The 116293-nt window shown below is 51.7% G+C and overlaps 9 protein-coding genes across 22 annotated transcripts; 3 read left to right on the top strand and 6 right to left on the bottom strand.

Moving 5' to 3' along the window:
- Window positions 1–2842: 2842 nt before the first annotated feature.
- Window positions 2843–12017, top strand: PAIP2 (poly(A) binding protein interacting protein 2). The gene is made up of 4 exons (XM_075442266.1): window positions 2843–2977; window positions 6913–7070; window positions 9482–9661; window positions 10918–12017. The coding sequence occupies exons 2-4, from the start codon at window positions 6933–6935 to the stop codon at window positions 10981–10983; spliced, it is 384 nt and encodes a 127-aa protein (XP_075298381.1). The 5' UTR covers window positions 2843–2977; window positions 6913–6932; the 3' UTR covers window positions 10984–12017.
- Window positions 12018–13668: 1651 nt separating this feature from the next.
- Window positions 13669–18041, bottom strand: SLC23A1 (solute carrier family 23 member 1). 7 transcript variants are annotated; one of them, XM_075442262.1, is made up of 16 exons: window positions 17952–18041; window positions 17442–17513; window positions 17167–17268; window positions 16907–17044; window positions 16738–16826; window positions 16589–16656; window positions 16334–16515; window positions 16121–16258; window positions 15842–15998; window positions 15535–15682; window positions 15316–15421; window positions 15110–15239; window positions 14780–14923; window positions 14531–14626; window positions 14163–14404; window positions 13672–14000 (listed from the first exon to the last, which is right to left on the bottom strand). In XM_075442262.1, exons 1-16 carry the CDS (start codon window positions 17985–17987, stop codon window positions 13929–13931), a joined length of 1920 nt encoding a protein of 639 aa, XP_075298377.1. In that variant the 5' UTR covers window positions 17988–18041; the 3' UTR covers window positions 13672–13928. The 7 variants fall into 7 exon arrangements, with proteins under 7 accessions (XP_075298376.1, XP_075298371.1, XP_075298377.1 ...); XM_075442258.1 differs by having other exon boundaries at window positions 13673–14000; window positions 16589–16651; window positions 16907–17064; XM_075442259.1 differs by having other exon boundaries at window positions 13675–14000; window positions 16121–16241; window positions 16907–17064.
- A 126-nt stretch (window positions 18042–18167) lies between these two features.
- On the bottom strand, window positions 18168–28083 carry MZB1 (marginal zone B and B1 cell specific protein). 2 transcript variants are annotated; one of them, XM_075442264.1, is made up of 4 exons: window positions 27701–28083; window positions 18934–19040; window positions 18721–18825; window positions 18168–18620 (listed from the first exon to the last, which is right to left on the bottom strand). In XM_075442264.1, exons 1-4 carry the CDS (start codon window positions 28019–28021, stop codon window positions 18443–18445), a joined length of 711 nt encoding a protein of 236 aa, XP_075298379.1. In that variant the 5' UTR covers window positions 28022–28083; the 3' UTR covers window positions 18168–18442. The 2 variants fall into 2 exon arrangements, with proteins under 2 accessions (XP_075298379.1, XP_075298380.1); XM_075442265.1 differs by lacking the exon at window positions 27701–28083 and adding an exon at window positions 19347–19540.
- PROB1 (proline rich basic protein 1) lies at window positions 20634–28192 on the bottom strand. The gene is made up of 2 exons (XM_075442255.1): window positions 28095–28192; window positions 20634–26070 (listed from the first exon to the last, which is right to left on the bottom strand). The coding sequence occupies exon 2, from the start codon at window positions 25082–25084 to the stop codon at window positions 21011–21013; it is 4074 nt and encodes a 1357-aa protein (XP_075298370.1). The 5' UTR covers window positions 25085–26070; window positions 28095–28192; the 3' UTR covers window positions 20634–21010.
- Window positions 28193–29491: 1299 nt separating this feature from the next.
- DNAJC18 (DnaJ heat shock protein family (Hsp40) member C18) lies at window positions 29492–44517 on the bottom strand. Of its 2 annotated transcripts, XM_075441975.1 has the most exons (8): window positions 44395–44517; window positions 44097–44242; window positions 42733–42918; window positions 38568–38680; window positions 36936–37045; window positions 34723–34895; window positions 33763–33837; window positions 30463–30545 (listed from the first exon to the last, which is right to left on the bottom strand). In XM_075441975.1, the coding sequence occupies exons 1-7, from the start codon at window positions 44430–44432 to the stop codon at window positions 33812–33814; spliced, it is 792 nt and encodes a 263-aa protein (XP_075298090.1). In that variant the 5' UTR covers window positions 44433–44517; the 3' UTR covers window positions 30463–30545; window positions 33763–33811. The 2 variants fall into 2 exon arrangements, with proteins under 2 accessions (XP_075298089.1, XP_075298090.1); XM_075441974.1 differs by lacking the exon at window positions 33763–33837 and having other exon boundaries at window positions 29492–30545; window positions 44395–44515.
- Window positions 44518–47150: 2633 nt separating this feature from the next.
- Window positions 47151–67761, bottom strand: ECSCR (endothelial cell surface expressed chemotaxis and apoptosis regulator). 2 transcript variants are annotated; one of them, XM_075442210.1, is made up of 11 exons: window positions 67658–67761; window positions 57613–57654; window positions 56992–57042; window positions 54940–55053; window positions 54380–54427; window positions 52435–52482; window positions 51747–51845; window positions 50395–50493; window positions 49770–49806; window positions 48314–48413; window positions 47151–47756 (listed from the first exon to the last, which is right to left on the bottom strand). In XM_075442210.1, the coding sequence occupies exons 1-11, from the start codon at window positions 67713–67715 to the stop codon at window positions 47748–47750; spliced, it is 705 nt and encodes a 234-aa protein (XP_075298325.1). In that variant the 5' UTR covers window positions 67716–67761; the 3' UTR covers window positions 47151–47747. The 2 variants fall into 2 exon arrangements, with proteins under 2 accessions (XP_075298325.1, XP_075298324.1); XM_075442209.1 differs by lacking the exon at window positions 47151–47756 and having other exon boundaries at window positions 48287–48413.
- Window positions 67762–69184: 1423 nt separating this feature from the next.
- On the top strand, window positions 69185–71117 carry SMIM33 (small integral membrane protein 33). Its single transcript, XM_075441902.1, has 2 exons — window positions 69185–69245; window positions 70620–71117. Exon 2 carries the CDS (start codon window positions 70636–70638, stop codon window positions 71056–71058), a length of 423 nt encoding a protein of 140 aa, XP_075298017.1. The 5' UTR covers window positions 69185–69245; window positions 70620–70635; the 3' UTR covers window positions 71059–71117.
- Window positions 71118–78775: 7658 nt separating this feature from the next.
- Window positions 78776–84248, top strand: PCDH12 (protocadherin 12). Its single transcript, XM_075442107.1, has 5 exons — window positions 78776–81872; window positions 82385–82479; window positions 83694–83845; window positions 84053–84086; window positions 84194–84248. Exons 1-5 carry the CDS (start codon window positions 78957–78959, stop codon window positions 84246–84248), a joined length of 3252 nt encoding a protein of 1083 aa, XP_075298222.1. The 5' UTR covers window positions 78776–78956.
- On the bottom strand, window positions 83477–109373 carry DELE1 (DAP3 binding cell death enhancer 1). Of its 5 annotated transcripts, none has more exons than XR_012766101.1 (13): window positions 109267–109373; window positions 109015–109126; window positions 108676–108796; window positions 108141–108284; window positions 101511–101566; window positions 99802–99895; window positions 98941–99083; window positions 98031–98189; window positions 97026–97118; window positions 93371–93527; window positions 92856–93120; window positions 88036–89432; window positions 83477–85571 (listed from the first exon to the last, which is right to left on the bottom strand). XR_012766101.1 is itself a non-coding variant. In XM_075442239.1 (12 exons), exons 1-11 carry the CDS (start codon window positions 109371–109373, stop codon window positions 92864–92866), a joined length of 1443 nt encoding a protein of 480 aa, XP_075298354.1. In that variant the 3' UTR covers window positions 83477–89432; window positions 92856–92863. The 5 variants fall into 5 exon arrangements, 2 of the variants coding, with proteins under 2 accessions (XP_075298354.1, XP_075298355.1); XR_012766102.1 differs by having other exon boundaries at window positions 83477–84604; XR_012766103.1 differs by having other exon boundaries at window positions 83477–88200; window positions 89123–89432.
- Window positions 109374–116293: the final 6920 nt, after the last annotated feature.

The raw sequence follows: 116293 nt of genomic DNA, 5'->3' as shown, positions 1-116293 counted from the left end.
CTTGATGAAGTTAATTTATTTAAGCAAATACCTCTAGCAGACACAAGATGGTGTGTTCTGTGGAAGTGAGGTCTTCATAACTTGTCTTTCCAGTTGTAACTCTCTGCTGTTCCATCCTCACAAAAAGGGGAGATGTGCAATCCCTTTTGTGCAAGAATTAAGTATAACTTCAAACATCTCCTGCTGTGATGGTAGCAGTTTCTCTGGGGACTCTGGTGAAATGCTAATAAGCAGCTAATGGCGTAGATATTATTTAAATAGCATATCCAAATTATAAAATCTTATCCTGCAGTGACTCATTCTTGCACTTACACAAAGATAAGTTACTGCTTTGTACATGGCATCCATTAGCATGCAAAATTGTGTTTGTGTTTATATGAAATCGATTAAATGCAACGCAGTGATACAATCTTAAATCTACTCTACAGCTTTCCTAGGCCCCTGACAGAAAGTGCAACCATCAGCAGCTGCAGTCAGTTCTGACTAAGTCACAAGGATGTACTTAGGCCCCCACTTGCTTACGATGACATTTGTCATTCATCTGTCTCCAAGAGGATGCTTGGTTCATCAGCCAAGCAGAGGGCTTGACTTCAAAGCAGTCATGCAGTGTTTGCAGTCATCCCCCTTCTCCCTAAAGGTGGTAGATAAAAACTTGTCTTGAAGGTCTACACCTCCCCCAAGCATTTTAACAGTTTCCTTGCAACATGCTATTAAGATTAATGTATTAAAATGCTACAGCTCTATGTTTTATTTTTGAAGTAGCCTTTCCTTAGCTATTATCTGTATCTTAAATAGATGTGCAGTTCAGTGATCTTGCACCTAGCCTGGGTAACTGACGGGGATTAAACTGTAGGAGGATGTTACATCTTGTTTACTGCCGAAACATGAAGAATTCCCAGGCGTGAAGTAACTGTGGCATAGTCCAACTTTGGAGTCAAAAAACCCCTTGCTCCCATCAGTTTCACTTCTGGTATCGGTGGGTGTTAGGTGCCTAATCCATGTCTTTCCAAAACCCTGGTAAGCTGTCTGTCAGTCTGAAGACCCGCACACGTGCAACACAATGCTTTTATACATTGGAAAGTAAGTCAAAGCTAATCCGCTTCTGCAAAATGTCTTCTGTTTGCATGCAAAGGACAGGGAGAGAATACATGCCCTGCACTAGTTTCTGATGAAAAGAAGGCATGAGAATAACTCGATCTTGAGGACAGATGCCAGGAACACGCTCTGGTGGCAGACTGATACGTGGGCTTGCCACAGGCTGCTTACTGTTTGGAAATAACTATCTGCAATCTAAAGGAGTGAGGGAGAACCACGCAGAGCAGGAGACTGGAGTGTGCGATGTTAGACAGGCTCTGCAATGAATTTCAACTCAGAAGAGCTGGGGTTTTTTAAGGCTGATCCTTGCAGGGGTATTCAAGGTTGTACTTGAGTAGGAGGTAAGCGTTTAGCGAGTATATAACAGGCTACAGAGAAAGCTCTTGGGTCCTGGAAACAAGTTAGTAACGGTGACCAATAAAATCAGTATAAACAGCTTGATTGAAGGGACAGTCAGCCCCTAGAAAACCTGAGAAAACCCTGGCTTTTCTGTAGAGTTGGTTATCCCTTACTAAAATATAGGAGGGAGGAAGCAAATAAAGGGCTGAGCGGAGAAATTGTTAATGAAATTGTTATCCTCAGATCGCCCCTTTCCTGCTTACAAGGCAGCCTACGCGAGTGCTTTGATGGCACAGGAGACTTTCCAGCCTAACGGGTGATGTCACAAGAAGAGCCATGATGAGCAGTTGGTCTGTGCGTCGCGAGCGCACTGCTTGAGCCTGAAGAAACCCGCTCGTATTTGCCATCTCATTAGCCACTAATGAATTTCGGAGTTATCCAAGGTTACCTATTTCTGTGCGGCTTAGTCCTTAGTCACACACGCTTTGGGGCTTTGCAGTTGCTGTACGTCTCCCAGCGTGCCGTGGGGGCCGCTTTCCTGCTTTTGGGGGCCGGTGGCGAGTGGAGGTGGCTTTGTGACGCTGCGTGGTGACTCCGTATCGAGTCAGACTGCGTTCATCAGGGCGCTGGAGGGAACAAAGGGTGTTCAGCTCTGGCAGTGTCTAGTTTCTTTGCTTTTTAAGAAGCTGTGAAGCTCAGAGGACTGGGAAAGCTTGTACGTGGGTGTCTGAGGACGGGTAAGCAGCGCAAGCAGCGCAGCGTGGCTCATCTCTGCGGGAACCCCTACCAGCTGGTAGTGTCCGAGGGGGGCATTTCCACCTTCCCGGTAGGAAAAAGGGGAGGGGGAGAATCAAAGGAGAGAGTAAAAAAATTGCTTTTTCACCCAATTCTGTAAATATGGTTGAAGCGTGGGCAATTAATGTAGGTCCCAGAAAAGAGCATGATCTCCTTGTTCCCAGTATAGAGCCTTCAAAATGCCTGAGCCTACTGTGGAGACATTTATTTTGTAAACTAGAAAGCATGAAATGTCTCTTCCCTCAGGGACGCTCGGGGCTCAGCGGTTAGCCCCGGAGGCACGGCAGGACCGGTCTTCCCGTGTGGAGACGCTCCCCGCGCCCTCGCCCTCCCCGCGCTGGAAGCCGAGGGCGTCGGGGGCCGCCTCCCCTCAGCAGCCCGCAGCCCGCCCGGCCGGCGCCACAAGATGGAGGCTTGCCCTGCCCGGCGGGACTACGCTGCCCGGCGCGCCCCGCGCCGCCGCGCGAAATGGCCGCCGGGCGGGGCCACGGCTCCCGGCGTGCCCCGCGCCGTCTCCCCGCAGCGCCGTCCGCCGCGCGGCTTCCGGGAGGAGGGGGCGGTGCCCGTGAGGTCACGCAGGTAGCGGAAGTGACTTCACGTCCGGCGGGCTGCGGCGCTGGGAGGGGAGCGGGGCGGCGGGCGCGGAGCGGGGCCGGTAGCGAGCGGCGGACGAGGCGGCGGCGGACGAGGCGGCGGCGGAGCAGCTCGGAGCCGGCGTGCGCATCGCGGCCCTTCCCTCTGCGCGCAGGTGAGGCGGCGCGGGCGGGGGCGCGCGGCCCCGGGCCGCCGCGGGGGGGGAGCCCCGGGGGGAGCCGCCCCCTGCCCTGAGGCGGCGCCGGGCGGCTGCTCCCCCCCCCCCCCAGCGGCGGGGCCGGGCGGCGGGGCCGAGCCTGGCGCCGTCCGCATTGTCTGCAGCTGCATCCGGGTCTTGCGCGGGGGGGGCGCGGGGCCTGTCGGGACGGAGCCCCGTCGCGCAAACAAAGCGGGCGGGAGCGCGGCGCGGCGTCGGCCGCGTCCCGCTGAGGCCAGGCCCCGGGCTGGGCGGCGGGGGCGGCCCCTCGCGGCCGGCCCCTCACGGCCGGCTCGCAGTGTCAGGCCCGGGGCCGTAGCCGGACGCTCCCAAGTAAGCTGCGGTGCGGCGCTGGCGCGGAGCAGCCTGGGCGTCCCTCGGGAGCTGGGTGAAGGAGTCTGTGTTACGCGGAGCGTGGTCCGCTGGCTGCGCGAAGGAGGTACCGGGGATCTCGCCCGGCGCTCCCGGCCCACGGCGGCGATCGCCCCTTAACAAACAAATAACGCCATCTTCTGCGAGCGCGGAGCACGCCCGGCTGTGCTGCGGCCGCTTGGCTTGAGCTGCAGCCGCTGCTGAAACCCCGACCTGCTGCCTGCTGTGCTCTGATGCTTCTGGCTGCTCGGAGCCAACGTCTGGATTTTTTCCTCTTTTTTTTTTTTTTTTTTTTTTTTTTTTTTTTTGGTGTTTCTTATTTGGTCAAGGGTGAGGACCTGGGTTTTGCTGTGTGGAATTAGGCCCGCTGACCTTACCTTCCAACGTAGGCGGTAGATAATCTTCTTTCGTGATTGGAGTTTAAATGCAAAATCTTCAATCATGAAGCTTTGAGCTTGAACGGTGGTTGGCCTAGGGCTCTTTGTTGCTAGACGTGCAGCAGAATTCAGAGAAACAGGTAAATTAACGGACCTTGATGATGCTTGGGAGTGACGAGATCCACGCTTTGTACAGAAAACACTCTGAGTGAACTAAAAGTCCTGTTGTTACAGAATTTTTAATTTCTGACTTTAAGATAAAAATTGTGTTTTTCAGTGTCTTTCCTTATGCACTTACACAGTTTTTTCTGCATCACCCCCACCCTCTGCCAGAATCCTGGAGTAATTTGAGGCTGGATCTCCAATAAGATCACTGTGGCAGAATTCTCCTTATTTTCTGTTCCTTAGCACTGCTAATGTTATATTTCCTGTTGCTGGTGTGAGGTGCTGTGAGATCCTCTGCTTTCCAGCTACTCCCAGATGGAAAGTGTGTTATTTTTATTCACGATGCTAGTGTATCCTGTCGCTGTGGCTTGTGTTCTGCAGCAGCTGCCTTAGACTGTGTCTTTATGCAAGACTGGAGTGGCATTTGGCTCTCCTCCTCAGAATTGCCTGTAGCTCATGACTAAAAGGCCTGTATCTAATACCGGTGAAACAAGACAAATCCTGTCCTCGCAAATGAGCACAGAAGGCTTTGTGTCTTGAAATGGAAAGCTCCCTGTACAGTGCTCTTATTAAAAGTTGCAGAAAATCAAATTACAAGGAGTGCTGTGAGTAAGGGACTGGCCTGGAGCTTCCTAACTGTTCCTGCAGGGATAAGTGTTTGTTGACACGTTTTCCTGTGGGAAAACATTAGCAGACTTAGGGCTTCATCAGATAAACTTCAGATATCCAGGTTGAGCCTTGGATCTTTCTTGAAGATAATCATCCGCATCGTCCTTGAGCAATGATGGAAAAAAATTGCTTCGGTCCAAGCGTGAAACACTGCACTTCCCTCCCTCCTAAAGCAAATAGCTTGTGTTCTGCGGGAACACCTAAGAAATTGGAAAACTAGCCCATGATTCAACAAATTAACCTTTCAAACATTTACAGAAACAAGCAGGGGTGTTTGGTTTAGTTACTATTTTCACCTTTGTGGACTTATCTGGGTGCAGTCGTCTGTGTACAGCAGTTGCCCGGAATTTGTCCCGAGTACCTTACACAGCTGATGCAGAGATACTCACCTGTAGTGTAAATTGTTGGTGTGCAGAAAGCCCAGTGGAATATTAATATCAAGACTCATTCCACAAAAAAAAAAAGGACAAAATGCTTGCCAGTAAGAAAAAGAAGAAGAAAAATAAAGAAATTAGGCTTTTTAGACTGTGAGGTCGCTTATTTCTTTAAATCCATGCTGTTTGTTAGCTGGTGAACAGCTGAAGTTGCTTAAAGCAATTTCAAGCCTGAATTGGGGTGTTAAATGCAATGTCTTTTCCTGTTTTATGTTAAATTCTGTCAGTAATCCTTTGCAAGTTTGTTTTGAAAGAAGATCAGAAAGAACCTGTGTTCTCTTGCTAGAATACCCGGGTTCTGGTCTCATTTGTTCTACTTCCTAGGGAGCTACCGTGACTTCCGTACTTGGGTTTGCCTTTGATTTAAAAACCTTGAGTAGAGCAAACCTGGCAAGTTCCCTTTTCTTTATGTTTTTCTTTATTAATCATCTGGATGTGACAAGCCTTTGACCTGGTACTATCAAGAATGCATTTTGAACCAAAACTTGCATTAATTCCATAGAGAATAGGACCAGCTGAAATATAAAGAGAAAATATGAGCTGCTGTGTGATAAGCCCTTGTACTCTACTGACAATGGAGGCTATATTTTGATACCCTCTTCTCCCAATAAGTCACTTTTTGATATGCAGATGATGAGCTAAAATGTTGATTTGAGAATAAAGTAAAACTATTTTCACTCACTGCTGCATCGTTTTATTGCAAATTTTTAGCACTAAAAAACATTCAAGTTTGATTTTTTTTTTTTTTTTTTTTGAGCTCATTGCCTCACGTGCTTTGAATACTGTTAAAAAAAAATCAACACTGCCAGTATTGGTATCTAAAAATACTCAGCTTTTGCAGTATTGATATCTGTACTGAAGCACAGTATAGGAAAAACAGCAGCAGTCTCCTTTACATCACAAAGAAGATTATCAGTTAGAACCAGGGCTGTGGCAGGCTTGGGTCTCTGAACTCAAGAGTTACAAGCTTCACACAGGCTCACGAGCTTGACAGGAAGGCTGCAGTACCGTCCTTACAACAAGGATTCAGACCAAATGTAGGTTTTTGTCCTGCTTTTCGTCGTGGTTAGGTGGAACTAAACACGCTCGCCAGCTGTACCTTCATTTCTTGAGTTCAGGACGCTGCGATGCTGTGTATCGTGGACACGCAGAAATGTTGAGTGCTCTCCAGGCGTGACTCAATCCATATTAATGAAGTAGGGTGAGGCGCAAGCACGTACTGTCTTCCAGTGCCTCGTGGTGTTGTCTTTACCTCAGACTGCTCAGTTGCTGGGCTTTTGCTAATGAGGTAGCTGCAAGAACTGCAAGAACTCCAAATGGGCTCTGGGAAGAATCGGTGCGTAATGGTTTCTGCCTCATTGCAAGATCTACCAGCTGTGAAATGGCCGTGAAAGTTGGTTCCTGCGATCATGTAGAACATCCCGTAACTGAATTTGGGTAGGCTAAAGTCACATCGATACCCTGGGTATCCTTGGAAATTCCCCTGAAGTGTTGTGCACCGCTTCTGAAACAGTACGGACACCGGGCAGTTCATTGCCAGGGAACTGAAAAAGCGTTTTGGAGAACAAGTATTTTTTCTTTCTTGAGCGTTGCCTTAAATATTTTCCTACTGAGAACTTTCAGTTTTTTTCTGTCACTTTTCCTTGGTCTCGGTGCTTGGCATTTGCTGATTTGGTGAGGTTTAATTTGGGAAATTAATTTGTCACTCGAGTCCGCATGCAATGGAAACAGTGTTTGATACTCGTTGCGATTAGCAGAGCTCCTCTGCTGCAGTCACGGTAAGGCTACCTGGAGCCTTCCCTTGGGCCAGGCTTGCACAGAAGCAGGGCGAGGAGCGAATCTGCACATCTTTAATTACTGCATTTCTTAATTGCAGACTTTGAATCAGACGCAGCCATGAAAGATCCAAGTCGCAGCAGTACTAGCCCAAGCATCATCAGTGAAGATGTGATTATAAATGGTCACTCCCATGAAGATGACAATCCCTTTGCGGAGTACATGTGGATGGAAAACGAAGAGGAATTTAACAGGCAGGCAAGTCACTTCCCTGATAAATGTCTTGTCATGTGCCTTACCATTTTCTAGCGAGAGAGAGGGGTGCTGTGGCTTAGCAACCGGGCTACAAGATTGGGAATCCTTTGGAGACGAGGTTTTTAGATAGACTTGCTAGAATAATCTTGGGGAACAGGCAGATCTCAGATTCTCTGGCAATAAATACTTGTTTTCTGTAATTTTGGTGGAAAATATCGGCAGTGTGGCATGTTCTAACGCATCCATTAATTCCCTGCTTCTGCAGAAGGGAGAAGAAAAAAAAAAAAGAGTTGTCAGACTTGCTGTGGCCCTTTGGAAGGGACGGATCTTGCTAGGCTGCTGAGCTGCGGAGGTTGCACATGTGCAGACATGCTGGCTGTTGTGGTTCGGAGTGGGACATGTCCCGGTGCCTCGTCAGCAGGGCTGGTGTTCTGAGGGAGTTGGTGGATGTAGCTGTTGGGCGGCAGTCCTGTTTGCTTAATACTTAAGTGCCTTACAGCTGGCTTTTGCAATCAGGTTGAAAGGAAGCCTGAACTTCATCTTTCACCTTGCATCTGAACACAGTTTTCTCTCCTGTGGAGGCTGGGAACCGCCTACCTCTTTCCGCCGCCCCTTTCTTCATCAAAACTTGATCTTTGTACTCAAGTAGCCACTTTCTCTGCCCCCCAGCACGGTATGGCTGGGCGGAAGTGTGAGCTTCTGAAACAGGGTACGTCTGCTGTGCTCGCTTCAGGGTGCCGGCGGAGCACAAAGCTGATCTGGAATTCAGGTTGCTCTCAAAATCTGAATTCTCTTGTGCCTATGCCGGGGTGGTCTCAGGGTTGTTTCCTGTTAGGGGGTTTTTCCTCCTGGGGGCTGTACTGTAGTTAGCATACAGGATGTGTAGCTCTTGGGGAAGGAGCCGAGAGTTGTGCTGTGAATAAAGTATTTTTCATGTACAGGCTCCATTTTCGGAGAAGATGAAAGGTGGGAGCATGGGGAGAGAATGGTCTTACTCAGGCAGGCAAACACCGCGTGGCAGGCTGGTCACCACAGAGAGGCACACCTCTCCGTGGGAGCCTGACCCAGTTAAACTGGGGCTGGGGAATACAAACAGGCAATACTAATTTGAAGACGTTTGGGGAATTATTAGTTATTTAGTACTTCTGGAGCTGCCACTGGAGGCACCTGCAGGTGTACAAAGATGTAACAAAAAACCTGGAGTCGGGCAACCCCTTCTGTAATACTAGCTGGTGGCAGCGTGCCCACGGCTGCCTTTTACCCGCACGCAGGACGGAGACAGTGCCTCGCGAGAAGGACTGGTCGAGACCGCCGGCCTTGCTGGCGCGCTTTACTGGGGAGGTTGCTAAGTTGGTGTTTTGTGCGGGAGCCGAATTGTCTGGAGAGTGGCTTAGAGTATACAGTGCCGAGTCTCCCTTCCCCAAAAGCTGTGCATCTTAAGCACCAGTGGAGCTGGTGAGTGTGTTTGCCCCCAAGCACAGGGGACCTAGATTTTACGGGAATCCTGAACTCTGACGTAAACTTCTTGACTGATTTGTTTTTGTGGTATGGAACTGAATTTCCACTTTGGGACTGAGTGTGTTTGATTTCAGAGTGAAGGATAGATAGGAAAACTTGATCAAGCTTCCATTGAGTGAACTTTTAAATCTGTGCTGAATCATTTTTCCGCTCCCTTGTGTCTGGCAAGTCATTCACACCAGCTTCTATTTCACTGCTTTCCACTTTTAAGTACTGCGATGCAGGACATGGAAAATTTGTCAGGATGAACTCCCTCCAAAGCTTATTTACTGAACAACCAAGCAAAACTTTCGTTTAATCTTTGCAACGCGTGGAAGTTCTGCGATTCTGTGATTTGTCCTGGTTATAGTACAGCAGGTCAGCATTCTTAACAACTGCTAAGATCTTGTGGAGTTCCTTAGGAGAGCTCCGCTGGGTGAACGCGTGATCTGTAGCTGAGGAGGTGTTGCTTGTTCCAGGTGACAGGCAGTGGTTTTTTCCCAGGAGTCTTTCTGGACACTTTCCTAGGGGGTGTGCCTGGCTGCGTGTGGTCCCTGGTTCCCTTCCTCATGCTTGCAGTGAATTCAGTCCACACTAGTTGGTACAACTGAAACTTTCACTTGGAGCCAACATTTTCCTTCTCCTTGAACTCGTAACCAGTTGCAAACGAAACAGGTGGGGGTGGAGGGGGTGGTCTCTTGCTATTCCCTTTTAGCTGCAGCCCCAGTTCCTTGGACAAAGCCCTTCTCTACATTAAAAAATCAAAGCTGATTGCGTTCCTGCAGCACAAGCGTGGTGTTCTGCTAGAAGTCCTGTTGCATCGCTGGAAAGGCAGCCAGCTATGTGCACAAACCTTGGAATGAAGACACAAGCTCTCAGTAAGTTTGTTGATGAAGCAGTTTCTTCTCGTTGTATAGATTGAAGAGGAGTTGTGGGAAGAAGAATTCATTGAGCGCTGTTTCCAGGAGATGCTGGAAGAAGAGGAGGAGCACGAATGGTTTATTCCAGCCCGTGATCTCCCACAAACAATGGATCAAATCCAGGACCAGTTCAATGACCTTGTTATCAGTGACAGCTCATCACTGGAGGATCTGGTGGTAAATTTGTTTTCTAATCCTGTTTCTAAAGCTTGACATCTCTTTGTCCAAGGCTGATTTTTGTTGCTGATAATCGCAAGAGAAAATCTTTTGCATGTAGGGCAGTGACTCTTAAACCATGCCTCGCTGCGGCGGAGGGGGGAAATGCAGAATGGTTGGGTAAGGGGTGTTTCCTCAAGTGGTGTGACCTGTTCACTGGTTCTCTTCATCGCCACGTGGTGCCTTTCCTAGCCCATGGCATGAATTCAGGTGGCTTTGGGTGTGCGTAGTGTGTTAGGAAAGAGAGGCAGCGAGCGAAGCACGCTGACCCTGTGAAGTGCCACTCGGTGACAGGACTGCAGAAGTTTAGTTCGGCATCTGTGCACACTTATGTGCAGGTCAGGTACAAGCCACGTGCTGAGGTCTGGTTTGGATTGCGCAAAGCCTAGCAGATCTCTTTGTAGAAATTCTAAGGAATGGGAAAGCAGCTGAACAATGATTGTTTCCCTGTTTCTCACTGCATGACTTCTGTCCAGAGCTTAACTAAAAGGAAAGGGCAGCGTGTAGGTATTCTTCCCTAACAAACTACAAAGTTACTGATACAGAGTACAAAAAACTACATCGTCATGTCGCATAACTGCCGTGAAATCCAGATGCAAACCCTGCTTTTCCAAGCTTAAGCAGCTGCAGGCAGCAGTTTCGGACTCAATGAAGAACACAAAAGCCTCATCCTCCATTTCTTTTTGATAAAAGAGCTCATTTTGGAGACGCTGGCTGACCACCTGTAATGGCAGGACATTGTGGAGCAGCAGCTTGCCAAGTGTGAGGACAGGGTGGTCACAGACACAGGAAAAATCAACACAGTGCTCATATGCATTAAATTCTCAGAAGCGGCTGAGGTTCCTGGAACAACTCTCTTGCTTAAATAAGCAAGATCTAAAAACCTCATGGCACGTTTGAACAGCTCAACTTCAGAAAAAGCCGTTTCAGCGTTAATCGAAGTTGCTGTATTTGATACTTGCGTGTAGTTTTATTCTTTCTTATTCCCCGAGCCCTTGTCTGACTGAAGCATCCAGGTGGTGCTGAGGAAGGACGGGTAACTCAGGTAGTAGCACAGCGAGTGGGCTTTTCTAGTGATGGTACCCCATACAACGTATCTGACTGTTGCTCTGAACCCAGAAACTGTTCCTGATGCTGTCAGCCTAGAACTGTGTTCAGCTTGAGAGTGGAAGATGAAAATAATGATTCACCTGGACTTCTGTTTTTCCCTTCCTCAGGTCAAGAGTAATCTGAATCCAAACGCAAAGGAGTTTGTTCCTGGGGTGAAGTACTTAAATATTTGAGTAGACTGGGCCCTCTCTTGGTGGATGTAGCACAATTTCCACACTGTGAAGCCAGTATTAGAAGATTTAATTGTAAAAGCTCTCTCTTCTTGTCACTGTGTTACACTTATGCATTGCCAAAGTTTTGTTAGTCTTGCATGCTCAATAAAAGTGCTGAGACTGTTACTAAGTAAATCTGTCAAAAGTTTAATGGAACCATAATTGGGCCCTGGCTCTCTGCGAAGGAGGCAGTGAGGTAAGAAGCACCAGTCAAGTTGAGACAAAGTACCACGCTTACAAAACCTTCTGCAGACTCTGTCTTTTTAAACAGGACTTGGAATTTGCTATGGATGGTCTGTTTTTAACTCAAGATGTGTTAACTGGTGCTAGTTTGCACCTGATAATGCCTTAACTTAAAAATGAATGCAAGGAGATCTGATTGTTATGCAAATTAGCTAACTTTCCTTTGAAATACCAGTATTGTTACTAATGCTAATTTTTCCCCTTAAAAAACTGGCAGAGCTCCGCTCCTTTTAAGCAGCGTGAGCTTTAACAGCAATCTTACAGACCTGTACAGAGTCGTGGATCTCAGCTACTGCACTAACACCCAGGCGATCGGAAGGAAGGAATTCCCTGTACTTTGCAGTGTGTTATCATGTTGGAAACGTTTCACTTCCTAATTATGTTAAAGGAGATGTGAGGTTTCATCACAATTTCTTCCAAGAACCCGGACACGTACATAGCACTGCCTATGTAACTTTTAGCGTACGACTTTATTATAGCTGGATTTAACCAAGAAAAGCCGAGCATTAGTGATTTGAGTGGTGCTTTTCCCTTGCTTTGTTTAATCATCACTACACGATAGTCTACAGCACAACAACTTTTTTTTTTTTTTCTTTTAATAAAGCTAGAACAGTTTTGGCTTCTTAAACTTCATATTCGGGTAGGTTAAGCTGCCATACGTGTTCAGTGTGAATAGTGTTTAAGTTGAAAATATTGTAAAAAAATTATATTTTTTCAAAAATATTTAAAAAAATAAATAATAGTAGAACTGATGTGGTGGCTGTCTGGTGGATGTGCATCTCGCATGGAAGCTCCCTTGGCGGGGTGCAGAGGAAAGGGATGACGTTACGGGCACGGTGCCTGTGAGGCTGCTGGCAACGCCGCGATAGCCCCCCATCCGCGCCTGAGGTCGGACTCTGCCTGCTCTTGTGATTCTTCCCGCCGGCTTCACGTGTCTGCCTGGGCGCATTTTCCTCCGTTCCCACCGCTGCTGATCCCGGTGGCAGCTGCTGGCACTGCCCGAAGCCGGGGCCCGTGGCAGGGCGGATGCGGAGCCGGAGCACGGGCAGGGCCTCGGCTCGCAGCCTGGAACCTGCTTCATAACTGCTCAGCCTCGCTGTGCATACCTTCATTGTTTATTTTTTTTTTAAGCTCCAATTAAAAGAAACGGAAACCCTTCAGAAATTACGTGGTACTGCAGAAGGGGGAGAGCCAGACGAAGGCTTCCCGCAGGTGTTTGCCTGCAGCGTAGCCGTGTCGTTGTGTCTGTCTGGCTTCGGGTGGAGGAACCCCTCTGGGAGGAATTGGCTCAGGCCAACTCAGTTTGCTGTTGCTCTGCAAAATGCTGGTTGCGATTACCCCGGCTCCTCACCGGAGAGCTGCTGGCCTTCCCTCGAGGAGCAGAGCCCTTCTGGCGTTCACGCTGGCTTGGAGACAGCTTAGACCCGAGCACCCACCGACGGAAGGTCGGGCGGTAGCGTGCTACCGTGCCCCGGCTTGTCTGCAAGTGGGCATCCCACCAGAGAAGTGCTGCTGGGCGAGCGTGCTCCGGGGTTGCAGAATCACAGAATGGCTGGGGTTGGCAGGGACCTCTGTGAGTCACCCAGTCCAACCCTCCTGCCGAAGCAGGGTCACCCAGAGCAGGCTGCACAGCACCGCGTCCAGGCGGCTCTGGAATATCTCCAGAGAAGGAGACTCCACAGCCTCCCTGGGCAGCCTGGGCCAGGGCTCCGTCACCCTCAGAGGGAAGAAGTTCTTCCTCGGGTTCAGCTGGAGCTTCCTCTGCTTCAGTTTGTGCCCGTGTCCAGGGTTGCAGCCTGGCCGCCATCCGTGCGGAGTGGTTGCTGACGGGATGCCGCTGCGGGGCGGCTCGTGGTGGAGCAGCCCACCCTGGCGCCGTTCGGCTTCTCGGCTTTGGTTTTTCCCGGCCGTGTCCCAGGAAGCTGCGTACCGTGGGGAGGTTCACCGCAGCGGTGAGCGTCCCGGTGGTCTCTGCTCGGATGGAGCTGCCGTTCTCCATCGCATCCCCTGCCCCGCTGTGCCTGGGGCTCGTGGCTGCGGCAGAGCGGACAGCGCAGCAGCGTTCTGTGCACCAGCCGTTGCTGAACGCCACTGGCACAGCACCGGGGCTTGCGAGTAGGCTCGGGGTGGGCAAGAAGCTGGGAGGGGGCTCTCCCGCTGCTCGGAGCCCGGCTGGGCAGTGCTTCCCCGGCGCGGCCGGACAGGCGGCTGTCCCGTGCTCCCCGGAGCAGGGCGGGTTTGCAGGACCTGGTGCTGAGCCGGCTGCGCCGGGGCTGGGGCAGAAGCCCCCCGAGCCGGCTGGGCACCGGCGCGCTGGGCAGCGCGGGAGGGAGTGCGGAAGCTGTGGAGCCTTTGCAGCGCAGGAGGGACCAGGGAGCGTTGCGAGACGTGGCGAAGACACCCGTAGGGCAAGTGGGCTTGAATTTTTTAATTATTTTTTTTTAATATATGGTCTTAAAATAGGCATCCTAACGCTGGTCTGGACACTGTACCCCACGCAGAGCCCACTCCAGCCGCCAGGTAGCCCTGCCAACGCCGATGGCACAGTGAAAATTTGTGGCCCTGGATGGGAGTTGGTGGCTCTGGGGGCTCTGGCTGGCTCCGATGGTGGCTAACGAGCTTCAGCAAGTGGCTAACGAGCTTCCGCAAGCAGCGAACAAGCCTCAGTCAGCTAAAGCTTGAGGTGGAGCAGTGACACGGGGCGGGGGGTGGTCCCCAGGCCGGCACTCCGGGAGCTGGGGACATCCCCGAGAGCCACCTTTGAGTTTCCGTAGCCCTGAGACGAGCACCAGAAGCCTGGCTCTGGGCTTGGCAGGTGCTAACGAACCCCACAGCGCCCGCGGGAGCTCAGCTCGGCCTCCCCGGCGCCGGGGCGCGAGCCCTCCCCTCACTCAGACCTTGGTGCACACGGAGAGCCCGTCCGCGTCCTCCTGCGCGCCTGCGGCCGCCGCGCCACCGCCCCTCGCCCGGGCCTTGAAGCCGGTGAACACCGGGCAGACGGGCACGCGCTCCAGCCACCGGCCCCTCCGCACCGCGCTCATCCCGAAGGGGAAGTCGTAGCTCCGCAGGCTGGCCCTCGCCGCGCTGTCCGAGTGCGCGCCGGCCTTCCACTGCACCAGCCCTCGCTCCTCCTGCGTCCCTGCGGCAGCCGGCACCGCGGCGGCTCAGACCCCGGCCCCGCGCCAGCCCCCCTCGCCCCGCCACCCCCTCCTGCAGCTCAGGACCAAAACGAATCGGCCTCCAGCCCCCCTCCCGCTGTGATTACCCGGGATGGTGTTGTCCAGGACGAAGGCGATGGTCCCCCCGACGAACATCTCCGTCGTCAGCAGCACCGTCAGTATCTGGTCCAGCTCGGGGACACCTGCGAGGGCGCGGGGACTGAGCCGGGGCGCGCTGCCATAAGCCGGATTTGCTTCATTAATTGCTGCTTACCCGGGGGGGTGAGCGCCTGCGAGATCTGCCCTCGCCTCTCCCGCAACACCCGAAGCCGGGGCTTTCCGCGGCGGGGGGGTACCTGTGTCAATGGCCTTGGGGTGGGAATCCAGGTAGTTCGGCAGCGTCAGCCCAAAAAACATGGCGAAGCCCAGCACGAAGAGGTTGCGGGAGGAGTTCATGTCGACGAACTGCAGGTTGGAGAGGCCGACGGCGGTGATCATGCCTGCCAGCAGAGACAGCGGCCGGGTCGCGGGCGGGCGGGCGGGCGGGGATGCCCACGCTGCCAGCCGGGAGCCGGGCATCGGGGTGGGCTGCCAGCAAAGGGCGCTCAGACCCAGCCGTGGTTTGAACCGGACCCTCAAAGCCCCCCTGCACCCCTTGGGCCCGCCGGTCCCCGGGGAAAGGTTACCGAACAAGGTGCAGAACATCCCGCCGAGGATGGGGTCGGGCAGGGAGGCGAACAGCGCCGTGAACTTGCCGATGGTCCCCAGCACGAGCATGATGCCGGCCCCGTACTGTATCACCCTCCTGCTGCCCACCTGCACGGAGAGACGGGCAGTGGGCGGTGGCATCCGTCCCCCCAGCCGAGCCGCGACCCCTCCCCGGCCCCGCTACCTTCGTGATGCCCAGGACACCGATGTTGGGGCTGGAGGAGGTGGAGCCGTTGCCAGTTCCCAGCAGCCCCGCGATGATGCAGGAGATGCCTTCTATGAAAATGCCCCTGGGGAACAACAAGAACGGGCTGGTCCCACCGCTGCCCTCCTGCGAGGTTCCTGCCTGGTGCCCAGGGACAGGGCAGCATGGGCAGGGTCCCGGCGGGGCTGGTGGCCGAACCTGTTGATGGCGTGCACGGGGGGAGCGGGCGCTCCTGCCAGCCGGGCGCAGGAGTAGTAGTCCCCGATGGACTCGATGATGCCCGCCAGCGTGGCGCTGAACATGCCCAGCACGGCCGCTGAGGTCACCGTGGGCAGACCCCACTGGCCTGCCCAGGGACGGAGCGGGGCGTCAGGGCGGGGACACCCCTGGACCCGGCACCCCCGCGTGTCCCCCAGCCCCGGCGATGCTGCGCCGGGTCCCCGCACCCCGCGGGGCGAAGGGGGATCGGGGGGACCCGCGCGCCATGGGGCTGCCTGGCACTCACAGGGGTAGGGGACCCGAAACCAGGGTGCCGCGGACAGGATCTCCCCCCGGGCGTCCGTCCTGGCCTTGTAGCCGTACGCCTCGGGCTGGCTGGGGAAGACACCGGTGCGCGTCAGCACGTAGCAGAGCAGCCACACCACCATGATGGCCAGGATGATCTGCGGGGGCAGAGACCAGGGACGCGCCTCGTGTCGCTTGCGAATCCACGCGTGGGAAAAGGGGGGGGCTTCTGGGACCCCCGCCGGGGCCCAGCGGCTGCTGGGGGGCAGCCGGTCCCTACCGGGAACAGCTTGAAGATCTGGACGCGGAGCAGGACGACACCGCTGCCTCGCCGGTAGCCGGGCAGGCGGATGGTGACGTGCCGCAGGTACTGGGCGAACAGGATGATCAGGAAGATGGTCCTGGCGGCGAGAGAGAGCTGAGGGACTCATGTCCCTGGCGTGCTCCGCGGGGACACCCCCACCCCCTTGTCATCCCCGTCCCCGTGCCGTACAGCGCGGCGATGCCCCAGTGGGAGCCGGCTCGCTCGCCGGCCGCCTGGAAGACGGAGAGCCCGATGAGCGAGACGGTGGGGGTGACGGTCAGCGGCCCGATGTAGCTGAGCAGCGCCCCGGGGAGCCCCAGCAGCCCGATGACCACCTCCACCAGGCTGGACACCACGATGGCCCCCTGGATCTGCAGGGCGTGGAGGGGGGGTCAGCATCCCGCCGGGGATCCCGGGGTCCCCCGGGGCGGTGTCGGGGCGTACCTCTCGCATGCGGGGCTGCCAGATGTGGGAGGTGTTGAGCGGCAGCGCCCAGTTGCCGTAGATCTGCTCTGGGGATGGAGGGGGGGTGAGGTGGTCCCTGGGGTGGGGGGGGAGCAGCCGGACACCCCCTGCCCCTGCTCTGCCCTCACCTTCGGGCGGGCATTGCCACTTTTCCAGGGCCAGGATGGACTTGGCGGGGACGAGGAAGGCCAGCGCGCTCGCCTGGAAGAGGGGCAGCCTGGGGGGGGACGAGAGGGGACGCCTGCGCCCGCGGCCTGGGGACGGGCAGGGGGGTCCCCGCCGGGGCCGCGGCGCTACCTGATGCCCACGGTGGTTTGGATGAGGGTGGTGATGCCGACGCAGGTGAAGATGGTGCCGATGAGGTAGCTGACGGTCAGCTGGTCCTTGCCCACGCACAGGCTCTCGGCCAGCAGGAAGGGGACGGCGATGGTGCCGCTGAAGCAGGTCAGGTAGTGCTGGGGGGTGAGGGGGGGGCTCAGTGGGGCTGGGGTGCCCCACGCCGCGGGGAGGGGGTCGCAGGCTCTGCCGGAGGGGGTACCCCCCCTTCCAGGCCGTACCTGGAAGCCGAGCAGGATGCAGAGGTACCAGGGGGGAACGTCCTCGATCTTGTAGAGCATCTCCATCTCCGTCCGGGGGGGCCCGGCGCCCGCCCCGGGGTCCTGGCACGCGGGGGACACAGCTCAGCCCGAGGGGCTGGGGACGGGGGGGGCCCCCCGCGCTGTACCCGCAGGCGGCACAGACCACCCTCGGGGATGGGGAGGGGTCCCGGCTGGCCGGTCCCCATCCGCCGGTGGCCCCGGGGTGGGTGCTGCGCGGGTGCCCCGGTACTCACCCTGCCCGCCGCAGGCAGCTCCTTCCCGGGGGGATGCGGGGGGCCGGTGGGGGCCAGAGCCGAGTTCCCGTTCTGGCGGGGAGGGCGAGGGGGGAGCCGGGTCAGTGTTGTCCCGGGTATCCCATGGGAATGGGGCTGGGCTCTGCCGCCGGGCCACGGCTCGGCACACATGGCTGGTCAGCCCAGCCCCAGAGGCGCCCGGGCTCCGGACCCGCCATCCCTGCGCAGCACTTTGTCCCCGGGGGACGGTGGAGTGGGGTCCCCGCTGGCCCTGGGGTGCCCGGACCACCCCACAGGTGCCTGGAAGGGTGGCACAGCCAGTCCCAGCCGCAGCATCCCAGCACGTCCCCTCGGTCCCGGGCTTCACCACAGCCCTCGTCCGTCCTTCGCCAGCCCCGGCCGGGCATCGCGAGCCGGCCACTGCCCGGGCATGGTGCCCCCGGCCGCCCGCTCCCCTCCCGCCGCCCCGGGTTCGGCCGCGGAGGACGCGGGGATGGAGGCCGCGTTCACCTGGGGCTGGGCCAGGTCTCCCGAGCGGGTCCCCATCCTGCGGCGACGCGGCCCCGGCGGCGAGGTCGCCGTGCGGGAGCTTTATGGCCGTGGGAAGGACTTTAGTCGGCAGCCGGGCCGCGGCGCGGGGCGGCAGGCTGGCGGGCGGCCATTGGCTGCCGGTTGTGAAACCGGGGAGCGCGGACTTGGGGACAGATCAGCCATTAACTCCTTTAATTAGGGCTGGCACCGCCGGCGGGGCCCGGGCGCTCCGGCCGTCAGCGCCGCGCTGGTAAAACATTAGAGCCAGGGGGTTACAGAGTAATTCCCGGCTGGCGGGGGGTCCGGCGGCGCGGGGCACCGGCTGCCGCCGGCATCGTCCCGGCACGGCCGCGCTGGGCGTCGAGGGGCCGTCGCGACGCCGGCGACGCCGGGAAGGCGCCCACCTCCCGGCACGTGTCTGGGGACGAAGTCGGCTCCGAAGGTCGCGGGGCATTAAGCATTAACCGGGGCTACAGCTCGTTCTGCAGCGCCTTGGGGGGGGCGGGCGCCCCGGCCTTGCCGCCGGCGCAGGGCCCCTTGTCCCCGTGGCAGAGCAGCTCCCGCAGGGCGGCCGGGCCCCGCCGGTGAGCCCCGTAGAGCTGCGCCTCACCCCGCTCGCCCACGTACCCGTGGCACATCTTGGAGAGCCTGCGAGGAGCCGGAGAGGGTCACGCCGCGTCCCCCCGCCATGGCGGCAAGGGGACGGTGCCTGGCACCCCCACCCCACCGCCGACCCCCCCAGACCTACCTGCCCGGCCAGGGTCCCCCCGCCACCATCACGCTCATGGGCTCCTGTCTCGGCAGCCCCGGCCCTGACAGCCGCTTCTCCCCATCCAGCTCCTGCACCCCGTAGCTGCGGGGAGAGGCAGGGGTTGGGGACACCCCCCGTCCCTGGGGACCCCCTGTCCCTGGGGACCCCCCTTCTCTGGGGACCCCCCGTCCCCATGGACGCCCCGCTCACCTCTCCCAGCCCTGCGAGCAGCTCCTCTCCAGCACCTCCACGTAGTCGGACTCGCTCAGCGCCTTCCTGCCCACCTTCCCCTCCGCCCTGCGCAGCTGCTCCTCGATCTGGGGTGAAAAAGGGCAGAAACCGGCCGGTGAGGGTGGCAGCCCCCCCGTCACCCTGCCCCCGCGCGGGGACGGGGTCTGCACCCCCTTTCTTGCAGCCCCGGCAGCTGAAGCGCTCTTGCACGGCGTGGTGGATCCGTCCATAGCTGCAAGGGAGTTTGTTGGCCCCAGAGGGACTTTTTGGGGTGCCAGTGGGGTCAGCTGTCAGCAGGATGCCCCAGGGGAGCCGGCAGCATCTCCCCAGGCCGGACCCTCCCCGCGAGGGCTCTCCACCCGGTTTCGGGGCGCCGTCTCCCCGATCCCCACCTGGAAGGCGATGGCGTGGCAGGCGTCGCAGCGCAGGGATTCGGGCATGTGGGGCGAGAGCCGCTCCTCGGGGCTGAGCTGGGGCGCGGGGATGGAGCGGGACGGGGCGGCGGGGGGGCCCCCGCACATCTCCTCGGCCCCCATCCCCGCCAGCAGGCCCAGGGCCAGCCACGCCGCCAGCGCCGGCCGCATCGTGCCACGACGCCGAAAGTGCCGTGGCGGCGCGCGGGGCGGCTATAAACCCCCCCGGGGCCGGCCGGCGGGCGATGGCGCGCGGCTGCTGCACCTGCATCCGGCTGCGGCCAACTGCCCATCCCCGGGGCGTCGGGGCGGCGAGGGGGTGGGCGTGGGGTGGCCCCCACCGCCTGGCCCCGCTCCGGGAAGCTCTCGGTGTCGCTCAGTCCTGTAACGCCCGACCCTTCCTCCTTGGCACAAATCCTCCCCGGGACGGCGCGGACCCTCCTCGGCTGGGATTTGGGGTCCACGTACAGGGTTCAGGGATGGGGGCTCTGGGCTGGGGGCTCAGGGCTGGGATTTGGGGTTCAGGGATGGGGCTCAGGGCTGGGGGCTTCAGGCTTGGGCTTGGGGTTCGGGGCTGGGATCTCAAGGCTGGGATTTGGGGTTCAGGGATGGGGCTCTGGGTGGGCTTTGGGGTTCAGGACAGATCTTCAGGGCTGGAGTCTGGGGCTGAGGGCTGGGATTTGGGGTTCACGTATAGGGTTCGGGGCTGGGGGCTCCAGGCTTGGGGTTCAGGGCTGGGGTCTCAGGGCTGGGGTTTGGGGTTCAGGGATGGAGCTCAGTGCTGTGGTTGGGGGTTCAGGACTGAGGTTCAGGGATGGGGGTCTGGGTGGGCTTCGGGGTTCAGGACTGATCTTCAGGGCTGGGATTTGGGGTTCAGGGCTAAGGCCCAGCAATGGGGCTCAGGGCTGGGATTTGGGGTTCAGGGCTAAGGCCCAGCAATGGGGCTCAGGGCTGGGATTTGGGGTTCGGGGATGGGGCTCAGGGCTGGGGCTTTGGGGTTCAGGACTGGTCTTCAGGGCTGCGGTTTGGGGCTCTGGGCTGTGGTTTGGGGTTCAAGGGCTGGAGTTCAGGGGTCACCGTTGACCGCAGAGTCCCCTCGTGGCCCTGGGGACCAGGGATTCATCTGGTGGGCACACCAGGACAGACAGACGGACGGACTGCAGGGTCCGAGTGCCTCAGCTCCCCCGACGGGGCCGTGAGAGCCCTTCGCGCCCCCATTTACAGACCACACAAACATGAGAGAAATATGCGAGACTGAACGCTGTCTCAGCATTTTTATTACTGTTTCAGGGAGTCCGGCGGCGGCCGGGCCATCGTCCCCCTGTGCCGACCAGGCCAGGCCGCCCTTGGGACGGGACCAGCAGTGTGGGGGGGAACATGGGGACCACACATCCGCTCCCTTTGCCGGCCGGGGCCCGTGACTTCAAGCCCCACCCCAGGGCTGCCAGGTGCTCACAACTGGAAAACACCGTTTTGACCCGCGTTCCTACGAGGTGCTGGTGAGGTCCAGCCGGTGCCTGCTGCCCCTCGGCGCTTCACCAGCTCAGCAGTGGGCAGGGGGTCCCTCCCGTGCTGCGGGTGACGATGCCTTGGGGTTAAAGCCCGGCCGCTCGGGAGGGGACACGCCACCCAGCCAAGGGTGGTCACATCCGGAGCCGTGGTCCCTTCTCGGGCTCAGCAGGGCTGGTGCGGGCAGGGGGCTGGCCGGGGCTGGGGCCGGGGCTGGCCCGCATCCCCGTGGGGATGTAGTACAGGCTCTCCAGGTACCCACAGTCGGGACCCCCGGCAGCGGGCGGCCCCTCACCCTTGGGCGCAGGGCTGAAGGTCCCAGAGATACCAGGGTTTTCGGCAGCCGGCAGGTCAGTGTGTGCTGGGGAGGGGGCAGCAGGCGGTGGGGCTGCTGGGACCCCTGGAAAGCCACCGTAGGGCACGTAGGGTGGAGCATAGACCCCTGGAGTCATGATCAGGGGGTTGAAAGGAGCCTGGTACAGCCCAGCATGTGATGCCACCGGTGGGATGAGCACCTCCAGGTACTGCCCCGTCTCAGGGTCGTAGAGCGTTTTCAGCTCGGGCTGCCGCGGTGGCTCCATGTAGTAGCACTTCCCGCTGTCGGGATCGACGAGCATCCTCCGGTGCGTGGGCATGTGGGGGGCAAAGGGCTTGGTGGGGCTCGGCATGCTCTTACTGCTCGGTGAGGTCCCGTCAGTCCTCCTCAGAAAATGGGGAGCATCCTCAAGGCGAGGCTGGGGCAGTGGTACCGGGTGCTCCGTGGCGGCTGGGCCCTCGGGGGGCTGCGGCAGGGGGGCCTTGGGGCCGGCTTTGCTCCAGGGCGCTTCCCCACCGGACAGGGTGGACACACTGGTCCCCAGTGGAGCACTGGATGGCTTGGGGACCAAAGGGGATCCAAAGGATGAGCTGGCTAGATTGGGGACCAAGGGGATCCCAAGTGATGAGTTGGCTGGATTAGGGACCAAGGGGGTCCCAAAGGATGAGCTGGCTGGACTGGGGACCAAGGCGGTCCCAAAGGATGCACTGGCTGGGTAGGGGATCAAGGGGGTCCCAAAAGATTTGTTGGTGGGCTTGGAGACCAAGGGAGTCCCAAATGATGTGCTGGCCAGGCTGGAGGCTGACGGGTAGTCAAAGGATGAGTTGGTCCTGTTGGGGACCACAGGAGTCCCAAAGGATGTGCTGGACAGGTTGGGGACCATGGGGGTCCCAAAGGACACGCTGGCCAGGCTGGGGACCACAGGAGTCCCAAAGGACGCGCTGGCCAGGTTGGGGACCACAGGAGTCCCAAAGGATGCGCTGGACACGTTGGGGACCAGAGGAGTCCCAAAGGACACGCTGGACACGTTGGGGACCATGGGAGCTCCGAAGGATGCACTGGCTGGGCTGGGAACCGAGGGCAGCGTTGGCATTGGAGAGGATTTGGGGGCTTTGACAGGAATTGCTAAGTAGTTGGCGTTCTCTGCCGGGGCAGCAGGAAGGTACTCCTCGGTGGCTGCCGCCCGCGTCGCTAAATGCTCCCAGGCCTCCCTCCGCGCCGGCAGCTGGCCAGCGGGACCCTCCCTGGCCTCCCCAGCTTGAAACGGGGTGGTGGGGCCAGTGCTGCCAGCAGAGCCGCTGCTCCCTGCCGACACCGGCTGGCTGCCCGGCTGCTCCGGCCTCTGCTCGCTCGCGGGCAGCTCCGGTGCGCTGCTTGTCGTGGCTTGCACAGGCTGTGGGTGCGCGCTGCCGCCAGCCGGGGCTCTGGCCTGGGGGTCCCTGCGGTCGCTGCCGCCGTGCCGCTGCTCCGTTGACTCAGGCCGCTCGGCAGCATGGGGCCCTCCAGTGCCATCATGGCCGCGTCCCTGCTCTTCCTCCGTGGGACCTGGTGGCAGGGGCGGGAGGAGAACGGTCTTCTCTGTGCGCAGCACGGTGCTGCTCTGAGCCGGGGAGCCCTCCCGGGCCGCTGCCGGGGAACGCCGGCCCACCAGGACGTGCAGGTGGGACTCCACGTGCGGGACCCCCTCCGCCGCCGGTGCCCACGGTGGCACTCTGAGCTCGCTCCGCTCCCGGCGCGGGGGAGATGCCGGTGGCCCCTCCGCGGTGGCCGCTCCCCTCCGCGTGGCCTGGACCCTCGTGATGTGGACGGGGGAGCCCTGGGTGGGCGAGGGCCGGCGGCCGGTGGGCTTCGTGGGGCTCTCGGCACACGCGGGCGCTGACTCTCGGCCAGCAGCTGCCAGCACCTCCTCATTGCCCGGCCCGGCTGCTGTCTCCCGCCGGCGGACCGAGGTGCAGTGGATGACGAGCGGGGTGGCCGGTGGTGGCTCCCGGCCGCCCACCGATGCCGTGGTGCCGCGGGATGCGCTGGTGGCCCCGAAGCAGAGGCTGTAGCTGCTCTTCACCAGCTTGCGCACGTCCCGGGGCTGGGGGATGCGCCCCTGCCCCTTCTCTTCCTTCTCGGGGGGAGCAGCCGGCGGGGACCCCCGGGCCGGGGTGCCGGGGCTGGGCGGCTGGCGGGGCATGGCTGGCGGCTTCGGCTCCCGCCGGCTCTGCGGCACCAGCCTCACCTCCTGCGCCCGGGAGGTGAAGAGGCGTTGGGACGACGCGGCGGGGAGTGGCGGGCCGTCAGCCTCGACAGCGAGGGCTGCGGGGTGGCCGGGGTGGATGGCTCGCTGCTTCAAGCTGGGCCACGGCTTCGGCGCTCTCTCAAATCTGGGGGCAACGTCCAGCACCCTCCTCGCCTCGGAGTGGCCCTCGAACAAGGCTCGGGCTCTCCGGTAGCAGATCCTCTCCGACGACGGTTCCTTGGTGGCACTGGGCAGCCGGTGGCCCTCCAGCACCTCCTGGTACTTCATCCTCTCGTTGAGTTCATTGAAGGTCGTCTTCAGCTTGCAGACGCTCTCCCTGGTTGCCTCGCTCAGCACCACCCCCTTGGTGGGACGGGTGGTGGCTGCATCCCCCACGGCCACCGGCATCCCGCCGCCCCTCAGGTCCTCGGCCGAGAAGCTGCAGTCCGAGCGGGACAGCGAGCTGGACTTGCCCTCCAGGCCATCGCCCAGCAGGTCAGTGCCGGCCGAGGACGGCCCCGAGGAGGTCGAGCTGCCCCACAGCCCCTTCTGCTCCATCTTGATCCTCTGCTCGTACTGCATTTTCTTGGCGAGGACATTTTTCACCAGGCAAGAGGCCGCCCTGGTCTTGCCGGTGTCGGCATCCAGGGAGGCCGTCTTCACAAACTGCTTGTAGTTGAGCCTGAAGTCCTCGCTGATGGCCCTGCCCTTGCTGGGGGGCTCCTTCCTGGCAGGGGGCAGGGGCTGGGGGGCCAGGCCATCAGCCCAGGGGCCAAAACCCGTCTCCTTCCTCTCTTTCCTCTTCAGCAGGATCTGGCGCTTGGGGACGGTCCTCTTCTTGCCGTGGCCCTTCCTGGCCTCGCCGCTCTCCAGCTCCACGTCCACGCACTCGAACTGCTCCTTCCCCAGCAAGCCCGGCAGCTCCCCATCCACGCCGGCGGGGAAGGGCCAGCCCACCCTGCCACGGGGGGCTGCCACCGTGCCCCGGGCCTCACCGCTGGCCACCGGCCACCGCCGCGGCCGCCCACCATCCTCCGACAGCGAGTTGGAGAGGCTGGAGGAGGTGTGGGAGCTGCACATGTCGAGGCGGGCGCCGGGGAGACCCGAGAGGCTGTGGAAAGCCCTGGCCGTCAGCGCCCGCACCTCGCCGTCCGCCTCGTCCGAATCGCTGGGCGCCCCGCTGAGCATCCCCGCGGGCGGCCGGGGCACGGCCAGCTCCCCGCGGCTGGCGGCGACGGGTGGATGGTCCCTGCCGCGGGGACCCATCCTGCCCCCCTGCCCCGGCGCCGGGCTATTCTTAGCCGCGATGGACAGCTGGGCCTGCCGCGGGCGGGCGAGGGGGCCGGGCGGCGGGGGGACGCCGGGGGCCCCCGCCGGAGCCCAGCGCCCCGGGGTAGCCCGGGGGGAAGTCCCCTCCTCTTCCAGAAACTCCAGGCAGTCCTTGAAGGTCTCCGTCCCCTCCGAGCACAGGGCGGAGTGGTAGGAGGAGACGGAGGAGCCCGACATGCTCTTGGCCAGGTCGTCGCGGGGAAGGCCGAGGAGGTGGCCCTCCTCCTCCGACGCAGACCGCCGGCCATCCCCACCGCCGCAGGGACCCTCGCCATCGGTGCTGGGCAGCTCGGCGTGCGAGAGCAGGACGGGGTCCCTCTTCCCGCGGGGCATCATGGCAGGAATGGCTCTGGGGGGTGCCAGCCGGTGCCGGGGGACCCTCCTCGGAGCCGGGGACGCTGCGCCGGGGACGCGGGCTCGACCTTCTGCCTCCCTCGCCGTCAGGGCGGCTGGACCCCGCGGCAGGACGGAGCAGCCCCTCGATCACATGGGCGTCAGCGAGCGCCAGCCCGGGGAGGCGATGCCAAGCGCATTGCAGGGATGCCACCGCCGCCCCCGGCCTCGGGGGGCTGCCGGGGGGCTGCCAGCCCCCGCCCCGGCTCCCTCACCCCACGCTGCTGCTCCCCAAACCCGACGGCCACGTGCCCCACGGGGGTACCCGGGCTGTGCCCCCCGGCGCTGGGGCAGACCCCTCCCCGGTGGGGAGGGCACGGCCAGGCCCCGGGCTGCCGCTCCGTCCCCGCCATGGCTCCTTCCCCAACGCCTCTGCCCACTTTGTCACAGGGATGGGGCGTCCCCATCCTGGGGGCTTCCCCCAAAACCCCCCTGCCCCAAGAAGCAGCTCCCCCCGAAACTAATCGAAAGCGGCGAGGAGCGTACTCAAGGCTTGAAACCAGACCCAGCACTGAGCATCTCCAGGACTCACAAGAGCCGAACGATGGATGGCTACAATTTGCCTTTTTCAGGGGCACCTGAAGCAAGCGGACGGGGTGTCCGGCACCACACGAGCGTCTCCGCAGCTCGCCGGCCCCGACCGCCGCCAGCGAAGCTCAGCCCCAGCTTTTGGGGGGGATTTTTGCACTGAAGCAGTGGTAGCAGGTGCTCCCCAGCGCTGCCAGCCCCGGAGCAACCCGATGCCCAAGTCACCTGGGTTCATGCAGGGACTAAATTTAAACTTTGGCAAGGAAAATGTGGAGAGGAAAGCTTCCCTGATCGCTGGGCTGGCGCTTAACCCTTCGCTGCTGAGCAGGGCTGTGCTTGCAGGTGGCATTTGTGGCCACGGTGAGCGGAAGAAGCCTGCTGCACTCGCCGGCGCGGTGGCCCTGTGCAAGATGGGGAGGATTTCAAACCCCCCAGATCCCTGCAGCTTGCCTTCGCAGGGAGCTGGGGGGACATGGCTGCCAGCGGTGGAGCTCCTCGTGCTGCCTGGATGGCATGCTGCACCCTAAAACCCACGGCCCCCATGCGAGGGGGGTCCGGCCCTCAGCCTGGGGCTGGCTGGGAGCGTCCCCGAGCCCCCCCCGCCCGGCTCCCCACAGTGTGGGCCCACGGCACGGCAGCCCGGCGGGCGCCTGCTGAGTCACTGCTGGCTCCAGCCCCGGCACAGCGCAGCCGGGAGCACCGTGGGGACGCACACACAGCCCCCACCTGCGGCCGGGTTCGCAGGGGTGGGCGGGATGGACAGACCCCCAACGCTGGGGGGTGCAGCTCCCCTCGGGACGAGCGGACCCTCGGTCCCCGGCCAGCCCGGATCCTGCCGAGATGCTGCTTCACCCCCTCTCCTCTGCCAAGGGTCGTGCCCCGCATCCCACGGCCGTCGGTGGGAAGCGAGGCTGGCGCAGCCCGGGGTCACCGGTGTCCTGCCGGCCCGGGGCGGGTGCCGACGCCTGCGGTGCAGCGGGGGTTCGGGCAGCGACTCGTACAACTGCCTTAAACCCGTCCTCTGCCGCTTCTCCAGCGCCCGCGCCAGGCTTGGCTCTCGCTGCTGCTGCATCTGTCACCCTGACACCCGGGGCCTGCAAAACCGAGGTGGACGACGGCCGTGACGAGCAGGGTGCCGGCGGCGGCGGCTGCGAGGGTGGCCGCAGAGCCCTGCCCCGCATCCACCCGCTCCTCCGCTCCTCCGCACCCCGGGGCCCGCTGCCAGCGCTGCGGGAGAGGGCAGGGCCCCACGGGGCAGCCGCACGGAGAACCGCGGCCGGGCTGCAGCGAGGCCCGCGGCTCGGCTGGCTCCTCCCGACATGGCGGCCGCGCACAGCCCGCCCGGCCGCGCCGTCAGGGGGACCGGCTGGGCAGCTCCAGGCCGCAGCCAGGCCCTCGCCCCAGCGCCTGCTGCTGCGGGGCCTTGGCGCGACCCCGCTCCCCGGCTCGTGGCTTCTCCACGGGGAAGGGCGAGGAGGGCGCGGCGCAGACCCCGGGGCTCTCCGTACGCACCCAAGGCCGTTGCCCCGCACCGGGCGGGCGCAGGCCGAGCCGCACCCGCTCATTAACCACCATTCCTCCATCACTTCCACGGTCCAGCCAGCGCCCGGCTGCCCGCTGCGTTTGCTCCGGGCGGGGGCACCTGGCAGGGCCGCGGTGGGCGCCGGCAGCGGAGCCGTGCCCGCCCCAAGGCCGCAGCGCCCGCCGCCATCTCCCGCACCCCCGCGGCAAATGGCGGCCGGCGCGACGGAGCCTTCCCGTCGCCTAGCAACGCCTGTGCCCCCCCCCGCCTTTAAAGGGGCCGCGGCCGGGAGTCCCCCCGCGTCTCCGGCCCGGGGGAAGGGCTCAGCCTCCCCCGGGGAGCACCCTGGGCCCCCCCGGCCGGCCGTCAGCTCCGGCCCGCCCCGCCCGGCGGCCATTGCGTGACTGTCCTGTCAGGGTCGGGCTGCCACCGCGGCACAGCCAGGCGCAGCAACGTCAGGCCTTCCATTTAAAATAAATAAAGATATATATACATAAAAACAAACCCACTTGCAAGCCTCTGGTGTTCCCCAAGAAAGGGGAGCACCCCTCCTCGCCGCCTGCGCCCGCGGCACGGCCGCGCCCGCTCCAGGCCAGCTCAGAGAACACCTTCTCCCTTTGGGGACCCGAGAAGCAAATGGCAGTCAGTCCCGTTTTGGCAAGTGGCCTTCGGCTCAGGACAGCCACGCGCTGCCACAGCCGCAGGCACGAGATGCAGTCCCTGTTCTGCCCCTTGCCCAGCCAACAGCAGCACTCGTGTTCATCACCACCGGCATTTCGGAGCCAAACGCCCTTGTTCACAGCACGCGACACCGGCACGCAAACAGTCATCCCTACAGCCTTGACTGTGATTGTGAACAAAGAACACCTTCTTGCCCTTTTTTTTTGGTGTGTGTATTTTTACCTTTCAGTCTCATCCCCCACTTCATCCTGGCCTCTTTCCCAGTTGCAGAGAAGTCTCTCAAAACTCCTGTGCTTCTCGCAGGCGGTCTCCCACCTCCACAAAACCCTTTGAGATCTCTGGATGGAAGGTGCAATCTATTTTAAGAGCCAAACACTACGTATGAAGCCAAGCTCCGTACAGGGCATCGCAGGTCCAGTCAAGTCGTCGTGTTTGGTCTCCCCGCCTGAATCACTTTAAAGCCATGGGAGTCAAACGGGGACGACAGGGAAGCCACCACACCCGGAACAAGTCCAACCGCTTTAATATATTCAAATATATTCTACAAAGTATTTAACATATAAAAAGCAACATTAAAAGAATGTTGCTTTTTATACACACTCAGATTGTGTGCTCAAAATTGGGAAATACCAGGATTAAGGCCGCCTGTCCTGCCAGCCACATTACCAACCTAGAAAAATCAAATCAAACATTGTTGCCCTTCCAGACTCACACTACAGACGCTTCACAACAACCCCCTCCAAATGCCTTTTTTACCGGCGCTCATCCCGTCCCGAGTGGCTGACAAACTCTGCTCAGCTTCCTCAAGCGCGCCGACAAAGTTGCCCAAAGGCGAACAAATGTTAACAGGAAAATGCCACTTTAAGGAGTCACTATGCTGTTTTTTCATTTTTTCCCCACACACCACCGTTCCATAACGGCAACACTGCCACAGTTGCAATGGGCCAATCTTACAGGGGACGGGCACATCTCATCTGCAGAAGTCCAACTCTCGAAACCCAAGACAGACACCCACCCTCTGGCGCGGGCCACCAGAAAAGCTTCTCTTCCTGCAGCTCCCAGACTCGTTTGCTGCCCAACCTCCCACCGCTGCCACGGACAGGACCGGGACACCACGGGGACACTGGCTGGTACCTGCGATCCCCGCTCCCCATACCAGCAGGACAGCACCGTAACACCCCGGCACGTGGAGACTAAAGGCTATTTTAATTCTGGCACTTCTCAATCTTTTGAGCACTTTGCTTCCTACGTTTAAGCCAAGGTCGTATGTGCGTCCTGCGCCACTCATAGCGAGTTTTAGGAATGGGGGCAACCACAGAGTCATGCTTCCACGCCAGAGCAGCGAGCAGTGCCTCTGCTGCGGCTACGCTGAGCCTCCCATCAGGGAGGGAGGGCAGAAGCCTGCACCTCCAGTGCCTGGACTGCTTGGAGATGCCCTCTGTAAGAGTTTCATTCCACACATGGTACACGCCCGTGGCACGCCACCAGAGAAACTGCCTCAGGAGGTTTATGATGCTCAACTGAAGTAACACTCTGCCGCTGATGAGTACAACCCACCCTCAACCTGCCTTTAAATGCCTGGCTTCGTAAAGGAGGATCAAGAAAGAACAGGACACTACTACATCGATCTTTTTCTTTGCAATACTAATGTCTACAGTGAAACATTCATAACTGCTCAACAGAGTAAAAATATGCTACATCCAAACTGTACCAGAAAAAGCAGGACCCCTGTCACAGCTGGAGAAGGGTTTGCAGATAAAAAATCAGAATTAAACAGCCAGCTTAAAAATATGCCACTGAAAACATATGAGAAAATAAATACAGTTGTCCTTTCTCTCTGGTTTAGCAGACACTGGAATTGGTGTGACTCACAGACTCTCATCTTCTTGTGCGACGCCGCTGTTGGCATCTCAGCGTGTTGTCTCACCGAGGAACAGAACGGGCAGGGCCTCCAGCCCGACAAGCACGGGGTTACGGCCCTTTGACAGCAGGAGAGCTGGGAGCCTGCGAGAGTGCTCACCTGAAGCAGGTACTTGGCTCTTCTGAATTAAGCACTCAAAACAGGACACACGCCGCCTCCCATCTAAATTCTGATTACAAACCAGTGCAGAAGCAAGGACATCCACCTGGTATCAGTACGAGAAGGCGAGCGCACTTAATACTGAAAGCTACGCCGTTCGTATGATCGAGTGAATTGCAGGTCCATATAAAATACAGAAAGCGAAGACATTTATCTGCTCTCCTGGGAAGTATACACACTGTTTGGATGGCAGACAAACTACTGATGAAGACAGGTTCCAAACTAACAGCGTTTCCCAGGGAATTAATTTACAAAGTGCCACTGGTCCTTAGAACCAAATACAGTGTACAGTATATATTACAGCACACACTAGCTCTACAGCTTGTGTTGGCCCACCTCTGCACTATATGCAGAAGGAATCGAATCTTCAGACTCTTTACAACAGACTCCTTCCCTTTTTATACAAAGGAAAATAAAAACATAAGTTAAAACAGCAATAAATAAAACTAGAGAACGTGTGCGTCCTGGTCAGCCCCCTTTGTGCATTCCAATCAGACTGGAGAGCTTCTCACAGTGCTCAAGTTTCAGCGATTCTGCTTTCTGTTTTAACCGATCATCTCTGTATAGCTTCGCCAAATTCGACAAATCAGACTCTGAAAGACGAAAAAAATATATATTAGGATGAAGTCGTGAGCCTACTTTACATAACTGTTTCTCAGTGCTTTGTTATCCTCATGGCATGTTTTTTTTTTTTTTAATTCACCTCGTTTCCGTGAAACTGGGCATGTTAACAACCTTCCGTAAAGAGAGGCCATCAGGTTTAACCAGGCCAGCTACTTAGGAAAACAGTATTTTCATAATTGCTTGAGAACTCAAAAAGTTATAATAACCCTCTCTACTAGTGCACTAGTAGGACAGTAACCATACAAAAAAATAAGACTGATTATTACAGTCTACAAAAAACCCACAAACTATAAAAACATAGCTTAGAAGTCACGTACAATTTAAAATTATGTTAAATGATCTAAAGAATAGGGGACTGCTTTAAAATACAGGCATACATTTAACGTAACTGCTTAAGGAAGGGTTAGGAGGATACCACTCGGTCTGCTACACAGCACCTGTCTCAGGTGACACCGCTGTTTACGTCTGAAGCACATCTCGCCTCGCCGTGCACGGACCCTCACTGAGGTACCACCGGGCACAGGCTGGCGGCGGGGGTTGCTCGACACCTGGAGTATGCAGCGGTATTTCGGGGACAAGCCAGAAGGAGAGCGCGCCGTGTGAACTACCTTTCCTACCGCTGCCTCGGGGCTGTGTCAGCTGCCCGCAGCCTCGTACGCTAAGCAGGAATTACAAGACACACACCCCTGCCCACGAAACTGAGAAACACAATTCTCCTGGCAGATCCCTCCTGCGAGGGCCCAGAGCACCCATCCAAACATATACTCTGAAGTACGGATAATTGGGTTTTTTTGATGTTGCACTTCTCAGAATTCAAACTCTGTCTGGCAAGAGGTTTGCCCAGAAAGCATTATAAATGCTTCTATTTTCTTTTTCTTTTTTTTTGTATTGATTACAGGAAGGTGAGCAGCTACCCGAGAGACTTGTTTGAAAGGCCTCTGTGCCCTTTCATTAACATTACAGTCTCAAATGTACTTTGCATATTTTTTTCCTCCTCCTCCTCAAAAGCAGCATAAAACTGAAATAATCCCATTCTTTAAATTATTTCCCCCCAGTAATTCAGAGAAGTTTCTTTTGCTGATTGGCTAAGGAAGCTATATAGCTTAATATAGCTTTCTCCCTGAAGAATAATTTAGATCCAGGATTAGATGCACCTAAGAGAACAGCAGTAATTTGCTTCTGAAAAGGTCACAATTTCCCTAAGCACAGGCTACCTGATGACACTCAATTTTTCAAAGAGCTTTAATGTACCTTATAAGTCCTTCATTTCACAAAATCTTTCAGAGTGGAAAGAACTTCAATAGATCCTTTTATGTCCTCTGTCCCTGTCCCACTGAAATTTAAAGCTATTTGACCCTCCACCTATTTACTGAAAAGCTCTACAAGCTGCTGGGCATAAACATTTTATTTTAGATCAGGAATCAGTTTTCAGCTTTTATATCTAAAATGCCATTCAAGTTGTGCTGGGCACATAGCCTTGACAAGCCTTCAGCACAACCAGACTCGCGTAATTGTCTCCGAGTCCACAGTTCCTGGAGATCTGCTGTGAAGAATCTTAGTTCACACTTGGCCAATTGGGCAAAAATATTCACTGCAAATGTCTGCGCTTTTGACAGCATTCATCGTGTCACATTGGTTTCTTATGTTTTTCAATCTTTTCCATAGAGTTGTTCCGTTGTACTTTTTAAGGAACTCCTAAAATGTCTAATTCGTAATATGTACCCTTCTTCTCTCTGTTTTCAGTTGCCTCTTTGTAATTTTCTGTGCTATCACAGCTGAACAATCTCCTGTGAAAACCCAGGACGTGCTTTTCGTACTTCACTGTACCAAAGATTTCAGAAGACCAAAAACCACAGCACATGCAACTTTTACACACTCTTCTGCTGTGAAGGGAGGAACGCTGTCTAATGCAGCAGTGACTGGCTGAACAAGATACCGATATATCAGATACTTGTAAAGTTTTCATTATGGTAGTTGGACACCAGGTATGACTTTTCAAGCCATAAAATCAAAGACTTTAAAAATCAATCTGTTCCTGTATAACTAATCTATGCTCATTTTGCTGGTGCTAAAGAGAAATGCACCATCAGTAAACAAAACAAATGTACCATTACTAGACATTCAACTGACAAAAAAAAAGTTGACCACATGAAGTCAAACACTTAAACAAGAATTAATGGACCAAAGTTATGAAACAACAGCTAACTACTGCCTCAGCATCACCAGATAACTTTTCGCCAGCACTCCATCTTGTACTCACAGTTTATTTTTACAAACTTGGCTGTACTAAAGTTAGCACAGTCTCAGCTGTGCTCAATACCTGCTCCCTGGCCTAGATGGTAATCATTCTGAATTGGTGGGTTTTTTTTTTTTTTTCCTTTTTTTATTTTAATTACAGTGGTCTCCTCAGGGTGCTGCTAATTGTAGATGTAAATATATTTGCGGATGTGTGACCGATAAAGTCTCTGAGGGTACAAAGCTCCAGAAGAGCATTTTTTTGCAGGCACTACTTGGCATTCAGTGCTGGATCATCTCCCGCTCCCTGACTGCCAGTATTTTTCAGACTTGCAGACCCCGTTGCCCATTTTGGGGCACAGCACTCCTTAGCTCAAGGTCTATGCGAAAGAGACAATATGGCAATTTTCAGTTGCACAAGGTCAATTAAAAGGATATTTCTGTAAAAAATAAATTCTATCCCTATAGCAAGCCTATGCACAAAGCCTACATTTATGGTTATTAACAGCCACATTATACCTAGAGGCCGCTACTGCCAGCCACAGATGCTCAGAGATCATAAGTCAAGCACACCCAAAAAATAAGGGATTACTTGAGTATTTTATGGTCTTGTATTATGGGCTCCTTTCTTTTTTAACTTCAGAGCCTACATTTGTACACTTCTCTTTAAAAGCAAGATTGAGAAGTTCTATGTAAAAAAACCCCCTCAGTCTCTGGATGAAAACAAAACAACCCTCCCCATCAAAAAATCCGTAAATAGTTTGGAGTCAGTAACACTGTTGTTACCTCTAGCACAGGATTAAACAAGTCTTGTTTAGACAAACCTTATGCTTCCATAATGATGCAATTGGTAAAGAAACTGTAAACAAGTGCAAAGTCACTTTGCGGTAGTGTGCTGAGGACTGTTTTACACGGAGCCAGTCAGAAAGCCTTCTGCTGTCAAACACTTACACAGAAACAACTTCTCCCAGTTTCCTTTCTGCACAGCAGTAGTTTGCGTTTACTCATTTGAAAGTGATGTTTCCGCTGAAAAAAAAATTCAGTCACAGCATGCCAACTTCAGCTAGTCCTCGTAATTTGATTTCTCTTATTTTGCACAGTTACAAAAGTAGGGATTTGCTCTATTTTAAATGGGCTAGAAGAGTAGTAATTAGAAATACAACATGGGGTTAAAATACATGCCTTTATACGTGCCACTGATTGACTTTGGACTCACGTGCGAATAATGATTTTGAGTGCTCGCATTTTTGTGTTCTCCCTTTCTGCATTCAATTCTTGTTTTTAAAAGATAATCTTGACTATGGTGAAAAACATGATCTCAAACTCCTCTAAAGATAGAAAATGCAAATAAGCACAGAAAACAAGCACAGAAGTATGCGCTTTGAAAACTGATACCAGTAACACAGTTCCCTGCAAGATTACCGAAAGCACCTGAATAGGCTATGGGCTCTCCTTCTGACAAAGTTTTGAAGAAAAAAAGTTACATAATCTCCTCATGGAGCCAGTCAAAGCAAAAATGATTGTGCTCCAGCAAAGGAAACATGGACTAGGTGATGTCTCAAGACCTTTTCTAGCCCTAACAGTCTGTCAGAGCCAGATAATGTGGTGCATTATAAGTTTAAAACATCATCACTAAGAGTTATTCAAGCATAAAAACAGATTGGAAAAAAAAGTCTCAAATGGTGAAATCTACTTTCCACTTGTCTCTCAGAATCACCTAAAATGAATTTTGACAGACCCTCAACAACAGCAAATTCAGTGTTAAGAGCAGATGTGAGAAATACCAGTGCAAGGTCTGAGATGTTATAAGCATCGGAAAATGAGGCTAAAAAAGGCAGTGCTTTGTGAAGCACAGCCATCATACAGCTACTGATGGGTTGTAGGCACACACCTGCAACAAAGCTAACTTACTTTGCTGTTTCTCCTTCCAGCAGCTGGTCTGAATATAGTCTATGTAATCTTTTTCAATGGTTTTCTCTAGCTCTTGAAGTTCTGCTCCTTGATAATTCTTTTCAAAGCTTTTATCAACATAGTAAGGCACGTGCAAGTTCTCTGTTTCTCTACTAATAACATGACCTATGGACCTGTGAAAACATCATGGAGAAAACAGATTTTTTTAGCAGTTCAAATATAAAGAAATCAAGAGATGTTTCTCCGTATTAGCGTTTCCAGAGGACAGTATTTACACCACTTGCTTTACAGTTACTTGCTGCGGGGCTACAGCTCCCTCAGCCACCCAATAAGGAAATTACACGTCTCAGGCACAGCAAGCTGTGCACTACAAATGGAATTCACCTCCTCTGCTAACAGACACAGGAAAATATCTACTGTTTGGAGACATCTACAAAGATACTCAGAGCTGACACTGTTCCTTCCAAATACTTGTTTGTTCTCAACAAGTCAGTCAAGACACTTCCAAAACATAAGAGCAAATTTTATCTGTGAACGGAAGCGCCACACACTTTCTTCTGTTTGCTTGTAATTTCTGGCAAGCTAGGTCCAGAAATCCCATGAGAACTGATGACAAAACAGAGATTACAGAAAAGGCATACGGCCCTACTATTGCCTAGGGCATAGGGCAATTGGATCTGGATTTTCCCAGTTTCTGGAGCCTTTAGTAGAAATAACAATTAGCATCTAGGTACAATTTCTTTTAGGGTTTTACAATACTCAGTAAGCAAAGTGGGGCACAGAATATCCCAAAGAATATTCTGTAGGTGGAATTAGCGACTCCAACACAGCCACTAGATTAAACTTTACTCTTCCACTGAATTTCCTTATTTGAACAAAGATACCCAGGCATTTTTTCAAACCACTGCCCAGAGAAAGAGGCAGGCAGCCAAAACACAGAGGTTACACTCTACTCAATGGAATCCAGTTTGCCCATTCTATTTCCTGGGATCCTCTTTTCCCTCTCTGTCTGTCTCAGAGGTGTATGCTTTCTTTACATAGACAATTTCTTTTAGGGCTGTTACTTTGGGGTTTTTTTTTTAAGGATATGATTTAGAGAAACAGCGTAACTGTGTATCAGGCTCAGGCCTCAGCACCTCAAAACAACAGGAGAAGAGGAGGTAGTGAAGAAATGCAGGAGAGACTAGCTGCTCTGGAGGCAGCGTGGGAGGTTTCACATGGGACTGGCAGATAGCAAAAACACTCTCTGAAAAAACCCAACCAAACACAAAACCAAAAACAACCCCCCTCTTGTTCTCATGCTAGGCCTACACACTGACATCTTGTGGTAAAACCCGACAAACAGTGTCAGGCTACTGTGAGAGCGGAGAGTCGATGGGCCTGAACCCAAGTGGTTCTGCTCCTAGAAGGGAGCAAGGGGAGCATCTGGAGCGCTCCGCTCCTGCGGTGAGCAGCAGGCTCTCCAAAACCTGCCAGCTCCCACTCCTACCACAGTAAGAACCAGTGACAGTGACTGAACTGGTCAGCTCTTTCCCACCAGAGAGCTTCCCTCCGCCCAACACTGGCTGCTGAGAGAGGCAAGTGGGTTCTCCTCTGCCCCACAAACTCAGATTACAGCAGTTCTGGTGGCGTTCCTTCTGTGCCCAGAGCTGACCAGTTCAGTTTGCCCTCTGCAACCCTGGGATCCTGCTTCTTTACAGATGTTAAACCGGGGCATTTCAAGGCTTTAATGATTTGTGGAGCTTGACAGTTCTAGTGGAATTCAGGCTCCAGAGCAGATTTGGATTTATCCTGCAAACAGCAGGCTTCATTTCTTAACTGCTTTACATGGGAGCTTCAGTGGTGGCCCACAGACCCCTGGGGGCTGGGCAGACCAGAGGCTGATCAGCTCTGCAGCTCAGCTGCACCCACATTCCTGCTACTGTATCACCCTGCAAAAACATTTCACACCCGGTGAGAAAGCTTTCTGGCTCCTTGTCTCTGTTTGCTCAGCACACAGTACAACAAAGCACACCACAGTTAACTTCACAGCGATAAGGCTCAGGCGAACAGTCAACAGAGACTGCTGGTATTTCCTTATTTACAAACTGATAACACTTTCTAGAAAGAGCAGAACAGAACACTAACATGCATTTTGCTATCAAGTCCAGCTTCCGTCTACCTCCTTAAGACAAACATCAAAGACCCAAAAACTGTGTTTTAAAATTACTTACGATTTGTAGAATAGGCTGTAGGGTGGGTTTGTAGCCATCAGCTGAGTTATAACTGACACTATTATTATTATGAACACTGGCATCAACTGAATAAATGCAGAATACGAATTCTGAAAAGAACAACAATAATTAGGAGACAAGAAAAGATACAGATGGAAAAGGACGCATCTGTTTGCAGAAACCAGGCCATCTATCACAGAATCACAGAATGTTCGGGGTTGGCAGGGACCTCTATGGGTCACCCAGTCCAACCCCCCTGCTGAAGCAGGGTCACCCACAGCAGGCTGCACAGGACCTTGTCCAGGCAGGTTTTGAGTATCTCCAGAGAAGGAGACTCCATAACCTCCCTGGGCAGCCTGGGCCAGGGCTTCGTCACTCTCAGAGTGAAGAAGCTCTTCCTTGTGCTCAGGTGGAAAACAGATCATAGATCTACAATGTATTAAACGTAAATTGAAAAGAACGGACAAGAAAAAAGAGGAAGTACTTCTGAATTTTGAGTGAGGACATTTTAACTTCAAAATGAACTTTATTAATGATCTCAGAAAACTCTTTAAAGCCATTTTCTTTCAATTATATTTTCATTACATTTCTTTCACCTATGCCTTCCTTGAGAAGGCAACAGATGCCCACAGCACTTGCACGGGTCAGTGACCAGCTGACAATCCAAACTGAAGGACCATGCTGCAATTCCCATTTGTGCCTATGGCTTCCTATGCATCTTCTGAAGTTTGCTACACGCATGCTAAAAATCTCCATCTCTGTTCAAACACTGGATAAAACGGCTGAAAGAGACCATACGTAGCATGACTTGGGACAGGATGCAAGCACTTGGGTTTTTTTGCGTGAATGAATTTTGTAGAATGAAAGAGTGGGGAAAAAATATCAAAGGAGCAAAGAGTTCCAACAGCCATAAACACAGATCTTTAAAAATCAGATGAAGAGCAGAAGTAAACCGCCCTTCCAAAATGCCTTTTCTAATCAGGAGCAAAATACAATATGCAGCTATTTATATCTTCCTCTCTGCCCTGGGACAGCAGTAAGAACACCTGATGCAGCAGTAGATGGGATTCATTTGCCCTAGCTTAGCTGTCTATAGGCTGTATCGGGTTTTTTTCAGAGCCCGACTATTAGAGACTCACAGAAGAAAATTCATCTCTTGGAGAAGGATGTTGTTAGGTTAACACTGCCTCCAGAGGAAGATTTTTCCAAGGCAGGTGGCATGCATGTATGCGCGGTAGCAACAAATGACACCTTGTGTCTCATCTGGAGGTTTCCGTTTGTAGAAAAGTATCCCAGACCCGTCCTGCCCCAGGGCTGGAAAAATCCTGTGCAACACCTGGCCAGAAACTGCATGCTCATTTATGGAAGGACTAAATACACCAGAAGGACAAGTCAGTGCTTCTGCATGTTACCAGTCTGCGTTTGGACTAATTGTTGTTGGATTACCAAACCCTTAAAGCTTGCAAAAAGCAAGCACCAGCACAACACTTGCAAACTCCATTTTGGCTGCAGCACTTCGGGATAAACACTGAGCATTTAAGGATGGGAAAGTCTGTCCTGGCTTCAGATGTGTAAGCGGACCCCTCACCCTAGCGAAACACTTAAGCCCAAGAGCTCCCTCCTCCTGGCTACCTGGGGCCTGTTTTCTTCCTCCTCTTGCTCCTGCGTCCACGCTCTTTCATTTCGGTGCCTCCGTGGATAATAGTGTGCATCCCTGGCTACATTTGAGAACATATGGATATTTCCTGTTAAAAGAAACCAAGAGAGAGTCAAGATTTTCATCCAGTTGTTGGGACTCACCTGTATTTCTCACAGAGTTTCTAGCTGATTATCCGGGCTTCTACTACACAGCCTGAATTACAGCTGAGGCCTCAGATGAAAAAGTACAAACACACCTCAGGTTTAAACGTCAAAATAGCATGTCGTTCCAAAAAGTGTACCAGAGAAACGGTAAAGTTTGCACCAAGTCCATCTTAATTTCAATTGAGATGCAGAAACGTGCTGTAATTTCTGTTACTGTATCTCGTATTTAAGTATGTTTTTTGTCACATTCACTTGCAAGGCGATAGCTTGTGTTGCATCCCCAGGCTCTAAGCAGGAAAATTAATTTGCTTCACTATAGACTCAGGCCATGAATTATGGCTTCCCATAATTACTGAATATGGTCTTCTATACTCATTTTACCTCCTCTTCCTTCAACCTATTAAGTTTCACTTAATGATTTTATAACAGGGAAAGAGATTTAAAAAATCAGTTACAAAAAAAAAGTACAATTCAGGATTTCCTTTCTTGCACACTGAATATAGCTGATTTTTAAAAATTCTAAAATGAGGAAAGAATTGCATATGCTGTTTCGCTTTGAAACTTCAGCTCTGATTTTATCACCATACGAATATGTTCTTAATAGCTGCGCTCTCCTCTTTTGAAATTCAGAATGTCTTTGTATTAGAGAATCAAAATTTACGGCCTTATGACAACAGAAATGCAAATCTATTTTTAAGCCCTGGGAAAGATGTCACACTATTTTATACTCTTACACTGTCCCTTCTCCGGATTTCACAAAGAATTCTGCAAGAAACCTGGGCCAAAGTGACCTTTGCTATTGTGTCAAAACCTTGTTTCATTCCTTCTTCACAGATTTTTCCAAGGGTCTAAGCACATTCGCAGTCAAGAGAGCCAGACGAGGCTGGCTTGAAGCATGAAAATTTCTTTCTTGAAAGTTTCTATCATTCAATATTGCTCAGACAACATTTTATCAAGCTGTGAAAAAACTGAAACAAATGGGGGAAGAGAAGAATGGCTTTTGCAGGGTGCCTAGAAAAAGTTTTCAAAAATCCTAAGTTTCTCAAAGAATTTCTGCCAGCAGTTTCTTTCCTTCCATGTGCATTTATTTTTTAGGAGAAGGAAGTTCAACTTGTAGCCTTTACCCACTATAACTGCAACACTGTGCCACGGGGAGAGTCTCATTTAGACTTAAGACATTTAACATTTTAACTTTTAATATTTTTCCAACGAATTTCCATGGAGAAAAAATGCATTGTAAAAAAAAAAAAAAAAAAGCCATAAACCGGCCCACAAAAGCTACAGAAATGAGTTTACCCTAGCACCAACATTTCTTATTCAGAATTCCAGAAAGCCTGGTGATAGCAAGGTGTCACAAAATGAAAACCAGCACCACACTGCAGCTCAGCACAAACTTCAGCTCACGCACACGAGTCCTGCTTAACAATATGACAGTTTAAAAAGTGTTCTCTCTGTATCAACTATCGGGACATCCTCTTACTAGAAATTCTCTTGCTAAGTAGAAACTTTGTGGACTTTGCCTATCTGGAAAACTATTGAACTGATGATTTTCCGTAATTTAAAACTCACTTTTAGATATGGAAAATGTACACAAATTCAGACTCACACCCCTTTTCAGCGAGGAAACTTGTTTACTACGAACACCTATTACTATGAAATTATCTTTTTCTTATTCATTGCCACTTCAATAAAAATTCCCATTTACTTTTTCATCCCACTCTACCTGTTAAACCTGCCACGGCCAGCACCCAAATTCCTCCGGCAGCTCCTCCATTTCTTGTCCTCAACTCCAAGCATCCCTGTTGCCTGCAGCTAGACAGCAGTCATATTCCATGAGGGCAAGGTTTCACTGGTGGCTGAGGCAAAAGGCACACACAGGTGCAACTCCTTTGCAAAGTCAGGAATGGAAAACTTGCAAACTCAGTGTGGAATTATGCCATGCTGAGTTTGGCTCACTTTGCACACCTAAAGATCAAATTTCGAAAATAATTTGAGATGCCCTGAGCTGCAACATGCTACCACACAGACTGAGGTTATGGGGAGCTTTTAAGTAATTATCTGTATCTGTGGCTTTAGGCTGTGGTAACTGGCGTGTATTATGTTTATACCACGCCTTGGAGGTATGAGAAAGTTTACAAGAGTTCTAAAGCAATTCGTTACTTACCGCCAGGAAGACCCTTGAGCTCACCATGCCTTTCAGATTTACTTTTAATCCAAACCTGTATTCCACCGGCCTTGCAGCATCTTTCTAATTTTACTATAAATACAAAAGCCAAGGCTGGACTGAGACATGCGCAGAGTTGCCACAGGTAAGGATCCACTGTTCTGTTACTGGATACTGTCAGCCAGCCTTTCCTAGCAGGCATCACTTTCTAACCTATGAAGTTTTAATTTCTTCACGGCATGCAAGCTGCTGCAAGCCAAATAAACTCCTATGCTTTCCTAGTTACAGGGGCACTGAGACCACAATGCCAGGACCAGCTGCTGCCATGCTGTAGTGGAACGCAGTAAGGGGTGTCAAGCACACCCCCACCAGCAAAGATACCTCTGATCCCCTCCCATTCACACCTTATTTTACCTCCCATACCATTCCTGGCGACAGACAATGGAAGAAATAAAAGAAACAACAAAAAGAAGGGTCTTCAGCTACAGCTGGTATTAAAATGTTGCCTACCCAAGAACCAAACAGCCTAAACCCTTCCCAGGCTAAAATGTTCTTACCCTTAACTAGTACTGTCAGAAATTTTCAAGAGAGGCTGGGAGGTTAGGACTGGTCCTGACACCAATGGCCTTTACCCCACGGACAGCTCTCTCTCGTAGGAGCATTCCTGCATAGCAAGGCTGGCTTTGACAACATTTTTTGGGGAACAGAATTGCTAAAATCCAAAGTTTAAACTGTGCATTAAGGGAGCTTTTCCAGGCATAAAAAGCTAGGAAGGGAGAAAAGAGTAAATCCAAAAAAGTTTTTGCTCTTTTCAGATGTATAATCAACTCCCCGAGCAGTATAAAGAGAAGCTGAACTTCCTTTAAGGTCTAGTGTCAGTTCATAAAATCATAGGATGGTTTGGGTTGGAAGGGACCTGAAAGATCATCTCGTTCCAACCCCACTGCCATGGGCAGGGACACCTTCCACCAGCCCAGGGTGCTCAGAGCCCCGTCCAACCTGGCCTTGAACACCGCCAGGGAGGGGACAGCCACAGCTTCTCTGGGCAGCTTGCTTCTCTGGGCAGCTTCTCTGGGCAGCCTGTGCCAGGGCCTCACCACCCTCATAGTAAAGAGTTTCTTCCTTACATCTACTCTAAAATATACCCTCTTTCAGTTTAAAGACATTACCCCTTGTCCTACCCCTACATGCCCTTGTCAAAAGTCCCTCTCCAGCTTTCTCGTAGGCCCCTTTAAGTGTTGAAAGGCTGCTCTAAGGTCTCCCCCCACCCTTCCCTTCCCCAGGCTGACCAGCCCCAGCTCTCCCAGCCTTTCCTCCCAGCAGAGGGGTTCCAGCCCTCGGGTCATTGCTGGGGCCTCCTCTGGCCCCCTCCAACAGCTCCAGGTCTGTCCTGCACTGAGAGCTCCAGAGCTGGACACAGGACTCCTGGAGGACCCTCACCAGAGTGGGGCAGAGGGGCAGAATCCCCTCCCTCACCCTGTGCCCACGCTGCTGGGGATGCAGCCCAGGGTATGGTTGGCCTTCTGGGCTGTGAGTGCACATTGCACCCCCAAGTCCTTCTCCTCAGGACTACTCTCAATCCATGCTCTGCCCATCCTGTATTTGTGCTTGGAACTGCCCTGTCCAGGTCCCTCTGGACAGCATCCTGTCCCTCAGCTGTGCTGACCGCACCACTCAGCTTGGTGTTATCAGCAAACTTGCTGAGGGTCCGCTTGATCTCACTGTGCATGTGGCTAAAAAAGATGTTTAACAGCACTGGTCCAAATACCAACCCCTGAGGAATGCCACCCAGTTCATTGCATTTCGAAAACACTGCAGACAGATACTGACCTGTAGGAAAGTGCCCACCAAAAAACACATTGAATATTTCTTCTGGAGTAATGTCTGCTTCAAATTCTGTGTAGTAATTATAGTGCCTGTGCTGGCCAGTGCTGACAGGCTCTTGGTCACTTCCAAATTCATCGTATCGTAATCGTTTTTCAGGGTTGCTAAGAACTGCAAAAGCATTGCCTATTGCTGGAGAGGGAATTAAAATAAATGTTACGCAGGCACATTACACAGTATTTTGAGATCTCAGACTTTTATAAGCAGAGTAGTAAAAAAGCCCAAACAAGCATAGAAAATTCGTGCTTGACCAAAGATGGAGATAATTCTGAAAGAACTGCCTTTGTAAAAAAAGTGTTACGACACTGGCATTACCTGTGATGGAACCTATTTCCTGCTATCACTGATACCAGGAGAAAGTCAAAAGTGTTAAAGTATACAGAGAGAGCTGAAATATTTGTAAAACTGAGGCGAGAGAGTCCACTTCAGTCAAAAGGTTGAGTGAGAACGTAGCATTTTATCCTATCAAACTAAGCACTGATACAGAAGTGCCCCCCTGTATACTATACACAGTTAATACAAAGTTAACAGCTGCAGAGTAATTAAAATGCAGAACCACTTTCCAAGTTTTTCTGTCAGCAGAGATGCTTGTGAAGCTGTACAGACTACCTGTTTCACACTTTAGGTCAAACCAACCAGAAGGATTTGTTTGGTTCGTCTTCTTCCTTCACCTTTGACGGACATAGCTGTAAACAAGTTCACAGGAAAATACAACCCTAACACACACAAAACAGAAAAGCCCTTCAAAACCTCCTTATTCTAATAGGCCACGAATGAACATCTTTCTTTGCTCGTGCTGCCTTACAGTGCTGTTGCAGACAGCTGCAACACAGTATGGAAAAGGCAAAAGCTCTCAGAGTTTAGATGATAACATTGTTGATACAGGTTTAGATTGCAACATTACTGAAAAGTCCAGACACAGAACACTGGACTCAAATTTCACATCCTTGCATACAGATATGTATAAAATTTGCTTTATGACACTGCGCTGTTATTGATTACACAACACCATACTCTCCTGCATGGCCAGTATCATTTCCAAGCATCATTCTGAACCTTTCGCAGTATCTAGGAATGAGATTTTGCATCCATTTCCCTTTGCTCCTAACGGAAACTTGTATTTTGAAGATTAAAAGGCAAATCTTGCCGAGCAGCTGCGGGATTTGGTGGAGACATGCATATCCATCTACAAAAACGACAAGCTGCGTGGGGCCGCATGATGCCTTTACGTAAGCCTGACAGGCAGCCTGTCCTCGTTTCAACCTCGCTTTACGACTCCAACCCCGGGCCAGCCCCCCGCCTTACCTCACCTTTAAAGGCCTCCGTGGCTCCGGGAGCGCGGTTCTTGTCCGGGTGGAATTTCAGGGCCAGTTTGCGGTAGGCTTTCTTCAGGTCCTCCTCGCTGGCGTCCCTCTCCACCCCCAGAATCTCGTAGTAGTTCCGACACCGCTTGATCCTGGAAGCGCACACAAGGTTACCACCACCGGCCTAGCCCCCAGCCGCCGCCGCAGGGCCTCCCCATCGGAGAGCCGCCGCCGCCGCTCCCTCAGCCGCTCCACTCCCCCGGCCCCGGCCCCGGCGCAGGCGGGCCCCCCGCGCCGCGCTCACCGCCGCACGCCGTCCAGCTGCTCCGCCGTGTAGGTCATGGCGGCCGCGGCGGGCCCCGGGGCAGCCCCGCCGCCCGCCCGCCGCTCCCTCACAGCCCGTCGCCCCGGCCCACCCGCGCCGCCATGTTGTGCGCGGAGGCGGCGGCCGCGCGGGGCCCTCTGGGTACGGCAGTGCCCGGCCCGGCGCCGGCGAGGCGCGGACTACAGTACCCAGCGGGCCCCGCGCGCGGACTACAGTACCCAGCGGGCCCCGCGCTGAGGGGCGCGGTGGGGCAATGGCGGGTACCGTGGCAGCGGGCCGCGCCTCAGCCGCCCGCCGCCCGGGGCAGGCCGCAGCGGGGTGAGGCCAGCGCGGCGGCTGGCACGGCCGCGGGAGGTGGTCTGGAGCCGTCGTGCGGCGGGTGGAAGGAGCGCTGAGGACCGAGCAGGCTTCGGCTGGAAGCCCCTCGAGGGCTTGTCCCGAGGCCTTCACCCGCTGCCGGTGCCGCTGGTTGCCCTGCGGCCCGCGTGCCAATTAAAGCCGGGCTAATGAGCTGCGGGAAGTGGAGTCGTGGTGCGAGGGCACTGGTGGCTTCCACCGGCGTGCTCTGTAGTGATGCCCTGAAAAGCCGGCGTTGAAGGCTCGATAGTTGTAAGGCTGTTAAGCAGGTGTTCCTTATTATGGCACCAGGCACACAGGGGATCTCTCCTCCAAACATGTGCGCCAAACACCCTGTCATTTCAGGTTAAATACAATCACAATATACATATTCATTATATTCCCGAGAGATAATTAGCATATTCATGATACCTGTGAACTAATTAGCATATGTCAATGTATTTCACACATGTCTGTTAGTGTCCTCGGGTGGTCTTCGGGGGTCCTAAGATGAAGGCTTATACTCCTCATCACAGTGTCTGCTGGTTGACCTTTGCTTCTGCACAAGCTTGGTTCTAAGATCACGTATACCGTGTCCTTCCAGGTCGTTTTGCTCTGGCTGTGTTGCCTGCTTGGTGCTTCTTTATCTCTGTAGCTTGGTGCATCTGCCCTCCTAAGGCCGAGCTGTCTGGAGTAGAATTACTTAGGAATCTCTCTATCTTAGAGCTTTCCTGTCTTCTCAAAACAGCAAGGATCTACTTTAGTTTAATTAGAATCACTCTAGTAAGTGGAAATTTTACATTTATGGGTATCAGTCGGAGCACAGCAGCTTGGAGAAGGTCTCTCCTTGCACGTGAGCAGCGGCAGCTGGGGGTTAGGGCTCACATTGGTTCCATTCTTTGGTTTTTATTCGTTGTTTCTTTTGAACAAGGTCAAAGTTGGAACTTTGCTTTTGGGTGCGGATCAGTTTTCAAGTGGAGCAGGTTCAGGTTATTTGTCAAGACCCTCAAGAGTCTATGGGAAGAGTGATCTCAGAGGAAGGAAGATTAAGCACGGGGCCATCTTTCAGAGGTCATCGAGGAGGGGAGATTAGTTAAAGCCAGACAACTGCGTCTGATATCCCAGGTGCTTACCAGCTGCCTTTGCGGTGTTCTCCTGGGACTAAAAACCCACTTGGGAGGCCCCATGCACCGAGTCGCAGGTCTCTGGGATCTGGAGCTGTCTGGGTCCACCCAGCTGGGAATTGCCTGTGATCTTGTGCTCAAGAAAACTCACCAGTCTGGTGGAGGCTGGGTGAGTGGGGTGACTTCATTTTGCTTTTCAGGAGTTTTATGAGGACGGCTTCATTTCTTTAAAAAATAGATTATCAGACTACCTGGTGCGTATGTTAAAGATAGAAAGCATGTTGGATCTTAGCAGGAGTTGTGCAAACGTTGCATTTATTTTGCTGAACACTTCCTTGCCAGCTGCAAAGCACAGCTGCCTCTAGCACTGCACGCTCCAGTAAACATCTCGTACCCATCCTATAAAATTAAATGAAGGTAATTATTATGTTTCATCGAACTGTGCAGGGGAATGTGTGCAGTGGCACCTATGTTGAGTGCTTGGCTAAATCTTTTTTTCCTGGACTTCACAGTTTACCTTCAGGGTTGATGAATGTTGATGCTCGTGTTAGGAGAAGGCAGTGTCTCGGCGAGCTGCTGCTGGGTAGACAAGGTGCTCTGGAGGTCTGTGGTGACTGTCGAGCTGGTGAAGGAGCAAGCAGGAGCCGTGGTGAAGATGAGAAGAGGCAAAGGTCGTTGCAGAGTTAGTGCTTTGGTAGGTTACGCTGCTGAATAAGGCAGCTGAGACCTCCAGAAATACCCAACAACGCATCGTTTCTCTTAGGATCACGTGGAGGCTGGGTATGGACATCGCCGTCATCCTCGGTCGCTCGGCTTATGAGGATGTTTTGCTGTAGGCGGTGAGCCAGCGTGGGTTGTGAACCGGCTGGCTCCAGACATGAGCTGGTGCGCTGTGGAGCCTAACGGAGGGCTGTTCTCGTTATCGTGGTGACCCGGTGCTGCACTGGTGGTTCTTGGTGCTGAGGTAAGGTGGGTGCTCTGGCTGATCTGTGGAAGGGGAGGCTGCTTTCCTGGTCTGTCAGTGAGCTCTGGGAAAGCGGTGGTGCAGAAGATGGAAGCTCCCCCAGCAAACTCGGGCTACCAGACTTCAGGAGCTGAACTCAGCATTTTGCTTGTGTTTACACTCAGATAAAACCCTGTCTATATGTGCTTTACACTTAAGATGAGCCTTCTTTGAGCGTGGTGAACCTGTGGGAAGATGATGATCTGCCTGCCTGAAGCTCAGTTATTAATAATAAAGTATTTAAATGGCAATTTGCTTTTCAGCAGCACCTTTAATTCACGGCTCTCCAAACGCTTTACAGACATTGGTTAACATAGCCTCACAACAGCCCTGTGAGGTAGGTGGATATGATCATCCCCACTGCTGTGGGGACAATGAGGACACCAAGGGCAAGGGGCTTGGAGCACTTATGCTGGGATTTGACCTAGCACTTTGCCATTTATGTCCTGTTAGGCCTTCAGCTTCAGATCATGCTTTTCTAATGCATGGGTTTGACTCAGTGTGGGGCTATACCGATTAACGAGCCTGTGACTGGCTGGCACAGATGATAAAGGGCATTAATCTAAGGCAGCAGTGTATTAGCGAAGTAGATGGTTCCTTGGTGCTTCTTGCTGCTGGAATAATCTGAGGATTTGAAGGCATATCCAAAACAGATATCAACCAGTGAGCATGGCAGGCTGTAACTGGAGAAAGCCTTTAGACACCAGGTGAGGAAGCTATGTGGGATGCTACTGTAAATATATTGATCAGAAAGGACATAATAATTTATATATAAAGTCCACCCTTGCTCCTTCCCCAGGGAAAAAAAAAGAACCTAGAAAGTCGCTGCTGGTTGTTATATGTCAGCTTCAAGCTCTGGGCCCTTGGCTTCATAGCACCTGCAAAAGGAAGAAAACACGGTGCATCAGCAGCCTGTTTGGGCTGGCAAAAGAACTTAAGCAATGGATACCCTCAAACCCAGTCCCAGTGCTCGTTTAGCTTTAAAACAGCTTAAAATTATGTGAAGTGCTGGCATGTAATGGATCTGAGAGTACTGATGGGAGTGTTCTCCAACATCACCTGTGGAGCAGGAGTGTGGTAAGCTTGGCCGAGAGGGCGAGACCTTGATTTCACTAAGGCTAACTTATTTACCTCTTCTTTTAATGACAAACCACTCTAGCTCTGATGGCTGGCCCTAAGTGGTGGCACCTATGTGTGTGAGGTATACTTGACACATTGAGTTCAGGCAGCTTGGATAAACCCGAGATGGGCACCCAAACTTTCACCAGGCTCACTGGAACCAGTTTGGACCTTTAGGAGTTTGGCAGCTGTTTTTTTTTTTCTTACCTTTCTAAGGGAATAAGAAAGCAAAGAAACAACTCAAAGGCATGCTCTCTTCCAGCAAGAGAAATAATCCCCAGCTAGCTCTCTAAAAAGCAAGGCTTAAAAGGGAAACCTTTTCTGACGGTGGGTAACTCATGCTGTTGTTCATGTTGATGTTCTTCATGGAGATCAGAGTGATGTTGTTATCCTTCTGGCTTGGGCCTGCCGAGCAGCTGTCGAGAAGAGAAGGCAGTATTAACTACTCTGGAAAATGAGAGAAGGGAGTTTCTTTGCACACAGCTGGAGGCAAACTGGCAAGGCTGCGGCTGGCTGGCACACGGGACCGGGGTTGATTTGCACTGCCCTTTGGACTGCTGTCCTGATTGAGGCCCATCCCTAGTGCCAAATTCCCCATCCCCTGTCTGAACACAGGTTCAGAGGTCTCTGGGGAAACAAGCATTGCATTCAGACAAATTTGGATGCAGTGGTTTGCCCAACAGAAAGCACCATTGTCACCTGTGTCACTACTTGTAGGCAGAATCGGTTTGGGTCTGGTTCTCAGTGACTGAATTGCCTTCTAGCCCTGCAGCCACTACCAGGACTGGAACAAAAGGAAACAGTACCGTGTCCCTCTGTCCTATGCCCTTATTTGTCATACGAAGGGAGCCCTGGATATTTTTACATCTGATGCTGCTGCTCATGTATTGCCAGTGTCTCTCTCAAGAGTGAGAGTTAGAAGTGTTAGGAAGGTGGAATTCCCCTTCCTCCCTACCCTAAGGTGGTTTTGGTGCCAGTGGAGACTGGATGACTTTGAGGATTGGGGTGCCTCGGCGGTGCAGTCCTCTGCTCTGAGATGTCTTGCCTCGGTGGCTGCAGGTCACTTAGATCATGATCATTAAGGGTATCGGGGAACCATTGATGCTAATGCAAATTTGGAACCTAAACACTCAGGGACTTTGCTCCCTGTGTCCCTTGCCTTTCCAAGGCAGGTTTTATTACTTTGGTAGGAAACCATCAGATGGAAAAGTAGGACCAATGTGTTTTGGTCCATTCCAGCTCTCGTTCCCTGCTGCTTTCCCATGTGCAGCCTCTCTTCTTGGGTAGCAGTGATGGACCATGGGGTTCGGATGGACCATCCTCCGCTTGCTGCTTCTCTTCCAAATGTCTCTGAATTGGGTCCCCCTTATCCCGTTCTTCCTAGACAACAGTAATAGGCGTCTTGGAAGACATTTTTGGGGACCTGATCTCATCTCACTGAGGCTGCTTTGAGATCCAGAAACCCAAGTTTAGACCTCAAATCTGTATCTGGGCAAAGACAGAAAAGCAAACTGCTTTTGGAAGGTGATGAGTCTTCACAGATATCAGTGCAGGTTTGAAATGAGTCCCCTAAATATTGAACTTCTACCTTTGACTCCATCAGGCAGAGGATGAGGTGCTATGACAGGTCATTTTGGTTTTTTACCTGTCTCAAAGATGTCTTGAAATGCTTCCAACTGAAATAACCAAAGTAGCCTATTTTCCATGTTAAAATTAGTTCTGGAATAAACCTGGCATTTTCAACAGGATGTGAATAGTGTGAGCAGCCTTACCTCTCTGATACCATGGAGGTCCCTGGTTTCTGTTTGTCTGGGGGGAGAAAGGCAGTTGGTGATGTACAGGTGAGAAAACATCCCAGCCAAGCAATAAAATAAGTCAGCTATATTCAGAATTACGTTGTAGAGGTAATGAGATTACCTCTCATCAAATGAGATTAGAGAGACCACGGGGGATACTTCAGAGTTGATTGGAGAAAAATCTTCAGCTAATGTGACATACAGGCAGGACTGAATGCTTTGCTGACTGTTTAGTCACTAGAGTCCTTTGGTCTTTTGGCAGTTACCATCTTGCTGTAGAGCAGCCTTGCCCTCTAGTGGGAAATAGGATTTCGAAGGAAAAGGAGCATCAGACTCCGTGACTTTTGCTGGAAGAGCCTCCCACCACTGGAAATCTGCACATTTAACTGCAGCAAACTTCACAGTTTCCTTGTGCAGATGGGTCTGGGCTGGGGCTCTAAAGAGGTGGTCACACAATGTTCCTAACTGCTGAATCTGTGTTCAGTTTGGCTTAAAGCCTCACCCTGTGTAAGCTTTTTAAAAGCATTTTAGGAATTGCAAGATCCGTGTAGAAACTGATGACTTTTTGATTAGGGAAAGACAGATCACCCCAGGCAAATACCTTCTGAGTCCTTTGAGCGGTTACACTTGAACCTCAGGCTGACCACGCTGACCAGAATGATCACAACCACTATCAGGATAACTATGAAGCTGATGACACCTAGGGATAGAGGAAAGAACCGTCTGCGACTGATATAACAACGAGCCTCTCCTCAGCTTCCGCGGTAGTGGAGAGACTACGACTGCCATCAAAACTTGTGTAGGAAATCAGTATTTTCATTAAAATGAGCATGGTACTTAATAGGCAGAGAAGAAAGTAGTCACTAGAGTGAATGGCTTTATCCTCTTGTGTTTCACCCTCAAAGGGCTTCTGATGAATACTCAATTGGTAAGGCAGTGCCAGGAGGGCAGAAGTCAGCTGGTTACACTGGGGATTGATTGAAGTCAATATGTTGCTACTATAGTTGGTAAATCTTATCCTAAAGGTGTGTAAAGTCAGATAAATACATAATGTAACAGGGAGGGACAAGCTAAAGACTGTGAATGGTGTTACCTGTCTCATAAACCAGTGGCCAAGCGCAGATTTGATTCTGACATCTGGCCTCAATAAATCAAACTATTCTTTGCATGGGAATCTTGTCCTTTTAAGACTGCTTCAGGACATCTTGTGGCTTCGCTTGGAGGATATAAGCAAATGAAACTTACGAAGTTAACGCTTGAATTTTCAAAATGCTTCTGAAATAACACTTTTTCTCATAGTGTGATAGAAATGAGCAAATTGGTTTCTTTGCTGGTCTTCATGGATGAGGGAGACACTATAGCCCAGGGCAGAGTGGGTCTCTTAAATCTACCCTGTGCCTATCTTCAGATCTGTTGCCATGTGAAAGTATGGCATCTCTTGCTCCATCCCTCCACAGTCCGAAGGATGCGGAGGACTTGGCTGCTGCCTGCCAAGCAGGGTGCAACTGTACAGGGGAAGGCAGTGAGGCAGGGTGGGAATGAAGTCCCAACAGGTTTGCAGGGAAATAAAATTATCTAACCTTCCAGGCGGGTAGCATATTTATTCTAGGCGCTATCAGGCAATCAAAGGCATAGCATGGGGTCGTTTGTGCCCAGGTCTTGTCTTAAAACAGAGCTGGGGCAAACACAGATGCTGGGAGCAAGATGCCAACCTCAGGTGTAGCCACGATGGACTTTCAAATTATCTGTCCCTTGTATACTGGGCATGGCTGGGAGTATTTGTTAGGTGCTTTATTGCCTGCTGGTGACAAGTCTCTTTCTCAAGGGTTTTCCTGGATCAGGAATGCTGAAGAAGACAACCATGGAGCCACCTCCAGGGAAGCTGGATGTCCAAAACAGCATGGCCCAGAAAAACAGGTCCCCCTCCTCTCCCCAGGTTGCACAAGACCTTACCAAAAGCTGCCACCGTCAATGGTGATTTGTCATCTGTCGGAGTGGGCACAGGCAAGTAGCCAGAGGATGTCGGTGTTGGGGTGACTGGCTCTGAGGTGCCTACAAGAGAGGGAAAAGGTAGCTTTATGTAAAAGTATTTCTTCTAAGGTTGGGAAGAGAATTCCTAGCAATGCTAGAAGACCGAACTCGCACTTTATTGAAGAGAATGACATTGGATCCTGGCCATCCCCATCAATGTTAACAGCAAAGGAACTGAGACTTATCTGGGAATCAGATTGCCTTGGTGCGGCCCCTTTTATTGACAGTCTGAGAACACCCGCAGGGTTTTCTGCTGAGGCCCTAGTGACGAAGCTGAGTGTGGCAGGTGAAGGGCTGATCTGGCAGTGTGTCTGGGGGCATGCTTGTCCTGTCTCCCATGCTTTTCAACCTTTTGCCATGGTGGCACCTTTCCTGCTATGACTCACAATCACTGTTCCCAGGCTCAACAGGTTACCCCAAAGTGCTGCCTCTTTGGAGGTTTACAGGCTTTTTAAGGGCTAGATGGGATGGCCGGCATCGCTCATGTACTCCTTGGCTGTTCACTGTGTTGCCTTGAAGACAGCAGTATGATGGCCTTGCTGTTGGCTGTGAAAAGGGCTATAAAGCAGCTCGTGATAACCATCTCTCTGCATGAGAAAGGAGAAAGCACCTTGAGTTGCTGATGCTGTGGTACACTCACTTCTCTTGGGCTCTTGACCTGCACAGAGAAATGCAGAATGTGAGTCTTGCCCTTGAGTGTCATGTAATAACCATAAGAATAAATGGGCATGCAGGGGAGGAGAACAGATTCACAGTAATGCTGGTGATATCTGGGAAAACATGGAATTCATACTCTGGCTTTGTACTAGTTGCCAGACATACTTGGTACTATTTGCCATGTCCAAATAGAAACTGAAGGAACCAAAATTCAAATTCCCTTGTACAAACCTTGTTCAGGTTCTGCAGTCCCAGATGCATTTTTTGGGCAGATACAGCAGTTGAATACTGGAAGAGTGAACTGGGAAGGTTATAGATTTGCTATTGCTCATAAATGTTGAGACTTAAAAAAAAAATCTGCTTAGGGGAAGAAATTCTGCAGAATATGGGTATGGACTGACTGTTCGGCCTGTCCTTGGAGTTGGAATTAGTGGGTGTGCTGTCCTGGGTTATCTAGAAGTAATTAAGCTAGCTTGAGTTGGGCTAACTTGTACATCATATGTTGTCTAGCTGTGGCAGCGTAGAGGTTTGTTCGAGCAAGGACTCCAGTTCTCAGTGGGATGGACTGGCTTATGTAGAGCTGTTTGGTTTGTGACAGCTGCTTCCAATGCCCGTGCAAGCAGATTCAAAGCTAGCCTATGTGTTTCACTTGTACAGAGAAAAAAAACCCTTTGCTGCCTGCTGGATATGTGTTGAACGGCCAGATTTTCTGCATTGACCTTAATGAGGAGCTACAGGCCCAGTCAGGAGACTAAAAATGAGATTTCAGAGCTTCAGAAGATCATCTGTAGGTCAAGAACAATTTTCTTTCCTCCTTTCCCATCCCTGCCTTCCCAGTAGCAGCATTGGCCGAAAGTGTGTGCTGCCTGGAGAAGTGTGAAACAGCTCCTGGCACTCTGCAGTCGGCTGCAGGGCGGGCCGCTGAAACTGGGGTTCCTGTCTTGCAGAAAACATCACCGTTTCCAAATGTAATTTTGCCAAAAGTCAGAAGAAAAAGAGGAAACGGTATGAAATAACAAATCTAACTGGTTCAGAAATGGGTAACCACACAGAGCAGAACAGTCCTGAGAAGAAGGGACTACTGCTGTGCAATGTTTTCACCAGTCATAAAACCCTTTGCTTCATTCTGAAATTGTTCTTCTAGCCACAGGCGGTGCGTAGAAGCCATGGTTTGCTGAGCCTGGCATGGATACCCTGTCCCTGGAAGATGTTAGGTCTCACACAACAGGAGACTTCACTTTTGGAAGCATCAGCAACATTTCTATTGTCAAAGATGTATGGAGATTTTCAGATATAAAGAAGGGTTATAATTAATAGCAGTCTGCTCTGCTGCAAAGAGCTCTTGGCTTAGCTGGGCACAGGCATGCTGGTTGGACATCTGTGCAGCCAGAGCTGACCACGGGTTGTACTGAAGACCTGAGAGGTACTTGGAGAGGCAGAGCAGCTTCCGTCTTGACCACTGCAGATTTTTGAGGCTGAATCTTTAATGGAGAGTCAGCTTAGTTGTCAGATTTCAGTCTTCCCACTCTCTTGGATTCTGCCCTTGTTCTGAGAAAACCCACGCTGAATTCCCTAATTTTTGCTTACAGGCTGGGTTAGGCAAACTGTCAAAAGCAAAATTTTTTTGTTTTTTTAAAGGATGTTAAAAGGGTTCCCTTTTCCTAGACGTAGATCAATCTTTCAGCTGTTCAAGTTCATCCCAGGCGGAGAATGTTGAGTGCATTTGGTCTTGTGTTTTATCACTGCTTGTAAGGACACCAGACATGATTTTGGTGTTACTGATAGGTCAACCCCAAGATGAAGACTAGTGCTTAGATAACCTGCACCATGTGAACCAAGTAAGCTAATTGCCATGAAATCATCTAAACTTACTGTTACTCTATAAAAGGACAAAGTACCTTGAGGTGGTGAAGCTGCTGTGCTTCTGCTCCCATTAGACATTTCATCTGGATAAAGAAAACATGGGAAAGGAGAATTAACTCTTCAGTTTGTTACTAATTGTGCTATGGAGAGCTGTTGAGTTTCCATGGGGTAAAAAACTGTGTTTGCACGAGACTTCCCCTCCAAATAAACGTCAGTATGTCTAGCTAGCAAGCTGCGCGGTCAGTTTTAGCTGTACATGAGAGGTGAGCTTGGGAGAGGTCTGCTGGACAGGCTGGGGTGCCTGTAGCTCCTCCACAAAACATTGCCTGGTAAAGTGTGATCTGGCTTTTCTGATATCAGCTTGCTGTGCAGCTGCCACATCTAGGTCATGGTTGCATCCAACCCTGTGCTTCTGGGGAGGTGGAATGAGCTGCTCTTTTCACAAAGACTCAAAGAGATTCAAAAGTTGGTGCTGCTGGCTAAGTAGCATGGTGTGGACTCACCCAGTCTTTCTGATACCCCCGGTTTTGCTGGGATAAGGAGGGATGCATAAACAGGTCCTGCCTGAGCAAAAATTTGAGTTTTCCATACTTACCTTGTGCAGTCAATGCTAGCAGTGTTGTAGCGATGGAAGAGGATTTGGCTGTGGTAGTTTGACCGACAGAGGTGAGATTCAAGTCGGTTGGTGGTGTTGATTTTACTGAGGGCTCTGTAGAGGAAGCATAGCGTTACTTCAGAGAGCTCTGCTCTCCACAAGCTCTGCTCAGAAATAGCTTGGAAGAGGGCATGGCTATTGCAGAGTCCTCAGACTCCTAGGGAGTTACGGATAATCTGCTGGTGAAAGCATGGGTGGGAGCAGGCAAGGAAATAGCCTGCTCAGAGTCAGGGAGCTCTTGTGCTTCAGCATTAGCTTTTGCATTTTTAGTGTATGGAGGTGCTGAGCTGGCAGACCTCTGGGGACACATGGAGAAAGTCTGCTTTTTGCCATTGCTTTTCTCCCACTTTGAAAATGAAGGTATTTTTATCACTGGACACTTTAACTAGCTAGAGCTGCCTGGCACCCACGTGTTTGTTTGCTTGTTATCTGAAACGCTAGCTTTTATGTTTCATTTCACTGAGAGTCTCTAAGCACGAGTTATTCAGTTCTTGCAGTGGTCTGTAGGCTCTGTCAGCTTCCTCAACCTGCTACTCAAAGCTGCATAGCAAGGACATGATCCAGGGCAAGACGTGGGGGGAAAAAGCTTTGAATAAGCCCTCTGCAAGGAAGAGTGAATCACCAGCTTGGAATTTATAGGCAAGTTCCTTGTCTAGAGTTCTCCTGGCCTTCCAATAAAAACAAGAAATGAGCAAAAATGGTTTTAAGGTAGGTAGTTTTTTTGTTTATTTTCCTTTTATCCAAATGCTTCACTGAAATATTTAATTTAGGAATTAGTTTCTTTTTTCTGGAAGGTATAGAAGCAGAATCTGAGATATCTTTGAGATCTTTTTGCTTTATATTTTAGGGGTCCCTTTGGAGGGGTAGCTATGGCTAGAAAGATTATTTCCCCCTCCCCGAACACAGTACGAAGAGATCTGTCTCCAAAGATCCAAGTGGACGAACAGATGTGGATCTGGAGTTGGAGAGATCCCTACTTGTGTATTTGATTCTGTGTGTTTTTAGACTGAAACTGTAACTTCCTGCTAACACCTCGCTGCACCCACTTCCAGGGCTCCTGTGTGACCGTGGACACGTGGCAGTGCCCTGAAGCTGGTTTCAGCAGAGGAGGAGAACAGAAAAAAGAGAATAAAGTAACGGAACTCCTCAGAGGTTTGTATTACTTTTAAATATTTTTCTGTCCTTACGAGTGATTGCTGTTTCTGTGAAGGTAGATAGCGAAGCAAAACCCCCAACATGAATACCTGAAGTAGAACTAAGGCAGTGTTCAGTCCCTGTGCTGATACAGACATGGTACAGCTTAGGACAAGCCTCTTCATGCTTCCCCTTGTCCTCTTGGAGCCATGGGGAACATTTTGACCCGTGCTGTGGGAGGAGCTGAGCATGTGCAAAGCACTGGAAGTTTTTAGTTAAAAAACCAAAACAAAACGCGGTCAGCCTTGTCAGGAGAGCGGTATCGAACAGTGAATGTAATGCAGGGAAGCTCTTACAACAATGACTTCACAACTTCATCACTGCTACTTCCGTCGCGACACCAGGAGCCAAGGCCAGACGCGGCGTGCGAGGCAGCGTGCTTGCACGGCCCTCGCGTGGGAGAGCTGCTGAGCGGAGCGGGCGATGCTGGGTAGGGGGGTCAGCAGCGCGGACGCGGCCCAGCCTGGCTCCTTGCCTGCGCCCTGGGCAGTCGCATCCTTTGTGCACACAAGATGCAAAGCCCTGGGTTGTCACCTGCTGACCATGCTTCTCTCTATTCAATTTAGTGATTTTACCCTGTTCTCACTCACACCTGTGCCTTAATCCCTCTTGGAGTGAGCTGGCTGGATCAGAAGCCCTTACACCACCAAATTTCCTTCTTCCCCACCACTATTCTCATCTAACCTGCCACTCCACAGCCCCATTTATTGCTGGATGGCCCAGCTGGACCGAAGATCAGACCAGTTACAAACCAGGATGCCCCTGATCTGCACTCTTTGGTCTCCAGGTGAGCCGTACCTGAGGTATGGTTCTTTACTTCAGGGCTGTGTGTTGTTGACTGGGGTTGACCTGTAACACAAGCAGAGAGACAGGGAGGTGATGTCTCCTACATGTGCTCCTTGTTGGCGGGATCCCCATAGGGAGGGTCGGGTCAAAGGATGGGCCCTTCAGTGAGAGCTGAAAGGGTGACAGGGGTGAGAGATGCTGAGGAGGGAGTTTGTCACTGGTGTGGTTGTTGGGACCTGTGGGCAAAGGGACCTTGGCTTCAAGGATCCGTGGAGGAGACCGTGTTAACTGCTAGGAAACAGCTGGGGAAACGGGGAGCAAAGGTGAGGTGGGATCCCTCTGCTTTCGCTAGGCTTCCTGGAACACATTACTGCTCTCTTCCAGAAAAAAGGGGAGCCAGACGAGGTCATGCTCTGGGGTGCAGTGGCCTCCATGGCCCCTGGAGATCTGGGGGTGAATGATGATAGATGGGGCAGGCAGAGGTGGGCAATGCGGGGTCCTGGGAAAAGGGTGGGAAGTGGATAGGAGTTCTGAATCTGGTTCTCATTTGTGGACTCTCCATTTGCATCCCCACCTGGGCACGTGCATCCACATCCCAATAGACATTTAAAGCAGATCACAACCAGGAGGTACCTGTTACAGCATGGACAGAGGGGTCTGCGGAGGCTGTAGTACCTGCAGTGAAAGAATAAGAGTATTAGCGGTGTTAATCTGTGACTGTCACTAACGCATTCGTGTTCTTGCTGGTTGTGTGGTTTGGGTTTTCCTCATCTTCTGTACAACTGACTTTGAAATACATGATTTCCCCAAAAGCATCAGCAAAGAAGCAGTAGCCAGTGCAAACACTGAGTGCCAAGCTATCAGGTTGTGAGTACATCGCTACTGGAGTTTATTCAGCCAGGATAAATGACTTCCTCCCCGGATGGAGCCGAACCCTTCAGGGAGCTGTCTTCTCTCTTACAGGGAAAATGCAAGGCCATATAAACCAGTGGGGTCGTTCCCTCCCCAGGAGCTGTTTGCCTCCGGCTCAGTTTTGGCAGGGAAAGGCTGTTTGACCTGTGTTCTGGAGCTGTTTAAAGAGTTAAGACGCACATTTGAATGCTGGATTCCCTTGAGACCTTCATGAGTGGATGGATGAGGTTTGTAAAGGCTTCCAGGAGCAGACGGGACTGTTTTCCTTCCTGCCTCCTACCCCTGATCCTTCTGTTCCCTGTGTTTGCATCCTCGGAAGCCGGCTGAAGCCTTCTGGCTGTGTAAGCCCGGACAGAGCAAGGGGGCTGTTGGGGGCTGCAGGCTGCAGACCAGCTTGGAGCTGCCTTCCCTGGTAGTGGTGGGCAGTCCTGTAGGTCCATGCAGGGCTTTGCCCTCCCAGGATTGCAGGTGTTGCACTGAGTCCCTAGTTTCTCAACTGAGCGGTAGTTTTTTTGGGTTTTTTTTCATTTTTGTTTTGGATTTATGACAAAGCATCCCTGCACCAATCCCACATGTTGCCTGTCCTCAGGACCCCTGGTGTTTTTCTTTAAGCTCCAGCTCCTGGAGTCCTATGATTGGATGAGATGCCAATTAAAAATGCTGCCATTTAAAACAGAAAAAAAGAAATGTCCAGTTCCCATACCTAGGGACAAGAACTGGAAAATGTAAATGCACTTTAAGTGCTCAAATCAAACCTAACGGGTTTAACTTTGAAAAGGCGACTTTGAGTCTGTTGTTTTGGAAATGTGCATCCTAATTGGTATTTTAAAATGGTTATTGCTGGCAGTCCTGGTGCTGCCCGTAGCTAAGATCAATGAAGGAAACTACATAACAGCTACAGAAACCAGCTGAATCTGATCCCACCAGTGATCCATCTCACCAGAGTCCCACGAGAGCTGACAGCTCCTGAAGGTTTCGGTCAAATAGGGCCAGCAATACAGGTTGCATCCTTTCACCTCGCTGTTCCCTTGTAATGCCGTGCAGCTCTGTTGCAGCAGTGGTCAGCAACGAGGTGCAGTGCATGTGCTACAGCTCATGGGGTGGCAGGGGGGAAAGATCCAGCAAAGCAGAGCAGTTCTTGTGCACCCATTTACAGCCCAAATCTGTGCTTCCTGTACGCGAGATTCTTCTCACTTGCTGCTTTACATCTTCATCTCGCCAGCTGTTTTACATCTCTCACGAGCCAGCCTGCGAGAGAGCTCATCTCCAGACTCTCCTTCTCACCAAAGTAAGGACCAGGCACTTCTGAAACCCTATTGCTCTGACTTGTTTCAGACCTCTACCTTACCTTACCTATTTCAGATTTCTACCTTACTCTAGCTGTGGCTGGAGGAGACACAGCCTGCCACATCCCGTTCCTTACCAGGAGCCGCAGAAGTGGTGTAGGTGATGTACGTCATGGTAGGTACCTACGCTGTAGGTGTCCGAAAGAGGCCAGATGAATGCCCTGGTAGTGGTGTGTATCTGGAATGAGATCTTTGGCTTCCAGTGTATGGGGGTCGTCGGGGCTTGGCTCGGAGCCCACCCCTTGGGACCATCTGGGTGTAGCGAGCTCCTGATAGATCTCATTTTTCTCATGCAACAGTGTTGGAACCATAATTGTTTGTGTTTTTTTTTTTTTTTTGTCTGAGGCTTTATGACAATGATCCCAGCCAAACAGGAACAAAACCAGTGTGTAAACCATGGTGCATACACAATAAAACACGGTCTCTTTATAGGTGGGATTTGGCTGTGAAAATCAGACCTGACTTTTCAAATCTTTTCGGTGCTTTTCTCTTCTAGCTTACCGGGCAGCAGGCTGGCAAAGCTGTCTTGTTTAGTCCATAAAAGAGGAGACATGATCAGATCTTTAATTACATGGAGAGGAAGGGACTAACTGGTTTTCTAAATCCTTTGGGAACAGGACCAGAAAACAAGGACTTTAAGTGCAGCAAGGAAAGGGGAGGCTGAGCAACAGAAAACTGTCTTGACATAAGGATAGTGAATTGCGAGGAGTGATTGTGTAGGAGAATTACAGGATATCCTTCTCTGCAGGTTTTGAAGAGCAGGTTGAATGAACGTCAGTCTAGAGATGTAGACAGGATTATGGACAGATGTAACATCGTTTATTACATCTACCAATATCGTGAAAAAAGAGATATTTTGGGCACACGGTTGCCTTTCTTAAAGAAGTAGAGATGCTTGTTTTGAGGAAGGGGCGTGCACCCCTTTTCAGCCGTGTCGTGGGATGCTGTGGGCACTGCCTGCTCCGGGGGGGCCCAGCTGACTCTACGGAGAACGTGCAGTGACTTGGGCTGTTTCCATTGATCCCGAGAGTTTCTCTTTGTCACTGGGCTTCCTCTTAAACACAATTACAACACAATTTCTGGACATTGGTTTGCAAATGCCTTAAGGTACTCTGTATACTTTCAGCACAAAAAAATAATGTGCTGAGATCATTGTGGGGGCCAGTATCCTCTAGCAGCTGCCAAACTCAAACAGCTCCTCCTTCTCCAAAATTTCCTTGCGGAGGCCATTGTCTTGTTCCTCCATGGTGAGAAGTAGCTGCTTGTAACACATCACACAGGTGCTCTTTAGTGTACACAGCACATGAAAGCATGAAGAATCGCTGAAGAAAGAGCTATTGTCTATACTTAGTCTTTGTCAAAGGAAAAGGAGGGTGAAGGTGCTGAGCTGGGAGCTTATTTCATCTTTTTTGGTGCAGCTGAGGAGAAATCTGAGAGCTTGCACGGAGCCTCTGGGGATGGGAGGAAGGTGAGGGCAAGGAGATGACATTGCACTGTACTGCGTCCCTGATGGGACCATCCTACGGGCGAGCTCCAGCTTCCCCGGCGCTAGGGCAAGAGGAGGAGGATCTGTACTCAACATTTTCTTCCACTGCAGCTCAGCCCTTCACTGAAGGTCACACCAGAGCATTGGCTCATAAGGAGTTCTTCATTTGCAAAACTAAACCTTGGGCTTATTGTAAATAAGATGAATAAGCAGGTTTTTTGCATTGCTCAGTCCCTGGAGTTCACCTGGCCAAGTAGCTGCTTGCTCTGGTCTGCTGCATTTGAGCTTTGCTGCAGAGAAGTGACCGGTCTTGCTGCGAAGGGGCCAAGGGATGGAGATCCCCTTCTGGCGCTTTGCTCAGGAATAAATGGCCCTGGCTCCTCCAAACACAACCGCACGTTATTTCAAAGCGGAGCAGGTCTGGCTCTGACTTCTGGCCACTGCTCCTTGTTATTCCTTCCCTGCCAACTCAAATAATCAGAAGTGTGGCTATATCAGTTGTTTTCTTTCGGTGGAGGTGCTTAGCATCCCGGCTGAATTGCAGCGGAGGGGGACGGACGTGGCGAAGCAGGAAGGGACCCAAGTCACGTCGTGGGGCTGGGCGGCAGGACGGCTACGAACAAGAAAAGGCCACGCGTCGCGGCTCCCTGCCGACGTCCCCAGGGACTCCCGTGCAAACGGTGCTGGACACCGCTTCCTCCGGTGCCGCTGCCAGCACGGCCCCGCTCCCCTCCACGGAGGGCCCTGGCTGTGTAAACAGCTAACAATAATAATCAGGACGCGGCCAGCGCAGCTGTAATTGCAATAAACATCAAAGCCATTCAAACGACTCGCCACTGAGCGTAAGCACTGCCAAGATATTTGTTGCGTGTTTGGGTGCAAGTGATTTATAGCCAGACTGTGCAGTTCTAGGTGGAGACGGGGAGCTTGCTGAGGGATTTATGATGGGAAATATGGCTTTCTACTCTCGCTGTAAGGGGAAACTCCTGATTACCCACCAGAGCCACGGAGCTGCAGAGGAGTGTGTCGGAGCTGCAGGTGCATCTCAGCTCTGGCTCAGCGCTAGCTGCTTTTTGCTTCATTTTTCCAGAGGACGAGCGGGGGAGTTCTGGATTTCTGTTATCTGCAGTAATAGTTCCGTGAGCTTAGATGTGAGTGTTAGACCGAGAGCAGAGGGCTCTTTCCATGGAGCCTTCTCACACGGCAGCCAAGATGTTCCCAGAGCCAGCAGCTCACCCTGTTCACTCCTCAGCACAGAAAGAGAATGATGTAAAACAAAAAAGGGTGAGTTTTAGGTATTTCTGCTTTGGTATTATTTTTGGCAATTGCAGATGTTTAAAGAGTGGTCTCTCCAGCTGCTGACCAAGGAGAGGCACTGACATACAAAAATCCCCCAGACTTTACATCAGACCCTCTGTAGAGCAGCGCTGCTGTAGCAGAGACCTGGGCCAGCTGCTGGGAACACCTCAGCAGGGTTTAGGTGAGGCTCAGGAAGGGGTCGTGCTGGCCCGTCGGTATCCACAGAGGGATGGAGGCACAGGGGAGGGTCTCTGGCACCAGTATGAAGGCGCAGGGACTGGTCCTGTCCACTCAGAACTGGTGATGGAGAGGAGCCGTCTGTCCTCGATGATGTGTGACCCTGGACTCCCCTCCATCTCTGGCAGTTCTGGGGGGAGACGTGGCGATGTCCTACCTGTCCCCAGGCAGCGCATGGCATGGCAGGGAGCTGCAAAGCCCCTGTGGCACTGCACAGCCTTGCTGTACCAGCCTCGGCGTCACCCGCTGCTTGCAGGTTGGATAAACAAATGCTTTCAGAAAAGAGACCTAGCAACCTAAAATTAGACTTTTCGATTCATATATTGGCAATTCTGTCAAACGACCCGCGACAAAAATACACCGACTGCTTAACGAGAGTGCAGCTGTTTCCTGGGTGGAACACAGCAGCTGTTGAAGCAGCAGGGAGCAACACTGCCTGATTCTTAGGGCTTTCATATGGAGAAAAATCCTGTATTAGGAAATGTGGACAGCAGAGAGCTCTGCAAAAGCCTAGGTCCCATTTTATTAAGCGCCTAAAAAAGGTGCCTTTTTCTTGAGGGTCTCACAGCAGAACAGGTAAGGTGGAAACTGTGGAGGAGAGAGAGGCAAAGTGTCGTTGTGCAGGCTGGATGAGTGACAGCCTAAATCAGGTCCCAGACCCACAGAGGTATTTAAGCATCTAATTCCCCAATGGCATGGGAGGTTTGGCAGCTCACTGCCAAGCGGTGCGGAATTGTAATGACTTGGCCAAAGTGTTACGGAAAGTTTAGAGAGCCAGGAATTAAACCCGGATCTCATCAGCAATTAAAATTAACCTTAGCCTTCCTCTGCCCCTCCTCAAGGGCTGCACCCAGGCCTGGGCATCCTCTCTGAGCATCATGCTCTGAGCTCCTTGCTGGTGAGCTGTTCTGGAAGCAGATCTTAGCGGAAATCAATTAAAAACCACTTGAATGTAGAAAACAAGACAGGAGACAAACAATGTGGGGAAACCGCGTGCACGGAGCGGGCTCTGCACATCACTGTGTGTGCTGAGGTCTGTTTTTTCCGCGAAAAGTTGTTGCTCCTGGAAGAGGAAAGCAGCACAACTTTTCTTCTGGCTGCACCACCACTGCTCCGTGGTGTTCGGGGACCAAACCCCTGCTCCATCAGCCTGCTGTGCCGTCAGCACCGGCGTTGCCATCCCCTGCAGCCATGCAGCCAGCGTGGTGCGTCCGCGGGGGGTGCCTGCCAGGCATGTCTTGCTTCCCCCAAGTTCATGGAGGCTCTTTGCTACCATTTCCGAGTTTATTCATGAATTTATTATTACAAGATTCCCCAGGTTTATTTGGGTGCTGCTGGTAGCAGCCAGGCTGTATGGTGTCCGTGAAGCACCGTGCAGGAACGTGATCTGCTGGGATCAGTTTGGCTCCCACTTGGTGACCCAGGAGACAGGGTGTGGCTGGTGGCAAAGGGGTGTCTCACAATTCCTGTTCCTTCCACTCTCTTTTCACCAGTGTCCTGGCTCGAACCCCAGGGGAGCACTGAAGGATGTCCCTGCCTGGGTGCCATCATTTCGGCGCGTGGGTGCTGGGGAGGCACCTTGCAGATGCTGCCTGAAACGCTGAGTCTTGCTGCAGCAGCAGCTAAAGCGCAGGTGAAGCATCGTGGCCTGAGAAGCTTCATCTGAGCCCAGGTTTTAGGTGAGTGACCCTGGTGATATCATCTAGGTTTTATTCCCAGATTTCAAAGCACTTCATGGAAGAGGTCATTTTATTTTTCCTATTTCATATCTGGGGAAAACAAGGCACGGGAATGTTATGCAGCTGTGGTAAGTGGCAGACACAAAGCCCAGTGGTCCTGTGTCTCCGTCCGGTGCATCGCCAGCTGTGACATGTTTCTCCCTCATTTCTAATTGCATGAATTTCAATGTGATTCCAAGATTTTTAGCAACTCCAGAGTCACTTCTAGCTAGTGTACAAGAGGAGCTTATTGAATTGTATATCTGGAGCTGCTCGCCCAAAGCTGTGCTGCCCTCGGGGGCATTCAGAGCCTGCAGCTGTGCCTGATGATGCTGGGAAGGGTAGGGGAAACCCACCTTGCATCCCCTCTCTTGCCCAGAACCAGTGATGGCTGTCCCCAGTGCCAGAAGGGTTTGCCTGGCTCGCTCTGGACTGTGAATGGACACCCCCCACACCTCCATGGACCCACATTGTTGCCACAAAGAGCTCCACGTGAGCTCTCCCTGCCTGCTCTTTACGTAGGGTGGCAAGCCCAAGCCACTAGCTTTGCTTCTGTGCTACAACGTCCCTGTCCCATCCCTGTGCCCCAGATTGGGTCCCAGGCCAGTGGTTTCTGACCGGCAAGGGGTAAGAAGGTTCTCCCTAAGCTGTGAAATCCAGCTGCTAGTAAGGCAGTGCCTTTTAATCGCATCCCTGGTGTTTCATCGGGTTTGAAGCAAGTTTCACCAGCTACCGGCATTAGGGGCAAAGTCTCCTTGAAGCTTTTATGTCTTCAAACACCACCACAGCCAGAGATGTTAGAGGGGACTTTGCTCCTTTCTGCTGTGCTGGGATGATTCAGCTGAAAGGTGAAAACAGCCGCCCCAGCCCATAAGTCTACAAAAAAGACCAGATGTGAGGTTCCTCCTCTTTGTGGTGGTTGGGTCCGGCTGGGCAGTAGAGCAATGAGACCGTCTGCCTGAGGCTTGGCAGCCGTGCCTTTCGCTGGTGCTACACAAGGTGCAGCTCTCCTTTTTCCAGTCTTGGGCTTAAGCCCGCGCCTCGGCTTTCCCAGCAGGAGCCTTCCCGGTGTGGGGTTACCGGCACTGTCTTCTCCAAGGACACCTGTTGTTGACTCACCTATTGTAAATGGGACATAATTCCTGGAAACCATCTCTGGCTGCTTTGGTCAGATTTGCAGAGTCATCTGCGGGGTTTCGTGTTACTAGAAGGGAGCAGTTTGTTTTCTGAACAAACATTTCTCCTATCCACCTCCTGCTTTCTCTTCCTTCTTCACCAGGTCAGGGTTGTGCTTGCCAGTCCTTTTTGGTGAAGGAATCGGCATGAGGATCCACCAGATGCCCTGGATTTAGGACGCAAGCACTGTGTCTGGCAGGTCTCCTGGCAGCTCAATCTCTGTCCTCTAGCCGCACCCCATGTTTCCCATTATGTCAAAAATATATATCAACATATTTATATGTTTTCAATATACTGTGCTGCTCGTGGCATTATCCATCCACTGCCTGTGGTGCAGATAAGGAGAGCAGTGCATAGAGCGATCAACAGTGGGAAAATGCTGCTGGTTCTCATCAGCTTCGAGGAGGAATTTTTTAGTGGAAATCTTTTGTCTGGAAAATGCCTGCCCATTGTAATGGAAATGGTTCATAGGAAGAGGTTTGTTTGGACAAATATTCTGTTAAGTGTTTCTGGGGGAGGAAAAACAGGATGGAAATGTTCCAAACCTTCCCACTTCAGCAATTTCAAAACAACAGTATTTGAACCTCCCTTTAGAAATAACTGAGAGTGTCAGGAGTTTAAATGAAGAAATAATAAATTCATTAATGAATTAATGAACTTGCACAAAGTCTTTAAAAAAACCCAAAAACTGTGTGGAAACAGGCAGGTATTAGTCTGCAGCCAAAGCAAATTCTGTCTCTCCTGCAAGGTCACTTCCACCTCCTCAGGTGCAGGGAGACCTGTGAGCTCTTCTGTCGTGTTCAGGAGCCTCCAGTTCCCTTCTCTGCCTGTGTGTCGGGGAACGTGTGGCGTCACTGCCCCCGTCCCTGCCCCTTGCGCTAAGCCTGCTGCTGGGCCTTGCGCAGAAGCTCCCCCCTCCAGGTACTAGACCACCTTAGTGACTTTGCTATACAATGAAAAATAAAATGAAAAAAGCCATTTCAGAACTGTCGGATCAATGCAAAACAGTGAGACGGCACGCGTGACCGCGGGGAAGGCCGGTTGTTTTGATGGAAGCCGGAGAGGTGCCACGGCACCGTGAGCTGAGGCACAGCCAGCACCAGCAGCGCCGTTGCCATGGTCTGTAGGCATCGGCCCCGCTGGGGTCCGGCGCCAGCTGCTCGGCACACGTCTCGTGAGAGCAGTCCCTGCCCCGTGATCCTAGGCGGGCTGCAGAGGACGAAGGGATGCCCTCGGACCGAGGGACGGGGCGTGCTGTCCCTCCCAGCTGGTACCGCAGCAGCCAGGTCTGCCCGGGGGCGAATCTCCGGGGCCAAGGCAGCCAGCGGCCCCGCTCCGGGCAGGGGCTGCATCTTGGTGTGCAGCCGAGCTGGGGAAGGTGCCTGACAGCCTCTCTGGTGTCCCTGTCCCGTGCCAGCACACCAGGGAGTTTTAAGGGAAAACCAGCATTCTGGGCAGGCATGCAGGAGCGTCGCAGTATGGCCATGGGGCCTCAGAGCTGCTTGGCTGATACCCAGGCACAAAGCCAGCAGTATCACCCCTGATGAAGAGAGAAGGTTTCCAATCCACGCGCTCTTACTTTTCAGAATGACACAGCTACTAACTGAATTGGTTTCTATATTCTCTGCCTTTCAAAAATCCTGTAATTACCAGCACAGTGGTTATAACCCATAGGCAACTTCTGTGGTTTAATGATTAAAAACTTCGGATCGGAGACGCGTTGTTTTTAGGTGGTTGCCTGTTAGAAGCAGCGATGGTGTTGCAGTCTGTATTCCTCTGACTGCTTTTCAGCTCCTAGCTACTTCGGCTGTCAGCAACGCGAAAGGTGCCTGACAATGCAGGAAAAAGCAACCTGTCGCCCTTCAGAGCCGGAAACCGGTTCCTTCATCCCACACCGCGACTCACGTGGGAAAGAGAAGCCAAAGCAGAACTATCACAGAGGAGCAGAATTATTACAGTAAGGATGCACAATCATTTAGGTTGAAAAAGACCTTAAAGTCATCGAGTCCAACCGTAAAACTAACACTGCCAAGTCCACCACTAAACCACGTCCCTAAGCGTGGTCTGCATGAGTCTTCCACAGGGTCTTTGTATTCATATCGACGAGAGGAGAAATTAAAGTCACCAAGGAAAAAATAGCTTTGAGGAAAATAATGTTGTGTACATTTCAATGCTCTACCTTTATGCTTATTTGACAAAAGTCACTTGCTACAAAACACCTCAGCATCGCAGCCCTCAGCAGCAACGCTCCTTTTGTTAACCAGGAAACAGGTTTTATATTCCAGCGCTGTCAAATAAACCCCGTGAACCTGGTACGGCCGCATTTTTCCCAGCAACCTGACTCCTGCCACCCCTGAATTTAAAGGCTGAGCTTTCCGACGGCAGCTACTACACGTTTGCATGCCTGGCCGCTTCCCTGTGGTGCCCCTCGTGAAGCCGCGCTCCCCACGTCCCCCCGCCCAGCACCGCTTCACCCCGCCCGGGCTGCGAGCGGAGCATCTCACCTCGGAACAGCACGCAGCCGAGCAGCCAGAGGAGCGGACGGACGGACGGAGCCAGCATCTTCGCGGCGGCCTGTGGCTCTGCAGCCCGGCTGAGGCTCTGTCCATCCCGGGAGGGACGAGAGGGTGAGGAGCGATTTGCCTGCCTGGGCTGACTCTCGCAGAGCTTCCTGTTAAAGAATAGAAGGAAACGGGCTGAATCCACAGGGGAATTGTGTTTTTCAGCCCATTATGGTCGGAGAGGATGTGAGACATCGCTTACCGATGGCAAAGGAAACCTCACCATCAGTTTGTTGGGGGAATTCGGCTCTCGTGGTGGGGGAGAGCGGTGGCACAGCGGGCCTGCCTTGCTTTGGGTTCAGTGGCTTCTTTGTGGTGCTTGGGTTTTTTTGGAGATGCTGTGTTTGTGATGAGGGTGTGCACCCCAGCTCCAGTCTGCTCAGCATCAGCCGTGAGGGCTGCAAGCTGCATTGGTCCTTCCTGGGCAAGGAGCTGCTGGAGGAGCCGGTCCTCCCCTCCCAGCTGAGAGGGGATTTCTTAGCATCTCCAGGAGGGATTTGGAAATATTTGCTCCTTGCAGGGCCAGGGCAACTCCTTGTGCAGCTCCAGCAAGTCTGGGCACCAGGTTGTGCTGGCTTTGGGATGCTGGTTTTCAGCTGGTAGCAGCACCCTTCCCCACAGGACACAGGGCACAGGGCAGGCTTTGACTTACCCCAACCCAGTCCCTTGACAAGGGGAGGAACTGGGAAAACGGGCTGGTCCTGTCCCCCGTCTGGCCCAAGGGGTTTGGGGCATTTGGTTTCTTGGTGTTGACTTTGTGATGCACTTGTCTGTGAACGTCCTGTCTGTCTGTCTGTCTGTCCCCTAGTCGCATTGCGTGAACTTCAGAGGTAATAAGCTGCCCCGTGCTGGGTGCGAATGGGTGTTTGCAAGGGGAAGGAAGGGTCTTGCTGTCTCCACATGGGAAAGGCTCCCGTATCTGCCCATCTCGGAAGGTCTGTGCAGGTGTTGAGAATGCAAATCCACAGGATTGTGTCTCCTGGCTCGAGGGGCTGGTCCAGCCCCCTCCCACAGCCCCCTGGAAAGCCACAGAGCCTCGGCTGAGGGTGACGGAGCTGCTCCTTCGCTGCAGGGAGCGCATCAGTGGGGTGTCTTCTGCTGCCGGCAAGGTGCTGGCTTTCCACGACCAGGACATGGCAGCAGGAACGGTGGGAGAGATGTCCCGTGCACTGCGCAGCTCCTTGCATTTCAGCGGGTCTCTTCAAACACCTCCAAAACCCCAAGCAAACCGTCAGGCCGACAGCACCCAGCGTCCCGCAGCGGCCTTTGGTTTTACAAAACCTCTGTTGGCAGCCTCCCCGCCCCATTTTTTCTTTCTCCTGCACAGATGTGATGCTCAGAGATTACGCTGCAGATTAAGGTTTTACTGAATCCTGAAATGAGTGCAAATTCCCAGAAGCTCTAACGTGCGGCCAAATCTCCTGGACGCTCGGCCGGATGGGGGGAGAGGCTTTTCCCACCCCGTCCTCCCCACGTGCAGGGAAGACAGAGCCCCGATATTCACCCCAGCTTGTCTGCTGAGAGCCTCCAGGTAAGAGCAGTTTTGTTTCGGGGCAGAAAGATGGGGAGACATGTTTTGTGATGGTTGTTTAGACAAAGCTCTGGAGGAGCCATCTTTTCTGCCCTGAGATGTGCTCGGGGCCACCAGCGTGGCATGGGGTCTGACCGCACGGCATCCCCGGACAGGGGGACAGTACCTGCCTGCGTGCGGGGGTAAAGGCTGCTGACTCGAGGGCGTCCCTGTGGCCTTGCTCGCGCGGCCGAGGTGCGGGGGGAGAGATGAGCGAGCACCGACCTGCCACTGGCTCCCGCCTCTGACCCTGAGCAGGTCCTGGGGTCCAGAGCTTCGCCACGGACTCGCACCGCTGCTGGCGAGGGTCCTGCGAGCCCAGAGCGTTGTGCGGATACGCTTTGCCAAGGGCTCACGTGCAGAAGGGTGACTTTTTTACACCGGTTTCTTAACTGCATTAAACGTGAACGCCGAGTGGGTGGGAGGAGAGAGGTTTCCTGCAGCTGGGCGGCCGGGGGCTGCGTGTGCAGCCGAAGGGCGGTAGGTGCTTTCCCCCCTGAACAAAAGGGCGCTTGTCTTGCAGCGGGCGAGAGGAGGGATTTTTTCCGGCGAGGGTGTGTGACAGCGAGGGAGGGGGCTGTGGTGCTGATGTGGCACCCAGCGAAGTGAGGGAACACCTCTCCCGCCCGCGATGAGCAGGCGCTTCCTCCTCTGCCCCGGGGAGTCCCGGGGGTGTGGGGACGAGGCGTGACGTGGCAGCCGGCGAGGTGAGTCTGGCTGCACCCACACCGGGGAACCATCCCGGACGCTTTTCTGCTGGTCCTGCCGTCAGCTTCTCCGCCTCGCCGCTGGAGATGACGACTGCCACGCAACGGGGACACCGAGGTACCCCTGCGCGGCTGGGGAGGGCTCCCCCTCCCTCCTCTCAGCCCTGCTCCCCCCGTGCTGGCTCCCGAGGAGTTAGTGGCTGTGGCGAGGGATGCCTCGTGGTGTGTTTCGGTGGGGTTGGATCTCCCAGGGAGGTCCCTGCGGGGTTTGGTCTTGGGTTAGCACCGTGGGGCTGGGGGCAAAGAGGGGAGGGTGGAGGGCTCTCCTCCGGGGAGCGAGGTGTGGTGGGGAGAAGAGCCCCACGCCGAAGGTGTCCAGGACAAGGGGATGCAGGGCACGGCCTCCCTGGCTGAACGTGTCCAGGGTGCCGTCCCTACAACCCCAGGTATAACCACCAAAATTTATCCTGTCCTGCAAGCCCGAGGCAGGGAGCAGTTACGGGATGGTCCCATTCCCCAGCAGCTGCAGGTGAAGGCAGCAGCCGCTGACTTGAGGGCAGGAGATGAGGACATCAGACAACCTCTGCTCAGCAGCCACCCCTTTCCACCCTGCCTTTCTCTGTCCCAGGTCAGCCTGCTCAGCCATGAATGCCTCCGCGCCCGGCAGCCAGCTAAGACAGCCTGAGCCCCAGGAGGCGGCCGCCTTCACGCCCGTCTCCGTTGTCAGGAGCGTGACGAAGAAATCCGATGCCCTGCCCGTGATCTCCGTGATTGTCGTCATCTTCGTCCTCTTGGCCGTCTTCATCATCATCGTGGTGCACTACGGCCCTCACCTCCGCACTGTCCAGATCACCCTCTACCACGAGCCCATGCCGCAGGACCTGGACGATGGGGTGCACCTCACGGACTGGAAGCAGCTGGGCTCCCAGAAGAAGCTGCCTGTCCAGCCCTGCCAGTGGGAGCCGGGCGGTGTGGATGCGGCTGGCATGAGCTGCCAGTGCTCCTGCAAGCATCACCTTCCCTGTGCGAGCGCTGAGCCCAACGTCATCGAGATCACGTACCTGTGACGAGGCTGTGGGCCACCTGGGTAGGACTCAAGCGACTGTGTTCTGCTGGAAAAATAGTGACTGGGATGTTAGCCCGAGACTCACCAGTTCCCACACGAGGAGGTTTCAGCTCCCCAGGACTGCGTCTCTCCCCAGGCAGGCTCAGATAGAAGGTTGTGCCACTGCAGTGGCCCATCACCAGCCCCCGAAAGCCCAGCCCAGGGGGATCACTGTCCCCAAGCAAGATCTGGGTCCTCAGCCCAGGCTCTGGGGCTGGGTCAGCCTATGTGGGGCAGCATTAGTATCTCTTTTGGGTTTTCTCACCCTGGTTTTACCCATCCCACGCTGCCTGGGAGTGCCCAGGAGAGCTGTCCTTGCCCCAGCTGGGGAGCACTGGGCGTATGCTCAGCCCCTTGGCAGGAGTTGGAAGTTGCATCATCTGGAAGCACTTTCCGGATTAAAGATGTTTCCACATGCATGGTGTCCTCTTTATGCCGTTTACATGGCACAGAAAAGCCCCCAGCCCCTCTTTTCCTGCATGCCACAGCCCCTTTCTCTCCATCGGAGGGCTGAAGCACCATCCTCCCTCCTGCCAGCCCTGGCAGTGGGCTCAGCCCGTCGTGGCAAACAGCCAGCGGGGAGGAGGCAGCACCTGAACCCGTGTTGGTGTTTCAGCAGTGGAGCTGGTGGCAGAGGACATGTCCAGTCCCGTGGTGGAGGTGGATGACAGAAGAGAGGTGACACGGCAGAGGCAGAAGAGGTGATAACAGCACATCAGCCACCCTTTGCAGCTGGCTGAACGTCTTGAGGTGTTGGCACCGGTGAAGAAACACGTGCATCTCTGGGAAGAGCCTGCAGCATCTCTGTGCACGATGGCAGGGATAGGGAGACCTGAGGTCCTCTTCCTTGTGGTCTTCTGCGTTGTCCCCATTGCTGTCTGCTGTTACTGTCCCAAGGGATGCTCTGCCTGGGGACCTGTTCACTCGGGTGGTTTCAGCATTGGAAGCAGCAGGACACGTCCCAGCTGAGGAGGGAGCGATGGTGAGATCAGCACAGCCAGCCCTGTTGGGATGGATGTTGATGTGGCTCAGTCATCCTGGGCGGAAGCTTGCTGAGGTGGCACAGAAGGAGCAGATGGAGAGGTGAACCTTCATCTTTAGCCTCGTAAGGCTCCTGGTGGTAGCAGACCATGGTGACCTGCTCAGCCCTGGGAGTCTTTCTGCTGCTGAAGGTGCTGGGCATTGCTTTGGACAAGAAATTGGTCTCAGGTTCTCCTCACTTGGTGGAAGCTGGACATCAAAGTCTGTCTTCACCCCATGGGTTCGGAGGACAGTCCCTGGGGAGGGAGCACAGCTTCTGGGATTACCCTCAAGGATTTATTCTGCTGAATAGTCCCAGGAGTCAAAATATGGTTCCTGCCTCTCCTCCCCATCCCAGAACAGAAAAGCCAGATCCGTGTCTGTGCTAAGCGACATCCCTGGCACAGATCCCTCTGTGCACTGTCGGACAAAAAACGGGGTCTTTTACCTGTTCTTCTGGGCGCTGGAGGTAATTCTGACATGGCAGATGCTCCAGCATCCTTTCACTTATTTCCAGCTTCTTTTCTCACTAATTTAAAGCTGAGTAGTGGTTGGACTTGCTGGAAAATTTTGGTCTTTATAATAAACATAATTTATATTGCTTTTTTTAGGGGTTGTTTTCTGTTTTGATTTTTCCCTTTTGTTTTCCAGAGGTGATAGTGCATTATCAGCTTTCCCACGCCTGTGTTAGAGGAGATAAGGTCTGTCATTTCAACTGAAAATCACTGAGAGTCCTGTCTCCCTTTGCATATCAACACAGGGCTTATTTTTTAGTTTGTACATCCCTCATTAGCAAGCACCAGCTGACGAGCGAACCACCTTCCGGGGCCATCTCTTTAAACGACGGCTGTAGGTTGCGATAATCTGGGTGGTCACCCGTGCCAAGGGTGAGGGCTCAGCCTAAGAGCTAGAGAAACCCCCTTACAACCAGTGGATCTGCACTGGGGTACCCAGAGTGGCCACGCTGCGTCTCGGGGACACCCGCTGTGCGCTGGGACGGTGACACCCAGCCGGGGTGAATCGGCCGGGTTGTCACCCGCCTTTCGTGGTTGTGTCGTTCTGGGTCAGGGAGCAGCCTGGTTCAAGACAAAGTCTTTGAGAAACGGGAGCTTTTGTGGCAGCTCCCCCTGAAGGACAACCGCAGCAGGGAAGCATCGTGTTCGCAATGAAAAGATTAAAAAGTCTAAATATTAATAAAGAGAAAAATCAAATGGGTAATTATTACCAGAACTCATTGATTTGCAGCCGCCGGGGACTCGTAAAGCTCTGATTTATGCTACAGCATGCTGTGGCCCAGATCTATCACTTACTCCGTGGAGGAGCCGGGGGAACCCCACCGCTGCAGAACGCTTTGTTGGGGTGTTGCAGGTTGTCGGACCAAAAGCACATGAAACTGGCAGTGAACGGTGGTGCTGATGGGGCTCCAGCGTCCCCCGTATTTGTCCTGTGCTCTGATCCTTCCAGCCCAGTCCAGGAGCTGTCAGCGGCCCCTTCTTCTATGTGACCTTTTCTGGAAAGATCTAGTGCTGAAGTTTTGGCCTTCAGGACTATTTCCATGTATTTCATTTGCAAACAGGTATTTAGAAATACCCTTTTGATATACAGGGAAAAAAAATGACTGCAAGACTCATGATAGCAAACTAGATCATACGAGCAAGTGCCAATCTTACGCCAGTCTTCTCCTCCAGAAGGACACCAAGGGTTACATCTCAACTCTGCTTCTCATTGCTTTCTCCGACACAATGAAATGTCATTTTTACAGATTCCCCTTTTATATTTGGCCAGCTCTACTGCTATCTGCTTATAGGATTGCTCTTTGCAGCGCAAGACTTTATAAAATACGTTAGGGCTCTCGAGTGGCAGAGGCTGTGCATGCAAATTATCATAACATTATTACTCTCTATTCAAACACTGAGCTTGTTCCAATTTCTTTCACTTGTAACTTTCTTCCCCTCCCTAACAATAATCTTTTTAAGAACACAGAGCAACAATAACTCTCCTTATCATACCCTCCACACAGGGGAGCTCCCGGAGCACAGCAAGCAGGAGCTGGCAGAGACTTTGCAGTTAGCTGCTTTGGGAAAAGCCAGACTGCTGCCTTAGGAAGCTTTTAAATGCTGCTGCATCACCTATTAACTCTGTCCTGATTAGGGATTACTTGCGTGTCCTTTAATTTCTCTCCTCATTAGGATGTTCACCTGCTGAGGGTGGGAGCGCCCATATAACCCCTGCCCAGGCACACAGCTCCCAGGAGCAGTTAGCAGGGGGTTTGCAGCTGGGGCTGTGGGAATCTCTGACCTTGAGGCTGCCGGGTTGCCTCAAATCGTGGGAGGCATCTGGGGCATCAGCTGAGGATGAGGGGGCTGTGGCATCACCTGGTGCTGGGAGCTGGCTAAGCCTGAGGGTGGTCAGATGTCCTCTCCTTGGGGGTCTGTGGCCATGCTGGGCAGGGTGCGGGCAGCGAGCTGGGGTGGGTGTTTCTTCTGCCTCTGCCCAGTGTGGGGGTAAGCTTGTGTCTGGAGGGGTGGTCTGGGCTCCCCGGGGTGAGGAAGGCATTGCTGGAGGAGGCTGTGAGGAGAGGCAGAGAAGTCTTTGGGTGGTGAAGGATGCGATCCTGAGTGAGCCAGCACACAAGGGACCTGACGGGGGTGGGAGGCTGGGCAAGGTGGCATGTGGAGGTCACTTTCAGTGTTACCTTCTGATTTTATGGAGGGGATGAGCACAGGGAGAGCCAGGGGCCCCTGAGAGCAGGTTCATCCACCTCTTGCAGGTTTGTGAGGCCCTGGCCCAGGCTGCCCAGAGAAGCTGTGGCTGCCCCCTCCCTGGCAGGGTTCAAGGCCAGGTTGGACGGGGCTCTGAGCACCCTGGGCTGGTGGAAGGTGTCCCTGCCCATGGCAGGGGGGTTGGAACCAGATGAGCTTTAAGGTCTCTTCCAACCCAAACCATCTTATGATTTGTGGACTTGCTGTTTGGTGGGAGAGGGTGAATCATCCCCTTCCTCCTGAAAAAGGTCCCCCAAGGGCCTCCCCAGTCCCTGCAGGCAGCTGAGGATGGGGCAGGTCCTGGGTCACCTCTCACATCTGCACTCGGCTCCTGAAAGACCTAATGCACAGAGATGCTTGAAGAAAATGTATTTTTGCTGTTGAAATGGGAGTGACACTTCTAGAGAAGCAAAGCCTGCCTTTGAAGGGCTGAAAACCAAGACAGATGAGGGGAAAAAAGCATGATCCCTGGGTGTAAGGGCACCAGTGGCTGAGGAGCAGCTACGCTTTCACTTGCCCCATCGAGGCTTTGCAGCTGTCTTCCTGCTCAGGACAGAGCTCCGAGGTACGGAGCTGAGCCTGGAAGAGAGCGTCCCACCTCGGGGTGCGTCCTGTTGTCCATGGCCTCTGTGCCCTGACCCTCAGACACCATTTCCCACCTCATAAAGCAGAGACCAAGTCCTGCTTCCCTGAATGGTCCGCAGGACACAGTAAGTCCTGAGCACCCTAATGAGGCCAAATCTTGGTATGTCTTCAGTCGTGCTCGTTTTGAACTCTTCTCCTTTTGGTGTTGTTTTTCATTATTAGATTTGAAAAAAAAATTCTCTTCCCTTCTCATTTTTATGTTGCCCTATGCACCGTTCTGGGGATGTGCAGCACAGCTTGTGCTACCAAGCCAACCCAAAGTGACAAACAAAATGCAAAATTTTGAAATTTGACAGCCCAGCTGTGCAGTGGAGTGTGAAATAACTCGTCCGGGCTGCTTTCTGCCATGTGACGGGCGGTGAGTGCGTGGTGCCTGAACTACAGCTCTGCACCCCTGGGAGACCGGGCTGTTCCCTGTGTCTGGCTGAGGAACTGAGCTTCAGAGGAGCCAGATTTTCACACCTTGTAAATGACATTTACGTCTGCTACGGGCACTAATAGCATCACGCAGGAGCTGAAGAACGCTACTGCAATAATTGAATATAACTGATGCTCTTTCTGAGCTTGAAATGAAAGGGCTTAGGTGCAGTCAACCTCCTGGGGAGAAGGTTTATGTTCGTTGATACAACATTGTCTATGAAGAAGCATCTGCGTGTTGGGAACCTGCCTGTGTGTGCACAGGAAGCAGGAGATGTTTTTAGATCTTATTTCATTGTCTGTGCTTCTGGCAAGTCTCAGCTCAAGCTCATTTTTCTGTTCTAGTTTCTTTGTTAGCATTACTTTGCCTGTCTTCCCCCAAGACACAGCCTGCGTGGTTTACAGCTCAGCAATGCTCTCGCAGCGTCCTACAGCCATCCTCCCAGCTGCTAATGTCCTGATGGCTTGGGGTCACAGGTCTAGTCTATAGGGATTTATTCCTGAAGCATCGTAATAATTAATGCATTAGTTCCGCCAGCTCCTCTCTCTTGGCCATTCCAGATCTGTCACCACTGCCAATATCTGTACAGACAGACTGGGGACAGCCCAGATGGTGAGGGGACAGTGCTCAGGAGGGGGTCACAACACTCTTCTTGGTGACCGTGACTTTTCCTCCCAGCGCCGGGACTGTCACATCAGCCTTTCCCTCTGGTGGCTGAGCAAGCTGGTCCTTAAAATCTCCTCTGCCTCCTTGCCTTTGGGGAGAAAAAGGAGTGGTCTGGGGCTGCAGCAGCCTACAGGGACACCCTCCCTCCGGCTGGTGGGGTGAGGGCTGCACTGAGCAGGGTCCGGCACACGTGGGTGCTGGTGTTGGTGGGTATATATCTCCTGGTACATCACTGGTGGGTTAACACGGCCCACCTGCTGCGATTGGCTTGCTCTGCAGATGGCTTGGGAGGCGGTGGGAAGAAGGATATGTCTGGCAGGGCTTTTGAGGAACCCCTGCAGTTCTTAGGCATAATATTTATTTCCTTTCCTTGGTGGTATTTTGGTGCGGTTCTTCTGTTCCTCTCCATCTCTGAAAAGGAAAGGCGTAAAAAAAGGGAGATGGAAGGATGAGACTCCCCCCAGAAGGAAGCAGCCTTCCCACCCACCCACCCGAGCAGAGCATGGGCTGAGAGACATCCGCTTCTCCATCCGCAGCTCCACAGGCAGCCGTCGAGCAGGAGAGCATCCCTCCGGGAGAGCCCGGGGGCTGGCTTCGCTCAGCTGAGGAGGAAGCGAGAGCACAAAGCAGGGAAATGACTTGGCAAAGGTCACCTGGAGCTGGGGCCAAGCCCAGGAATAGCACCGGGTCTCCTGCCACCCCCCACCACGGCTGAGCTGCACTGGCCCTTCCTCCGGGCGTGCTGAGCGGTGGCACTAACCCACCCGGGGCAAAACGGCTGGTCAGCACTGGCGTGGTTTTGCTTTGCTGTTCCCTGTGGCATTAAAATTTACCATAATAAAGAAAAGTGATGAAAGCAGGGAACTGGGAGGCGATGCAGGCAATGGAGAGCCTGACCTGGGAAAGTCAGAGCTGTCAGGAGGACAGTGAGGGGAGCAGAGATGGATGGGAATAGGATAGGGGTGCTGGGGTGCCTGGAAAGGCAGGAGAAGGGGGGCAAGATGTGTGCAGGACAGCAATGGCAGCTGCAGGGTTGCTGGAGGCTGCCTGATGGATACAGGGGGGCCAAGATGAAGATGATGTGGCTGGCGGGACTCAAACCACAATACAAAGATGCTCTGCTCTCTGTAATGGCCAAGGAAACCTCTGCAGTGACCTTCCCTGTCCTGAATGCCTTCAGTCACCCTGAGACCCGAAGCAGAGCCCAGCTTGGGGTAACCGGGCTCTGCAGGCAGGCAGCTGCCTGCTCCCCTGCCTGCGCAGGAGGAACACGTGAAACAGCTTCAGGCTGGGCTGCCTAAGCATGGACATGGTGGTCTGGCTGTGCAGCCTCACGTGAGCTGCCTGCAGGTGGGGGCTCAGGGTAAGATGTTGGAATAAGGCAAAGCAGGGATTTGGTGGTGCAAAATCAGTGCTGGGTGAGGGGTGATGCTGGGGAAATCAGAGCAAGAGCTGAGCTGGGGACAGAGCATGTGCCAAGATGGGGGGAGCTGGCCAGGACAGACGGACGTAGGGGATGGGGAGAGGCCTGACAGGACGCAGCTCGCATCTGCCAGAGCCCTCCTTTCTTCCAGCGTGCCCGCCTGCCTGTGTTTGATGTGGCAGCTCTCCCAGTGATTCATTAGCTCATTTTGGTGTGTCCAGATGAAAATGAAGCAGTGACATAATCAAAAGCCATGTGCTGGAAAAGGTGACGTGGGTGTGTTGCCCTCCGAACTGACAGCAAAAGGCAGAGCAAGAACCCGGGATTACACGCTGGATTTAGACAAAATGAAAATAAATCAAAGTGAGTCAGAAATCTGACAGCACAGGGAACGAGCCTTTGGGGTAAAGCAAGAGCAGAGGTCCATCGTGGTTGCTGGCCCTTGCAGGCATCTTCTTGAAGCACGTGCGAGGCTTTGCGGGTGGGCTAGGCACTGTCTGCAGGGATCGCGCCTCCTGTGAAATGCATTTTGCAGGTGACCGCAGGCAGCAGCGATGGTCCCCGCAGGTGGGAAACTGAGGGCACTTCCACACCTCTCTGCCAGCCGGGCAGCGTGCTGCCCCGCCAGCCCCCGTCCCGCCCAGGCATTGTACCAGCCCGGTCCTCCCTTTTCCTGTAGGTGGGGTTTCCATAGGAAACACGCCTGGTCCACCTCCCGGCCCGGCTGGACGGCCGGACGCTGCTCCCCGGCTGAAGCCGCAGTGGTCCCCTCTGCTCCGGGCTGAGCGCTTCGTCCCGGGGAGCAGCTGGGTCTCTCAGTCACCCCTTGGCGATGGTGGGGCAGGGGACAACCGCTGGACTCTGTCAGCATTTCTCCTCCTTTCCAACTGCTGGCTGGTGCCTATGGGACTTGGAGATGGGAGAGGATGCCAAGGACTTGCGATCGCTGTAAGGACAATTGGGGTATGCGGCGGCAGGCGGGCAAGCCCACGGCAGCGCGCCGGGGCAGCGGGGCAGTGGGCTTTGCCAGCAGCATGCTGTTGCTGAGCCGCTCCGGTCTCCATCTCCCAGCTTTGTGGTGGTACCTCTTCCTGTCCACCGATGCCCAGGAGGTGGCCACGTTCACGGTGCAGTACCGGGTGTTCGAAGAAGTGCTGCCGGGAACGGTGATAGGGACGCTGGCCGAGCACTTCGAGGGGGGCGAGAGCGGCGAAACAGCGGATACCTTCCAGCTGATGGAGACCCCCAGGAGGTTCCCGCTGCACGTGGGGAGCGGGGACGGGGTGCTCAGCACGGCTGGGCGGGTGGACAGGGAGCAGCTGTGCCGGCACAGCGATCCTTGCTGGGTCTCGTTTGACGTGCTGGCTGCCCGAAACCTGGCTCTGATTCACGTGGAGGTTCAAGTGCTGGACATCAATGACAACGCACCGCGGTTCCCCACGCCCGAGCTGGAGCTGGAGATGTCAGAGAGTGCATCCCTGAGGACACGGATCCCGCTGGACCGAGCCCTGGATGCCGATGCTGGCCCCAATGCCCACTGCTCCTACAGCCTCTCCCCCAGTGAGCACTTTGCACTGGAGGTTGTCTCCAGCTCCGATGGGACAAGGCACGCGGAACTTGTCATGGTTAAAGAAGTGGACCGGGAGCTGCACTCCTCCTTCGACCTCGTGCTGACAGCCACTGATCACGGGGAGCCGCCAAAATCAGGTACCGCTTTAATTAAAGTAATTGTCCTTGACTCCAATGATAACAGCCCCGTCTTTGCAGAGAGCTCTTTGATGGTAGAGGTTCGGGAGGATGCTCTGCCTGGGACCCTCCTCGTGACAGTCATGGCCACTGACCCTGACCAGGGTCCCAATGGGGAAATCGAATACAGCCTGAGCAAGCACGCACCCCCGGAGGTGCTGAGCGCTTTTGGCATCGATGCCCGCACGGGCAGCATCATCCTGAAGCACCCGCTGGACTACGAGGAAACCCATGCCTACGAGCTGGATGTGCAAGCCCGGGACCTGGGCGCTAACCCCATCCCAGCACACTGCAAGATCGTGGTCAAAGTCCTGGATGTCAACGACAACGCTCCTGACGTCCACGTCACCTGGGCTGCACGGGCACCCGTGCTCTCCGAAGCCCTCCCCAAAGACAGCTTCGTGGCTCTGGTGACAGCCAGTGACCCCGACTCAGGAAGCAACGGGCAAGTGCATTGCTCCCTCAGTCAAGGGTATGAGCACTTCAGGCTGAAGAGGACCAACAGCCATAGCTACGTGTTGATGACCAATGCCACGCTAGACAGGGAGCTGCGTGCTGAGTACAACCTGACTCTGCTGGCGCGGGACCACGGAGACCTCTCCTTGGCTGTGCTGAAGCACCTCACCATCTGCATCAGTGATGTGAACGACAATGCCCCTTCCTTTGAAAAGGCCACCTATGAGGTTGCCGTTGCTGAGAACAGTGAAGGACCTGCCTTCTTGCTCACTGTCCATGCTACTGACCCCGACCTGGGTTTCAACGGGAGAATCACCTACAGCATCCCGGACTCCTCTGTGTCAGGTCTACTCTCAATCGACCCCACCACTGGGGATGTTTTTGCCCTCCAAGCTTTTGATTATGAGCAGATGAGGAGCCTGGAGTTCCTGGTGACCGCGGAGGATGGTGGTCACCCCAAGCTGGCGTCCAACATCTCTGTCAGGCTGGATGTGCTTGACCGGAATGACAACGCACCCATCATCACTGCACCAGTGCTGGTGGGAGGCATGGCCACACTCTCTGTCCTGGTCAATGAGGAGACGGGGTGCCTCTGGGTGGCCCCTGGGAATGGGACCACCCAAGAGACTGCAGCAGTGACCAATGCGACACTTGTGTCATGTGCCAGCACTCCCTTCCTCTTCACCGTCATGGCCAAGGATGTGGACTCTGGCATCAACGGGGCTCTCCGCTATGATCTGGTGGGCGGGGGTGATGCCAGGCTCTTCATCCTGGACCCTGTCTTGGGGCAGGTCTTCCTCAACACCAGCAATGCCAGCAGCCTTGCCGGCAGCGAGCAGGAGCTGGTGGTCCGGGTGAGCGATGGGGGAGACATCCCCCTGCACACCGTGGTCCGTGTCCACTTATTTTTCCGGCATCACGGCGCATTCTCCAAAATATCAGCCCAGGATCCCGGGTGGCTGAACCCGTCTGTGGTGGTCGTTCTCTGCCTGGCCGGTCTCCTGGGTGGGTGCCTTCTCCTTTTGGCTTTAACCCTGTCTTTGCGTAAGAAGGAGAAGAAGGACGGCATGGCCTACAACTGCAGGGAGGCAGAGGATGCCCGCAGGCAGCAGCAGCTCAAGAAGCCGCACAGGCAGATCCAGAAGGCAGACATCCACCTCGTCCCGCTGCTCCGGGGCCGGCCGCGGGAGGCTGAGCCCCACCGTCCCTGCCAGGACGATCTGTCCGGCACAGCCGCCCCCATGCCGGGGGGGTCCCCGCAGGCTCCCCTTCACCTCACCCCCACTCTCTACAGGACCCTGAGAAATCAGAGGACCCAAAAAGACTTGGATGAGCAGCAGGAGACCTTCAACCTGCCCATCCTGCAGCGCCGGCCCTGCCAGCCCCACAGACCGAAAAATTCGGCGAAAGAGCCTGTGAGCCCCCCGGATGCACCGCTGCACTGCAGGAGCTTGGTGAAGCCACTGCAGGGGCCCGTGGGAGAGCCCCCGCTGCCACCAGACCAGCCCACGGATGCTGGGGGACCTGGGCAGCCCCAGGCCCACCAGCACATCCTCAGGAGCCTGGTCCGGCTGTCGCTGGTGGCACTGGCGGAGCAGAGCCCCACCGGGGAGTTCGCGATGGAGTCGCCCCCGGTGCAGGTAGGAGCTGCCCCAGGTGTTGCAGGAGGCGTGGATATGGACCCCCCCACACCCCACAAAGCCTTCCTTGCCCAGCTCTTGCACACCCCGGGGTGGTGGGAACGTGCAGCCTGATGGTCTTTGGCTGGTCTCTCCTCCCAGCGCTGGGCAGAGGTGCCCCAGCAGCAAGGGCTGGGTGGGATGACCGGCCACCCCACCGTGGGCAGGGTCTACCTGCACCCATGAGGATGCCAGGGAGCCGGGGTGGAGGGTGCCGTCACACAGGGAAGGGGACAACCCCACGCTCCCTTCCCCAGGGGAGCACATGGGCAGGGAGCGGCAGGCAGGGCCGGCGCGGGGGCCAGGTGGGCTGCCCGGCCGCTTGTTTTTCCCCTGCCTGGGGATGGCGACCCATCCGCAGGAGGAGGAAACGCTATAAAAAGGCCGGGGGGGGGGGTTCGGAGGGGACGTCCTGGCAGGAAGCAGCTTGAGCGGTGATCGCTGGGGCTCAACAGGCCTTTCCTGCCTTACAGCAAATCTCCCAGCTGCTCTCCCTGCTGCACCAGGGCCAGTTCCAGCCCAAAACAAACCACAGGGGAAACAAGTACACGGCCAAGAACGGCAGCAGGTAAGGCCAGCTCTCAGCCCTCCCCACGCCCCGCTCCTCTGCGCCTCTGTTGCCCCCGCTTCAGCCCCACTGGTCCCAAGAGCCTCCAAGGGCAGGAGACACCAGGGCAGCAGACACACAAGGCAAAAACCTCATTCCTGGTTTTGCTGACCTGAATTTGGGAAGGTGGGTGCTCCTTCAGGACAGCTGTGCTCCTCTGGTCCTGTCTCCCCATTGGTATCCAGCTACCTTCCAGGGCTGCTCTATGCCTCCTGCCTGGGGTACCTTTGGTAGCTCCTTCCACACCTACCTGAGCCCCCCTGCAGCCATGAACCACCTGCCGGTCCTTGGTGGGGGAACCCGACTTGTTCCAAGGGTGATGGGAAGGTGCACTCACGAGCACAGCTTTGGAGCCAGAAGCACAAGGATGAGTTTTCTCACGGCTCGGGGTACTTGCTTAGAGATGCTGTTGCCTGTTGACCTGAGTTCAGGGCATCGGTCCCCGGGCCAGGTGGCCAGTGAGAGAGACACTGCTCACAGGGACGGGAAGGACTGAGGTATCCCAGCTGTGCGCTGAGGATGTTCCCAGAGACAAATTTTGCGGCGTTCCCATTAAGTTATGCTGTTGACTTCTCTGGCTGAACGCTCCTGAGGATGCCAGGGCTTCACCGCTGTCTTGCCACGTCCCCTCTGTCCCCACCTGCCCAGCCCATGGACAGACACAGCTTTCTCCACCTTTCTCATCATCATCTCCATCTGCTGAGGATGGAGAGGGAAGCAGAGCCGCTCTGGGGCTGCTGGGGCAGGGTTGGGCTGCAGTGCCTCTCGCCTTGTCCTGCACACGAGCAGCTCCTGCGAATTCATGGGGAAGAGCCGGCAGCTCCCTGTTTGCTCAGGATTTCCCTGCAGAAGGATAAAAACCCTCTCAGGCAAGAAATGTGGAGCAGCCCCACGTGTAGCCCAGCACCCAGCCAGCGCGCAGTTTTCAGAGGGTCCGTGGCACTCCTGGTCCCAGTGCTTTTGTTAAAATATATTTTTATTTTTTTAAAAAATAAAACCAACAAACCCCAAACTCATTAATTGGGGACTGAAGTGATTATGCCTTTGGTACTGTGAGTGATGCCCCCCCCCCCGGGTCATTTTATGGGGGATAAAGACAACCACCCTAAAGGTAACTGGCGGGGCAGGGTCGTGCCGAGGGTTGCAGTGTGACGTGCGTTTCGGCCCCCTCGCAGGGCTGCGGGGCTGGATGCCGACTGCCTGAGCACGAAGGACAGCGGGCATGGCGAGAGCGAGGCAGAGGACCGCGATTCGGAGAGCGGGTTCGAGCTCTCCGTGCAGCAGCTGGTGGGAGAGGAGCTGGAGACCCTCCTGGAGCCGCAGGCAGGTAAGGTGGCCTTGCTGCTGGGAGCATGCTGGGGCTGGTGGGGGGCTCCAGCAGCGGGATCTCCTCAAATAACACACTAACACCATTCAGGAGATAAAACTGGCTGGCCTGCAGCAAGCCAGGGGTCATCTCATCTGCTAGAGTGGCTCCGACAGTGACAGATGCTTGGGACAGCATGTATGGACCACCCTTTGCTGTTGGTACCAGGCAGTTTACAGCAAACGGACTTGCTGAGCTTCACGTTGGATTTTTTTCATGTGTTTAATCACTCTTGACAGATCTTCCCTCCCATGGATGTATCTGTTCTTGTTGAGCTGATTTGTGAGGTTGACCTCTGTTGTTGCGTAGGGGTAAAGTCCTGTTCAACTATGCTCCATGTGAACTGCTTCCCATGCTGACCTGAGCCGCTACGTTTCATGGTCTCCTAGTTCATGTGGAATGAGAAAGATGAAGAGTTGTCCTTGTCGAGCCCCTCATGATGCTATAGACCCCTTGAGCCCCATCAGACACCTCATTCCCACCAGGCGGAACTAGTCCAGTCTCATCTCCTATGATGAATCTGTTACTAATTTTAGCATATCTTTATTGAGATGTGGTGACCAGAATTGTGTGCAGTGCTTAGGATACATCTACACTGTTGGTATAAGGTCTTCTGGTGGCATAAGGAGGTCTTCTGGTTTGCTCTTCATTCTTGTCCTGCCCAAGCTCCATGCTGAGCTCTGTTACCAAACTGTCCATGGTGAAATCCAAATCCCTCCTCTGTGGTGGGAGAGTCATCAATACATGATGTGTCAATCCCCGTGACAATTATCCAACAGGTGGTGACACAAATCCACCAGCTGCTTTTTGCTCACGGCCTTCAGTATCAATAGGTCCTTCAGCAACCCTCTGCTTTTCTGTCATTGGGTGTTCTAGTGGAGTCAACACCAATGCCATCCACTTCTCTACATCATTTATCACTATGCTGAATGAAAACTCTGGGACTCCACTAACGACTCCCCTTTGCGGGAAGATTATTTATTCCTATCCTCGCTCCCCAGCTTTTAACACGTATTAGTCCCTGGCAGAACGTGGCTGTTAATTCAGGGACAGCTCAGGTCCCCAGAGAGCCCGGCTGGTGTTCTTCTGCAAGCTCAGGTGGCCTCTGTCAACCAGCACTCTTCATCTACCTCTTCCAGACACCAACAAATTTGCAAAACGCAGTTCCCTGCCTTGCAAATGTCACGTCACTTCGTGTCTGAATACCAGGTACTCGGCTATCTGCTGAGCCTCGCACACAATGATTTCTATGAATCTGCCTGTACCAGATTCACCTACATGTGCTTAAAAACTCATGTCACAATTTCTACCTTCCCCTCCTCTGATACCGTATTCATTTGAAGCAGTAGTTAACGAACAGCAGTTAATAAACCAAGCAATTTCATATCTGAGTTCCTCTAGCACTCCGGGGTGAATACCATCTGGGCCTGACATTTTCTACATGTTCCTTTTATTGATTTGTTCTAAAAAATCACTTCTACTGGCATTTCAATTTGAAAGAGTTGGGCTGACTCACGTCCTGTAGCAGAAATTTCATTGTGGAGCCTCTGCGCTCCTCCACAGCAAGAAGAATTCATTGACGTTTGCTGCTGTGGTGGTTTTAATTCCAGAGTTCGGCATTTTCTGTGGTCTTTCTTAGAGGGAGACCCACGCTGCTTCCCTCCATTTGCCTTCCTGCTCTTTTATTCTAGTAAGGAGCAAATGAAGGAAAGGCTGGGTGAAACAAGAGCTGCAAGCTTCCTCAGATTTAAAGGCCCTGCGGCCAAGAGCAGGGAGCGAACAGGCTGCCCAGCTCCATCCCATGGGTGTACTGACACGCACTGGTCCCAGTAAAGGGACTGGTGGATGGGCCCAGCAGACCTGTCTGGATCCAGTCCTGCCCAGACAGGGTAGCATCCTAGAAAATCTGTGCTATGGCCAGGCATATCCATGAAGTGCCATCTCCCATGTTTCTTTGATTTGATATAGAAAAAAAACCCTTTTGCCAAACTAGTGGCATTTCAGAGTGAACACCAGCGGTGCACGCCGAGGCTGTGCCGGTGTGGCTTCCTGCCCGTGCAGTAGTGCTGGACATCACGAAGGAGGCCGCCCTGTTTCAGTGCTGAAAAACAACCTTAACCATGATCTTCCCGAAAAGGCAACAGAGCGCAGACGGAGCTGCTGGACTCCTTCCTCCTCTCCCAAACACAAACAGAGAAGTGGACTTGCATCCTGAGAGAGCGAGGAAGGAAGCATTGCTCGTGCTCAGGGGGACCATAACAGCTGGCTGGGCCTTTGTGCTACCCGCAGCGGGGGGAACTGCGCGAGTCATCTGTCCCAGCCAGCGATCTGGTTGTTTATGCTGTGAGCATCGAGCTGCGGGCTGAACTCTCAACACTCAGCACCGGTGTCTATTAACACCGATCCCCCAACAGCGAAGCAGAGCGCTCGCAGCAGCAGATGAGAGACACAGCTTTATTGATTATAGAAACAACCCCTGCTCCCTTAACACCATTAAAATAAGGCAGTAAAGAGTTATCGTCAAATTAAACATACCTAATTATAAGGTTTCATGGTCACAGGACCATCAACCCACTGAGTTTCGTCTCTCCCCGCAGCGAGCAGACTACTGTTGTGCCCTGCTCCAGAGCTGAAGACTCAGAATATGCAGGGAATGCAGTGGCTTCTTGCAGGCTGAGGAGGGGAGAACTGTGGATGTTTTAGAGCAAAATCATGGGACTTCAGCATGTTGGGAGATCTCTTAAGGAACAGAAGGCCAATGGTATCCTGGGGGGGCATTAAGAATGTGGCCAGCAGGTCGAGGGAGGTTCTCCTCCCCCTCTACTCTGCCCCAGTGAGGCCCCATCTGGAGTGCTGCGTCCAGTTCTGGGCTCCCCAGTTCAAGAAAAATGAGGAACTACTGGAGAGACTCCAGCGGAGGGCTATGAGGATGGTGAGGGGACTGGAGCATCTCTCCTACGAGGAAAGGCTGAGGGAGCTGGGCTTGTTCAGCCTGAAGAAGAGAAGGCTGAGAGGGGACCTAATATATGCTTATAAATATCTTCAGGGTGGGTGTCAGGAGGATGGGGCCAAACTCTTTTCAGTAGTGCCCAGTGACAGGACAAGGGGCAATGGGCACAAACTGAAGCAGAGGAAGTTCCATCTGAACATGAGGAAGAACTTCTTCCCTCTGAGGGTGACGGAGCCCTGGAACAGGCTGCCCAGGGAGCTTGTGGAGTCTCCTTCTCTGGAGATATTCAAGACCCGCCTGGACAAGGTCCTGTGCAGCCTGCTCTGGGTGACCCTGCTTCGGCAGGGGGGTTGGACTGGATGACCCACAGAGGTCCCTTCCAACCCCTGACATTCTGTGATTCTGTGACTCTGTGAACAGTCACTGTGACTGAAAGAAAATACCGAGATTGCAGAAAAACATCCTGGAAGTTAAGCAACACAAAAGAACTTTGGGGCTTCAGCTGAAACAAAATCCAAGTGATGTATCTGTCCTTCTCTCCTCACCAGGTTTGAATTCCAACCTTCAGCCCCATCCCACCCCAGGACCCAGCTGTTTTTCAGAGAAAAAGGACTAATTACTTAGATGGCTGAGGAAGGAGACTTGTCTCGGTGACTGACTAGCCACTGACTGAGGACCACGTGTCCCAGGCCATGGCAGGGTATTGATTATCTTCTGGAAGCAGCATGATAAGTGCATTAAAATGGGGACTCTCCTTTCAGAGGTCACTTTATAAGTCAGAGCCACATAATTATTATAATGACACCAGCTCTTGGCACCTGATTGGGATCGTTGTGTTTTGGTAGCAGACACCAGCTACGTGTTTTGCTGTTCTCTGACTCCGTGTTTCACAAACCTGGCGGTCGCTTCAAACCTCCCAGGTGTTCCAGGCTAGGCTTTGGCAATGCAGCCATGCGGGGCTGGAAGGCAGCATCTGTGCACCACATCACGGAGTCTTGTTTACCAACTGCAAAGCTCTACCTCAAAAAACATGAACCCCTGTTTCCTTTCCTGCCGTCTGATGAGGAAGCTATTCCAGGCTCACCCTGCTATGGGGCCCTTCCTTTAATTTCCAGTATATGTTTATCCATGGACAGTTATAATCACTTCTTCTTTTGCCAACACTATTTTAAGCATAAAGATTTCCTTTGTCGGTGCTTACCTCATCAAAATAATGTCAGGTTGCAGTCAGATCACCAGTCAGCATTTGCTTCCTTAGGCTAAGCAACCTCTGCCTCTTAGGGTCTCCATCGTGTAAGCCTGGACTCGCTCCTGTTTGCATCTCAATAGTTTTTCTCTGCACTTCTGTCACTTCAGATCCTCTTTCCTACAGATGGGTAATCAGGTTTGTATGTAACACTCCTGATCAGGTCTCGCCAGAGCTAGTAACAATACCACGGTTATGTCTTCATGCCAACAGGGAATACCTTGGCCAACGCATTGTATGATTTCATTTACCCATTTCAGGGCAGAATCACATTACTGGTACATTAACGAGCCTGCAGCCAACACCCACACCAGGCTCCCACTGCTCCTCATCTGTTTCCAATTGATGAACAATTACTTTATAGCTCAATTTTTTGTTACTAGTCTTCAACCATCCAGCTGTGCGTTTTATAATCCAGAATTTCATTCTACTTCTGTTATTGTTTTCACAATAACCCATTTCTTTTCAGTCTCAATATGCCTGCTTATCAGCAAATTCCCACCCTAGAGTGGCCCATAAGGGAAGTCCACTACTGACCTTTTTTCTGCCCGATACTTCCCCCCTGAAAGCTTTCCATTGTCGTCTCCCCTTTAGCCAGTCCTAAACCCTCACTTTCTCTGGCTTTGCTAACAATTTAATGAAGTGCCACTTGAGGCTGCAACAAATGAGAAAGCAAAGTGATCCTAATGGTTATTATATTAAAAAAAAAAAAACAAACAGCAAAAATCCAAGTAGTTTTAAACTAGTTCTAGTTTGTTTGTTTTTTTTTAAGCTGCTGGTTTGAATGATGCTGCTGGTAGCTTATCTCTAGACCTGTTTACAATCAGTCCCCTCACAGCTGATTTCAGGAAGTCTCCTCATTTCTCAATTTTTTTTCCTTTCTTCCCCCCACCCCCCCACCCACCCCTTCTCTTCTCTCTTGTGGTCTCCTCCAGGCCACATCTCACCAACAGTTCTTGTTTTCACTCCCTCCAGAGCTGGCCCTCAAGAGGCTGACGGCTGCTGACCCAGCATGGGTGGCTCGGCTCTCCTTGCCACTCACCAGTAGTTACAAGGACAACGTCTTCTGCCCCGACTCTCTGCATTCACCTCAGGATGAAGAAGCTGCAACGCAGGAGAAACCAAGGACCTTTGAGACCTTCGGCAAAGGTGCTGGGGCTGACTCTAATGCCACTGGGACAAGACTGGCCAGCACTTTCCTTTCAGAAATGAGCACCCTCTTTGAAATGATTTTGTCCCAGAAGGTCCAAGTCCACAACGAAACAGGCTCGGGGCTTCTGCGGCAGCTGTCGGCACATGGGAAGAGCCTTGGACTGGAAGACAGTGCTCCTGTTCTGTAGGCAGCTTGACGGCTGTGATAAGGAGATTAGAATCAGATAGAGCTTCTTTCTGCATTTGGGGTGCACACGTGTGCTTTGGCAGGGTCACTGTATCATCCATGTGTAGACTGATCACAACAGGCTATTTCTTCCTTTGCCTCACACCATCAAATTTCTCTATGACTGATTTCACCTTGTTTACTTCCCTTCTACCTGCCTGTTCTTGCCTTCCTAGCTTTCCTCCTCTTCCACTCTCATCTTTCACCTCACCATCACACTCAAGTCACACAACAGCAGGAGGGCCCTCTCCTCCCCGGGCAGGCCAACGGAGGGTAGGGGGGTTGTTAGATTAACCACAAGCACAACACAGACAGCTACACCCACGTGACTGTAGACTGTGCACCCCGGACGATAAACATAGCGCAGTCATGGACTTTGCAACGTGCTACAGAGTTGGGCTCCAGGATCTCAGTTCTTATTTAAATAAAATTGTTTTCTCCTATCACTACCATCTCTGGAACAAGGTGCAGTATAGCTGACGTAACGATGCATCTGCAGAAAGCCTGAAATGGCAACTCAGAAAGGGGAGATCTGCCTGCTGTCTCCTACTGATCCCTTCAGCTTTTGTGGTTCTACCACTGTGAACTTGGCATTTTGTAAAACGCCCCAAAATCAGCACTGGCATCTCTCCTATGGCTGCACTAGGTGCCCACGATTTCTCTCTCCATGCTCTCTTTGGAGGCCATTGGATTTTGCGGCATAGTCCTTGCCCAGAAGCAGACAACAGATGGCTGGAGTCTGCCAAAGGTAACCTGGGAAAAGGGAAGTGTGAAAACACTGTTTTGAAATATTCAGTCACAAGCTTCAACCATATTACGGGTTTTCACTTTGATCTGTATGTACTTGAGCTGTAAGACAGTTTTAGGATAATAGCATGTGTAGGAAAACTAAGACACAGATATTAGTAACAGAGGAGGAAGCCCACAGGTGGTGTTAACCATGGGGATTTGCACTCGCAGAGAATGGAAAGACAACAGTGCCCTAAACAGCTGGAGTGCATCTGTAGGCTTACACGGCGGTGCATGGATGGCAGGTAAGTGCTTCTGGATCGTGCACACAGGGGACTCCCTTCTGTACCACAGTTTGTGCCTTCCAACTCTGACACAGAACACCTGAACAAACCTGGGGCGTGCTAGCAAAGTGCTTGTGTAGGTGAGAGTCAAGCCATGGGAACGAGGGTAATCCACCAGCTCCGCTGCCAGCAACGCGCACCGTCATTGCTTGCTGAGTGACTACAAAAGCCAGGCTGAGAAGGGACTGCCAGCCCCCCCTCCGTCACAGTGCAGGGCCAGCAGTGCTTTGTACACACTGCTTGCTTTCCTTCACCACCTTTACATTAAAAATACTGCCCGACTTCTCCACAGATACTGCAGTTCACAACACAGGTTTCTCCAAAGCTAATTTGCTCATGGTGGGGCTGTTGCATCAGGTGTCTTTGGGTGATATTTTTGGCTTTCATTTTACTGTTAGGTTGAAAAGGAACAGGCAGCACAACCCAGAAGACATGATCCTGGAGCATCTCAGGAGTGCCCTACCCGCGTTCCTTTCCCATGCACCCGGGGGTGACAGTGCCCTCCTTTTCGTGTGTACACACACAGGCCACAGCAGCAATCACACAGATAATTTAAAGCAGAGTAAATGAGAAAGTTACCCCTTTCAGTTACTCTTGGGGCCACGTGACAAAAGCAACAGAGTAAGATTTCCCCAGGTAGACTCTTTAATATCCAAAATATCCACTGTTGTATTTGGAGTCTCCAAAACACTTTACACACGACCTCGTCTCTGGCAATAAACTACACTGATGGATTTGCCCCCGCCTGCTTATACTGCTGCGCTGCTAACAGAAATATCTTGCTGTTTTGTTTCACAAACAAAACGGGCTCTTGCACCAAAACAATAACAGTGAGCCAAATTCTAACTGAGCTGCAGCTGTGCAAACCACGAGGGAGGCATATCTGTGACTGTGAGGAGACGCAGCCCTACGGGATTCCTCTGCATCTTGGGAATACACACAGAGGACAAATGCATGGCACAACCTCACATCTTTCTCAGTAAAGTTACTTTGATGTGCTTGTCAAAGGACAAGCTTTACACAAAAATACATTACAATAAGCACATTAAAAAAGAGACAAATTCCTCTCTCTTGGTTCAACTTCCTGATTCTGCAAACTGCTTTCAACCCCCCCCAACCCTTACCCCTGTCCTGTCCTGACCAATGCGTAAGCACGCTGCGGATTATCACAGAATAGGAAATCCACCCGAGGAATTTCCTGCCAATTGTATCCTGCTTGATAAAGGAAACGGTCTAAGAAACTTTGGTCTGAGCAGAAAGACAGACCAGACTAGAAGAACAATCAGATGTGTTGAGCTCTGGCTGTGCCCCTCCCTCACTGAACGGAGACCACAGCAAGTTCAGGATGGGGCCTTTGTTTTCCAGAGCCTGATCTTCACAAAGCACCAGAGCACCACGGCTACAGGAAGCTGGACAGTTTGTACAGATGCCCTTGAACCAGTTTAAACTGGTGTGGACAAATGTCTTTTTCCGGATTCAGCTGCCCCAGTGGAAGAAATTATCATACCAGCTGCTTGCTGCTGTCTGCCTGACAGTGGTTACTGCCCGCTGGGAGCATCCCTTATCCACTTCAGTGAAAATGAGCTGGTGTGCTTAGGAAACACGAACGATATAAATTTTGAAGCAAACCGTGCTCATCGTGACTCAAAGGGGTGTACCCATGGGAGCAGCTCACTGCCAGAGCTGAAGGAATAACAACTGGGGACCAAAAGGCACCGACAACAATGCGGCATGGCTGAGGACAGCCATTACTTTCACCAGTTCAGGTGGATCCGTAAGCCATATCTCACAAAAACCTGTGAACTAGTAATGAGAATACACTCTGCCGCTTGCACGGGTTTGAAAGTGGACTGAAGTGCCACAATGGCAATGTAGAGACAAGCCCAGACTGTGCTGGTAGCAGAACCACTGTGGGAACTGCTAGTCTTGAAGTGAGATCTAATTGCCTCAGAGGATGCAGACCAGGCCCATCAGAGAGTTAGCTGCCAGCATCACCATATGGTGGGTTGTAAACCTCACTGGGGGACCACGTGCAAGATGTGCAGGGCTATTGGAATTACAGCCCCAAATTATATCACTGTGGCACCGTGGTAGCTCTGTATGGAAATGCAGGAGCATAAGAAAGGCCACTGTATTGGGAGGCAGAGGGCCAGACGACACGGTGGCATAGGGGATATCACAAGGTTTACTCTCAAAACCCCCATATTTAAAAATGACTTCTGTTCCATTAACAGAAGGGTTTCTATTTCAACTCACTGCTAGCCTGCTTCCAGCTCCACGCAGACTAAGGGCTGCCTGCCCTTCTACCTGCTTGTTTCACTTACCAACTGCTCTAATAACAGCAGTGGTGAGGCTCCAAGCGCTGCAGTTCCAGTGGTGTTGCCCCGTTTCTGAGGGCATGGCTCCATCCGGCACTGCCGAGCATCATCGTGTGGAGTGCATCTGCGCTCCAAGAGTGGGGCAGGGCGAGGGCAGATTGTCTTGGCTGGCTGGCGTGGAGGCCTGCAGGCACACGCTCAATAGCCCAGAAACAGGGGCTAGAGGAAGAGGCTCTCATTCCGGAGGGGAACAGATGCTTTGTTTGCACATCTGAAAGTACACAAAAACAAGATATTAATGACGCATCATACTATGGAAACAGTTTCTCCACTTCAGCTTGACTGGAAATAGCTGGCAAGAAGTGGAGAGAACTGAGAAAGAAAAGTGCTTCCTTCAGTAAAAATGACGCCATCTTGCCATGGCCCTGTGCTACCTTTCCTCTGGCAATACCAGCCCCGCTTTTATGGGGTCACTATGCCACGCAGTCCCACACACCCTCTTCCCCTGCTGCCCATGGTACCTTCCACCTCCTCTTCTAACACTTGCAGTCTCTCCCGAGCATTCCTGTTGCCCGCAGCAGCTGACTGTCGGTAGTGTCTCATCGCTTCTTCCAGGTTCTGCTGCACTCCAAGGCCCTTCTCATAGCAAACGCCCACATGATACCTGCTTTGGGCATCCTAGCCACAGGAGAAAGCACAGCAATCAGCCCCACATGATGAAGAAGTGACGACAGCACACAGAAAGGAGAACAGAGAGTCTTTAACACCTTCTTTAAAGTTTACTGCTCTATCTTTGGTCACCTTCTTTAAATTTTACTCCTCTATCTTTGGTCCCTCGGACCGTATCTTCAGTAATTTAGTCCCTTCTCTGAGCACACAGTGAAGCAGAATTTCTTATTGGCTATCTCTGACTCTGCTCCTGTGTACCCCTTTCCAATTAAATTCACTGATTTCCCTTCAACATCCAGGTCTGCGTCACAGGCACAAAGGAACTGCTGTCTGCGCAGAGCATCTCGATTGTCTCAGGGGTCAGCGCTAAGAGGACGTGGGCAGCCTTGACTGCGCCCACATCCTGCTCACACCCAAACTCTGAGCACGCCCTGTGGACTGCCCTGTTACAGTTCACGCAGAAGTCTTGTAAAAACATAACAAATGCCACAGAGGTACTTGCTACCCAGGATGGGAAGATTCCCCTTGGCAGCATCAGGCCATCAGGCCTTCAACACAACAGTGCACCACTATCTTGCTCAGCCCCACCTGATTATATTCCAGAAGAAATCTCAAGCAGCAGAAATGAAGTCAAGCAAATAAGTGCTAGAGAAAAAGCACCTGAACTACTCAGACATACATAACTGCTGAGAAAGAATGAATTAGAAAGTAGAGGATGTCACCGCAGATGCATCAGTGAAGCCAAACCCAAACCTGTGACATGTTTATGTGTCGGCTGTGCGCTTTATCTTTGAGTTCCACTAGGAGGAAAAAGGTCTCACAGACAGCAAGAAAGCAAGATGACGGTCCTGAAGACATTGAAAAGACCACATGGGCTAGTGGTCACACAGACCTTTTCCAGCAAAAAAAGCCAGCAACGTAACTTGAAGAGTATGACTGCCAGAAACATGATCTAAACAAGGCTTTGCAAAAAAAGAAAAGAAGAAAAAAGAAAGAAAAAAGTAAGGAAGTAGCCAGTTTTAATAAAGCCATGAGAAAAGAACATATTGTAAGTGTTGCTGTCTCGGCTGTAGCTGGTAGAGAAAAGCAAAGAACTCAAGGAGTGGGTGCTTTGCAAAATGTTGCAAGTCTCAGTTTATGACAGCAACAAACTTCTTTAGAGATGAGATAAACATGTTGAAGGATTGGCACTTCAGATGTGACAAGAGACAGGGTTAGATAAGTATGAAGTATTCCACTAGCCATCTCTTACATGATGAACACCTCAAAGACAAGACCACAAGGAGAAGAGATCCCCAAATTAGCATGGCATAAGTGACTGTGATATACTTTGAAATCTGAAGGTCAGACTCAGTTCTCCAACAACACTCTTTAATGTGGTTTTTATATTCCATGCTTGCATGCATAAAATAAAGGAGGATAAAAAGCGGTAACCAAAGTAAAACGCAGTTCTCTGAAGCACTGTTGTGTTTGGAAGAACACTTGTCAGAGTTCCCCCCTGGCTCTAGCACAGAGCAACAACCTGAGAGAGAAACACCGAACCCATGACTTTTTCTGCCTGTTCTCCCTTTTTTGGAGCTGTAGCTAAACGGTGCCATCCTTGCCTCACCTGTATCCGGTATTCTTTTAACCACCTGAACACAAATCCATACTCCAGGGTAATGGGAAAAGAACAGACTTATGGAGCCCTTCTCCCAGCAGAACGCGTGGGGTTACGTCCCACAGAGCTATGCATAAGGCTGCCACCAAAGATGAGACTGTGGTACACCCGCAGCCAGCACCCATCGGGAAGCAGAGATGGGCAAAGATGACCGGTTTCTGAGAACTGTCATGGCTGTGACCAAAACATGCAAAACACTGGGAGGTACCCCGGGACCTGCAGTTACCTGCTAGATTTTCTGTTATTAAGGGCTTACTAGGCATTCAGTAAATGACAATCACCTATTTAATGATGTAATTCATTGTTACATCGTGCAGCATACGTATCTGACATCAGGCTGAAAGAAAGGAGTCAATGATGCAGCTTATGCGAGATCTTTAGCAGATTTGGAATTAAATACTGTATCAACCATCACGAACATGACGTCTGAGCTGCTGGGGCTAATCAGGTCTAGTCTCACCAGTGATCTGACAGTGTCTGCATTCTTAAAAGTGGGTGAAAATTGACATAGTAAAGTTTGCAAGTGATGCAGTGTCAGAGTGCTCAAATTTATTGCCAAGAATTACTTCGAGAACATCCTCCAGGACTAAGAGTGGGCAACACAATCATAGAGGAAACTGAAGTGTTGACAAATGCAAAGTAGTGCTTACAGAAAGAAATTTGTGAGTCACTGTGATAGTTCCCTGAAACCATCAAGTCACTGCTCTGTGGCAGGCAAAAGTGCAGACAATATCAGGAGTTATTGGAAGGAAATCTAGAACAAAGCAGAGGATCTCCTGATGTGAGATCTCCGGCATGCCTCCATCTTGAGTCCAGTTTTAGTCGAAGCATCTTAAAATGGTCAAAGGAGAATTAGAAAAATAGAGGGAAGACTGACAAGCAAAATGGAACAGCTTAACTACATGGAGAGACAAACTAAACTAGTGCTCTGCAGCCTGCAAAAGAAATTACTCAGAGAGGACATACTTACGAGCGACAGACTCAGAAGTATTAGCCAGAAGAAGAGGGAATAGCTATTCATTATTTTCCATTACACAAACGCTGTGGGAACTGCAGGTAAAATGAGCAAGTTCTTCACAAAAAAACTAGCTATTACAATGCAGTGCAAGCTGAAAACGAGTGAACAATGTCACAGTGCTGTAAAGAAACAGAACTGTGGGATGCAGAAACCTGGCTGCAAGACATGGGATGTCATACTTCTACTACTCTAAGTGCTGGTAAAGGTTCAGGAGCACTACTACGCCGAGATTGTCGCACTGCCCTTCAAAAAAAATAAGCCTGGGTCACTTGGAGAAAGTTCAACAGTGAGCAAGGAAATTGTTGGGGATCTAGACAACATGATGTGTGAGGATAAACTCATACAACAGGGGAAGGTTGAATGGGGATTCAAGTATTTAAGTACACTAAAGGTCCCTGCAAAGAAACAGAAATAGTCTTTTCATCCTCTCTTATAGAAGGCAAGAAATAATGGGCCAGTTTTGAAGAACAGATTCAAGACAGACACAACAAAGTTCTCAAAGTGATACAGTAGTGAAAGCGTTTGACTGAAGAGGGTGCAGATGCTCCACAATGGGAAACTGTAAAATTATGCTAGATGAATATAAGCACTGGTGCTGTGAGAACTACTCCAACCCAGCAGGGCTGTTTCTACATTCATGTCTTGTAGGGTCTGCGCCCCAGGGCCTGCTTCCTCTCCAAAATGCACCAAGGCTCCACTCTGCCCTTTCAGACTGTGCAGTAAAGTCCCGACTCTCGCTCTGATTTCCAAGAAGCCCTGAAATCTGCCACCTGTAACCTGCAATGATCCTAAACTGAGAAAAATCATAGCTTGCAAAGGGATTACTTACGCCGTTCTTCGCTGCCAGCAGCAGGTACTTCAGGCCTCTCTTTTCCTTAGGCTGCAGCCCCCTCATGTAGAACACTCCAAGATAAGCCTGTGCCTGCAACAAAACCACAAGGTACAAATCAGCCAGGATTTTCCCCCTTAACTACTCCAGTTCTTTTACTGATTTTGCAAGTTGCTCAGATGCCGAGGTTACTGCGGCAAGACAAGCGTGCTAAGTACCCTGCTTGCTGCAGAGCCTGTTGACAGAAGGGAGGGCTGCCCTAGGAAAAATCAGTCTGACATGGTAAACACGAAAAATCACATTTATCTATAGAACTCCACTATATGTGCAGTTAACACACCATACTAACACCATAAGACCCAGAATATCATTTCAAACTGCACTGTGGAAGTCAGAGCCAGAGAACAGCTCCTACTCGTGAGCTGTCCATAAGATACAGCAGATGCACTTCCTGGAACAGCGTGCTACATGAGATACAGTCACTGCCAGAACGACTGGCATTCGCAACACAAGATGGCACATGCCTAAATGCATCTCCTAAAGAGTGGGAAAGGAGGGCAGGGTACACAGATCCATGAGGATGAATCATCTTGAGAAGTCACAGATACAATATAAGGATCTGTTCTTACTTCAAGTTGAAGGTCCTCCATCAAAGCAACCCGTACTCTTGGAATTGAGAGGAGATGAAACACAGCTACGTTTTCACTGTAGGGCAGTTTTCTTAAGCCAATGGTCTAATCTAGGTGTCTAATCTAAGAGCCACATTAAAAAGCTCAACAGCAAAACAGACAACCAACACTGTTGACACAGTGGGTACCTAGCTGCCTCCTACCTGCAGGCAGGGCTGTCCCCCGTACACTGTCAGGACCATAAATATGTAGGAAGAATTTTGCTTCCAGTCCCACAGATGCTGCTTTCTAGGATGTCTTCATGGATGGTTCAAATCCTTTAGACAGGGTTCTCTGCTGGCTCTCTCCTATGAACTCCCATGCTGTGGACACTAACCTCTGTAATCCCGGCCATTGCTGCTTGCTCCAGGAAAGTCACTGCCTTCTGATGCCTGTCCCATTCATTTTCAGGTCTGTGGCATAAGAGGTATCTAGCGTAGCGGTACTGCGCCATTGGGTGACAGCTCTTGGCTGCGTGGTAGTAATAAAAAGCTGCCTGTAGAAAGAGAAACATAGTTGTGTGATTCAGGTAATATATGCCCTCAAACATGACATGACTCCCCTCTAGCCAGGACAAGCTTGACCTCTCTGTCAAGACCTATCATAAGCTGCACATGCAGCTCTCCCACACCTCCCTGCAGAAGAACATGAGATTGTTTAAGTGAGACAGTGGACTGCGACTGTACGAGAGCCCTCTAACCACCCTGCCTTCCCTAGTCAAAATTCCCTGTGTTGAAGGGGGTGGCAATGGGCCAACAATACCAAAGATTACTCTGTGCCAACGGGAATCTGCACAATTACTCAAAACAAGCTGCCTTTGCAGATCTTTCCAGCTACAGAAGATGCTGACTATGGCCAGCACGCACTAGGTGGCAGGCTGTAGTTAAGGCTCCCAAACTGGACTGCTCGAGATGTAAAGAAGCCCTCGGATGTGCAGTGGTGTTTTAAATACAGCAACATGACAGGTTTCTCCTTGGTACTCTCCTGGGTGCTAGTGGCACAGCCCGTGTACCTATGAGAAGACCTCAGAAGCTACGAGAAAGGGGATTTCAGGAGCACATCTCTGAGGGGATCTATGATGCTGAAGCCAGCACTGCAAACCCACAGTCTGTATTATTTCCAGCATTTTCTAACAAGACTTCAGAGACTGTTCTATCCATGCAATAGGAGAAAAGTGCCTGTGCACCCAATAAAGACCACTCTCCTGGTCTGTGCCGCACATACGCAACCCTACCAGCCATGGATACCTTTTCCAAGTCTTTTTCCGTGCCTCTGCCATGCTCATAACACAGACCCACATTGAACTGGGCTTTGCTGTAGCCTCGATCTGCTGCCAGTTTGAAGCAGGTATAGGCTATCCTGTAATGGCCCGCTCTCATGCTTTCAATCCCTGAGAAGAACACAATGTAAAAACAGGGGAAAAGAAAATAGACAGAACACAGCCTCAAATGCAGCAACCTTCCCCACAGCTACTGGGCCTTTCTTGGCCCCTGCCAAGTTCTCCAGTCCACTTCTGCCTGGCTCACCGACCCTCACTCCACAGGACCAGAGCTTCCATAATAATAATGGCAACGCTGCATTTTAGGAATTTTTCTAGTCTCTTTGCAAAGAAGGATCACGGGCTAACATAACGTATGGTTCGCACAAAAGTGGCTTGCTTTTTTGGTGCTACAACTAGTGATGTATATAGGGCAGGTATTTTTTTCTTAGATCATTGCATCTTCCTTCAGCTCTTCTTAGAGTTGCAATTCTGCAATTGCTTTTTCAGCTTGCCAGGAAGACTGAGATCTCAGACAATAAAAAAGGGTACAATGATATGACAGCTTGTGTTGCGAGAAAGACAGAGATGGCTTAATTTCTAACTACAGATGTCAGGACAACAGTACAGGCTTCAACCAAGCCTGGATTTAAATATGCTGATATAAATCAGGTGGCAGGATGGGACAAAGGACAATAAATCTCTCAAAGTACAGTTGAAATTGCTGAAAGGAGGCTTCAGCTTGGGCATATGCCATCTCTGCCTTCACACAAGACCTGCAACAATCTGGAGGTCCTCCAAAAAGAGAAATGTGTGGTTTAAGGACAAAACAAACCCAAGTCCACATTACCGAGGATATTCAACGCAATGGAAATGTCAATCCGGAAAATCTGCTGCAGGTGGAAAGCAGCTTCCTCTAAATGTCCTCGCTGAGCTGGGTCACCCTGAGGAGTTAAAGAAGAAAGCTATTAAGACAGCAAAAACATACAAACCCTATAGGAGATTCTTTCTTGGAAACTACGCAGTGAGGCACATTTGTACTGTACTATTAGTTATCAAGAGAGTGATGTAATCTGGTGTAACGTGTCCGCAAAAAAGTCTCCCCGTCCTACACAGCCATCTAGTTATGGAAGCTGTATGGACATTGCTCGCCTCTCCTCTGGCCAGGGAGCGTGGTGTGGCCTCTGGGATATCATCAGACCTTTCAGAATTTAGCAAATAACTGATAGCACTCACAACTCCCCCCTTCAAAAGTAACATCAGCCCTTGTTCACCCTCCTGCATTATGTCGACAGCACAGTTTCTGCCAGACATGCACTGACATATTTGTATAAGCTTCACACAGTTCCAGCTGAGCCCACACTGTCAGCTTACTGAACGCTGCACACTCCTAATAAAATCCTGCACAGCAGAGACAATGTCTCTTCCTTCTCAGTAATGAACAATATTTTTCACTTTACCACAGCTCCGGGAGGTGGGCGGCGGATTATCCCGGCCTGCAGCTTTAGCTTCCCAGCCTGCGTACAAATTTAGTGCCCTCGAGCGGCAGCACCGCACACTGCACACGAGCCGAGATGCCTCCGCACTCGGGGAAGTCACGCAGCAAAAATGCCCCTCGCCACCCAACAGCTTTACTGCTCAGCCAGCACTTGGAGCTGCTCATGAGAGCACAAGACATGGACCAACTCCCCTCGTCTCCCGAGAAGCTCCTGAGACCTGCCCTGCTACCTACGAACGAGCTAGAGAGTCTTCCTATGGGCCCTGCAGAAAGTGGCAACTCTCCAGACGGGGAGCTCGACACTCAGCCACTCGGCAGACCAAGCGAACACCTTTCTGGTGGGAGAGCAGAGGTCACTTCCATGTCAAAGAGAGGATCCTACTCTGCTAAATACTGAATTTACCTCCATTCTGCTCAAACTGTCCTTGAGCAATTGCTCAGCTGACTGATTTTTAAAATGCGGCATTCTCTGCACCTAAGACTGTGAAATGCAAGGCATTAGCAGGTTTAATCACAAGAACAATAACATAATTTACGGCCTTGTGACTCTCAAGCTGATGCACCCTCTTCAAGCCCAAAGTGTCTTCCACTCTATAACAGACAAGAGCCAGTCCTGATTTGCAGCTTTAGGAGGAGCGACACCACCTTCTCCAGTCATGGGTTGTCTGGTAAAAGCCAAAATAGCAACAGAGCGTAATCATCTAGTGAAAGATTGCATCAAAATGCAAATAGACAAGAACAGACTGGTGCTACCGGATAGGATTTTTTCTTGTTATTTTTTTTTTCCACTCCCATTTTCTTTCAGTGCTTCTCTACTAGCATCACTGTTACCCAGACACCTTAAAGGAGCAGGATGCCAATTCATAGTCCCTGGAACTTTACTCCGGCTAGACCACAGGGCAGCATATCATGTCTTTCTCCTGGCCTCCAGCTATGCAGGGCAGAAAACAGTCCTGTGTGCAAGTGGATTGCTCAGGCTGTGGTTGGGATCACACTGAGATGTCGTCCTGTAGGGAAGCATCCTCAGGTGCAGACGGATGGTGGGAAAAAGGAAAGCTTACCTTTGGCGTGCACAGAATTGTCCCCAAGCTGGAGCTCTCGGCAATATGGAACGCCCCTACATTAAAAAAAGAACAAAAAAAAGCAAGTTTAAGCAATGCTGTATCTTCACCTCTTCCTCCTGTTCCCATCCTCTCCACTCCACAGCTTTCCTAGAGGATTGATCACCTGCCCAGCCAAGGCACATTAAGGACAGAAGGGATGCTGACCGACCTGACCTTTGTATAAGCGACAACATGCCACCTGCATACAGTCCTGTCACCTGCAGCTGGCTAATGCACCTCCTCCAGAAAGGCCCCCAGTCTTGATTTGAAGACATCAATAGGTAGAGAATCTCCCACTGCTTCTGAGAGTTTGTCTCACCAACTTTTAATCGCTGCTTTAAACCTCTGTGCTTCATTTCAAGTTAAAACACATCCGGTTTCTGCTCCCAGGCGCTGGCTCTTCTAGGCTTCTTTTCCTCTTTGCTGAAAAGTGCATTCTCCTTTTGACAGTCCTGACACGACTAACCAACCCCTCTTGATTCTTGTCTGTGATTCTAAACAGACCGCGCTGTTCATGTCTTTCAATTGAAGCACTCTTCTGCCTGCATTGATTAATTTTATGACTTTTTGCCACTATTCCTGAATTTTCAACATTGTTATTGAAGTGCGGACCCTCTCACCAGTGTTCCAGGAAAGGTAAAATTGCCTCCTTATTCAAATTCATAACTGCCTAGTTTGCATGTATCAGTATTGTGCCCCTATTCCCACTGCCCAGGGCATCACACCAAGATCTCACGCTTAGGTTCTTGCCTCCCTAGCTCCTTTTCCAGGCAATTTCTTTCCTGGGTAGAGTTTTGCTTCCGCAAGGGGATGATCAGACATGCTATTCCGGCTGCATCGGATGCAGGCTTAGGTTATCGCCCCAATGCGCCCCACTCACTCATCGCTGCCCTCAGATACGCTGGCACAACCACGTGTTCAGCCACTATCCGACCAGTTTCAATCAGAATTATCTACCAAAAACATCTACAGCAAAAGCTAAGCCACCTTGCTCTTAATAGAATTGTGCTGGAAGTGATTACACAGGCATTTACACCAGCTACTCTAAGAGGATAGTGACCTCCAGCAAAGAGGACGAACAGGCGAGGGCTGACCAAGGCCAATTATTTTTAACCTCAATCACCCTAAGCAGCTGGATCCCACCAGGCACCTAACACCAGGTTCTGAAGCTGGGATCACTTCAACCCAGTGCTGGTAACACAAGAAGCAGCTGTGCCCTCCCCCTCCCAAGCTGTGCGGCTGCAGAGCAGGGAGCAAATATGAGGGGAAAAAAGAGTCTTTTTGGTGGGGTCCAACTCTTTTGAGTCCTGGCCCTATATGGCTACACCAGCCTTTGTGCTGCCACAGTGGCAGAAATGAGTAAGCAACAGGCAGGATTGCTTCTTGCAGCGCCTGCACCGTCTTACAATGCACATGAAGCCATGGCCTATGTTTCAGCTGCAGCCTCACTATTCCCAGATAAACAATTCCCCTCTGGCTGTATTAAAATGTATTTTATCTGAACAAGCCCCACTCACCCAACAAGCAAGATCGCTATGGCAAACACAATTTCTATTCATCATTCCATCAAAAGTAATATAATCTGTGAATTTATTAGTTGTGCTTTACATTTATTTTCAGATCAGGCATAAAATTATCTCATCTTTCTCACCATAAGACTCTCTTGTTCAGGTATCTCCCTCATGATGCAATTTGGAGTTTTTTTGCCATGCATACATCATTAAATCTCACGAAAAAAAATTGTCTGTATTAAAAATTCTCCCAACTGTTTGTTTAAACAACATTAGTACATTCATGCTTTCAAGAAACTTTACATTTGGCATAGATATCTACTCCTAAATCAGAGAATAGTCGTTTACTGAGAAAACATGCTGCAATTTGGACAAACGATTACCCCATGAAAAATAAACAGAAACTAATTCTGAATTTTATCAGCTTGCAAGAGTGTCTCATGCCTGCTGCCACTGGAAACCCCTCCTCACCCAAATCACTGTGATCTCCCCAGATTTGAGCTGCCACTCCCGGAGAGCATAAGGTCATGTGGAAAAAAACTCTAGGACCAACCGATCCTGACACCCAGTCCCATCTCCTGAAGGACTACATTAGTGAATTCTGTCGGAACTCATCTTTGAGGCTGGGCAAGCCTCAAATCAAAATTCTTCACGGATATCATGATCTTTCAGACTCACCTGTTTCAGAGCAGCTGCCTCAATACCAGGCACGCAATCTAAACTCATCGTGTAGGTTCCTTCAGCAGTAAATAAAAGCACTCCCTGGGAGCAGAGAATCCCATCCCAATTCAGCAGAATGAGATGACCAGCTTAGATCAACCTTCAACCTGACATTAGTTAATACAAGTTCACTCCAGCTGTTTGTTTCACATCTCCCAAAGAATGCTCAAGCTTCAGCAGAGCTTCATAGGAACTAGGTTTTGAACAAATGCATTGCTATATTGCACACACAGAACCAGGTTAAATTATTCTTAAGCTTGTATGTTTAAAGCACACAAAAGCTGAGAATACGACAGTTGGAATTTTCTGTGCAACTTTATTTCTGCTTCTTCAAACACATGCTATGATGTAACGTGACTATGCATCCTCCTTTCCATGCAATCTTGCAGCTTTCAGTGTACTGGATGCTCAACACTCCTATATTCAGCAGCTAATAAATATTTTGTATTTCCCCACCGTTCATCCTGTACTAATCAAATGTTGCTCAAAGCTAGCTCCAAATGAGGAATTAATAATCTTCTCATAGACAGTCTAGATTGCTCATCCCAAAACATCCAAACGCTCCACAAGAATGACTTCACAAGAGCTGGACAAAATCCAGGATTTCTGCCTCATGGAAAATTTTAGTGTCTCCAATTGGTTTCATTGTGCTTTGAAATGAAAACACACTCTTGAAACGTCTGTAATCTCAGAATTGAAATAACGAATTTTACAGTTCTGCCAGGGGTAAAATACAACTCCCCAGGGCAGCATTCAGCTGCTGTAACATTGAGACTGGCTGTAATCACCTGCTCGTTCACTATGTGCCTTTAACTTTCAGCAAAAAAACCTTTGAGCAAGGCACGAATTGCATGAAAAAAATAGGATGTGATCATGAAGCTGAGGACTTGCTGCTAGTAATATCCAGAATGCTATTTATAGTAACTTTTAAATGAATTTCCTAAAGTTTTCTTTCTAAACACTCTAAAAGCAGTAGATTCTATCATACCGTGTTATGTTAAAACTGGAAAGGCTGATCTGCAAAGCTGGGGTGTTTGGATCCATCACAAAGATCTTTGCCACTTGAGGTAACGAAGCAACTCACAGCAACAGCAGATTGTCACTGTACACGTAGGCCAGTACAAGCAAGTCTGGAAATTAACTGAAACACTGAAAGAAAGAGTGAGGACACGGAATTCTCTCTAGACGGTCCTTTGCCATTGCTGGCAACAGTAAACTGGAGAAGTGAAGGTACATTCTGCTCCCCTCCGAGTCCTGGAGGTCTGTTTTCTAATGGCAAGACTTTGCTACCAGATTCCCCTGCATCGTCTGCCAGGCGTCTGTCCTTCCCTTCCTTCTGCTCTCCCCAGCTTCTTGCCGTGTTCTGATTTAGCCAGCCTCATTCTCTTTCAGTAGCTAAATACCAGAAAAAAAAGTAATCCTCAACCTTAGGCAGCTTTTTCTGTAGAAAGCAAAACATACTCAGAGAAAGGTATCACCAAGCTTCACTTTAAAACTTTCCACAGCAAGATTCACAGTATTTCTCACATTGCAAAACTATGCATTTTTTCAGATTCTTTAGTAAAAATTACTGAATCTCATCACCCTGACTGTTCTGAATAAATTCCCCAAAAATGGATACACAGCATAATATGAGAATGTAACCTGAGGACTTATGTACTGAGCAAAACCAAATTAATTCTGACATATATTATCTCCGACAACTGACAGTTGTAGATGCTTGGGCAGAAAGTGTAAGGAACAGGGATTATAAAGTCACGCTTCTCCTGGCAGAACTTTCCAGCAATCAGCTGTTCTGTGATCTTCTGAGCAGGAGGTTTTGCTGGATCAATTAAGTTTAATTTAAATGTGTAATTTCACCTAATCACTTCTTGGAACCCATCTGTACTGCTGGCCTGCAGCAACGAGTTCCAAGATTTACCTGTGCATTGGCCAAACACGTACCATCTTCTACCTTTATTCAAACTTGCTACCTGAGCATTTCTGTGCTGTCTAATAATATGTATATTATGAAAAAATATTGTCCCTATTCACTTCCCCTCAACACTTTTAGTTTCACAGAGCGCTAGCACACCCTCTGACACCTCTTCTTTGAGCTGGAGTCAGTCTCTATTTGTATGCAACTGTCTCCCTGTCAACCTTTTCTATGCCCTTTTTGTAACTGTTTTTAAGACAGAGTGTCTTCTCCTTAAGTGTTCAAGATGCAGCTGCATCATAGACTTACACAAACCTACCATACTGTCTTGTCCTCAGTTCCTTGCTTTACAATAATTAACATTTAATTGGCCTCACTGCTGCTGAGCACTGACTTAACCTTATCAAAAACATATCCACAGTGACTTTAAATGTTCCCTCTGCAATACAACTATTAATTTGACATTCCTCATTCTCTATGTGTATTTACAGTTACATTCCCCTGCATATACTAATTTAACCTACCTTGGGATTACCCTGGTTTTAGTTATTTTGTAATCTTCTGGTTTGACTTTTAGATTTGACTGTCCTGAATAATTTTGTACCATTTTCTTCTGTCACCTGACTCGTCACCTCTTTTTTCCAAATCACTGATGACTGTGTTGAACAGAAGAGGTTTCAACAAGGACTGAGGGGAATCCATCAGTAATGGCTCTCCATTGTGAAACCTGCTTCTTGTACTTCAGGGAGTTACTAGCCCAAGAGTAACCCCTCCGCCTTCCCTCAGATCAGCTTTATTTCTCCAGACAGCTTTGTTTTAGGTCCTGGCTGAAACATTTTCAGAAAGCTAAGAGCTGGATAGTCTTGCTCCACACGCCTGTTGACTTCTCCAAAGAACTCTTAATAGATTTACAGCTCTCTTAAATCTCTGCAATGGAGCAAGCTGGCCTGAGAGATGGCTTCCTAAATCCTTCCAAGACCTTTGATTCTTTGGTATAGCACACTCATCCTGGTATCTAACATCTGTAACACAGTTTCTATCAACCTGGAATTATCTTTTTTGCAGTTCTGCAGCTCAAACAACCCCCCTTTTCAAAAGTCAGTGTTCGCTCTTCTGGTCATACAGCAGATTTAAGCACTGGATTACACATCATCATTAGAGGCTCAGTGATTTCACAGCTTCTGAAGAACATCTGAACAAAGAGCATGTGGCCTTAGTGACCTGTCACTGTTAAACTTATCAGTTTGCCTAAAAGCTCTTCCTATCAACTCTCAATAGGAAACTTTGCCAGACACAGACACACGTTGACGCCTGCATGTCCAGCTGTGCCAACTGAAGGCATTGCTGTCTCCTCTTATTCCCCACCACTTCTCCCAGAGGTCCACGTTCAGTCATCTGCCAGCCAGGCTGTGTGTTTGAGTGCTTCTTAATATGCTCCAAGCAAAAGCAGATGAGTTAAACAGCCTAACTGGCCATTTAGGTAAAATAACCTGGATGTTTTCCTGGAGCTAATTAGGAGGCATGGAAACAAAATGCTCCATTTACCAACTGACAGGAATGGTAACCTCTGGCAGGAGATGGGTTTGATAAGCAGCGATGGGCAGTAGCTGCAATCAGCACAGAAAAAACACCAAAATCTGGAAGAAAGCAAAGAACATGGAACCTCTCTGATCTTTCCTGCTACACCTTACATCATTTAGCCAACATCTGAGGGCTGGCTTTTTTATGTGCCTCTTCTACAGCATAATCATACGTTGTCCCCCCTTCTATCTGCTCCAGCAGGCTTCCTGCTTCCAACGATTTTCCTAAAGACATTATTAGTATTTATACATCTAGCAAGTAGCCGTGCGTTGGCCTTTTCTGATCTTCCTTGATATGATTTTAAATTTAACATTTTAAGACATGCTTTCCTGCATGACACTTCAATTTTTTTGAAGTATATCTTTCTACTTTTATAAAACTCATTTTAATAAGAACGTCTTTGATATCTCCTTCCACTGCTGTATCTCCACATAAGCGTTCAGAAATACATCCTCATCTTCCAGGAAGAAAAGAATACCTTTAATTTCACACCAGGTATACAGGTCTCCCAGATCACTGGTGCACTACTCACCTGAATCCTTCTGACTGCAAACATCTGTCCACCACAAAAGAACAGACACTGGATGCTGTAATCAGGTTCCTAAGGCAGACTAGTATTGCTGAAGTTGATGTCACCGGCACAGTTACAGTGCAGGCTCCTCCCTGCCTTCAGGAGCTTTTTTCCTCCTGTCTCTGGACTCCTGATTCATCTCTCTGAAGTCCCGTCTTTCCACTTGAAGCTATCTCAAGTGTCAATAAATGGCTATACACTTCTTCGCTCCTAGCTTTGCCTTGGGGAAACTCAGAGGCTCAGAAGTTTTTCTGCCACAAGTATCCTACCCTGTAGCACACTGCACATACCTACTTCTGCCCAGGGCTGGCTCTCTCCTTGCCCTGAGGGGATGCCTGAGGATGAATTCTCCGGTACAACCTTCGGACTCCCTTTCTGCAGGAAGCAGGACCCCTGCTGCCCATTGGGACAGCTGGTTGAGGCTTCAGGCACCACTGCAATACAGAGTGCAAAACAGTTCCCGTTAGCCGTTTAGTGTCTGCTTTAGGAGACACCACCAGACTGTGTACTCAGTGTCCTTCTCTGCTCTGGCCCCAAAGTCAAGCAGGAAGAAAGTTCAGGGAGAAGAGCCCTGAACAGAAAACAAAGGTGTTTCCTTTGCAGGAGTGCATCCCCACGCGGGATGCAAAGTGGGATCGCACCAAATCATTAAGAAACAGCGAGATTCCCCTGACAGACACCAGCCCTCACTCTCACCAGAGAGCTTGAAAGCTGGTTGTCAGCTTCTCACAACATCTCTCTTCCAGTCTTAGTTAACACATCAGGAGGCAGAAACCCTGTCCGACAGGCGGGCCCTCCCACAGCCCCTTCTCACAAGCTGCTAACCTGTCTGCTGAGAGGGCAACACAGAAATCCAGAGAGACCGGGGCTCCCTCCTGGTGTCCGGCAGCGACCTCAGCCATGAGATCTGTCTGACCAGCTGCAGAAGCAGCGCACCGAGTGCTCCCTGAGGAAAAGCAGGCACAAGTCAAGGGAAAACAGCCCCACTCCGTCTTTCTGTGGGTCTTGCCGTTCGACAGCTGAGCCGCAGCTCCGCTTCAGGGAGTCCCCCGGCCACGGCTCCCGGCCCCGGGGGCTCCCGCAGCTCCCACCCCCTCTCGCACCCCCGAGGCCTTCTGGCGAGCCCCGTTCGCCGGGGGCACCGGCCCTGCCCGCCGCTCTCACCCAGGTGACGGCCTCCAGCACGGAGTGGCAGGGCACCAGGCCGGGCAGGGGCTGCCGCCTTCCTCCTCGCTCCCGGCCATCCCGGGGCCGTCCGTCCCGACAACCGGGCGCCCTAAAACAACCAAAGAACACGGGGAAGCCAGCAATCAGCCCTCAGACCGCCCGCTCCCCGCAGCGCCCTGAGGGCAGCGGGACCCCCCCCCCCCCCCGCTGCAGCGCGGCGGGCTGGGCCCCGGGCCGGGCCGCACTCACCGCTCGGGGCTGGGGCCGCGGCCCTCGGGCGGCTCGGCGGCGCAGGCGGGGCGGGCGGGGGGCGGCCAGCAGCGGCCCAGGCCGCGGCCCAGCAGCAGCCGCCACATCCCGCCCGCGGGAGCACAGAGCGGGCGCGTTGCCGAGCGACGGCGGCCTTGGCCATAGAGAGGAGGGAGCGGCCGAAGGGGACCGGCTAGTCCCGGCGGGCCTCCGCGGGGCGGCGGCGGCGGCCCCGACACCGGGCTGCCGGGGAGAGCCGAGGCCGCGCGGGCAAGGCGCCGAGGAGCGGCTTCAGGCGGCCTGAGGCCGTCAGGCGGGTCGGGCTAGAGCGGCGCCATGCCATAGAGAGGAGCTAGAGCGGCTCCCGGCCGCCCCTCGGCGGAGCGCGGGAACGGCCGAGCTGTGGCGGGGAGGACGGGGCTGAGGGCGGCCCGCGGTGCCGGGTGGGCCCGGCGGGTGCTGGGGGGTTCCCTGAAGGCCCGGGGGGGCCCTTGTAGGTCTGGGTGTCCTGGGGAGGGTCCCTGGGGGTGCGCTGGAGCTCGGGGCAACAAATCCCCCTTGGAAAGCACAAGCAGGCGGGGACAGGTCTGGGTTTTCCCTGAGGAGTCCCTGAGCCCGGAGGCCAGCCCAGGGGCCGAGGACTTGCAATGTAGGAACCAAGTGAGTAGTGGGAAGTGCCGAAGTACACCCGGGCCTGTGATTACCCCATAAACCTACTAAAGGGTGCCTTTTCCTGAGGCAGAATGGCCTGCGGCAGCAGGGCGGGTGGACATGTGGTGGCACTGCAATGGAGTTAGACGAGAAATTGCAGACTGCAAGGTATTTCTGTTATAGCAAAAAAGTAATTTCAGGTGTGATCGGAAACTCCATCTGTTAATCTTCCTGTAATCAGTGATGTGATTAATTGTATTTGGGAAATGGGTATGAGTGCAAAACTTTTGTGAACGGGAATGTGTAAAAAATCCATTAACGTGCAGTTACAGTTTGGGTCGTGTATGAACCTGCGTCCACGTCGTGTCGGCAGTCAGCCTGATTTTGTGATGGATCGTGCTCGCCTTGGCTTACGTCTGCTCCATGTCTCTGCGTTTGTTTCAGCGGTGTTGCAACAGGAGATGGCAGAGTTCCCAACTGAGAGCGTGGCATGCCAGTGTGAGAAAAAGATATGCTTTATATTCTCCTTACCCTAGTGGTTTCCTTCAGAAGTGTGAATATTGCCGCCCCTGTGCTCATTCTAGCTGAACAGTGTACTTTCATGTTTATTTCTTCGTTCCATAGGCACAGAAATTCTTTGTCATTTTGTCAGTTTGTCTCTCTTTCCAGAATATGTTTTTTTCTTTGCTGGTAATTCTTGTTATGGACTCATTCTTGTTCAGTATTATCCGTGTTTTATGCTTGGCTGGCTGCAAGTTTGGGTCTGAGTGTGGATTTCTGGGAGATATGTAATCGCTCTCTTTCATCAGCCTCAAGCTTGCTTTAAACTACCTAATTTCTTTCAGTTTTCCATAGCTTTTATTTTTTTGTAGTGTCGTCTGGGATACTTTGTCCTTTTCACCCCAGATTTGCCTTAATTACAAAGTCATTTGGTTGTCTGTTTTTGTGTCTGTGTCTGCAATTGTGTCACGTTAGTAGGCTGGTATTTCCTAAACTACTACAGTTTGTTTGGGGATGGAAATTATATGCAAAATAGAAATATCGGCATCTCCACTCTATAATCTTGCCTTAATTTTCTTGCTTATCAGGTTGATATCAGTAATTAATGCTCCAAAAACTTACAGTGTTCCTTGGTATTGGTTCATGCAAGATCTTCTCTGGTTATCACTGTATTTTGAATGCCGTTAGTCCTAGTTTTCTTTCAAGTCCCCAGCCATTTGGTGTGCGATACTCTCTGTCTTTTCTGCAACTGGCAAGTCAATAGCAGAGCTGATCTGTTTTGATTCATATCGTGAGGATGCTACAGGAATTGAATAATGTCGGTTGTGCAGTTGCTGTGCATTTCTGTCTTTTACTCTGGAGAAGGCAAATAGCCGAATGAAGACGAGAGGGCGATTCTGAAAGACGAGGAAGGGGACCAACCATAGCAAGGAAAATGTTGAGGTGGCACAGATCAGAGACGTGGGCTGGCGTGGAGTAACGTGGCTGAAGGAGTAAATTTTGTAGAGAGAAATGACTTGAGCTGTGCAGGCGGGAGGACAGCGCGTTCTTTCCAGCTCAGTTGGTTTGCGTCCTTGCAGCTTGCAGAGTGGAAAGGACATTGAGAAGCAAGAGGTGAGAAGCCAGGAGGAACTGCTGCACGTGCAGAGTGTCTTGCTACAGCTTTTCTGACTGTTGTTGGTGGTATTTTGTTCCATGCACCCAAAGGTGGCTGGTGTCATTGCAGGGCCACTTTGCAAGGTCACAGTAATCAGGAGAGGATTCTGATGACTGAAAGTGAGCAAACATCATACACTCATTCAGGAAGCATAAGCAGAAGGGTTGGGGAACTCTGAGCCACTCTGTTTAGCTGGGGTGTCTGGGAGGTGATGGCACACCTTCTCCTGGAAACTGTTTTAAGCATGTGAAAGACAAGAAGGTGATTGGGAACAGCCAGCATGGATCTGACAAGGGCAATCATGCCTAACCAACCTGATTGCCTTCTGTGATGGGACTGGCTTAGAGAACAAGGGCAGAGCAGTGGCTGTTGTTTACCTTGACTTCAGCAAGGCCTTTCACATGGTCTCCCATAGTACCATCTTACCAAACTGGCGAGGTATGGATTGGGTAAATAAATTAGGTCAAAAATTGCCTGGGCTGTTTGGCACAGGTGGTGATCAGTGGGCTAGCACACAGAGCGTACAAGAAAAGACTGAGAAGACTGTGATTGTTGTCACACAATAATTTTAGGAAAATAAATGCTTTGGTCCTTAGAGAAATAAATACTGTGCTCCTTAAGAAATATATTTATTCTGGTGGAAAGAGGAAGCCAGACTGGTTGTAGAAAACAAGTTAAAAATGAACATTGAAGTTCTGGGAGGTTATACACAGTCGGGGGTCTTTAAAAACCTTGTAATTGAAAGCCCTTTTTTATTCACTGGTTGAAACACTCATTAATGACAGTCCCTCCCTTACAGTCCAGGCAAAGTCAACATATCTCCAAGTTCTTGGTGATTTCTTTGAGGCATGTTTGCCACTGGAACTTTATTCCCTGGGTGCTGGAGCTGTTTCCTCTTGTCTCATAGTGGTCTTCTGGCAAGTTAGGTTTTCATCTGCGTTTTAATTCATCTTGGACAAAGTAACTTAGTGGAACATGTACACTTTGATACACAGTAGGTTTTTTTCTAAAGTGAGAAATTTATGGCTAAAAAAACCCACCCTGGGTCTTCAACCAAGTATCCTTGAAACATTCTAATTACAGATGATTGAGTTTCACAGCTCACAGGCAAAGAAAATCTGTTTGGTTTACTTTATTAGATTTCTTATAAGAAGTTCATACAAAACCAAATGTGCACATATATACTCTGTCAATACTACCAACTGCAATTTATTAAGTTTTATGAATTTTTACCACTAGGTCACTGTATTGTTAAATAGACATTGAATGCAGGATCGATGCTAAAGATGGGAAGGCTAAATTTCAAAGTAAACAATCTCGTCTTTCTCTTAATAAGTTTATAAGGGGCATTTTTGAGGAAGTCTTAATTAATCATGGGCCTAAAAGCTCTGTTAATGCCGTTGTGTTTTTCTAACAAAGAAATAAGAAAGGGAAGGTATTTGGGCATAAGCTGTAGCTCGCACTGCTGTTTCAGTCTTCCCTGACTGCTGCAAAGCCCCTCAGTCAGTCATTGTAATCCAGACCTGGAATTGGGAACGTGTTTTGGGGATATAGCTTGTTGCTTTGTGATGAACTTGGAGGCCCTGGGAGAATCTCGTGGTGTTGACAGCCCCTGACAGTAAATGTCACATGAACTCGGAGGGAGCTCGGAGCCTTCTGGTGACTGCTATGAGAAGAGACATGGTGACAGAAAACCTGATTGATGAGCTATGCCACAAGTAGAGGGAGTGCTATGTGGTGATTGCCTATAATTGAATGGTCCACGGAAGTTATTTCTGGGTTTCCTATGAACGGTGACACACTCCAGAACTGTTTTCACAGGGGAGGCCTGCAGATTTTTAACCTGGTACTCAGCAACTCCCTGTTAACGCAGCGTTAACAGACTTTAAAACTTAACGGGCTATTTTCGCTTCATGCCTAGCATGGCAATTAAATAAAGGACAACCAGAGATGGTCAGTCATGCAATTACCTTTAGAAACATTCCTTTGACAGTTTTTGCCTCCTCTTTTTAGTGCCTTCTCCTCGTGGCTCAGTTCTGTGATCTGACAACGCGGAGGCCATTATCAAGGTTCTTCCCGATTCTGATGATACGCTCCTCTGACACGGGCTTGTCGCAGCCATGTTAAGCAACGCGGTGATGCTCCTGGCGTTGAACGGGAACGTGAGACGTTATAGCCCACTCGCCCAGCAAAGCATCTGCTCACACTGACCAATTAAATTGGCTTCTTTCTCATTAAAACCCTTGTGCAGACTCTGGTATGTCACAGATCTTTAAAATCTCCATTATGAATTCCACTTTCTTCTGGATATTTTTAGCTTATACTTGAAGAACTGATTATTGTCTCTTACACTTAAACATATCAATTTCGGCTTCACAGACATCTCCTCTGGGCCATATTCAAAGACCTGAGCTGACTTGAGCTGATGAATCCGTAGGGAGGATTTCAGCACAGCTCTAAGCGCTTGGACATTGGAGCCGTGCAAGGAGAAAGAGAGAGAGAAATTCAAGCCCCCCTCCCCCCCCTCCCCTTCCCCTTTGGTAAGTCAGGAGCACATCCCTTACAGATTTACTTGGTTGTGCCAATTTAATGTGATTTCTTCTGAGGGCCAGGAACCACTCAAGGAAGGCTGACAGGTTTTATCAACAGAATGGAAACTGAAGTGATAAGGTGAGAGTTATTGACCTGATAACTAACAAACAGAAAACTTCAGCGTCCCTCGAGCTAAATATTGCACTCAGCAGGTAAGTAAAAGATGCAACAGCTGTGGTCTTGTCACTGAGTGAGAGTGTGTTTTAGTGTAGAGGAGCAGGAGGTGAACTGTGAAAACAAACACATTCGGTTTGCTACAGACTATTTCCCTCTATTACTTTTAATGAGAGCTAAACTCCAAAATGCACAATGGGACAATAATATTTTAGATAGAAAGAACTCTTCATACAGCTCCTAAATTCTAGACACCCGGTTGTAATTAAAATGATTGCTTGCATGTTATTAATAGCTCGCCGGTAGTTTAAGGCTGCGATCAGGTATGGCACCAATTGATATGAGCTCCTGCACAGCTGAATGAGAAGTAGTGCTGTCCTTGAAGGAGCTGAGTTAACAACCTGAACCCACAACGCTCAAAGGAGTTTAAAAAATGAGAGAAATGTAAAAGGGTGAGAGGAGCTGTGTTAAAATGCATCACTATAGAGGCTGGCAAGCAACATGGCTGGATTGCCATAGTCGTATGTTAGTAAATGCTGCCTAAGTGGTTTTTAATTTTAGTTCTGAAATTGTAGTGTGAGGTGGGCAGATGAGAAAGGAAGTGAGACCTCTAATGAATTAGGATTTAGAAGTGATGGAAACAAAAAGTACCGCAAGTACAGCAGTCTTTTGTTCCTCCTTTTTCCCCTTCTATTTTTTCCTGAAAACATGCTGGGATTGTGTATGAAACCTAGCTGTCGCAATTCTCACACATCCCTTGAAATTCTTGTCTGACAGCATACGAAGGCTTCAGCAGCTGAACAAAAAGGCACACGACAGAGCTCTTGTACGATGTCCGTCTCCCCTTTCTGGCAGCCGGCCTGCTCAGTACAATTGGGAAAGACAAATGGCAAGTGATCACTTCCTATTCAACTTCTGCATGCTGACTTTGTTTTTCAGATGGAAGCAGTTCTGTACTACTTACCATGTTTGTCATTCTGCCACGTATCTTTTCTTTTACCTGTTACAGTTTCTTTTTTTTTTGTTTCTGAGATGAGAGTAGGAGAACTGCCCTTCGTATTCGAGAAGCAGATGCACCATGAATTCATACAGTGGCAAAGTTATACTGTCTTCCTAAGAATTCTGAAATGTTGGTTTTCTTTTGTTGACTGCTATTGAGCAGTGAGGTGATATATTAATAGAACTAGCTATTATAATGTCAAGATGCATTTCCTAAATTGTGCAAAGTAGTTCAGAGCCCATCGCTCTATGTGTAAAGTTAGTGTTACTTTTCGTGGATAACCAGATTATAGTTGTCAGGGCTGAAATTTATCTTCCCCTTTATCATGAGGCTGCTCAGTGTCATTAGATCCTTAAGTTTTTGTAGTAAATTTTACCCTAATTAATTTAGCTTTTATCAGAAATCATCTTCACTATTCCACCTACTTTCCAGATCACATCTGAACACATTGAGCACCATGGACCTTAATCCGCATGGGACTCTACTGATGATCATCTTCCACTGTGAAAACTCATCCTTTAGTCTTACCTTCTTTTCCCAATATTAAACTACTATTTAACGCTGTGAGGTCCTTACCTGTAGTCCCCAGCTGTTTAGTTTATTTAAAAGCCTTTGATGAGACCTTCAGTGTCTGAGGTTTCTGGAAGCATGGGGGTGAGTTGGAAATACAGGGAAAATTTCTCAGCTGGATCTCTGTTATTTGTATACTCTTGACTCCTTCAAAGAATTCCAGCAGATTTAGGAGGCTCAGATTCCTTACAAAAGTCATGTTTACTTTTCCTTAATGTGTTACTTTTTATTCATGCATTCATTAATTCTGTTCATTACTAGACCTTCAGCCAATATGACCAATATGGACATTAGACTTAGTGATCTGTGGTTTCTTGAATTGCCACGGGATTTATTTTTAAAAACTGATTTCTTATTAGTTACCTTCCAGTCCTTTGACAATCCCAGCAATTTTCAGCAAAAGGTTACATGCTAAGGGTGTTAGTTCAGATGATTCGTATTTA

This window comes from Opisthocomus hoazin, chromosome 23 (genome assembly GCF_030867145.1).
Source record: "Opisthocomus hoazin isolate bOpiHoa1 chromosome 23, bOpiHoa1.hap1, whole genome shotgun sequence".
In the NCBI taxonomy this organism is placed as follows: domain Eukaryota; kingdom Metazoa; phylum Chordata; class Aves; order Opisthocomiformes; family Opisthocomidae; genus Opisthocomus; species Opisthocomus hoazin.
Note: the sequence above shows the minus strand (reverse complement) of the source record. Positions and strands in the feature narration are given on the sequence as shown.

Excerpts from the sequence above, each read along its gene's own strand:
- DELE1 (XM_075442239.1), bottom strand. The coding sequence starts at position 109,373 with ATGTGGCGGCTGCTGCTGGGCCGCGGCCTGGGCCGCTGCTGGCCGCCC. Across the intron at positions 109,127-109,266 it reads CGCGGCCCCAGCCCCGAGCG|GGCGCCCGGTTGTCGGGACG; the intron begins GTGAGTGCGGCC and ends TGGTTGTTTTAG. Across the intron at positions 98,190-98,940 it reads CGGAAAAAGACTTGGAAAAG|GCAGCTTTTTATTACTACCA; the intron begins GTATCCATGGCT and ends CTCTTTCTACAG.
- SMIM33 (XM_075441902.1), top strand. The coding sequence starts at position 70,636 with ATGAATGCCTCCGCGCCCGGCAGCCAGCTAAGACAGCCTGAGCCCCAG.
- PROB1 (XM_075442255.1), bottom strand. The coding sequence starts at position 25,084 with ATGATGCCCCGCGGGAAGAGGGACCCCGTCCTGCTCTCGCACGCCGAG.
- SLC23A1 (XM_075442256.1), bottom strand. The coding sequence starts at position 17,987 with ATGGGGACCCGCTCGGGAGACCTGGCCCAGCCCCAG. Across the intron at positions 17,514-17,951 it reads GAGACCTGGCCCAGCCCCAG|AACGGGAACTCGGCTCTGGC; the intron begins GTGAACGCGGCC and ends CCTCCCCGCCAG. Across the intron at positions 17,045-17,166 it reads GCATCCTGCTCGGCTTCCAG|CGGCACCATCGCCGTCCCCT; the intron begins GTACGGCCTGGA and ends GACCTGCTTCAG.
- PAIP2 (XM_075442266.1), top strand. The coding sequence starts at position 6,933 with ATGAAAGATCCAAGTCGCAGCAGTACTAGCCCAAGCATCATCAGTGAA. Across the intron at positions 7,071-9,481 it reads AAGAGGAATTTAACAGGCAG|ATTGAAGAGGAGTTGTGGGA; the intron begins GCAAGTCACTTC and ends CTCGTTGTATAG. Across the intron at positions 9,662-10,917 it reads CATCACTGGAGGATCTGGTG|GTCAAGAGTAATCTGAATCC; the intron begins GTAAATTTGTTT and ends TCCCTTCCTCAG.
- ECSCR (XM_075442209.1), bottom strand. The coding sequence starts at position 67,715 with ATGCTGGCTCCGTCCGTCCGTCCGCTCCTCTGGCTGCTCGGCTGCGTG. Across the intron at positions 52,483-54,379 it reads AGCAGCTTCACCACCTCAAG|GTCAAGAGCCCAAGAGAAGT; the intron begins GTACTTTGTCCT and ends TTCTCTGTGCAG. Across the intron at positions 48,414-49,769 it reads ACCTCCATGGTATCAGAGAG|CTGCTCGGCAGGCCCAAGCC; the intron begins GTAAGGCTGCTC and ends TCTTCTCGACAG.
- MZB1 (XM_075442264.1), bottom strand. The coding sequence starts at position 28,021 with ATGACTGTTTGCGTGCCGGTGTCGCGTGCTGTGAACAAGGGCGTTTGG. Across the intron at positions 18,826-18,933 it reads TGCTCGCAGGGCTGGGAGAG|CTACGGGGTGCAGGAGCTGG; the intron begins GTGAGCGGGGCG and ends CTCTCCCCGCAG. Across the intron at positions 18,621-18,720 it reads GGGGGACCCTGGCCGGGCAG|GCTCTCCAAGATGTGCCACG; the intron begins GTAGGTCTGGGG and ends GGCTCCTCGCAG.
- PCDH12 (XM_075442107.1), top strand. The coding sequence starts at position 78,957 with ATGCCAAGGACTTGCGATCGCTGTAAGGACAATTGGGGTATGCGGCGG. Across the intron at positions 83,846-84,052 it reads CCTCCTGGAGCCGCAGGCAG|GCAGTTTACAGCAAACGGAC; the intron begins GTAAGGTGGCCT and ends TGTTGGTACCAG. Across the intron at positions 84,087-84,193 it reads ACGGACTTGCTGAGCTTCAC|GGGTAAAGTCCTGTTCAACT; the intron begins GTTGGATTTTTT and ends GTTGTTGCGTAG.
- DNAJC18 (XM_075441974.1), bottom strand. The coding sequence starts at position 44,432 with ATGACCTACACGGCGGAGCAGCTGGACGGCGTGCGGCG. Across the intron at positions 44,243-44,394 it reads CAGCTGGACGGCGTGCGGCG|GATCAAGCGGTGTCGGAACT; the intron begins GTGAGCGCGGCG and ends GTGCGCTTCCAG. Across the intron at positions 42,919-44,096 it reads AGCCACGGAGGCCTTTAAAG|CAATAGGCAATGCTTTTGCA; the intron begins GTGAGGTAAGGC and ends TTCCCTCTCCAG.